The sequence below is a fragment of the Rhinichthys klamathensis genome, unplaced genomic scaffold (assembly GCF_029890125.1).
Source record: "Rhinichthys klamathensis goyatoka isolate OS25496 unplaced genomic scaffold, OSU_Roscu_1.1 h1tg000144l_1, whole genome shotgun sequence".
Taxonomy (NCBI): Eukaryota; Metazoa; Chordata; class Actinopteri; order Cypriniformes; family Leuciscidae; genus Rhinichthys; species Rhinichthys klamathensis.
The window spans coordinates 848,995-985,949 of NW_026606679.1; the positions used below are offsets into that span (position 1 = coordinate 848,995).

At 38.8% G+C, this 136,955-nt stretch overlaps 7 protein-coding genes across 17 annotated transcripts in view; 3 read left to right on the forward strand and 4 right to left on the reverse strand.

Moving 5' to 3' along the window:
- The window catches only part of si:dkey-89b17.4 (zinc finger protein 646), a 13,447-nt gene extending 2,312 nt beyond the window's left edge, over nt 1-11,135 (forward strand). For 2 of the 3 annotated variants that reach the window (XM_056257793.1, XM_056257794.1), the window contains exons 2-4: nt 3,175-5,895; nt 6,273-7,424; nt 8,758-11,135. In XM_056257793.1, the coding sequence (XP_056113768.1) occupies nt 3,389-5,895; nt 6,273-7,424; nt 8,758-9,703 (4,605 nt within the window). In that variant the 5' untranslated portion in view covers nt 3,175-3,388 and the 3' untranslated portion in view covers nt 9,704-11,135. Of the gene's footprint in view, nt 1-3,174; nt 5,896-6,272; nt 7,425-7,499; nt 7,593-8,755 lie in introns of all 3 variants that reach the window. The other variant, XM_056257795.1, reaches the window with a different exon arrangement.
- A 3,025-nt stretch (nt 11,136-14,160) lies between these two features.
- Nucleotides 14,161-113,452, forward strand: si:dkeyp-113d7.10 (myoneurin). 6 transcript variants are annotated; one of them, XM_056257803.1, is made up of 5 exons: nt 14,161-14,250; nt 82,444-82,743; nt 87,663-87,974; nt 89,343-89,660; nt 92,127-92,834. In XM_056257803.1, the coding sequence occupies exons 1-5, from the start codon at nt 14,232-14,234 to the stop codon at nt 92,567-92,569; spliced, it is 1,392 nt and encodes a 463-aa protein (XP_056113778.1). In that variant the 5' UTR covers nt 14,161-14,231; the 3' UTR covers nt 92,570-92,834. The 6 variants fall into 6 exon arrangements, with proteins under 6 accessions (XP_056113778.1, XP_056113780.1, XP_056113779.1 ...); XM_056257804.1 differs by lacking the exon at nt 14,161-14,250 and adding an exon at nt 79,759-79,801; XM_056257801.1 differs by lacking the exon at nt 14,161-14,250 and adding an exon at nt 113,442-113,452 and having other exon boundaries at nt 82,302-82,743; nt 92,127-92,573.
- stx1b (syntaxin 1B) lies at nt 20,173-59,119 on the reverse strand. The gene is made up of 10 exons (XM_056257806.1): nt 58,813-59,119; nt 40,706-40,780; nt 36,294-36,393; nt 29,037-29,111; nt 26,917-26,990; nt 26,135-26,243; nt 25,796-25,869; nt 24,403-24,540; nt 22,474-22,584; nt 20,173-20,942 (listed from the first exon to the last, which is right to left on the reverse strand). Exons 1-10 carry the CDS (start codon nt 58,840-58,842, stop codon nt 20,862-20,864), a joined length of 867 nt encoding a protein of 288 aa, XP_056113781.1. The 5' UTR covers nt 58,843-59,119; the 3' UTR covers nt 20,173-20,861.
- prf1.3 (perforin 1.3) lies at nt 61,584-65,120 on the reverse strand. Its single transcript, XM_056257797.1, has 4 exons — nt 65,059-65,120; nt 63,843-64,357; nt 62,244-63,113; nt 61,584-62,079 (listed from the first exon to the last, which is right to left on the reverse strand). The coding sequence occupies exons 2-4, from the start codon at nt 64,343-64,345 to the stop codon at nt 61,779-61,781; spliced, it is 1,674 nt and encodes a 557-aa protein (XP_056113772.1). The 5' UTR covers nt 64,346-64,357; nt 65,059-65,120; the 3' UTR covers nt 61,584-61,778.
- Nucleotides 100,129-104,265, forward strand: si:dkeyp-113d7.1 (uncharacterized protein LOC407709 homolog). Of its 2 annotated transcripts, XM_056257799.1 has the most exons (3): nt 100,129-100,427; nt 100,518-100,767; nt 102,539-104,265. In XM_056257799.1, exon 3 carries the CDS (start codon nt 102,696-102,698, stop codon nt 104,184-104,186), a length of 1,491 nt encoding a protein of 496 aa, XP_056113774.1. In that variant the 5' UTR covers nt 100,129-100,427; nt 100,518-100,767; nt 102,539-102,695; the 3' UTR covers nt 104,187-104,265. The 2 variants fall into 2 exon arrangements, with proteins under 2 accessions (XP_056113774.1, XP_056113773.1); XM_056257798.1 differs by lacking the exon at nt 100,518-100,767.
- Nucleotides 113,453-113,672: 220 nt separating the features above from the next.
- On the reverse strand, nt 113,673-117,297 carry krt1-19d (keratin, type 1, gene 19d). Its single transcript, XM_056257807.1, has 8 exons — nt 116,853-117,297; nt 116,691-116,773; nt 115,899-116,055; nt 115,535-115,696; nt 114,479-114,604; nt 114,318-114,392; nt 114,007-114,149; nt 113,673-113,858 (listed from the first exon to the last, which is right to left on the reverse strand). Exons 1-8 carry the CDS (start codon nt 117,255-117,257, stop codon nt 113,732-113,734), a joined length of 1,278 nt encoding a protein of 425 aa, XP_056113782.1. The 5' UTR covers nt 117,258-117,297; the 3' UTR covers nt 113,673-113,731.
- Nucleotides 117,298-123,443: 6,146 nt separating this feature from the next.
- krtt1c19e (keratin type 1 c19e) lies at nt 123,444-134,209 on the reverse strand. Of its 3 annotated transcripts, none has more exons than XM_056257813.1 (9): nt 133,960-134,196; nt 133,625-133,905; nt 133,406-133,488; nt 132,954-133,110; nt 132,533-132,694; nt 132,094-132,219; nt 125,676-125,750; nt 124,377-124,525; nt 123,445-123,639 (listed from the first exon to the last, which is right to left on the reverse strand). In XM_056257813.1, the coding sequence occupies exons 1-9, from the start codon at nt 134,177-134,179 to the stop codon at nt 123,498-123,500; spliced, it is 1,395 nt and encodes a 464-aa protein (XP_056113788.1). In that variant the 5' UTR covers nt 134,180-134,196; the 3' UTR covers nt 123,445-123,497. The 3 variants fall into 3 exon arrangements, with proteins under 3 accessions (XP_056113789.1, XP_056113788.1, XP_056113787.1); XM_056257812.1 differs by having other exon boundaries at nt 133,942-134,196; XM_056257814.1 differs by having other exon boundaries at nt 123,444-123,639; nt 133,625-134,209.
- Nucleotides 134,210-136,955: the final 2,746 nt, after the last annotated feature.

The following is a 136,955-nucleotide window of genomic DNA, read 5'->3' on the forward strand; positions in this document are numbered from 1 at the left end:
ACCTTTATTTATATAGGGCTTTTTACAATACAGATTGTTTCAAAGCAGCTTTACACATTGTCATTGTCCAGCTTAAAGGGATAGTTCACTTTGAATTTAATTTTTGGTATGTTTTAGCTTACCTCAAAGGCATCCAAGATGTAGGTGTCTTTGTTTCCGCAGTAGTTTCAATTTTGATATTTTTAGGTCAAACCGTTCTTGTCTGTCAGTCATATAATGCAGGTCTATGGTCACCACTTCAAAGAGCATGCACAGAGAAGTCCAAATTAAACATGATTTAATGACTCGTAAATGTAAGTACACATTGATGGTTTGACCTAAAAATATCAAAATTGAAACTACTGCGGAAACAAAGACACCTACATCTTGGATGCCCTTGAGGTAAGCTAAAACATACCAAAAATTAATTTCAAAGTGAACTATCCCTTTAAGTAAGTTCAGCGTTGATTCATTTCCGTTGTAAAAAAAACATTAGTTATTAATTTAGTTCATTTATCTACAGCAGCTCTGGAGAAAACCGCTCAGTTCAGTTCTCATACAATGGTGTCAATGCAGTCAGATCAATAATATTGTTGAATATTAAGTGTTCCTTATTAAAGTTCTTCAGTCAAGATCAGTGAATGATATTATTTCTTTTTACTTTAAGACCTCATTCAGGATCCAATATACTGTTACTCATGCTTTTTCTTACTCAACTGTTAAATGTTCACTTAAGACGAAACTGATTGTGTTTATGAAGATATTTTGACATGATTTTGTGTATTTGTGCGTTTAAGCGCAAGAAAAATTAATTATAAATAAATTAAAATGTGCACACAGGAATCGATAAGTGGAATTTTTGTTTTATTACAAGTATCTTATTCCAGAATTGGAATTTCGATTACCAAGCCTATTAAAGTTCCAGTTAAATATTGTGAAAGATTCAGTACCACATGTATACATGTTATTACATGATATTAGGTTCAAGTACCACTTGTGCACTGATTGACCTACAAATGTGTATTTGTATATTATTGTATTCATTTTATTCTGCAAAGCTGGACCCATATGGCATTTTGCAGTATAGATTTTGACAGCGTTGATGGCGCTTAAGCATCCAGATGGTCTTGAGTCAGAGACCACTGGTCAGGTTATATACCCTAAGGGTGTGCCATCCTAACTGAGATCACAGATGCTGTGAGATGACTCTAGACTCATTCCACATACAGCAGACTGTGCTATGCATGAGTGAGGATCAAATAATAAACACTTCATCGAATCTGTATTGCAACTTGTAGCACAAAATATAAGAAACAGTTGAAACAGTATCTATGTTAATTTGGTCACAACAGTTTATATTGTTAGATATTTCAGGTAAAGACGTTTGGATGTGGTACATTGCTTAATTTCTGTTATTCAAAATATTAATCAATAAAAATGGTTTGTGTTTTTTTCTGTAAACTGGATTAAGTAACATTTTAAATTATAAAAAACGTTTTGTTAAATGGAAAAAAATGCATGTTATTCTCACCTCAGCTATTTAGATAAGCCTTTAAGAAATATTGTTTCTTCAGTATATTTCAATACATTTCTTGATACTGGACTTACCTGATGAATGAATAATTTTGATTATAGTTATAGTTAGTTTCTTAAATGTGATTTTATCTGTCATTTCAAATGAATAGGTCATATCTATGTGAGATGCATACAAGGATATCACGTTTTTCCAACAAACTTGGTGACTTAAAATATAGGCTCATTTAAAGCTGCACTGAAACTATGACCCATTCGCAGATTTAATTATTGAACTATACTACTATTTCAAATTATTCTTCAAACCTAGTTGCAGTGTAAAAAAAAAAAGAAGACTGTTTTTGTCTTACTGGGCCCTCATTTTCTGCCAAATCACTTCACATTGAAAGGTTTTGAAATCAGTCACACATTGTCTGAACATGGGGTTATTGTTGAGGTGAGACTATTGAAGTTATTGTACTGACAGCGAAATAATGCCATACAGTAGGCTTGAGAGAGGCAGGAAAATAATCCAGTTGAAATTTCGAGTGTTTCATTTTTTTAATGGACATTGTGTGTGGTAAAGGAACACTGTTTCTTTCATTCCAGCTGTGTGGTAAGATGTATTGTTCCCCCGTGGGGTCTAATTGAAGTGAATTTGTGGTCATGCATTTTATTTAGTTCTCTTGGAGCAAATTCCATTTGAATAATAAATACCGTGAGATTTAAGTTTTATTATGAATACAAAAGTAATGCTGTACTGAAACACACTGAACCCTTTTATTGAACTCCCAGCTACAAATGTTATATTTGTATTAAACTGGTTTTGTATTTAGGTTGAAGCACAAGTAAATTTCACTTGCTTTAGTGATGAAAATCTTAAAGCAGTGGTCAGTCTTGGTCAATAATCTCAAAAATTCTTGGTCAGTCTTAATGGAACTGATGTGCTGCCAAGACCTCATCACATATGTGGCTTTAAATTAAAAAGATTTACTCAAAAACCAATCGTCATGCCATAGAATTAGTCAAGAGTACATTGTCTATAGTTATGAATCTGAACATGAATGTGGTACAAGGGACACACTGACTGACTTTTAGTAAATCTGGCCCATAATGTCTTCATTGTTGAATAAAATAAGTTAAACCTGGTTTTGGTAAAAATATGGATTAGCTTGACAATTAGACTGAACTTTACCTACACTATGTACTGACGACCTATTTGGAATTTGGCTTATATTTATTGAATGTACTGGTAATTTGCTTACTGTTGGTAAAGTTTAGCTTATAATGGTTTCTGTAGCTGTGATTTATCAGTACAGTTGACATCAAAGGAGTGATGTGCACGTACACAAAGCTGGCTTATTTCAGCTATTTTGAACCTGTGTTTCTGTCATATTACCTAAATATGAGATCAAATGTGTCAATGCTAATATCACGTAATGTGGCCACATGTATGCCTATTACAGTGAAAGTTTTTGTCAAAGGCTCTTAGTTACCCTTTATGAACAGCTTTTATAACCTGTTTTGCTTGCTACGCATTTGATTTTAAGATGTTTTAAACTATCATTTAGATTTATAAAAAGATTCTGTCATTGACGTGTATTTTTTAACACTACTATATTAAAATAGTGAATGTAATTACAGTGTTAAATTAAAATAATGTTTCTTTTTGTTTCTTCTCAGCTTTCCTCTGATGCCCCACAACTGTCCAGACCCTCTCTGAACTGCTGTGATCGAGTGGAATTGAAAGGCTGATTGGAGAGAATATCTGTCACCCAGGTAAAATGGCTGATACTACAGAAGCAGAGAGCTGAACATCACACATTGCCCCCTTTTCTTCTTTGTTCGAGGATCATTTTATGTGGACATTTCCCCCTTCCATTTCAATTTTCTCATCATGGCTATGCATGATATGAATCGTGCCAAGGGTTTCCCTTGCAAAGAATGCGACATCATTTGCCCAAGTACACCTAGCCTACTGGAGCACATGAAAGCACACTATCATCAAGAAGAGAATGGCAGATTTGAATGCGAGCAGTGTGGACGCATTTTTAAGCATGCCAGTAGCTTGGCTTCTCACAAAAAAACTCATGAGATGGGCTCCTTCCAGTGCCCGGTCTGCACCAGAACGTTGCCCAATGCATTGGCACTAAAAAACCATCTCCGCATCCACACCCTGTCTCCAAGTGCCCAAGCAGAAGAGGAGAACGATGACAATGTTGACGAAGAGAGGGATTATAATCTAGCACAAGATCTGTCTGAAGCAGCTTTCAGGAGTCACATAAACAACAGTGGAATAATGCCTGGCCACGACCATGACAAACAGAAATCTCCAGGATCTGAAGATGCCTGGGACAGACCATTTAAATGTGACCAATGTGAAAGGACATATCGTCATCATGGCAGCTTGGTTAACCATAAGAAGTCTCATCAAGAGGGCATGTATAAGTGCAATGTCTGTTACAAACAGTTCAATAATCTTGCAGCTCTCAATGCTCACGAACGCACTCATTCAAAATTTAAGCCCCTTGGAATGTCCATGGGGTCCCTCGTGCCTGAAGCACAATCTGACCCTCGTCCCCTTGGACCACAGAATGATGAAATGATACCCAGCTTTTGCCATCTTTGTCAAGTGGTTTTGCCTAATAAGAATGACTTTCAAGAGCACCTTATGTTACATAATGCAGCATCGTCTTCGTTGGGGCTAACACGTAGTTTCCCTGGGATAGTGCCTCATAATCTTAGTTCTGTTCGGTCCCCAGCTGTGAATCCTTACACACCTGCTCTAGGTGACCCTCTTCCACTGCCTCCATTACCCGACAAACGTTATGACCCAATGCTAGACCCTCCTGTTAATAATCCCATATATACCTGTGCATATTGTGGAGCTGGACATCCTGACTTAGAGAGTCTCAAAATTCACTATCTTACCCACGACCCTCATACCACAAGCCATGCTCAAGATGGTCCTGCTATGTTAAATTCTAATGGACTGGCTTCAAACTCTCAACCATCAATATCATCATCCAATGGTGAGACAAGGTCTCAGGCGCAGTCTACAATTGATGATGCTGAACGCAAATTTAAGTGCCAAGAGTGCGGGAAAAGCTATCGACATGCTGGGAGTCTAGTTAATCATAAACGCTCCCATCAAACTGGTCAATATCAGTGCACTGTTTGCTGTAAGCAGTATCCACACTTAGCAGCCCTTCAAAGTCACCTCCGTAGTCACAAAACCCGGCCAAATTCACAATCGATGGGTACAGAGGGAGATTGGCTTTCCTCTGAGCCACTCACAGGGCTAGACTCTCAACAAGGCTTTGTACATTCTCAGGATCAGGAGAGTGGTGCAGCAACCCCAATTTCACTGCCTGGTAATCTTGGTGATGCAGCACACTTTGTCCCAGATGGTTCCCATAACAGTGGCCTGGATTCACTGGAATTCCATGACCGATTTGATGGCTCTCTCGCTCAAAGCAGTTCTGGTCACTCACCTCTTCCACAAAACCATCGTCAACCAGATAGAGTCAACCAAAGCGGTATGACCAATGGTTTCTTGGGTAACATAAGCTTCCATAGTGCTGGTGGTGCCTCCCTGCCAGGCAGTGGCAACGTCAAAGAAAGTACTCGTCAGAGACGTGGTCACAACCAGATGCCGTTTGGAGGTCCTCAAGACAACTCCCAGGGCAACAGTAAGAGAATGGATAACAAAGAGGATGATGATGGAGAGGTTTATCAGTGCACAGTCTGTGGAAACCATTATGCCAGCCTAAGGGCACTTCGTAGCCACTTACGAAGCCATGGGGTTAACCAAGGGGCAGGACCCTCCTCTGCCCTCTCTCCAATTGGAGAGCAAGAGTGGAGGAGGCGACAAGAGGGTAATACAACCAGTCTTTTAATCTGTAGCACATGTGGACAGAGCTTCAGCAGAAAGCAGGACTTGATTAACCATCAGTTAGTCCATGGACATCCCCGGGCAGATGGATCTACACAGGGCTTGGGAGGAACTAGCTCTAATTCTAATGGCAAAATGGATGGAAGGAACCACATTTGCGTTGACTGTGGCATGTTCTTTGCAGATCGCCATCAGCTGATCACTCACCTGTGTCCAGGCAAGGCGAGAGTGGGGGCATTGAACAAGGGTATGAATGGAGCTAAAGGGATGACGGGTGGTGCTGGTACCAGTGGCAGCGGGAGCCCTGCAAACCCTCAGCAGATGCCAAACTCTGATGATCGGCCCCACAGGTGCGACCAGTGTGGAAGGGGTTACAGACACCCCTGCTCCCTGCTCAACCATAAGAAATCTCACAAGACTGGGGTCTTCCGCTGCCTTGTCTGCCAAAAACGCTACTACAACCTACTGGCTCTCAAGAACCACCAGAGGACTCATTTTGACTTAAAGAGGTTAGCCAGCATTGCATGTGCCCTATTATACTCTAACTGTTTAGTTCTCTTTGCATACTTTGAATACTTATGTATTATCATGAGTTCCCCACTCATGTGATTACCCAGGTCATCACTGAATGAATAGATTTTAATGAAATTTTGTGTCAAGGCAGTGTGCTTTGGTGATTTTCCCAGGGCAACAAACATAACTCATACTGATGTACACACATACACGCAGTTGAGTCTGAATTTCATAATGTCTGTACCCCATTTGAGCATTGTGTAGTCATCTTTGTATTTGTAAGGGGACCTTCCCTCTTTCTGTTTTTTTTTTAAAGTGCATTTTAACACTGCTTTCTTATCCGTTTGTTTTTGTTTGTTTCGTCTGTTCACAGGCATAAGTGTGAGGAGTGTGGGAAAGCCTTCAAGATTCAAAAGCAGTTGATAAATCATCTACGGCTGCACGAAGAGCACAGAGCGAAGACTGGAAATCGAGACCAACGTGTTCAAAGCATGTCTCACCCCAATGGTGCCCGCTATGAGGGAGGCCCATCGCAGCTTCAAGCTATGAGGATGGGAGATCCCAAAATTCAGAATCCTCCCGTGAACACCAATTATGGTCAACCTCAAGATTTCAAGAAACCGTATGCAGGGGCTAGGGCCCAGCAAGTGGATGATGGCAGCGGTCGCCGCCCCTTTGCTTGCGATCAGTGCGGACGTACTTACCGTCACGCTGGCAGTCTGGCCAATCATAAGAACCTACATAAGATTGGTGAATACCACTGCAACGTGTGCAACTCCACTTATCCAAATCGACTGGCAATGAAGAACCACCTCCGAATGCATTTCGCTCTGAAAAAATATACCTGCTCTGACTGTGGTAGGGGCTTCAGGAACCAGAGGCAGCTTGAAACACACACCGGCAACCAGCTCTGCAAAGATCTTCCTGTTCCCCTTCCTGGTCCCAGCGTGCAAACTGCTGCTCCTCCAACCGAATATGAATGCGATGGGTGCTCTCAAGTGTTTACTACAACCACAGATCTGGCCTCGCATAACTGCAGTTCCCAGCTTCCTTCTTCCTCTGCCTCCCTCAACAGCTCTAATATGAGCATGGAGACGGGTGATCTGGGATCTCCAGAGCGTGAAGAACGCCCTTTTAGCTGTGACCTTTGTGGCTGCTCTTACAAGCATGCTAGCAGTCTGCTCAACCACAAAAACACACACAAAATTGGCAACTTCAGCTGCTCATATTGTGACAAGCCGTACTCCAACTATATGGCCCTGCGCAACCACATGCGTATCCACACGCAGAAGAAGAGGCATATCTGCACAACCTGTGGCAAGGCTTTCCGGCTGGCCCGCTTTCTTCGGAACCACCAGAGAGTCCACGAGGAAGGCCACACCCGTTTTGGCTGCCCCACCTGCGGGAAGAGCTTCCAGGGTCGTTCTGGGCTGGCCAGACACCGCTGCGGGGACAACCAGGTAGGCAAGGAGGGCGTGAGGAAGGACACTTCAAGCACAAGAGAGGGAGAGGAATACCGGTTCACGTGAGTTTACGTCTGTTGTTCGTGTTTTTTGAAGTGAACTAGTAAAGATCACAGGTTTCTACATGTCTATTACAGGTATATGATCTCCAATCCGGCTTCCTCGGGACCATACGCGTGCCGGAATTCGGATTTTTCTGAAGTTTGGACAGTATGATTAGTGGAGACCAGATAAGTTACCCCCCCTTTGTTTTCAGTTAGAAATATGTACTAGATTGTTAGGATGTCTTGATATAATAGGTACATTTTGATGTACTTACTAGGTAGATGTGTGTGTATTGTACTAAATATAGCCAAATCATTTATTCCCTCCTTCTTAATTGATCTTATTGATAATATTCTAGAATGTATAGTATAGTTTACTGTTGTGAGCATTTGAGCATTCAGTTGCCATAATAATTCATACTGACCATCTTATATTAGTTGTAGTGCTTCCAGGAATAAATACTGATCTAGGCCCAACAGCACTCAAGTAACGTGCATTTAATAAATGGACGGTTTGCTAAGTACTATAAATATAGCTTTGTTTGCTATTGTGGTGAAACATAAAAATCGGTTTCATTTGCTGTTGAGACAATAAAAGGAAAAAAGGAAGAAACTTTAAAAAAAATGTGTCAACATACTAACACACAACTTCCATACTAACAAATTACATAAACGATCAGAACAAAAAATTATAGAGAAGTCGAAAAAAAGAAAGAAAGAAAAAGGTACCATTACCACATGTGCTTGGGAAACTAGTTCACCACACTTTTGTTATGCTAAATTCCGACCAGAATTGAGGTCCAAATCCCAAAACCTTATTTGCTGTACAATTTTGTAAGCATTTGAAAGACATTCTGTGTGTACTACTCATTCTATACTTGGTAACATATTTACCAAAATATGAGTAAATACGAGTTTGAAAACAAACAGTGACTTACAGTACATTTTTATAATGTATTTGTGTGGACTCGGTTTGCCCTATAGGCAAAATTACAACTACAGTTTGTATATTACCACCATAAATTATATATATTATTATACCACTGACTTCATATTAACACTAAACACAATTTGTTGAAACTTTTATCATTCATAATCAATGTATTAACTTCTTTAATAGGCAATGCTATTCAAGTCACCCTGTGCAAGCTGAGACAGTTTTTTGAGTTTTGGCAGCTGGATTCAAGATCATATACCTGTACTTGTCTATCCATCAATGCTGTTATCATAGAAGTCAACAACATACCGTCAGGTTACTTTCAGACTAATCTAGGTTACTAACTATAGAGGGGTTAAAAGAACAATGAGCAGGTGAGATTTACTTTTCTCTCCTCTGTCTGTGTCTTCACAGTTGTGACCAGTGTGGCCGTTCTTACCGGCATGCCAGCTCACTCCTTAATCACAAAAACACCCACACCGTCGGCATCTACCACTGCGCTGTGTGCCTCAAGACCTACTCTAACCTGCTCGCACTCAAGAACCACCGTCGCATTCATTCTGAAACTCGACGGCACCGCTGTCCAGAATGTGGAAAGGCTTTCCGCGTCTCTTCCCAGTTACAAAATCACCGCCGTGTGCACCAAAAGGAGCGGGAGTTTGCCTGCACTCTGTGCCAGCGGAGCTTCCCTACCCAGGCTAGCTTCCGGCTCCACTTGGAAATGCAACATGGCCGTGCCCCAAAAACATCGCAACAGCCTGGGGTTTCGTCCAGTGGCTCTAATTTGGGTTGGGGCTCTGGGCTTGACCTTACGCTGATGCAGGCCCAGCGATTGGATCCTAATGGGCTCCCAAAGCTTAACCCATCACACCATGGCCCCAGTAGCAGCAGCTCATCTGGGCAACAACAACAACAGCAACAGCATTTACAGCAGAGTCGTAATGAGGCGGGGTGTAAGTCGCATGTCTGTGATCAGTGCGGCCGTGGTTATCGGCACGCCAGCTCACTTCTGAATCACAAGAACAGCCACAAGATGGGCACCTATTTCTGCAACTCCTGTCAGAAGGAATTCTCCAACCTGATGGCACTCAAAAACCACAGACGCATCCACACAGAACCCAAGCGTTACCAGTGCCCGGACTGCGGCAAGGCTTTCCGTGTCTCCACCCAGCTCATCTGTCACCGCCGGATCCACACCAAGGAGAAGCCTTTCTCATGTCAGCAGTGTGATAAGCGCTTCTCCAGCAAATCCAACTTAAGGCACCATCAAAAGGTCCACTGGAACAGTTCGGCTCCTCCTACTGGTCTGAACATGGGTTCCAACAACTTTTTGAGTATGCCCTCTGGGCCCTTTTTATAGTGGGTTATATTTGGGAGGCAGAACTTGCAGTTTGTTATGGATATCCTTGCCAAGGCTTTTGGAGGTGCCAAAACCCCCTTTTTCACTCACCCATCTTCATTTCTAGCGCTTGAGGTGTGGCTGTGAGGCTTTTGTTGAACAGGTTGTTGTTTAGGTTAACAGAACTGCCCCTGCATGCACCCTGAAACGGTGGATTAAACATTGACTGTTAGTTTTAGGTCATAGTGACATTTTCCCCACCCTTACCCTCACCCTAAACACCACAGGTGACCTTATTTGCATTTTCATAGTTCCCTTTGGGGGTGGGGGACATTGAGGGCCACTGCCTTCATTTCTGATACCAGCCTTTCGAAGAACTAGCTGGCGTCTTGTTTTAATTCTTGAAAACGAATTGCTTTCGGATGAGACATTTCCATATATGTTGTGTATAATACAGCACATTTCCCACCATGGTACTGTTACGTCAGTATTGTTTTTGTGATGTCACAATGGGAAGGTTAAACTGTAGCCACATTAGGTTAAAAATGTATGCGCATCCCCACGGTCCAGGTAATGTCACAAGAAACAAGCATTTGAAAAACATACATTTCATCCCATGCCCAGTTGTCGCTTTGATTGACCGCCTTCAAAGCATTCACAATCCTAGACAATACAAAGAAAACATGTTGACTGTCTGATGAATTCTGAGACATGTCGAGCAACTTGTATGTTTAACAAGTAGAAGTAACTATGTTTAACAGTGTATAGAGCGTAATTGAAACGTCTTCAGTTAATTTAGGCAACACTTTTCTGTGTTGTATAGGACTGTCAACGTTTTTTTTTGTATTCCTCCCCCTTTCTGTTGATGTTTTAACTTTTCTAACTTGCGTGTTCCTTGCAGCACGAAGGTGAGCTTCAAACATTATTATTCAGTAGATGACAGCATTGCGCTTATTGGGTTCATTTCTTAGTGGCATCATTCGTATGTTCTCCCTTTAATTTTATGATGTTGCTCAGAACCCATATTTTAAAACTGCAACTAACTTGCTAGTGTATAGAAGCGATAGGTTGTGCTAAGAAAAAAAAAAGAGAAAAGCAAAAGGGGGAAATGTATATTGATAGGCTTGTAATGGCATTTGGTTTTACCTTGTATTGTATTGTACCTCTGACTGTATTATTTACAGGAAAACTTTTATAAAAGATCACTGTAGTATGCATTTTATTTATATTAACACTTGTAACTGAAAACGTTAGTTTTAGAACTCCCAGTTTTAGGATTTCTTGTTTCAACCCCTCTATTCCCCAGAGGCTATTGGACATGGAGTCAGGAATGGCAGGACTCCTAATGAACACTTGTTATAGTGACTGTAATCTCCTATTTTGTTGCCATTATTTGTTATGCTTTTAAACGAACATTTCTGTCCCTTGTGCAATAAACAGGGAACTGTAATAATGTGTGTTTTGTTTGCAGTACAATGAGTGTAAACATATCACTGTATCATTATTGCCTTTCTCACGTGATGTCGTGACTGTCCCCCCACGCTCATGTCAAGATTGGATGTGCCTGTTTCACTCTTTGAGCGCGCACGTTAAGGAATGATTTTGTTGTCATTACAATCAGCAAGGCAATCTTATTTGAACTCCTCAGTTACACCTTTATATTAACCCATGTATTTATTTGTTTTGGGCTTTTTTAATTTAATTGCATTTTACTATTTTGAGCTTGTTTTCAGCCTATATTACCTGGGAGCACTGGTGCTAAGTCGATTGTATTTTGAGTGAAAATGAAGTTGTATGCGCTATGATCAGAGCATGGGACGATTATATATTTACATACCTATGTCCTTGCAAATTTTACACAATTGGATAGAAGGAAATTCTTCCCAGGTGCACAGTTGCTACTTTGATTCCAAATATAAATTATAAAAGTTTAATTTTTTTTCCTTGTTTATGTCATATATATACATGACTATACTTTTATGCACTCGCACACATACGTATATATATATATATATATATATATATGTGACTGTATACTTTTTTTAAACTACATTTTGATAATTCATTTCCTAACAGTTCATGTTTGAATTATAACCTCGATGCTCTCAAATAATAAAAATAAATAGCTGGAAAATTAATGTAACATTCACTTCAAATTTATGTGTGATTTTAAAGTCTGTCACTCATGGTTGTTCTAAAAGAGTCACCATCATTTGGTTTCAATGTCATGGTGTCTTTGTTAAAATCTGTTTATTATGAATGAATTATGAACTTTAGGATGTGTAATGCACCTGACAGCTGGGGTAAGCAGTTTGTTTACTGTGGTCAGTAAGATTTTAGATGAGAACACAACATCCCTTACTGTTACTTATTTCATAAACCACATATGATTTTGCTCTTGACGCTTGATTTTCTCACATAAGAATAATACCCTGCTTCTTGTTCAGACTCATTGCTAAGTTAGATGATCTCTTGTTGCTAAATCTAGAGATCTTTCTTGAAACTTTTGAACTTTCCTCACTTTTGGTAAATATACAATTATATAATATTTCTCTCTTCTATATGTCATGAATATGTAATACTTATTTGACTGATATACTGAATTCAGAATAATTCAGTCTCACAAATGGGGTTGTGTCAGTGGTTTCCCTCTATTAGCTTTTTTTTTTTATTGGGCCCTTTTTCTTTATTTTTAGGATAGCGGAGTTTAGACAGGAACGGGGGTGAGAGGGGGAGAGCAACTGGGACATGTCCTAGTCGGACTAGAATTTGCGTCCTTGTGAGGTTTTATATGTCCTTGAGCCGTGTGACGTCATGTGCACAGCAGTTGTTTTATCTAAAGTGCTAAAGTGTATGCCACTATTAAAGGGTCAGTTCACCCAAAAATGAAAATTCTGTCATCATTAACTCACCCTTATGTTGTTCCAAACTTGTATGAGTTTCTTCAAAAGAAGATATTTTGAAGAATGTTGGTTACCAGACAGTTGACGGTAGCCATTGACTTCCATAGTAGGAAAAAAATTAGCCATCGACTTCCATAGTAGGAAAAAAATTCCCAACATTCTTCAAAACATATTTTGTGTTCAACAGAAGAAAGAACCTTTTAGAGATTTGGAACAATATAAGAGTGAGTAAATGATGACTATCCCGATTTTTGGGCGAACTATCCCTTTAAATGGCTATGGATCAGCCCAAAATCAGAACCAGAGCAAATCAACAAAAAATAGGGTATCACAGGCCAATTAAATGCAATAATCTGGAGATGTGTCTATATATGGGCATTCATTATAAGTATTGCATCGAAAGCGACCGATCACTACTACAGCCAAGAAATTACCGCGCGTGACTTCAGCTACAAGAAAAGCGCGCCATTTCTCCACTGTAGTCTCTCATCAGCCTCGTCATGCCCACGGACCGTTGGCTGAAAGTCAGTCTGAACTGAAGGTCTAGTAGTAGTGGCTACGCGAGACTACCAGAATGAGTGAACCAGACAAAGGTATCTAACGATTATAGAAATGTAAGTTTATACAACACTACATTGGTCATATTAGACAATATGCCATTTAAAATTTAATCAGAACTTTTAGCCTATACCCGGTCCCGAATAGTTAACTCAAAAAAGAAAAAAGTTATTTACTCACCGTCATTTAGTTTCAAACCTGTTAACCCTTCTTCATACTAGTGACATCGTCCGTCAATGACACCAGAAGCAAAGCAACTTAAAAATATATATTTTTTTATGACGTAAGCGTTGTATTTCAAGTGTACTTTTGTGTGAGGAACAGACAAAAATGAAGCCAACACTTAAGTTATGGTTTGGCTTATGAAGACAAGATAAATGAAGACAACCCGAAGCTGGCAGCACGCTTGCGTTTGCGTTCAGAAATGGCGCGTTGACGTATAGTGACGCCATAACAACATGGCTCGCCTGAGGTGAAAATTATCTTTGAATGTTAGACCCTTCTTTTACTGTCTATGGTTAGACCTTGTTCAGAGCAGCGCCATGACAGGTGTGAAAGCGAGGCTGTGAGGGATAGACTTATGTTTTTCCAATGGCATCCGCATAAAGCTCTTAGATCACTTGTAATTTTCCACAACTCATAGTCTCTTGAAATTATCTTGGAAATATATTTTAGCTGTGTTTTGTCAGCAGAACAATCCAAAACGCATTAAATGACAGTACAACGACTCTAATCTATTCCTCACAGCCTCGGTTTCATTCCTGCTCAAATCAAACATGGCACTGCTGTGAATAAGGTCCATAACTTGGTCTTTTTACCCACATGAATCCATCAAATGGCTTCAGATGACTTGAAATATAACACACGCGCCATTCTGACTTTGAGATAATAATCAGAACATTTTTATGCAGGTATCCATCTTATTCACAAAATATTACAACTTCTTTATAATTGCATATTGCTTTTGGGATAACGTTAGCGAATGTTATGTGTGGATGGATGTAAATTCATCTTATTCACAGGTGCTGGGTGCAGAATAGTCTATGAATGAGTGAACTGGTTGATTGAGGTCTTGGATTGTCCACTAGATGGTGAAAGATCCTTTAGGTAAGTTACAATTACAATTTTATTGACAATACCTGTTTTGAGGCTGTGAAGTCCATGTTTTGGGTCCTGCTTAAAAAGTGTGCTTCTGAGGATGTGGAGTGAAAATTGCATGTTTACACCTATAGAAACTACATGCATAATTCATGTTTTGTCTGAATTGAGAGTAATGGTAGATAAAATATATCTAAAACTTAGCATAAAACATTAACATGCAAAGCTTGTAGCTCAAACAGTAGAGTGACAAAATTATTTTTAAATGAAAATGTACTGCCTGTTGCTTAGCAACTGGAAAACCAGCCCTTCATACCTGCCAAGTTTGGCAAGTTTCCACTGAAAGAACTAAATTATTTAATTTAGAGTAATGATAAGCACTTGTTGGTCTTGCACAGCTCCCAGGGCATCTTCTGGTGCAATCAATAACAACGTAATTGAGCAAAACCCCATTATCTTTCTAAATAACTTTATCTACTTTGCACACAGGGGTCTGGGGTGAATGTGGCTGGCTTAATAGTTAATTGAAAGTGTGTCCAACGCTTTACAGTGGATGAAACATCTTTAGCACCATTCAGATAGAATTAGTTTGCTAAATTATTTCATCAACTGATTCAGATGTGACTTCTGTCATTTTTACTAAGGTGTCTATTGTTAAATTTACATTTGCACAAATGACAACATTTTATGTGTTATATTAAGGGAATAAAAGGTGAGGATCAAACCTGATGCTGCTACCACGGTGGCCTTTCTGATCAAAATCTCTTTATTGATTTTAGTTTTTTATTTCAGATGGGATGCCAGCATACTGTAAAAAAGTGATTTTTCGAAGTTGAAAATTAAAAAAAAATTGTTGGAGTAGGTTTTACAAGAAAATACTATTTTAGTCTTTACTTCAAAATTTAACGTTTAATTCAATGTTACATGCTGCTTCTTTGTTAGCAATTTTTGAGTGAAAATTATTTCTATACCAATTTATTTTCAGTGCAGGCCATACCTTTTACAGAAAGTTAACTTCAAAAACACTGTAAAACAAAAGAGTCAATATACATGTTTAATGCTTAGGCTATACAAGCTTCTTTTGTTGTGTTATTGAATTCCCCCACCCCTGCCCATGATTTGAGAAAGGAGTAAAAATACGGAAGACAACTACAGCAGTTGTACACTGGACAATCGTTTTTCTTTATTTTTTGTTTCAGTTCATAATATCTGTTTGTTGGGGTTTTTCTTTTTTCATTTCAACTTAAAATTTTGACACACTTATAAAAGACAGCATCTGCATAGAGTTCTCATCTTAAAGATCCATGGAGAAAAGAGGGAGAGAGAGAGAGAGAGATTGTGAGAGAAGGGAGGAAGATAGCAAAGGGTTTAGGGGAGGAGAGGAATACTGGTACGCCACACTAACCAAACAGAACAGCAAACAGTATTACAAGAGAGAGGGGGGAGAGAGGGACAGTTAGGTTGTTTGTTTGTATCTTTTTCCTTTTTTTTACAATACAGTACACACATACACACACAGAAAATAAAAGACAGAAGTTGCAATTCCAGTCAAAGTTGCAGAAATCGATTTAATTTCTTCCTTCCCATCCTTGGTGCCCATCTCATTGTGGTTTCTGCCCTGAATTCACGTTCAACTTAGATCCTAGTGGGGTGAGAAGACAGTTGGCGACACATAAAACGATGGCTGGAACCACGGTTAGTGGCTGTTGTTTCCCTCAACTCCCATAATAATATTGAAGTCGGCGTTCTTTCGTGCTTTCAAATGTGTGTGTGAGAAAGCCCTTTTCTTTGTATTGCACAGATGAGTGTTTTTCTGTTTGCTTCGAGCATTATTGTTTCTTACTGCACTTTTAAACTTCCATTTACTTTTACTTCTTTTGTGTAAGACCAGAGCCTATCCCGTGTTACTACGTTTAGCTTTTGAACTTCAGCCATGCTACATGCAAGGATTTCTAACCGACACTTATTGTGAAAGCGTCCAAACAAATACCATGAAAATGCCACTATTTGTTAAAAATTTGACATTGCCAATATGGTGGACCTCTGCAAGAAAAGCAGTCAAGTTGCATGGAAGCTACAGGCGGTGTGCATTTGACCTGTGTACATGGAGGGAAGCACTTTTTTTCCCCCAGAGCTGAACCCGCTTACGGCTCTCTGAGGTAACACAACAACATATTGTATTGATTCTGATGTTAAAGCGTTGCTCAACTTTTCTTCGTTATAGAGCACCCTTGACATCACTGCTTTTAGACAAGTGAGCAGCCGGTAGCAAAGCACTGCGACCAGGGCAAAGAACAAGAAAATCAATCAACCTCACAACTTTGACAGGAACTATTTTAGTAGTTTTATACATGGACATGCAAATCATTTTTTCTCTCTTTGAAATATTTACAATAATTACAAGACAAAGATTCAGTTCAGATTGACAAAATCGCGAGCATTCAATATTACTACTAATATAACACAACTTCTCGGGATTTTTAAATCATTGTAGTTATATAATTCATCACATTTGATAATGGTATAATTCAATTATGTCATCCTTATCCAGTCATCTTCCCGTTCTAATTAGAATAGTGTTTTCATCACATCATTACAGGCCATCCTCTGTAACTGATGATCATTTTGCTGAAATCACAGTTTGAGCACCATCTCCACAAACTGTTTCCTCGTTCTAAATCTAACACTGAAACAAGAATACTTGTATAAAGTTTAATGGGAATATACATCAAAGGAATGACACAAAAGAGGATGAAATTAAGGAGGATCATGGCTGGGGCTGTTGAGAAAAATCACAATCGCAGGTCTTGGGTACTCAATAGCCGTGGACCGAGAAGTCATATCCGTTAACGTCAAAGTCTTTGAGAGCTGTCAGTCAGGTGCTTTGACAGCTAAAGCACATGTGGAAACTAAGCAGCGAGCATTACAATACACAAAGCAGTCTACGTAGCTGAGACGGCTTCGTTGATCATGGCGGGAGCGTTCTAGCTTTGTTGCATCACCGCTCGCTCGCCATGCAGATTGGGCGTAAGGGTTTTTTCTTCCCCTGCAGTGATGAGGCACTCAACAACCCCAACCAAAAAATACTATTATGCAGGTAAACTCTAAAAGGTACATCTTTTTTTTTTTTATATATATATAAGTAGTTTGTAATTTTCACCCATTTACAAAATGCCTTCTCAATGTGCTGTGTTATGCCAGTGCTGTCTGGTCATATCAGTGTCTGTGTGACGAACATCCAAAAACAGTGTTGAAAAATGAAAATAAGACAACTGAGAAAACTTTCTTCCAGATCTGTGCCCATGTTAGTATACAGTTTTTTTTTTTATTATTTCATTTTCTTTTAACCAGAGCTGATCTAATGTCTACGTCTAATGTATTGCCAGCACAGAGGAAGCAATGCAAGTGAGCTGAACAAGGGGTAAATGGCAACATAAACAGCATCATTGAGGGGAGAAATAAAAAACAACATACAGTACACACAACATATTTGTTTTGTACGTAGCTGTTTTTGGAGAAAGTGCTTTAAAAGGAACAAGCTTGTGTAGTATACATTATACATATTGTTCAGAATGAATATAAATCAATCAATCAATAAACCTTTATATCGAGAACCTTGTCGCTGAAAGAAGTGGAATTGAAAACGTAGTAAATGTATACGCAAGATAGTTCACAAGATTTACGGGTGGGGAGGACTACACAATACAGTTGACTGTAACATTGTGCTCTGTACTCGCATAACGCTTTGGCTTTTTAGTCTTATTACTTTTCTTAACATTTGAATGAAGTCGGCACAAAACTGGAGCGCTAGAGCTGCATACCATAGACCGGCAGACCAGAGAAAGACCCTTGCGCCCGACGCCAGTTAGCGTTGCGGTGCGACCGAGGGCTCCGACAGCAAACGAGCACACACACATCCACACACACAAATGCTCATGCTCACTTATACAGCAACGTGTACGTAAAAAAGGAAAAATGCCGAAGGGACAGGGCACGCATACATGGCCTTTTGAGTTGCACAATTCGACACCGCAGCACACGACTCACAATAAAGAATAGTCTTACGAAAGAATTCACATATCATCACCAGTTAAGCACAACAATCAAGTTTGGGAACACATCAGGGGAAGGGGAAATGAACAAGATGCGCAATAATGATTTGTACCCAGAGTGTTTCCAGAGGGCGGGGGCGGGGGGGGGGGCAATACGTCGTTTTACACTATGGACGTGGTTTAAGAACATAATACCTGGCAACAAACAGATTTTGTACTCATGTGGACATCCACAGGGAACACATTCATGGGGACCACGGTAAAACTCCAGCATCGTCAGGGTCATGATGAAATAGGCAGGAGAAATATTAAATGGAGTCAGTCGTCCCCCCCCCCCCATCCAACCCTTAGAAATTCATAATAAATAATCATAAATTAAAAAAACAAATAAACATATTAACAAAACGGAAAACGGTACAACCCAAAAATGTGGCGGCATAAGACAGTTTTCTTTGATTGTAAAGTGCACACATGATCGAGAGCCATGCAAACTAACAAAGCGAAAGTTGCATGCGTTAACAAATAAGGGCCTTCCAGCTATATCGTCTACTAAAAAACAACACCGACATACATATTTACCTCATTTTACCATACATGTAAGTGATTCGACACTAAATACACAGAAGTTTGAAAGAAAACATGCTGGACGTTACTGGAATGATTAAAGCAAAATAGTCCCGGCCCTCTGCCTCAGGCTTTCTAAAAGGTGTACAGTGTATATCCCCCAAAACTTTCCTGTTCCCTACTACTTCGCATAAGGTAGGTAAAGGGGTGGCGGGATGGAACGGGGTGGGGGGGCTCCTGTTATATATTCTATGATAAGCAGTACATGGAAAATAAAGTCCGTATTGAGAAAAGGAGTGCACTTTGAGAGTTGTTCATGTTGGTACATGTTCTGTAACGTCATGAACATGAGGGTGAGGGCGTTCTAAGAGTGCGACGAATCTGAATCAAGCCAAGAGGGATTCTGTATCAACAAAAGCAAAAAAACAGAGCTAAAGTTTGGTTTTAAATTTTAGCCCTTGAATTTAAAACGAGCAGTACATAATTTACCAAGCTGGCACTTTCTGTCCGCAAAGAAAAGGATGCAAAGAATTAATGATACAGCTGTTTGATTAAAAAACAAAATCTTTGGACAAAATCAAAGAGTCTTAGTCTAAGCTAGCATTATCTTGACAAGATGCTGTCTCTCTGGCGTTCAGAGCTGGATTTGAGTTGTTTCGTATAAAGTTTGTGAAAATTAGTCGCTGCTTAATAAGTGTCCTACAAGTTTCTTCAACCGAACTGAAGAATGCGTCTACATGTAAATATTTAGTCAGATAGCTCACCAAGAGCTCGCCTCATTGTTTCAGATATGTAGAATTTTATAAGATCCAACTATCACGTCCTAGTATTTAATTTTATTAGGCTCTCTTCATTAACTAGCACCAAGGTGAAAAACGTCAAACTCCCAAATCGATCCTTCAAAACCAAAATGGTCCCGTTCAAGCCTATCCTTTATATCATAACATAAAATATATATGCAATTCATTTATCAAGGCAAATAAAAAATGCAAAACTAGCGATTAACCGAAAAATAAGGAATATTAATTTCAGCAGACCTAACCACCCTCCAAAAGATAATATTTAGGTTAGGTGTTGTTTCAAGTATTGACATTTTCTTTTCTCAAAATGTTCCCTCTAAGAAATCTTTCCAGAATCATTCCATAGGTTGCCATGAATTCATTCAAAAAGTGGGGGGGAAATTACTATCTAAACTGCATAGTTCAACAGTTTGCTTTCTATATGTTAAAATGAAATGTCTGTTACTTCATTGCCTACCATCTACAGCACAGCAAATGAAGTCAAAAGAAAATCATCTTTATGTACAAACTTGCCGATATCACTTCCTCTCACAATTCACAATGATGTGTGCTTCTTAGTTCTTTTTTTTCTTTGTTTGTTTACAGTTGCCCACAGTAAAACTATTAAGACTGAAACTCAGCTATGAGGTTGACGGTGCTTTTAATCTATAGCACTCCATCGGTAATGAGCTAATATGGTAAAAAACGAGATTTCATCTGAATGCAAGCAACCACTCGGAACGTTAGGCCATTGAAATCGGACTAGTACTACTGTCTATAACATCTATGCAGTCAGTTGGTTAGTATTCGTAATGCTAGTATGGTTTGCCAAACACCGTGTTCTGCCGGAACGTAAAACAATTTAGCAGTTGCTGGCACTGTCCTGGAGGCCCCCCCAAAAATGAAAGCAACACTGAAAAAAACAAAAAAACAAAACAAAAGTTGAGTTTTATTCCTTTACAGGTAGTAACCCATGTGCTGCTTTTATGTTCAATACATTTACATGTACAGTTTGTAAATATTATGTGTATTTGAACCCACTTTTATATATTTTAAATCAGCTAGTACGTAACATCTCCTTTTATTTATTTATTTTTTGATTGGTTGATTTTTGAATATTCGATTTTTAACCCTACCCAACCCCCGTTTTATGACAGTTTCCTTATCTCGTGTTTAAGTGGATAAAACACTCAGCTTTCCAAGTGTTTGTCTTTCTTCATGTCGTTTAGAAGCCCAGGGTTCCTCCGATAGTGGACGCTAAAACCACTCCCAAAATTACACAGCAGATGATGATCATGATCTTCTTCTGCAGAGGGCGAAAAAGGAGAAAGAAAGAAAGATGTGTAATTAAACAGCCAACAGATCAACAATCATTTGGTTTGTTCATCTAGCTACTCTATTACGGTACTCGATTGTGCAGTAATACACAGTCAGCTAATCTAAGTAGCATCACCTCATCTTAACCACACTTTAAATCATTAAATGAAACCATGAACAATTAAACCATTACCAAAGTAAATCATTAAATTAATTAAAAGTTAATTCAATTATTGATGAAAGGACCCACTCTGGGACATTGACCCTTCGAATACTGAATGTATTAAACATTGACTGCATTTGAGAAGGTGGTGATTAGATCTCGCGTAACTGTAAAGGCTAAATACAGTCCTAACATCATTCTAAACTTTGCAATCTCCAAAGGGAACATGTACTGAATGTGATGATGCCATGGAGGGAAGCTGTAAATATATTGTGCCAAGGGACTAATGCCAAACTGAGTTAACTAAATGGAAATGCTGTTGCTTGGTTGGACATGAAAACCACATGAAAGTTTGAAGCAAATAAACATTTACTTTGCAGCTTTTGTTTTGTGATCAACTGACTGACATGTAAAGGGACCAATCAATGTTTTTCTTTTTTGTTTATTTTATAGACCAATTTGGGGTGTATACATCTAAAATAAGCGATACCAAGACACAAAAGTTCCCTCAAAATATATGATGTGAAAAAAATTTATTTTCCAAATAAATAAGTAACTACTCGCTTGATAAACACAAAACAAGTGTCCATTTTTGAAGCTTAGAACCTGGACTTTACAGTACATACAGACAATTTGCCCTACTCTTAACATGCTTTTAGTGTTACTGTATACCATACTGTAATCGGTCAAAACTGTATTTCTGGATGAGTTGTGCTACCCTGGTTTGATGAAATTCATTGGCTTTCAAAAACCAAAAATATTTATTTTGGCTGGCTTTTATTGCCAATCAAATTTGACCTGCAATAGCTGTCTGGGGATTTGCGACCCCTTGTCTTAGACGTTGCACTTATGTTATCATTGAAAGCTGCAATGCGCATGGTTTAATCTTGTTTATTTAATAGTATCCTTAATTGATTTGATTATTAGCTGCAAATAACTGTAGATCAATCAATCATCGACAATTCTAATCCAGGCATTTCTGAAGCTCTGCTAAGTGAATAAATGTAAAGATTATGTTTCACCAGATCTGCAATTTGACTCATCAGAAAGCATAAAAGTAGCAGGTGGCATATCACCAAGAGTCTGCGGCCTTTAGACCACTGCAATGGACGTTAGCCAGCAAAACTGCAGCAAGAAGACAGTATCTGCTGAAGAACCAATGAGTGCCAAAGAAGCATTATAGTTTTTCTTTGGATGGTTTAAGTGGTTTAGGAATAATTTCAAAATGCTCTTCTATTGCTCATTTTTGTACATGACAGCTTAGGACTGAGCCTATGTTCTCTAGAAAGCATGAATCATTGTACACAAAGGGCATAATATTGAACGACGTCAGGTGTAACTGCTGACAGTGTTTTACCTTGCGTGCCTGACTCTGGTATTTGACAGCCTTCTTGGTGTCAGAAACTGCTCTCTCTACATAGTCCACTGAGTGTTCCACGTTATACTCAATTCTGTCAATCATCTCTCCCTGTGAATGACAAAAATAGGCACTTCAAAAAAACAACTTCTTCACAATATCCACATACACACACGACAATCACTGTATCCAATGCAAAAATCAGAAGACTTGAAAGTTAAGATTCGCTTAAACGCTCTATGCAGCAGCCTGATTTCGAACCCTCAAGCGGTGATGACTGGGTGCACCTCTTTGCCCTTGAGAAAAGGCCCTTAACCCCAGGTTGATCCATGGGGACTGCTATAGAATGCCATCATGTTAAAGTACAAGGATAATGTTGCATAAACTATTTCCACTCTCCTTGGTTGCGTGGGAATATATAAATTACTATCTGTGAATGAAGCATCAATTTGGAGCTCAATGAAGTCTAGTTTTCGTCCAGTCCGTGTTTATATCCAGAATTCAAAAATGGTGGATCATTGGCCAAGCCTGACAGTGGCCATTATGAATTGTACTTTTAAAAATTGTTTTTGTTAATTGCAAAAAGCTGATAAAATATAAATATTAGATGGAATTTTTTTAATGAAAATTTTAAATTATGCCTTGGCAAATAACTAAAATAAATGCAATATCAATAAAATAGCATATAAATAAAACTTAAATGACACTGCATACAGGTTTGGAATGACATAAGGGTTAACAAAGATAGAGTTTTTCATTTTGCCTGCACTTTACCTTTAAGTAAATTACTTCCGGACATAAATGGCAAAAATTCTCAAATCCGCAATCAATTTAACTTCCAAGAGGTCTCTATATTTCATTCCCAGTGGAGGTGCAGATAAAACTTTTTGAAATAGTTATACATTTCCAGAGGCAGCCATAGTACTTTGTACAAGAAAAAAAAACACTCTAAAAAACCCTCAAAATAGTCATTAAAGATGAGAATCTTTCTTGAGAATAATTTTTACCAAAAATGTACCAAAAAAAAAAGTAAATATTTCTCCCAACTGTATATGAATATAAAAAGATTAGATTAGATATTTTAATAGGCTATTTAAAAAATAATAAAAATAATAACATTTAGACACCTTTGTGTATGGCACATAGAAGGCCTTGGGACTGAGAAAACACACCGGGGCTGAAGGGTTTGCCTCTTAAGAAGAGTATGGACCATTTTTATATTTTGCTCAAAGCAATAAACAACTAAAAATTGACTAACTAAAACAACCTTGCCATCTCTAAATAATTTTCCAAGTTCTAACATTGTTTATTATGAAATGCTCTTTATATGCTTATTTATAATGCTAAATATATATATTTTTTAAACGTCTAAAGATGCCACACGTTAACATGTCTCAAACCTGGTTTAGTTAAACGGTCAGAGTCATCTTTATGACAGATACAAATTGTATTAGCTGCATTCTCGTTTTCTGCTGTGTTTTAGCGAAAGTATCTATTTTGCTGCTCACCGTGTTTCCGCTACTGTTGGTAGAATAACCTTGTCATCTGCAGCTCTTAATGTGGCGGTTTACGTTTTTAGCAAGAGAGAGAGAGAAGCAACACGCACGGAAAGGGCTTGAATGAAACACTTTTGGCTCTAGATAAAAATATTATAGATATAGCTCCGAAAGATCATTACCATAAACAACCCTGAGTGCTTGTGGTGTGAACCGCACTTTTCACTTTAATCTGTAGAAACGGTAAAATGCCGCAATTGGTCCAGATGGAACCAAACCGCAGTCCGCCATTTGAATAACACTGCTTTATATACAGTACTTTACTAACAGCCTTGTGGAAGGGACTTTTGTGACACGATTACATTGGTGGCATTTGATCAAATAGTATTTGGAGCATTTCTGCTCCGATGAAATGCTGGACTCTTGGTTGTACCTGACTCTCCACCAGCATGGCCATGTCCACAAACATGTCGTGCAGCTCACGGATGCTGTTCTCCAACTTAATGATCTCAGTGTGTCGGGTCTCAATCTCATTTAGTGCCTGCTTGGTCATCTGGGAGTCCATTTTGATCTGTTAAACAGAGAATATTAGAAAAAGTTCATGGCAGCAGGTTAAGTTACTATTATTCAACATACATTTGCACATATCTTTTTTGCACATACAGATTGGGTGAAACAGTGAACAAATTATGAAATATGTGAATATGCTTCCATGGAAACCAAATTAATAGTTTCTGTCTCAAATAGTACACTTGATGTTGACTCCCTTGCACGTCTGGGAAGTGTATGAGTAGGGCAGTGGCGAGGCCAGACATTTGCTGCCCATAACTGCTGGACTAGGATCAGTTTTCTATGTAATAGGATATTGGCGTATTGGCAAACAATTCAGTGCATATCTGTGTTTGCACTTTGGAGAGTGTCAAAGGTTTCTATTTACAATGTGTTTGTGCAGCGTTAAGCAATGTTAATGCCAGCCAATCGTAGACATGTCTGTTGATTTCTTGAATGCAACGGCCAATCAGAGGTGTTTAAGTCAGAATCCACTCACTGCTCAAAGCCGGGGTTTTTGTCCAGTGCTGAATTCTGCACGTTCGCAAATCCGTCATTATAAAAAAACAAAGTGTGGTAGACATTATGTAAATGAGATATTTATTATTGTGCAGTATAGATTGCTTCATTGATTATAACGCAACTTTGTGAGATTGCACCTTCGCGATGAACTAAGAGTGACAGCTTTAAGGGACCACTCTTTGCACGCTTACTAGGTGATAAATAAAGAATGTGATTTTTGAATTTATTCAGAATGTGACTAAAACTTTTGTTTTTCATGCTTGACCAGTGGCCACGCGACACACGCTGCAGGGTTTCGGGAGTGACATCCACTAAATGCATGTATTTGAGTGATTATTATTGTCATGTATGCATTAATTTTTTTCTATTTCCCCACAAATAATTTTTTTGTGTGTCTCATTTGATTGGGTGGACCAAACATCAATCTGAGTGTGTCAGTGCCACTCTGGCCCTTATTTAGCCTCGCCACTGCTGTGGGGTGTCTCATTTACCCTTTTAATTTTCAGAAGTTAGTTTTCCTTTAGGGCTGCTTTGCACTTTTGCAAAGCCCACTTTACAGTGGGATATTACCCAACAGATAATATGGCAAAAGTGTACATTCAGAGTAGTATCGTAATGGCTCAGGCTGCTATTTGTGACTGGACCTTAGTAAAATTACATTTTAAAGCGCAAGTGTTTAAATTTGACCTGAAATTATGACTTTCATGGAATCGAAAGTCATAGGAAAATCATTGATTTCCGACTATTAAACTTACATCATCAGTGAAGATAGCAAGTTTCCCGCTCTCCAACATGTCTTCCAGCTCCTCATTGGTAGTTGTTCTGCCAGCTAATTAAAAATATTAGAAGTACATGGTATCATTATGGTGCATACTGGGTATTTTGATCAGATTTGTATTCCTGTATTAGATCAACGGGTAGAATATGGCGCACAGGTCATGCTTTTGATCCAGTAACATGCTGTATAGCTTTTTTGTTGTTGCTTAAGTTAGTAAGATTTGTCGTGAAAATGTGCCTTCCAGTAATGTGGAGGATGTTTCTCAACTTTTGCATGGCGGTATATGTGTGTCTTTGTGCGCACTAGCAGAACTCACTAATTTCCAGTTGTCTCTGAATGCGGTCCTTGCAGCGGTCCCTGTATTTGGACTGCGTGGTGTTGTACTCCGTCATCACCTCCACAAACTTGCGTGACAGCGTGGAATGCTGTGGGATAAAGGTCGAGATGTTGAGGCTGCACATCAGGATGTGAATGGGCTCGCTGACAGTAAGCGGCTCAGGATAATAATATTGAGGGCCAAGTGTGATCATTGTGAAATCGGCCCATGCTTTTGCTGCAGTTTGAGAGATTACTGCACACATTCTGTTTCTGAACAGCAGATGGCGCCAAGGAGGGTGTTTGACAGAGCTGCTCAGAGGGAGGGCAGAGTTCACAGGAAGTATGTCAGTCTCTGAGCTCACTGGACACCCTGAAGGTCAGATTTGTTACTATTTTGCTGAATATTGCTTCCCTTTTAGAAAAACTGTTTTACATAATAAAAAAGCTTTGGAAGTCTTGAACATCCCCTGAACACTTCCTATGACATTATTCCCAAGTGAAAGACACAATGCATGCATTTTTATAAACATGCATATGTGGAATTTGATGGGAATTATTCATAACGAATGATAAGTCTGATATCAGTGCATTTAACATTTAAAAAATGTTAATCCGTAACAGTAATATTCTAAGATTATTTATTAATTGAATACAAAATATTAGAATAAGTTGTGACGATTTGACTGAATAGATTGACAATGATTATTGTTAGGAGAATAAAGATTGTAAATAATACTTTGACAAGCATTTAGAATATTACAATGGTCACTATTTTTATACCTGTGTCTTGCGGATCCGCAAATCTGCAGATGATCTGTTCAACCCCTCCTCTTGCTCGATACTTTGTTCGATTGCTGTGGAATAGAGAAATAAACTGAATATAATAAATTGTAGTAAAACAGCCTGTGCTAAACCCAAGTCTATGCACATGCAGTGACCATGATAAATATCTTATTTTAATGATTGACATTTCATATAGCAGCTGTCTCACCCTGGTTACCTGGTTACAACAGTTACTGAGGTGGCACATCAACTACAACACGAAAAAGTAATTTGCGAACTGAACTGTTACAATGAAAGTGCATACACACTAGCTGTCAGACAAAGTGGTCCCAGAGTAATTACAAGTCCCTTAATCTCAGAAGAACAATAGATCTCACTGTCCACTTCAGGAGACAATGGGATTCACACTCTATTCAGTTCTAATGGAGCTGGGTGCACCATGTGTCACTGGCTATATCAGTGAAAGTGTAGATTAAGTTGCTATCAGAATGACTAGCTATACAGGCTATACTTGCATGAAGAAGATTTAAAGGTTTCCAAAGTGATTATTCACATGGCAATTACAGCTCAGGGCTGGATTTCCAGATAACCTTGTCTCTTAGCACGCGACAAAGACTCTAAAGGTATAACTTAACTAAAGGTATACCATTTCTAGGCGTGTTCCCCCGAACTATACCTTGGGAGGTTGCTTAAAATATTCCTTCTTACGTGCGACGTTACCAGGTGCTGTCCGCGGCGGTGGTGCTAAATTGGTTAATATCGATGGCTCGAGAATCAATTATTCACTCATGCAGAGGCTGCTTCACTGCGTTATGTGAGAAAGCGTGGTTCTTTAAAAAAGAAGCACTTCAGAAATAAAATAGAAACTTCAGTTGAAATTGAATTTATCAGTACTCATGGGATCTAATCAATGAAAATAAATAATCCAAATTGCAAACTAAATCCAACCCTGGATATTTTACATAATTTCGAAACGAGTATGCGACCCCGCGACCTCATGCCCAAACGTTTCATGCCTCAACACGCTACACTAACAGGCAGTATGCCTTCACTATCCTTTGAAGGTGTCATTTATATTATCATAATATATTTGCCATATTACACGTAATATATTTGAGAAGAAAGACAGAAAGAGGAGAAGCGCCAGCAGCTGAATTTCGGGGCTGAGAGCTCCGTCAAGTTTGTGTCGACAAAGTCGGACCAACAAGATCTATAGGTGATGATACACAGGGGAACTTTTTGAGCAATGTTGCTGGGCAATGTTGGCATCAACGGGCAACCAGATGAGACACAGGGCCCACGACCGATCTAAATTATCCAGATAGAAATGTATTGCCCATTTTCAATGGGAAAGCGCCCAAGCAACAATCGTTCGGCAAGATTGCTCAAAAAGTTGCCCTGTGTATCATCACCTTTAAAGCTGCTGAATTTGTTGTCGTGGCAGGCGAAATTTCTTTTGAATTGCATCGTCTGACATGGTAGCCAGGGGACTAAAGTTTTCACAGAATATAATAGTGCACATAAACAAAGCTGGCAGGACGCAGGTCATGTACCTCTGGTCGATCAACTGCCATTGAGAAGAATGAGAATGCTAACTGATACCTCTCTCCAAGTATTATGTATTGGTGTAATAAAGTCAATTTTCTATTTTTAATTACACACTCATATTGTCATGGAATTAGTTGCTGAAAAATATGATCTTGTTCTTGGGGTGGAGTGTAACTTTTTGTCCTTTCCTGCACGACTTCAGAAGGAGAACACTTCAAAAGAGATTAGTCCAAACTCCTACTTAAGAGTTTTCTATTGCTTAACTCCCTTTCCCTCAGGTGGCTGCCTTTTGAATCAAAGTTTGACTCCAAATTAGATTTGCCTACGTGAGCATGAAGATTTTAGGAGCTTTTAGAGGACTAAACTTCATGTGTACTTGCAAATAGACCTGAACCTTTCTAATTTTCTCAAGCTAAATTCAAAGAGTCGAAGAGTCTGTTTCATTGTTTATATACGTAGAGCGAGCTGGCTGTAAGTTTTCGATATTTTACATAATTGTGTGTTTTTTCTAAAACAATCATAAAGAAATATAAAAGTGCTAATAAAGTAAAAAAATCTATTTTTTATACCTTTTAATTTAGAGCGCACTTTATTGGCTGTCTTCTTAATGTCAGCTGTGAGGTCCTCCAACTCCTGCTTGGTCTCTGCGGAATAAAAACACAAGGAAATACAAAAGAGAAGTTGTTTAAATGCATATAATGTTGAGTTTGAGCACTGGTTGCATTATATTTAGGGTACAAAGTCATGTGACAAACATATTAGATAGATAGACAGAAAGACAGATGGATAGATGTATAGACTTTTATATAGAATATATTTGAACAAAATAGGGTTTATGCTTAATAAATGCAAAAATAAATTTAGTTCAAGATGTATTCTATGAAAAGTTTTATTATCTTACATAATTTATCCATAGTTTTACTGGAGAACATGACCAAAATACAGATTAACAATCCTGATTTTTGTAGTGCAATCTATATTAGTTTTTTTATGACTTTAACCTTTGAAAATATCTCAGGCCATATAAAGTTCTTGTTCTTTAAAGAGAAAAATGAGTGGTCTCTTGTTAAACGGTGGCTGTGTGTATGGACTGCAGGCTGCAGTCATATGTTGATTGATAGTTACTGCAGTGCCATTCACTCCCTGGACACCACCTCAGCCTTTTCAACTCCCACCTACACACTCGCCTTTCCTCTGACTAATCCAATCCCTCGCTGCTTTCTCTCTTTTCTCCAGCCATGAGTTTGATGACCATGACATTTCTCCCTCTACGAGTATTAATGCCAATATCAATTTATCACCAGGGATTATATGTGCATTTATTAAGAGGAATAAAGCACTTGCAAATTCATACTGAAATATTTATCATAATATACAGTGCTTAACACATTTATTAGACCACATAAAGAGAAAACTATTTTAGGAATCTGTCAAAAACCTGTTTAAAAACATTTTATTGTCATTTATTATGCTAATAGCAAACTGAAACAACTAAATAGCCTTTATTCACACATAATAACCAACAAACTTGATATTTTGTATGGCGTCCGTTGGCCTTGGTAACAGCTTGCATTCTTGCTGGCATTGTTTTTATGTACAGTACTTTTCCACAGTCTCTTTTGTTATTAACTTCCAAATAGTTTCTAGTTGTTCTCAAATAATTACTTTTGAAGAAACTTTTGTGCGATCTATCTTTGAATCCTCTAAATCCCAAATTTGTTCAATAGGATTCAAGTCCGGACTTTGACTTGGCCAATTGTGACTAAAGAGACAACACATACTGGTGGATTAACCATTACAGAAGCATAAAAAATTATTTTGGTAATCACCAATACTGCTACTTTAGAGCGGCTGTGGCACAAACCTTACATTGGGAGGTGGTCTAATAAATTTGTTAAGCACTGTATGTGCAAGTCTCAAATTTTTGTATTTAAATATGTACTTCTGTGTTTTGCATAACATATATACATAGTTCAGTCGTGACTCTAACCGAGCGCTGATTGGTTCCTCTAACACTGCGGCATTAGCCAACCAGACGTAGTACTTCCTAATCCACATGATGCTGTGCATGATGCTGTACCCCTCTTCCTCCCAAGTGCCACCTGTAGAGATCTGCTATGGGGGTTTTAATGTATTCTTGCAGCAGCATGTCCTTACGTACAGCATGTTATTTTAACTAAGCTGAACAAATTCTTGTATTTTCTTAGCAGCAGCGTAGCAGATTTCATCTGCCAAAATTAAGAATATGTTTATTCCATGCCCCATGAGAATGAATGCTGGTTAAATAATTCTCTCCATGTGTTGTCAAGATTGAAATACATATACACAACTTATTACTAAATAGGGTTTTAATAAGCTGGATCGAGAATTTATAGAAGCCTACACTTCAAATCACTCAGCGTCTCCTCCTGGCCATCAATATTGTGGCTCCTGCTGATCACTTTCAGGGGATGGGCGGCGGGCGGCGGGTAGAAGAAGGGTGATAAATTATACGTCTATACGTTGTGAACAGTAATTTATCACTTTGATTGGCGTTTCATAGTAAATACGGGTGATTTTTCAATTAGGGGAACTTTTCTGTTCCCAAGGATGATTGCTTTTTTAGCTTTTAAAGGAGAGATCATAATGTCTTTAAGCTTTTTAATTGTGTGTCCTTAATTACTTTTTCCTCATTTTTAGGAGTGTTGAAAGGTTAAATTTGCCAGAACTGATATATTTGACTCAATTTATTATCTCTTTAGTTAAGTTAATTGATGGTTAGCTTTCGGCAATTGGGTATTATTTTGATTGGCATGTTGGATTGACAAAATTCAGTATGCCGGAACATATTTTTGTAATATCCATAATATATGTATATATGAAAAATGCTTTCAAGCATTTCGAAAAATCGGAACATCTGCATTGAAACTTTATTCCCTTTTTCAGAGAATTACAAACATTCAAAGAATAGAAATGAATTAAAAATAAATCAAAATAATTTAAAAGTGATTCATAAATGTTGGTAAATGTACCATTAAAAAATATTTAAGTCACTTTAGTTTAAAGCTGCACTATGTAACTTTTGGGCACTCTAGCAGTTAATAAACAAACTACATTCGTCTTGCGGTAGAACATTGTAGCCGGAGCTACTTCTCTCTGTTTATGTCTATGACGAGTCACGCAGGTACTGGGCTACTCCGCAGCGGTGGCGACCCGACCGGTCTAAAATAGTCCGAATATAAACACTTATAATAGGTGTACCATAGTGATTCAGGATAAGACAAAAACACGGTTTGGAAAATGGATTCATGATGTACTCGCTCATAATATAAATTTTGAACACAAAAAAGTTACATAGAGCAGCTTTAAAAAAAAAAAAAGTACATGACAAATAAAACAGTGTAAAAAAGCGCTTAAAAAGTAATGCTGTCCTGTAAAACAAATGATCTGTTTAGTCACTCGTGTCCGTTAAAGTGCTGTAGTCAGGGTGTGGCCAGTTCCCCTGTTCATCGATTTAACAAAAGTGTAATGTATCTCCTGTCACTGAGTTCGCATCACAATATTTGCACACCGCTACACCATTGTTGTCCTTCCAGACAGCTAAATGCAGTCCTGCTCTTTCCTGTTCTAAACTAGCCATTGTCTCATGTCAGCTTTTTTTTTCATGTGGTCGAGAGATCGATTTGACCGACGAGAATGTTTCTTGTCACACCCACTGTTTAACATGACATCTAACCAGCACTTTAATAGATCTTGAATGTGATTTTATTTAAATCGGTTAGCAGTTGCCACAAATTTGCAAAAGCAGACCTGTTGCAGAAACATGAGATTAAGGATTTCTGCTAAATTTTCATTCATACAGTTCTACAAAATCTACCCCTGCATGTTTGTTTATTAAATATTTCTCACAATTTTTTTTTTCTTCTCAATGACCTTTTTGAGGTAAAAAAGCTCTACAGGTCTGGCTCGTCTATTAATGACTGACTTTAATGATCTTTTATCAGCTAATGTTTATCTAATATGAATTTACTAGTCATTTATGATAGATAAACTAAATGAATCTGAATTCTTTGTAGCATATGGTGTTTGTTGACGTCTACTTTAAAGAAAAAAAGATTATGTAATTTCAGCAGGGCTTTTTTTATTATTATTTTTAGCCACATTTTACCGCCTACTGCAAAATGCATTTAGCAAAACATTCCAACAAATAAGTGAGCACTTATAGCAATGCTTTTATGTTTGTTTCAGAATACTGAACATCCAACAAAATCCATCCAGACCACAAAAAGTCCTCAACCCCCAAGGACTGGCAGTATAGAAAAGCTAACCGTCCAATTTATCATCACCCCTCAGCTAAGTAAACCACACATAGCTCATTTTTACTTGCTAACGTCACTCACCTGCAAGGCAACATGGAGAACTTTAAGGGGCAGGAATTCATTATGCTGTTATTCTGATGGCTAATTTAGTCATTTAAGCTGATTGGGTGAATTAATGAACTAGGGCAAAGAGGTAACCATTAGTCACCCGTAGAGCCAACAGAGGTTAACATTTTTTGCTCAAGGTCACAATTGCTGAATTTAAAAGAGGGATTCGCTCATTTTTTTTCAAGCTGGCTTTTTCACAAACGTTGCACATTTAGCTTTGTACAGTAGCACATACACAAAAATGTTATGTAAAAGTAGGGTGACCTCAGTAAAAGGGTAATAAAAAATCCATGAAATGCTTTGGTTTTGTGGTGGGGGTTTATTAATGGAGAACTTGGGCTGCTAACAAAGATGTTGTGGATTAGCTTCTGGAAGCACTGACCCAAAAATGTTACTGAGATCACAATAACCCTGTATTACTGAGGGTGAGGGGGGTGGTATTACAGTCTTGGTTAAAGATCTAAGCAAGCAAACGTTAGTTTGATCCCAAGTTGACGTGACTGAGATCATATTCCTGTCATTATATTAGGAGTAAGACATTTTGGATAAAAGGCATCTGCTAAATGAAAAATAACACTGTCTGTATTTCCATTTTTGTATGTCTTCCTGTGACTGAATTCAAAGGCTTCTGCTGTAAGAAATGGGCATTGGGCCTCAAATTATAACATTACAAGAATGTATAACATTACAAGCTCAATAACTTACAAAAACACACACAACACTACTGAAACTGAAGGAGAATAATGCAAGGAAAACAACTTAAAATTGCCCTTAATGGCTTTAAATGTCAAACTTATCATGTCATATACTCACTCTCAAGTCATTTTCCCTGTATAATTTAGCGAAACTCAAAAGTCGCTCTTAAGCAGAATGTCTGAACATCCTTTTCCATAAATAACAGGAGATGGTGATTTACACAACCCAAAAGGACAAAAAACTGTATAATAGTTCATATGACAACTACAATTATTCCTTTTGGTCATTTTTGGAACATGGCAGTATAAATCGCCATCTACTTTTGTATGAAAAAGTCGTCCTAACATCTTGGAACGACGTGAGCGTGAGTAAATAATGACAACATTTTCATTTTGGGTGCACTATTCCTTTAAGAATTAGTTTATTAAATATGTTCTCCACCTCTCCTCAGGTTTCCGGGTTCACACTGACACAGATATCGAGACAGACACTCAACTTCCACAGGTTCTCTTCATCCTTCATGCAGCATGGTGAAAACAGACAGGGGGGGGGGGGAAGCAAAAGAAAAGAGAACAGGAAAAAAAGAAAGAAAATAATGTTCTTATACATGCATGCAACAACTTAACAGAAACAAAGAAACCATGCATTGAAACCAAAGCGAATCACATGCAGTCAAATGTAAGAAACTGAACCAAAACTGTCAGACACAGTGAGACGTCATCTATTAAAGATTCATCTATAGCAGCTGAGTCATTCATAGGCTGTGGATTTCTTGGATCTAAGCCAGCCAGCTTCAGAGGGCACTCTGGGTTTTGGGTTCAGTGCGTTCGATAAGATGTATCAACCGCATTTGTGGCATAAAGTCAGATACAACAAAATAATTTAGAAAAATTTGTAGTTACAGTAAAGCACGAACAATGGAAGTAAACAGAGGCAGGTAATACATGCTAAAATATAGCCATAAGCATAGTATAGCCACAATACTTCCATATTAAACAGGTTAACATGAGACTAATAGAATAGAATTCTTTAATAACATGTTTTGTGTGGTTATTTACTATATTAAACAGTTCTGGTCCTCGAATTTGATTGGCTGAGCAGCGTTCCAAGAGTCCAAGAAGAGAGTCACCGAATCATTCACAATCAAAGGATTTGTTTAAAAACACTAATTCAATCAGAAACAATGAGGAATGAAAGCACCATTTACTTCCATTTTAAATGGTACATGTCCAGAAGAAGAAAAAAACATGGAAGGACTATGGCCCTTTTTTCGTAAGCGAATAAACCCAAATCTATTTTACAAATTTAACCTGCCCTGAAACTGATGTTTGATTACTATTGTAAGGTGAAGTATTTATTTTCGGCAGCACTAGCGCAACCAATAGGAATTGCAAAAAGAATGACTTTCACTTGCTTTTCAGAAAAAAATAGCCTATGAATAAGGATACTTATGGTTGTCTCTGCTTATTAAAAGGGGTAAAAGTACACACAAAAATACACACTTCACCTTTAAAAACTGTCTATTTGCTATTTAATGTTAATTTAGAAGCAATATTTGAGTACCTGTAAAATAACAGATTCCACAAAAGCATTTCTTCATTAAATAACGTTGTAACCGCACTGATTTGGAAACAGTTGGCTTACTGCACATTTACTAAAGAGCTGCTCTGTCAGAATGACCTCACACATTAGTCACAGACAATACTGGAACGACTCAAACACTCATAGACATTTGCCGTAATTGAAGAGTGTTGCTGGGGAAAGATGAGGTGAGCAGGATTTTTTGGAAACATTTGAGGACTCAGAGCTGAAGAAACAGCCTCTATAGATGCAGTGTGGGCTGGTGCACTATGAGGTGTGTGGGTTGGGTCTAACAAACACTTGGAGCGATGTGGCGACTCTTTTGTAGAGTGGGTGGCGCAAATGCAAGGTATTGGAGAAAGGCTTGAATAGGCTCACCAATGAGCTCATATATCTTACCACACAACTGCAGTCAAGTTGTGGAGCTGGTGCTTTTTTCTAAAAAGTGATAAATACTTTATCGAATTTGCACCCCTCAAACCTTCCTGCATTGGGACTGAATATGCATGCATGATCATTTTTTAGAGGTTGTACATATGTTAAAGGTACAGTTCTCCAAAAATTTTTAATTCTGTCCTCATTTACTCACCTTCTGTACATACAAGTTTACATGTGACTTTAAATTCCCATGTAAGGATTTTGAATATAACACACAAGTCATATTTTATGCAATGAAAATGAGTAAATGATTCATTTTTGGGCGAACGATCCTTTTATGGGCGAGCAGTATAGACAATGCAAATATATACTGTACGATTCATCACTTTTAATGTTGAAAACGTGGGTGGAGTTAAAAGCTAATGTAAAAATGTGTCATGTTGCCCTGAGATATAGATATGCATTTACAAACGTGTGTCAGTGTGTTAGGTTTCTATTTGTATGCGCGAATGGAAACATCCTAGAGGGAGATATGGGGGAGGTAAAACATTAAATGTGCACTTTTTTTATTGTATGCCTGAACGTCTCACTGATGAAGTGCCACATACATGTTCATGTTATTGATCTGAAAAACAACCATATTCTAGAGGCAGAATAATCATTTTCAAACCACTTTGAAATGAATGTGAATGCTTTTTCGTTGACGCAGTGTAAACGCTGAGGCAGTAGTTTGGATAAAACGGTGTGCTGATGGGTGGAACTCACTTTCATCAGGGTTGGGTGCTGCTAGGATGGCACTGTGCTGCTTCTTGACCTGTTCTACATCCTCTGACAGCTTTTCAATACAGCCACGGATCTCCTCAACCTGTCAAGGGAACATGCGTTTAATAATGCTCATAATCCACATAGTGACATTTGCAAATTATATGAAAGAGGTCTAAATCTAAATGACTACTTGCATATTGTGAAACTCTGTGTAAAAAAAAAAAGAGAGAAAATTATTATAAAGAGTAAAAAGTAGGGCTGGGAAATGATTAATCGCGATTAATCGCATCCAAAATAAAAGTTTGTGTTTACATATTATATGTGTGTGTATAGTTATTTTGTATATATAAATACACACAGACATGCATGTATATATTTAAGAAATATTTGCATGTATATACTTTATATATATTTATACATAATTAATATTATATATAAATATAAATATTTGATATATTAATAACACATTTTTCTTAAATATACACATGCATGTGTGTGTATTTATATATACAAAATAATTATACACACTACACACACATATATTATGTAAACACAAACTTTTATTTTGGATGCGATTAATCGTTTCCCAGCCCTAAAAAGTAATCGGCTAATCAGCTTGAATAACATGGAGCAAATTAATATTTGTATTTATTAATAATAAAAAAAGAATGTATATTTATAATATAATTTTATACATTTAGATTATATATTTAACCAAAAATAAATATTTTGACATTTTCATCATATTTCTATATCCCATATTACAGATACCATATTATTTCATGTCACATTAAATGTTAGCTGTAGACATTAATTTGCGATCAATGTTTATCATTTGGAAGAAAGCATGCAGGAACTAAACTGCTTTAAGGTGTGAACTGCATAAAAATGAATAACTATGCTTCCTTATGTTCAAGAACAGTATGGGAAAAAATGCCAAGAGCCTTTTTTTGTTTGTTTAATTTCTTAGATTTAATCATTTTGAATCTGCTAGCAGTATTGGCCAAAAGTGATGTCCGGCCAAGGAAAATTGACATCCTCACCCTTTATTCTTTTTTTTTTCTTCAAATATTATTCATACTGGCATGATGAATCCGATTCTGACTTGTGATGCAGCCTGAATCATAATCACACCGTGTTCGTTCGTTGGCCAAAGGAGAACTGCCCCTCGACTGAGGCTGGTTTCTCCCAAGGTTTTTTTCTCCATTCTGTCACATGATGGAGTTTGGGTTCCTTGCCACTGTCGCCTCTGGCTTGCTTAGTTGGGGACACTTAATATTCAACAATATAGATAAAATGAACTAATTTAATAATTGATGATCTTTACAACGGAACTGAATCAACACTGAACTGACTTCAACAACAGCCGAAAATGCATAATTTTCCTGTTATCACTGTGAAGCTGCTTTAAAACAATCTGTATCGTATAAAGTGCTATAGAAATGAAAGTGACTTGCCTTGACTTGACTATTAAATAAAAAAAAGATTTTGTAAGCGTAGTTGTGCTTGTAATAAACGTTTGTTTGTGATAAGGCAATAAAATAAGCCAAATTGTTCGGACATAATTTTTGGCCTGGCTGTCATACAAAGAAATTATGAACACATGCAAAAACAAGAGAGAACCAACTTAATATTAGTAACTGAGTCTGTTGTAGTCAATGTATGCTTTATCCTGTGAGCTTTTTGTTTTTCTATGCATTTTTCTATGCATAGTAAAATAAAACCGGTAGCTGTAGTTTGCTTTTTTTTTGCCAAATAATTTTGTCAAATAACTTAACCAAGTTTAGTGTTTTGTTTTTCCTGCATATTTAAAATATTCTAAAAAAATAGTAAATATTTTCCTTATATTTTAATTGTTAAATCAAACTTGTAGTGTCAGAAACAAATATTCCAGTCCGGACATCACTTTTGGCCACTACTGTAAATTGTTTTCATTACAAATTATATTATCAGAATTACAGTTTAAGTAGTTAAAGGCTGAAATACGCTACACAACTTTTTTTGCCCTGATTTACAGTCTGGACGAGTCAACGCTAGTTGCTGAAAGTCAGGGCAAATCTGCAGATTTTGTGCAGTCGGATCACGATGGGCAGTTGGGCATAGACATTTTTTTTAGCTTCAGACTATGATTCCATCCAGTCAGAGGATAGGATATCAAACATTTAATATTTTGAGCCGATTTTAAAACACATATTGTTTTCATTTTTTGTCATGCATCTTCTGTCAATGAGATGCGTGAGTTTGTTGTGTTTGGAATGACTTGAAAGTCCGGAAGTATTTGGTATGGATTTACTTTAATGATGCCCAGTTTTCCTCTGTAACCATTTACAAAGTCAGCTAGTGTATGATGCGTAGTTTTTTTTTTAAATCGGTTCAGATTTTTTAAATCAAATAGTGTGTTCTGGGCCGGGTTTACCTCATATTGTGACATAGGCAAAATACATTTAGGCCTACCCCCAATGAATGCTACTTTTAAGGAATTGAAAAAAACATTGTACCTTTTAAACAATTAAACACTATTGTCGATGTTGATATTGTGGAATTTTTATATGATCATATACTTGCATGTGCCATTATATTAACATTTTACTAAAATCAAGTTCAAATAAAATTGACTAGTAAATGTCGTGTTTTTGCCCTTTATTAGAACAGCCATCTGAGGCAGTAAGGTCATCACATTACGTTTTCATCAACTTACAGGTTATAACGTTTACTGTAGCTATGTGGGCGCTCAGTTTTTTTTCTATTTGGCCATGTTTTAAAAGATGAAGTGCTACGCACAAGCTATTTAAGGCAGTATTGGCTATGACTCGATGACAAATAAAAAAAAAACTACTAAGACACTCTTCTCCGCTCCTCAAATACATAAAACTTTAGCCTTTATAAATAGGGCCAGATTTACTAAAAGCGTGCGCCAGCACAAATCCTCTTTTGCCGTTTAAAAACTACTGTCAGGATTTACTAAAGACACGAACTGAAAAATTAGCGCTGAAAAGGCGTGAACAGTTATTCTTGCGGCTGACCTTATTGCATATGCATTTGTAGGAGTTTCCCTTTCAGACACAAAATGAATTGGAGGAGAGTATTTAAATGGTTTGCGCTGGTCAATTCGCCTTTGGCTAAGCCCCGCCCCCCTTAGTTACTGTTGCTACGTCCGACAAACAAACTTCATCTGGACTCTGGTATCAACATGGCTTATGCTGTGACAGCTCTTCCTGCTGAAATTTGATCAAACTTTTATAAAGCAGCAAATAAAGTGTCCGACAGAAGTAGGCAAAAGGGGCGGCAATATACGTTCGAAGGCTATATTCACGACATACAGGTGAAACGCAAGGAACAAGGCATCCAAATAGAGGCAAAAGCATACCGGTCACAGTCAAAAAATGAACCACCGCATATCCTACTAATCGAGACGGAGGCTGGGACTAACAATATCATGGAGCAACACTGTTCATGCAAGCTGGGTAGGTCTCTATTCACTTCTATAATCGTTATTACAAAGCAAACGGACTACGGGAGTATAACGTTGTATTTATTAGCAGCGTGTGCTAGACGACACTTGTCAGGATTTGACTTCGGTTTTGGGAAGGGAAAAAAACGGACACTCCCCTCCAACCTCTCTGGGAAACGTGTATCTGTGTTACAAATGCCCCAGGCACAACGTTTAACCATATTTTTGATAAAACTACGACGGTAATAGCCGGTCGAGACCAAAAATATGAGACGCCTGTGTTAAAGTCAATGGAGCGCTGTGAAAAAGTGTCGGACCTCTGTGGGAGGAGCTCGTTCTTGGCTGCGCTGTGATTGGTCAATCTACATTCTAGGGTGTGGCTTAGCCAAAGGCGAATTCACTGGTATTTGCGGCATTATTTACCGCCCAGGAAAAAAAAAAACGTGTTAAACCTGACGCTAATTTGCGCTGCTCTTGGTAGATTGGTTTGGTCATTCTGGAAATGATCCGGCTGCGTGTGTGTTCTTTCATTTGCACGTCGTCAGTAGATCACGCAGAACTTTCCTCTCCCATCGGCACTTTTATGGGATTGTGCTCTCATGCTAATTTGCCCTGTTTAGTAAATCTGGCCCATAGTGTTTGTTGAGAAAAGAAAATGCTGTACTTATTCAAACAACCAGTTATTTGTTTACCCTTCCACTGCAAACGACCAGAGGCGGGGTGTAGTTATGTGGTTTTACCAACAGTTTGAAGAGTCAATACCCTAAGTGTGTTCCAGCTTTAAGTTGAAATCGAATATTTACATGAATCTCAGAATGTTTTAGTAATTGGTTTGTCTCTCTTTTGCATTAATGACAGCAGCACTCAGATTGATATGAACAAAACCTGATGAGCAAATCAAATCAGCCACATCTGCATAAATCATAACTGGATATGATATTTGCCTTAAGATAAAGTTTACCTGTTCAAAAAATTCATCCATAAAGTGGTCTCGGTCGACATGGACGACTTCCTCGTCATCGTCACTGTCCTTAGCCTGTGAGGAAAACAAAAACATAGATTAGAATGTCTTAATGATGTCAATCCAAGAAAAATCATTTCTTTAGTAGTTTTTATAATGTTGGGCAATAACTTGGACAAGCACGGAGTGAAAATAAAATGAAATGTTGGACAACATATACCTCTACAGTAAATGGTATGTAAATAGGAAACGTGTATGATTAACATTTAGTTGGATTAGTTTAGCTGATGCTTTTACCCAAAGCGACTTAAAAAGGAGGAATACAACAATAGCGATTCATCTTAAAGAGACAGTTGCTCAAAAAAAAAAAAACACCAGTTTTAATCAGCATTTCTTCCATCAATGCAGAATAATTCTTTGCTGCTGTTTTTGGTGGCTTCACTCAATATCTCATTCTCATCCAAGAACACAGTGATGAGATAATGGCCCATATACACAAAAGAGCAACCGTATTCAACACATCCAGCGGCTTCTCCATTTCTCATATAGAATAAAGTAGGGCAGCCTAATAAACGAATGCAAATCACATGTTTCCAGATGAGCACACGGTGTCACATTTAAAAGATCGTTTGATTGTGTTCACATATTGGTTTGAGAATTGGGGATAGCTGGAGGGTGATCTCAGATTAGCTGTACGGCCAATCCACACTGAGTGGAATAGGACGTTCTCCTGTGTGTGTAGCCATAAAGACCATCCCCCGTCCCCACCTCTGCACCTTTTCTGGGAACTAATAGCTCTTCATTTCAAGCACACTGCTTCGCACCCGATGAAGCGGCTATGTCCAAAGAGAAAACATAGATTATAGTGACAGTCAGGAGTGTGAGCTGGAATCTTGTTTTACTGGAACACGATTTGGAATTTCATGGGCACTCGTTAATATTTAGCGCTTAATCATTAATATTTACAAACCAGTTCTTGGACAATTGTGTGACATTGTTGCCAATGAAACTAAAACAGCTTTTATGAGGATTTTGAGCAATTATCATCACCACAGACAGACTCTTAAAATATTTTTAACTGTAATAAACTGAAACGGAGAGCAGATATTATATTCATGCAGATGAAAGAGACAGGGCATGTTTATATTTAACTTGATTAATTAAATTAATTCTAAATAATTAAGTAATGCAGTTATTAATAACAACATATTGAAACAGGTTTCCCAAAAACGTGCTATTCTTAGAAGAAATACTTGCGACAAGAGGTTATTCATTTCCATTGGAGAGGTTTATGAAAAAATCATGGAGTTCTAACTCTCTGCCGAAGTGACATTTTCAGATCATATTTGTTTTAAGCTTTGGATACTTTTAAATGTTTCAACTTATCCGGTTAAAAAACTGTACGCGACAGTCCAACTTGATATGATGTATTCCAATCAAAACTATAAAAGCGAAGTAAAAAACGACAATAATATTTGTCTAATGTCATCTTAAGCACCTATTATGTCTATAAAAAGGACAGTTATAAATAAAGTAGTCAAAAATTATTATTTATTCTGTTTAACACTGTAGCCTTGGGCAGACCATAAAGTGTTCCTTTTAAAAGTAATAGATATGTAGTATATGGATGGCATTATTCCTCCAATACACCATGGGCAAAAAATGGAGGGTGAATGTTTGTGCTCTGGCGCAATATTATATTTGAATAGAAAAAATAAAATAGCTGCTAAAAAAGCCAATGCGGTGGGCAAAAAGGTTCAATTCGTACTCTCGCGCTGATTTGGTTGACATAAATTTACAAGAATGCATTGACAACTGGCTATTTCTTGAGCTGAATGTTTTTAATCTCAGATTTTTCAACGGTATATAGAGCTATGCTAGACATAACTGTCTGCCTGTCGGGTGATTGATGCATCAGCCTGTCTATCTCCAGCTAACATCATTTAATTCATGCGGAGGCTATTTTCGCTCTCCCGTCATCAGATAATGGCAATAAAGTCCCTTCCCCCATGAGCAAAGGTGAAATGTCTGATGCTTTTAGCTTACTGACAATTGCATAGTCAACATTTTAGCTAGCCGTTTCTGGTTTAGCTACCAGATTCAATGCATTTCCCTGTGACGAGGATTTCATGTCAAAGCACAATGAAATAGTAACAGAAAGCGGCCTGTGTGTTGTCTCATCAGCCGTGCTAATGTTTACTCGCCTGCTTCTCCTCTTATCTGGCCGCTCCCTTCCCGAGCCCTGCCCTCCCTGCCCCCTCAGCATCTGCTTTCACGGGGAGTGGCTTTGCCGCTGGTCCCCTGTGCTGTATGTCTATGGTACCGCAATATCAGTCGCTAATGACCTTCACAAAAAAAAAAAAATTCTATAGCAACAGATTTCAGGAGGAGAAACCTGGTGGATTTCTGAATTTAAGTGCTGAGTTGTGCCACCGAAGCCTCCTACCAGTGTGGTTAGTGTGTGGGTGATGACGGAAGATTCTGCACATGTTGTTGCCTTTTTGGGGGGAAGACACATTCTGTGTCTACAAAGCTGGAGAGCACAGATAAGGTCAGGGGGAAGAGTTTGGAGACAATAAATCTCCTACGATGTTAGACAAGGGTCACAGTGGGACAGCAATAAACAATTCATATCTGCTTTCATCCCTTTTGTTGTTGAGTGACAAGAAGGGATTCTCTGCTAAAACAAGGGGAGACATTTTAGAGAATTTTTTTCGAGATATATTTGGTACTACCTCAAAATATATTAGCCTGGAAAGGGAGATTTATACTGGCTTGAAATTAAGTAGCACAAGATTCATTAGGGATGTCATTATTAGTCATTAAACAACAGAATCTAGATTATATACGAAATATATATTTATCTTACCTATTTGTCTATATATTTAAAATGTATTTTATTCTTGGGATGGCAAAGCGGAATCAGCTGCCATTACTCCAGTCTTCAGTGTCACATGATCCTCGAGAAATCATTTAATATGCTGATTTCTTAAAAAAAAAAAATCATACTGACCCTTTTGTATATATGTAAATTTATATTTTGATATTTTTAGCAGTGAGCTATATAGTTAGCGTGGTGACATCATGCTGTTGCATTTGGCCATTTTATTGCATCTCATGCTATTTGTGGGGCGTTTCACAACTTAAAATAGTCCTGCTTTTAAAAACACATCTTTAGATGAAATGCATTCTGCTTAGCTGTTTTTGCACACAAGGAAGAGAGTCATATCGGGGTCATGTGAACACAAAACCTGCCTTCCTTAAGGCAGATTATTTGTACATTTCTGAATTTTATCCAAAGCGACTTCCAATGCATTCAGGGTATTCATTTGACCAGTTCTTACAACAACAACAACAAAAAATCCTTTATGGTTCAATGTAGGTATAGGAAAATGTTACATTTCCATCTCTGCAATCCAAATATATATTAAATATAGATGTATAAAGAACCCTGATAGTGTTCTTTTTCACATATATATTGGCTTCTTTTTTTAAAAAAGAGCACCACTGTATGCTTGGGGATATGTCACATCTACTCATTGCCAGCCTTATGACAGATCCTCTGTAAAACTACAGCATAAGCAACCCAAGGTCATTATAGTCTATTTGGGTACACAGCAAATATCTGAGATTGGTTTTAAGCAAGGGATATTATACAATCAGAGGGCCATTATCGCAAAATAAACCCAGACAGGGTGTTCAGGATCAGGGGCCGTATTCACAAAGAAATTTTAAGGCTAAAAGTAGCTCCTAACTGGCGAATTTAGGAGCAACTCCTAAAAATAATGGGCGTGTTACTCCTAACTTTAGGACTCCTAATTTTATTCACTAAGAGTAATTCACGAATCATTTTAGCCCTAAAAGTAGCACCTAAGTCTGGGACAGCTTAAAAGAAGTCGAGAGGACTCCTAACTCACTAAGACCAATTCACAAAGGATTGTAGCGCACACCACCGCCTCTCGCAGTCGTCCGGCGTCCGCGACACAAGCGGGAATGCTGCATTGATCTGCAAACAAATCCTCTCTCATGTCTCACGCTTAGTTTTGCTTGATATCCCAGTGCCGAATTTCACTTTTATTATGTTTTTTTTTCTAGCACTAACTGGGCCAGCAGCAGTTACTGATCCTGCGTCCAGTTGGGCTTTCTTTTCCGTTTTGGCGAGTTCTTAATCCACCGTCATTCAAAGTTACATTACTTCGAGCAACATTTCCTTGTTTTAAGTTTATTTTTCTATTTAGGCTAATATGATGTCAATTAACCAAGCAAGTGTTAATGCAAGTGTCGTTTTTCATTATTAGGCAAGTGACGGTTTTCATTGGGGTATTAGGCTACATTGATTTAATTGAATTCACGACTTTTCTCTCTCTCTCTCTGCCTTTTTAGAATAACACTTCACTGGGGCCTGCACAAACATGTCATTATATATGCATTTCGATGACATTACTATTATTATTTTGTGTAGGACACAGACATATTTAGATGTCGTAATTCCATGATTTGTTGCGTCTGTGTTATGTTCCGCATGATGGCCCTGTCATCTAACAACCAATCACCGTGATCATTGCGAGGAAGCTCGTGCATGAGAATTGACGTCATCTATAGCAACGAAGACTCACTCTTAGTTTAGGAGTTGTCATTTTTCCTTACTAAGAGTAGGTCTGAAAGGCGTTGTGAATAACTTTTAAGAGAAAACTCCTAGCTAAAATATTTTAGTGCGATTTAGGAGTACTCCTAGTGGTAAGATAAAATTCTTTGTGAATACGGCCCCAGGTCTTGTATCACCCTGAGAGCATCTGTTTTGCCAATGACCGTCCATGCTGTACATTACCCCGCTTGTTACAGGGCTACTTAAAAAAACAACAACAAAAAACATGGACATTATTAAATTATTTTAATCTTATACTTGTACAGGCCACAGGGAGACAAAACTTCAGCACAGCTGTGAGGGGAAACTGTATATTTTATGACCATTTTATTTGGATTATCTTGGTATTTTCAATGAAAGATGTCATGACTTTAACAAACACAATGAATTAAGACTATGCCTGACCTGAAGTTTATTATTTCTAAACCAATCAGAACAGATCTGCAGCCCACCAGTTAAGAACCACCTAGTGTACAAGCTAAATAAGGGCAAAAGATACTTAGGAAAATGTCGAAGATAAGTACCCATGGCTTAAGAAGAAAAAATGAATGAAAACTAAGGAAGATTATGTTGCATGATAAGCATGTGCATGCTCCAACATCATCTGTCTATCATTGGAGAGAAGTGGCTAATAAAATGCTGACGATTCAACACATGGAGACAAAGTATGACTGCTGTACATGACTCATTTTGAATATCATGTCTAATATATCAATGTCTAAACCCCAAAGTATACTTCGGCCCTCTGCATTCTGTAATGGTCTGAGAACTGTCCATGTGACGTAATTTTCGTCATCACGAGGGCTCGTGGAGGTCAGCGAACAATGTCCGCGTGCTGCCCAATTTTTGTGTCCGGTGTGCGTACAACAGCGCATGTGCGAGTGACTCGAGTGCACTAGATAGTGCGCACACGCGAAGGCATCTTTCTGCACTCACAGCCAAATGAAGTATACTTTGAAAGACTTGTGCGCTCAACTGAGTTGAACACGGAAAATTAAGTATACTTTTCGCACTTTATTTTACAGTCCTGTTCCACATGTACATACTATGTACTTATAGCAATTACAAAAACTGGGTTATAACTAGGTACTATCCCTAAACCTAACCTTAACCCATGCCATGTAGTTGCATTATATTACCAGTTCTTTCTTGTGTAACTACACTGTAAGTACACGTACTGTAAAACAAAGTGTAACCGGTTATACTTTATTTTGATGGTCCAATTTAGACTAACTAATGTGGACCACTGAAATAAAGTGTTATTCAATGAATTATACTTCTTAATTTTAGCCATCAAGAGTCCAATTGTCAACCAGCTTCAAACAAGACAAGCTTGCATTGGGACAAGTAAACAAGCATTCAAAACTCAACATATTCTGCTTGTTCCAGATACATTTCACATTTGTAAAAATAACCATTTTCACTTATTTTGTAGGCTTTATACTATTGTGATTTCTGAATCAGATTGTGAGAAATCCCAGTGGCACCATGTTGCCCTATTTTACCATGAACCTCAGGAGGTAGTTAGCTCAGGTAATTGACTCACCTACATAGAAAGTCTGAGATGGATAAACGTACATTTATGCATTTGGCAGATGCTTTCATCCAAAGTGACTTACATTACATCTAGGGTTCATGCCTTCCTCGGGAATCGAGCCAATGATCTTGATATTGCCAGAGTCATGCACTCTACCAGACCTACAGGAACTTAGCCCGAGTATATGAATCCAGATCCTACCCTGATATTTACCTTTAAATTATGCAGGGCCTCCCTTTCATGCTGTCAAGATAAAATGAAATTTGTTGACTTGGTTGTCACTAATATTTACCATCTGACTGAACTGATTTTGCTAGGCTGCATCTATTACGTTACTTTAGTGGGCCAGATAGTGTGGGCCTAGTGTACAATTACCAAAAATGAAACAAATATAGTGAAATATTCACATTTTCTGACTTGCTGGTTTTAATGGTATATTTTGCAAACCAGCTGTACCATAACTAGACAGGAAGCCATTTTGTTTTAGTTGTTTTATTGGCGGTGTTAAAGACTGGTGGGTGGTGTGCAGCAGAGAGGACATGACATTGTCCCTGCAATAAAACTGTCCTCACAATATACTGCAGGCATAGTCGTACCCACGCAGTGATTGGAATACAAACACGCATACAAACACGATTTGGACATTTATCCCCTATCGGTACATGTGTACATTGTTTTAATATCAAGTCACCAAGTATCTTATTTTTGCTCTTAATAATTGACTTGCACAATACACTGCATGAAAATAATATAAACGCTTCAGCAATGATATAAAAGTTTCACACTCCCAAAAGCTTAAATATGAGGTATTAAATGCTGGTTTAGTTAATTTTAAAATATTATTAACAATACTAATAAAAAATGCCTCTTATGAAATACTTAATTGTTATTTTTAATACTTATTTTTTTCTTTATTTTACAAAAAGAAAATTCTGACATATAAATTGCCCACATTCATAAGTTTCAGAACACGCTGAATTGCTCAAGTGGTGCTTTCCACGGAATGAATGTGTGTCACTTTCAGCTTTTTCATACTTTGATTTATTTACCCACATTGCGATTAGAAAAAAAAGCCCTTGGCAGGAATCGAGCAATAGTGAGTATGCTTAGGATGCGAAAGCAAGAGTGTATGAGTGTGTGGCAGGGAGAATCAAGAGGAATAAGTGTGCAGCTGTAGGGGGAGGGTCAGGAAAGTGCAATGAGAGGGGGATGGGGAGAGAGACAGACCTCCACAGGGAAAGAGAGAGTGATGGGGGAGGGGGGGCCAGAATGATGCGGGATAAGTTGTCATCGGAAAAGGACGTTTAAAAAAAGCATCCCGTTCCAACCAGGTGACGAGGACCTTCGCTAGCAGTTATACGGCAGGCTCTCGGAAATTTTCACTTGAATCTGTGCCGGGTTCTCGCGGAATAATGCGGTAAAAAATCAGGTGTGGGGGTAATGCAGAAGTGTCATAATCCTGCATCCCTGCCGTTGGCCCATCTGCGCTGAGGAAGGCCATTGGCCACAGGCATCAGAAGTCCTTACAGCGTTAGACAGTAACCTCCTTTAGCCTCATAATACTGCATTAGTTTCTGTTGACAAACATGAGGAACCGCGAGAAGTGGTGGAAAACGTGATTATATTTCCAAAGTGGAAGTAAATCACATTCCTGCTCTAACCCGTGGATTCTTTCGATATAGTGGTGCATTATGGGATATAAAACATTTGAGGAATGGCATTAAATTTTGCATCACATCTAGCAACACCAAATGATGTGTGTTCCGTCATGAGACTGAGAGAGAACTGTAGAAAATACAAGAAATAATACAGCATGGAAAGATATTATCAAGAGATGACCATTTTAAGATGCATGATTGTTGTTATTGAACCACATCGCATGCGCCATGCAACCAATATTATTCCTAGAAAAGTGATATTCTTGCAAAACATGGTTTCCTTTATCCTCAATCACATTAAATTGATAATTTTATTAGATTGTATGCTTAAATAAGTATGGCACTGCAATTTATAATTACTGCATACAATTTTGGATCATGTCTAGCAATGTTCTTTCAAGGGAACCTTGAATAACAGGCAATAACTGTGTATAAAAGATGAGGAAGATGCATTATATTGTGTATTTTGTGTTGTCTGGTGCATGATGTCCTTCTCTCCACCCAAGGGACGGGGTTATTCCCAGTTCAATTGTGCTATAAAATGAGGCTAATAACAAGAAGAAACTAAATAGACAGTTGATGAGTCATTTGTCAAAGAACTAAAAGCATAGGCTGTATATGGTCATTTGAGTAACCTCATGCCATTAGAAATCAATTGAGGCAGATGTGAACAAGCCTAAATAAAAAACCATAAATCACAATCCAAAAATGAATCAAGGGCTATTTAACTATAGGGCTGCACGACTTCTTCATTAAAAAAAAGACAAATGACCAAACCTGTAAAAAATCTTTTTACGGTTTTAAAATTAAGAAAATGATATTATAATATTATTATAATAAACTTTACAGCAGCAGCAGAATTTGATATCCGTAAAAACGATGTAAGATGTTAGAATGAAGATATTAGATGTTTAATGGATAGCTACAAGAAATGTAATTTTGGACCAATGAGATTTTACAGTGGGCGGGGTTAGTGCAGCACAAAACTGCAAAAATAGAAACCAGCAATCAACAAAATGTCCTGTTGCTTATTACAGTGTTGGTTAAAACACGCTTTTAGTGTTTTAAAAAACATTTCTCTATACTCTTCAGAAAAATCCATGGAGAAAACTGTAGAAAATACAAAAGAAAAACAGAGATATGGTTTTGATTAGCATGATTCTTGCTACTGAATCATATTGCACGTGCTACGCAACCAATATTATTCTTAACAAAGTGATAGTTCTTGCAAAACATGGCTTGTTTTATGATTGATTACAATAAATTGAATAGTCTGAATAACAACAGCTTGCATGTCACAAAGCTGTGTCCAGGAAAGTCTATAACACAACATGTCAGCTCGGGTAAACTGTTAATCATGTCCTTGAACATTTAGTGTTTTAATAAGGAAACAAATCATGAAAAAATATTTTGATGATATTCACAATAATGTTAATGAAATGTTAATAAGATCATGAAATGTGGCAGCAGCTCCAAAGAAACAGACACTTCTTTCTTAGAAACACAACAAGGTGTGATTGGGACTGACATCTCGACCACATACCAGTACTGATAAAACCATTTTCTGTTTCCCATTGGAACAGCCACTGCCTTTTCACATTAGTCAATAATGACGGGGTATGAAAAATAACTATCTGGTTCAAATGACAGCAAGCCTCTGGAGAATGAACAAGAAACTTGCTGACTCATTCTCTGTCTGCAGTCAATGTAAAGCATAAATCCTCCCTGTAACTTTTAAATCATGGCAAATCTTGCCGATCTATTGAAATTACCCATCAGGGCGGTATTTTGTGGGCATGACTAAAAGGAATTAAATCAGAGCTGGTCAGAATGGGAAAACTGTGATTCAGTCTTAATGAAATTGAAAGCCCATGCAGCCTGACCTCAGTCTAACTTGCTTGATGTTGATGCTTGACGTCGCTTACAAAAGATTATCCTGGTCTATTATGAATTTTCCATTACATGGTGTGAAAAATGTGCCACAGACCCAATATCATGGATGATGCTCTGCAGATGTTCATTCACAGTGTTTTATGAGGCAATCAGTGCTTTACTTTGACCATGACTAAGCAAAATGTGAGTGAAATATAGTTTAGTAGAAGGTCATATAAACATTTGTTCATCTGCAACTTCAATTTATATTCATCATGCACTTTTCCCATAGTCAGGTCTTTGTTGACCTTAATCATATTGGAGTCAATATTTCAAAAAAATTGCATTGCAATTCAATCCCTTTTTGCATTTGTCTGTAGTTCTTCAAAAGCCAAAAAATAAAGGAAAATGGATCAATAAAAGAATGGATCAATACTAATGCTGTTATTGACAGGACCTCCCTCTTCAAATTCTTCAGTAATTGCCAAGACTGCTAATGGTGGTGCAACCATACGAGAAAAAAAAAATCCAATTACTTCAGTGGGCGCCCACCCATATGTTTAGACAGATTAAAGGAACTGGCCATTCAGAAATTCAAATTCAAAATCATTTACTCACCCATATGTTGTTTCAAACCTCTATGACTGACTTTCTTCTGTGGAACACAAAAGAAATTTTGAAGAATGTGCTGGCCTCTGAATCCATACAGTAGCTTTGTTTGAGGAACAGACTGCAATTTAAGACTATTATGACACCTGTACAGTGCTTTTGCATCCTTTTTTTAAGTATGTGTCACAGCATGGAAAAGAGCATCCAGCACATCAGTAAAAAACAAAAAAAAAACAAAAAAAAAACATAATATATGTTTCAAAAACAAAGTCATATTGGTTTGGAATGATATAAGGGTGAGTATTTGACAGGTTAAACTATTCCTTGGATGCTATTATGTGTCCACTGTCCAAGTCTTAATTTGAGAAACTATAGGGGACCACATCCTATACACATCAAACTTTAGCACTAAAGTACCATGAAAATGTTTCCTGCACTGCTATTCTGAATCCGCTGCACCACGGCAAAAAGAAATAGTTTCAGCTGAATTGTGTTTGCAGTCTGAATTAATTGTGATTAGGGAGAGAGAGAGTCCAAAAGATAGACAACCAGCTTTCTATTGCATTGTCTTCACAAACATACCAGTGTTGCCTGATTTGCAAAGAAATGACTCTTTTGAGTCATTAAGCTGGTTCTGAATTGGTCAACAAAAATAAAAAATCTGAAAATCACAAGTTATCAGTCTGAATTAGCCTAATGACCACTGAATCAGAAGAATTACAACTTGTAGTTAAAAATACCCATCCAAAAGAGATTGCTTCAAATTAAAAGAAAAGAATATTCAAATATTATTGGTTTTTAATATGTTTAAGCTCCGAGGTAAAATTACTATTCAAGTACTAATAAAACTATTCATAAAATCATTAACGAATAAGAAACGGTATAAGAAATCCGATTCGGAATGGATCTTACAATTCCCATCCCAACAAAGCTAGCATCCAGCATCCGCTATTTTCAGTGGTCAGTGGATGTTATGACCTGCAGGGGTCGCTGTATAGCTCATAAATCCACTATGAGTGTTTCATAACAATTGGACATAAAACAATAATGTAAAAAATCAATAGTCCATGACATACAAATCTAAATATACTCAGACCAACCATTTAACATTAAAATGTCACAACTGTGACATGGCCATCCATATCTGCATTATTCATTAGGTGTTTGGTTAATAATGTACTATATAGCCCAAGTAATTTCAGAAATCTAAATAGAGATCAAATCAATTGTGTAGACCCAAGTTGGGTATGCCTTGATACCATGTATACTCTGTATATATTTTTTATTTATTTTATTTTTAAAGTTACTGCAAGGTATCAGCCAGACGTAGTTTATAATACCGCAAGCTAACATGCTAGCAGATATCTTCATATCTTGCAGAAATGTTCAAGACTGAATCCAGATCTTTCATTCAGGATTAAAGTGCCACTTAAGTGTATACTAGTGCACTTGTGAAAAATCTATTTATAGCAGATCAAAAACTTTGATTTATTTCAATATTAAAAGGTTTTACAGTCCGACACAATAGATTCTTGACAAAGTCATTAGCATGTATAGGGTGCATCCATTGCCATATTTCTGCTAAATCAGGAATCCCATGACAGTCCTTCAACTTGAACATTTAACCATTTTAACTTCTTGCCTGTATCATTCAGCCCCAGTTTCCACTGTTACAAAACACTAACAATTTAATCAAATCTGTACTATTTTAAGTGGAAACATTTCAGTTTAATCTCAAAGCATCCTCACTGCACTACCTACCGCTGAGCTTTTTATATGCAAAAAGAGCAAACCAAATCGGTTTAGGTTCAAAATTAATTTTACAGTATTACAAAGCAGTTTTACCCAATTCCTGCGCATCAGCAAATCTACCCAGTGTACACTTAGTGCAATAACCCCACAACTGAATCATTAAACCTTTATTTATCTCCTAACCACATGTCTTTATGATGCATCTCATTTATTCTCCATCTGTTACAGTACCTGTGGCCTCCACTGCTTATCCCTTTTTCTTTTCTCCACTCTCTACCTCTTCCCATTCCGCCTTTTTCTGAGTTTTGGGGAAATTCCACTTCCCTCTCTAACCTTACTGCAGTTTGATACCCGGCCCGCAGTGCTTCATTCTTCCCTTCTCCCACTGAAAACAGCCACATCCGTGACCTATCTTGACCTATCTGTTGCATCTGTTGTTGGGCAGCAGCCAGCTTCACATATGTAGCCGTATATTCCCGTCTCCCTCTCTCTGCCAATTATTATCTACCTGTTCCGGCCCCGTCGGCTGACAAGACACATACTGAGTTCACTTTCCCCATGAGCTCAGCTCTTGCTGCCGTCAGCTGTAGCGCTGCTCGCTGCTTATCATTTCTGATACTTTCTCTGTGTGTCGCGTCGGCTACCGGGGTTCCCTGCTTCTGTTCCATCTGTCCAGAGAATTAATACCACACACGTTAAAAAAACAAAAACCTTTTTGAGCAACTAACAAGTTAGCAACCAACCAAAGTCACAAATGAGCGCTTGTCTTGGGGTTAAATAAGGTAGCAGTGATCCAGAACATTATTTTTGTTTATTCCGAAAAAAAGAAAAAAGATTGGCAATCCAATCCGTTTCTGTGTCCGAACAAGTGTGCCCACTCAAAAAAAAAAACTTTTTAAGTTCATTACATTTAAGCATTATGTTTCCAAATTCCCTGTGTTTGTTCTAATAAAATCTCTAAATAAAATGCAACCAATTATGCCCCATTTTTATATAAACCTACTGATTTGCAGAAGCAATTTTTGCTTGGTCATACACAAATTCCAACATCAAAAACAAGTGATATTTGTACAGTTATCTGGGTGTGTGTTCATTTTAGATCATTTATTTTATTCCTTTTTTTGAGCAAATAGGCCTATATCACATCTGCACCTAGAATTGTGATATTAAAGGGATAGTTAACTTTGAAATTAATTTTTGATATGTTTTAGCTTACCTCAAGCGCATCCAAGATGTAGGTGTCTTTGTGTCCACAGTATTTTCAATTTTGATATTTTTAGGTCAAACCGTTCTTGTCTGTCAGTCATATAATGCAGTCCTATGGGGTCCACCTCAAAGAGCATGCACAGAGAAGTCCAAATTAAACATGATTTAATGACTCGTAAATGTAAGTACACATTGATGGCCTAAGTCACGAAACGAGCGGTTTGTGTGAGAAAACTAACAGTATTTATATCGTTTTTACCTCTTGTAAACACAGCCAGGTCCAAGTGATCTGACGGCGCCGGCGGTTCGGTCTTTTCCGGAAAGCACCGGAAGTAATCTCTCGCGCGTGTACGTCACTCATACAATTGTTTTATTTTTTATTTTTTTGGAATTGTTTTCTTTTACGACGGTTTAAACATCCCGAATAAGCGCAAATTAGTACCCTTTTAATTAGCCGTCTTACCTACAATCTCTGTTCTGTGTAAACAATGAGTGACGCACACGCGCGAGGTTTCACTTCCGGCGCTTTCCGGAAAAGACCGAAGCGCCGGCGCCGTCAGATCACTTGGACCTGGCTGTGTTTACAAGAGGTAAAAACGATATAAATACTGTTCGTTTTCTCACACAAACCGCTCGTTTCGTGTCTTAGGCCATCAATGTGTACTTACATTTACGAGTCATTAAATCATGTTTAATTTGGACTTCTCTGTGCATGCTCTTTGAGGTGGTGACCATAGACCTGCATTATATGACTGAGACAAGAACGGTTTGACCTAAAAATATCAAAATTGAAAAAACTGTGGACACAAAGACACCTACATTTTGGATGCCCTTGAGGTAAGCTAAAACATATCAAAAATTAATTTCAAAGTGAACTATCCCTTTAAGTTACAAATATGTTATTGAGTTTATAGTTTACAACCTGTTTATGGTCATAATTTGTGCAACTGAATTGTATCTGTAGGTTCTATTAGCACTCATTTAGTATCAATTAGCACAATGTGTCTGACCTCTCCTTTTCTGGACAAAACTGGGCAAGATATAGTATGTGATGTCACATAGTCTTTGCCTTCCTGGCGCTTCTGAGTAAATTAATATTAGGTTGCCAACTTTCCAGTCAGTCCACACCTGCGGTTTTTCACCAAACAATAATCTGGATATCATGTTCATTGCAAAACGTATCACGATTACGATAAAGAAATGATTTATACCATGCTCTCTACAAATACTGTATTCATCTCTCAACAAGAGTCAGTGGCTTCCAACACAAATATGAATTGGGGTCTTAATTTATTGGTACTTATTCGTTTTCATACATTGTTCACGTTGTTTTGCTTGCTTGTTCGTTTATTTTGATGCACAATAAATTACATTTCCCCCACAGTTTGCATATTCTCACCCATTCATTAGCCAACTACCTGAAATATACATATCATGTGGGATACCACGTCCTCCAATCAACTGATCTGAGAAAGCTCTTCAGTACAGTCATATAACTAAATATACATTTTAATATTCAATCCAATATTCAGTGTTCTCAGAACATTTCAATATTTAAACACTAAGCCTATACTAAAAAGCTATAACATCCAGACATATCTTGTAACTTATTGGGCTTTTAGCTTGGGTCTGGCAAAACATGTCTACATGACAGGCTGAATTCTTAATAGTTCACTCAAAAATGAAAATTGTCATCATTTACTCACCCTTGTAACTTTTTGACTGTGGACAATAAAAGAAGCTATTCTGTGGAATGTCTCAATATTTTGTCCATGCAATGAAAGCCAATGGTCACCAAAACTGTTTGGTTACCAACATTCTTCTAAATATCTTCTGTTGTGTTCAGCAGACGAAAGAAACAATTTTCATTTTGAACTATCTGTTTAATATACCAAATTCTGAAGCCACAACAAAAACTTGTTTCACATTCAATAATGCACATTTAATTCACTGCCTATATAATTTAAATTAGGAGTCTTAAATATGACTTTACCCCTCAAGCCTGTTAGCTGAGGCAGAGAGAAAAAAAAGAGAAAGGCTGAGAGACACAGACATTCAACCTTGCCTCTCTCAAGGACATTACAGGGCACAGTGAAGCACAACAATACATTGTGTATGTTTAGTATCAGGATTTGAAACCATTTTTCTTCAAATGTTACGCTTTTTAATCATATTTATTGCCTGCTTGCTCTGTCACATTAACGCTCCAATGCTGACATAAACTCTATCTACTTTTCAAAAGACACAGCCAACACATGTCATTACTCATGAAAAGACTTCTCTGTTGTAGACCGTATATGATGCTTAGGATATCGAATTATCATCATATATTAGGAGAGTCACACATTTTACTCTAGTGAATATGTCTTAGGGCTGATGCCTTATAAAGTATTGGTTCCAAAAAAGCTTTTGAACATTTCCACTGCCACAGGAAAAAGGTTCAATCAAGACACATTGACCTTTTGTGATATAGCAGGCATGTTGTCACACTATATGTTGAACCTGCCATTAAACAGCCTATTAATTTTTCTGGCTATATTTAAACAGTATGTCTTACTGTTTAAATATAGCCAGAGAAATTAATAGGCTGTTTAATGGCAGGTTCCACTGTGATAACACAAAACAAAACAATATGAAACATCAAAAGTGAAAGGTTAATGTGTGTGTGTGTGTGTATACATTAACCTTTCACTTTGGATGTTTTGATGTCTACTATTTTTATTATTATCATTTTTTTAAAACATTTTTTGAACTAGGTGTTTGAAACCAATGTACACATTTGTCTAATTTAACTTTTAAATTCAAAACCTTACAGTTACAGCGCTATAGCCTGAGTGACAACTTCTCTTGTGCGACAACTAGCCCCAGATCCATATAGGTCTATTGTCTGGATCAAACGATCTGCCATTGATATTCTGTTCAATTCTCTGTAGGTTCCTTCTGGCTGTTGTCAGTATCAATCATAATAAAATAAGTGTGCTAATTATCTGAACGAGGCTGTTGTGGTGACGTCTTCATTGGAGTACCGATGAAAGTCATACATCTACAGTCCTTATGTGTCATTTTATTTTACCTGTTTGTTTATTTATTTATTTAGCTTTTTTTGGAGCCAAAGGTTTGCTTTGGCCACTGTGGAGCATAGTGCTTTCCCAGCCCAATTTCATTAGAAATACTTCAGGCTGTAATTATCCCATTCAATCTTACTCATTCATTTAATGTCAGATCTCTCCCCTATTCAAATGAAACCTAATATTGAAAGGGGCAAGGTCAATGAATTCTGTCTGATTTATCCTTGCTTGTCTCCACTATGCATAGACACGCTCGCCATGCGCACGCCCACAGTCCAAGTAACCCATACACTTCCCTCACCGCGCGACCAATACGTCACAGTGATGTTGACGATTACATAAAATTCGATTATTGCCCAATCATGTCGCATCAGATTCGCGCTGAACTATTAACACCTTTTGAAGCTAGACTAATGATATATGTTTAAAGCACAGTGGCAGCGCCAGCATACAGCACTCAGCTTTAGGGAGTCTGCACGCGCATCACGTATAATTGCGAATTCTGTAAATCCAATTATCTGTAGATTACATTTCTACGTTTCGTCTGATAAGCAAATGCTGATATCAGATGCTCCGGGTCTCCAGGGGAATAAGAGAAGTCTTGGACTGATTCCGGCCGGGGTTTTGAACAAATGACTTTTTATGATGAAGCAAGTGGCTCACCCGAGAAAGATGCACGTCTTTGGGCTTGGTTGTGAAGTTGCCGATATATTTTGTTTTACAAACAAACATGTTAATGTCCATATCTCTCTTTCACCCCCACCCCTTTCGCTCCCTCGCAAAAGCGCACTACACACTGATGAGTGCAGTGCACTGGGTTCAGGCGTTTCCTTTTACGATATTCCATTGATCTCTGGCGACGGAAAATTCGTGGAGGTTGGGCGACGCATTAAAGCTTTAAGGCCCACCTTAGATATTACTGAAAAATGAAATAAATAAATGATTAAGTCGCTATACCGTCGCGACTACAAATAGAAATACTTTGGCGGCCATGTTGTATTCGTTTAGCTCAATTGGGCGATACGTGCAACAATATTACACCCTTTCATATTTAATATAGGGGCTTAGAACGGAACAATGTGTGCTGCAATAATCGCACATCCCGTCCACTGATCCAAATGCGTCCGATGTAGAGGTAGCCTGCATGTAACCAGAATGGAGCTTTAGTGAAGATACTCAAAATCCTCTGGTGCAGAAGGGAAAATCTAATAAGAGTTCATAGGGTACGGAACAAGGGGGGACCTGTTCGGATGAATGTCATTTTCGTTTCACAAAAAAATAGGTATTAATAATTAATCATGGTGGTGATCATAGAATTAGATATTGGGATGGTGCGTATCAGTGTAAGGATACTGCCGAACTATCCGCAGCAGTCTATACTCTAGATCACACTCCTGGGCGACATGTATCAAAGGTAGTCTGTGTGCATGCTAATGGGGGCTCATTTCGCGAATTACGCCATATAACCGGATTTGATCGATAAATCGATCCATCGCACATGGAACAGCTAGTGCTCGCGTGAGAGCCGCTATTAAAAGCACAATGTGTAATGTGGTAGACGGTTACATTTGTAATTGCATAAAGAAAAAAGATAAGAGGGAGAAAAAATATCGGAAAATGTATGAAATCCGTACCATGCCCATAAATGTTCAGCCGTGAGCGAGCAGCAGTGAGATGTCAGCTGCTGACGCCCGGTTGCGGTGAGGAGACGGACAATATGGGAGGAGATGAACGATAAAGCATCAGAAATAAAGACTTACACTTCGTAGTTCCTGCGTGCGATCCTTCATTTTTCCCCGCCGTGCTGGCCAAAAATATCGCTTGAGATGTCCGCTGCGTTCGTGTATTTATTATTAGTGAATGTCTGGCTCCTGTTTAATTTCCCACAGATTTCGGTGATTTCAAAAAAAGAGCGCCCTGTTCTTCCCCTCTGCACTATTTCACGCCTTTTTTCCTTTTCCCTGTTCCCGGTTCTGTGATGGTGTGTCCTCCGTGGCGGTGCAGTGATGCCCCGCAGCGCGCTCTGACTCCAGCACACGAATGCGATTCCGAACGCGGTACTGATGCTGCAAAAAAAAAAAAGAGGTGGGGGGAGGGGAGCGATGCAGAGGGCTGGAGCGCTTCTGCGCATGCGCCGCCGGCTCACTTTACCTGCTGCCCCTCCCCCATTCCGCTCGCTTGCTGTACTGCGTGTCTCCGCAGCGCGTAACTGACCTACGTTCTCCATTATAAGTAGGGAACTGTAGTTTGTTTTAAGCGGAATACAAAACCAGGAGCCTCTATTTGGCTTGACGAAATAATCGATGCGGTTCTGTTTTATTCTAATGGATTGAAAAGGGGGTAGGACGCATTGAAAAAGATACTATTTTAAACTTTTAAAATCAGATTTTCTTTCATTCCCCATTAGCTATAGGTGTGAGGTAACAATTTACCTCAAATCTCAAATGTCACTGTTATGATGTGTACAAAGAGAAATGCATGCTAATAGTCAACGACACATTAATCTGCAATGTATGGAATTTAACAGATAAAGTGATCCAGGTGTTTTTAAAATCAACCTGAATTGCAGCCTCTTTTACTACATATTTTCAAAAGAACTACAATGTTCAGTGTGTAAACAAAATGTAAAATGAGACTTCATTTTATCTATCAAAAATGAGTGATGACGAGCAATACCACCTATTGTCTTTTTTAACAAATTCAAGTAGCCTACCAAGATATGCATATCTTCATGCAAAATAAATAAACTTAATAAAAATATTTTTTCTTATGAAAGTTTCTAATGTGAGGATTAATTCTTATAATGAGCATCAGTATTAATAATAATAATTTAAATAATATTTAATTAAAACATTTTTTTAAGACTTATGGCCATTATTGGTAACCATTACCCAAATGGCATCTGTGAAAGTCGTTTCATAGGAAGAACGAAGTGCTACATTTTGATGAAAGATTACAAAGACCATAAGAGCAGGGCAAGGAACATGCATTATAAAAGTAAATACGTTCATTAAACTTAAACTGTTGAGTTGAGCAGGGATACAGCGTTTGCACTGCGGTTGTCTGTTGGTCTTGGTTTGGATTGCTTGAAACATCTGCCAAAGGGAAGCTTCTGGAACAAATGATCAGGGTGGGAGGGATCTTCAGTGCATCGTTGTGCCCCAGTTCACTGTCCTGGACTAGCAGAGCTCAGATATGTGAACTACGGGAACTGGTTTTAAAGTATATAATGGTCAAGAATATAACTTATTTTTGCTAATCCCAGTGCCATAAGAGTGTCAAGTGGCTCCATATTAGACAAAGACATCCCAATCTAAGGGGAAGAGATATACAAAGCAGTTTTGTCCAAGTAAAATAAATGACTTTTTGCATTGTTTTTTTTTTTGCACATATGTTCAAATGTTTCTGTAAGAAGAAATGTGTGCATTAGGCTATACACAAAATATTAATTTAATGTCATTGCAGTTTTAATGACATTGAATATGTTCGTGAGTCATCTCTGCACCACCAGCGCTTGCAGTTTATGCATTTGGTGGTTCATATCACATTACTTGCATTTGACCACATGGCTTTTCATTTATAAACTCCATCAAACACTAATATGCATGTGTATGAAGTTTGTTAAATTCAGATTGAATGTTTATAAGGCCTTTAACAATAGTAATTATGACAAACCGTGCAGATTTAGGGAGGCTTGGGCCTAAATTATTGAACTGAACACAGCAGAAGGCCTTTAGGAGATTCTTCTTGTGTAAAGCATAATCTTTTCTACAGGGGGCACTGTTTGGTTCAGAAAGACTTTAGTCACAGGAAAAAGATTTGTCATTTTAATTGACCCTTTTCACATTTCCGGGTTTCTCAGAAGCGGAAGTCCTCATAGTTGGGTAAACTTGAATGAGAGACTATATATATTTTGTTCCCATTTGCTCAAATAGCTAAAAAAAACCTCCACAACAGTGTTTTCACATCTTTAAAAAAGAGGAAAAAATAGCGATAGCGGCAGTCATTTTTTTGTAATTTGGTGCGAAGGTTATAAAATAGAAAGTGTTATAAATGTACTACAGGGCTGTTGAATGCTTGAATCTAATTGGTTTACGAACGTTCTAAGGTGTGCAATTATTTTCAGGGAAACACACGGCTAAAGTAGATCCAGCAGGTCTTTACAGTTCCATATCACTTTGCCAAATGATTTCAGTTATTTCAAAGGACTTTACAGACCACCAAACTAAAACCCACAACTATACTGACCGAGCAAAAAAAAAAAAAAAAAAAAATAGGATAAAAACCAACTATAAGGATTGAAATAAGCAGCCTAAAGTGAAAAATAGAGACAAAATATACTTTTTTTTTCAAGAAAGTTTTTTTTATTGCATCAGTCTGAAAGCATTCATGTTTTAAATGTAATACTGCGGTCTGCGGGTTCTATAAGATACACATAAAATGATACAATTAAATCATGTATTGAGATTTTTTTTTTAAGAATCAGATAAAATAAATGTATCAAAAATAAAAATATTTCAGATACAAGTTCTTAAAGTGACTATTAAAAAATAGCTTTTGAAAATTTGTGTACAAATCAAGTCAATGGTATTTCATTTATGATAACTATTTTCACTGAATCTTTGCCAAATATTTAAAAAAGCTTATGACAATTTTTATACATGCGGTATCTCAGAAGGCCCTTCATTCATATTTTACAGTATCCTTACATTCTACAGTTGTTGTATTACAGGAAAGACACATTTCTTGTAAAGCCATTGGATTTTTTAAACACCATGGGCTGCTCTCTGCCAAATGGCTGGTAATGATTTAGAATACCATCACCACCTGGCGTAGGAGCGTATTTCTCACAATATGACCCTGTAAGACTTGGGCCACACTTTGCAGTGTAGAAAATCAAAACAGAGCCGTGCTTGAGTGTTAACTTCTTCGGCACATTGTTGCCTTGCTGTGGGATAAAAGATTCCCTTCCCAAAAGATCATCATCAAACCGGTTGTCACGGTCCCACACCTCAAATTTTAACTCCCTGTAAGAAGAGGATGTTCATAACATGATGTGCAATTTTTACAACATGAAAGTTTACAGATTTTTAAGAGCATGATCATGTTTTGAAAGCATCTACAGGATTGCTGCAGAAACTGAAACTTTGATTATGAAAACGTAGTTTGAGAATATACAGTTATTACTCACTTTTTTTGATTCAGATCCACAGTTCCAACATCGAACAGGTAGTTCCACTGAGGAAAGTTGTTGTTCTTAATCACAGGGGTTGTAGCCTTTTGAGTTCCGTAGAACACTTTAACATAACCATCAGTTTTAGAGAACCTGTCGCCCCATAATCCCTCAGCACTCTTCACGGTCACTTTCAAGGTGGCCACTCCTGGCTGACTCGGACAGCAGTTATTATCAACTTTTTGATGACCATTGCATTTGCATGCGCAATTCCTGTCACGCTGGCCCACTTTGCAACTGGAGGGGCAAGCGGTTGATATTGCGTTTTTTGTGATGTATTTGCTGATGGCAGCTTGCAGACTGGCTTTTCTAACCGGGTCATTATTCACGAGCATATGCAATGAGCTCAAGCTGTAGGACACCACTCCAGGAATTTTCTTCAGTGACTTGAGCCACACGCCATAACCATTATTGACGCTCGGATTGAAGAGGATGTCTTGCTGCTCACCGTTGCCGCCCAATATTTCAGTGACGCGGTCGGTAAAGGAGCCACTGAAGCTGCTTTTCTTCTCCAGTTTCTTTTGCCTGGCTGCGCAGAATTCTGCTTGTGCGCTCACATTCACACCCTCAATGACGACAGACGCTTCTCTCGATAAGCAGATGCTCACGTCGTGTACTGTCAGACCTGACATGGAAATCTGGCAGGTCTTCACAGCAGTGGTTGACTTTACGTGGCCGCCCAGGTCGACTCCCCGCAAGAAGTGTGTTCCATAGATAGAAATAAAATGGTTGTATGCATCTTCTGACTTGCTGTCATATTTAGCAGGGAGTGAACTGATAGAACCGGCAAATTCTTTGGTCATTGGAGGACTAGCTTGAAGACGAAATCTGATGAAAGGAAATAAAAAAAGATTTTCATGTTAGTAATCTAATGTAACATAACACGAATCACACTGTTCAATATGAAAGCCTGTTTCTGCCATAGAGTTAAACAATTAAAAAAAGGTAATTGTGACTATATTGACCTTAGGTTAGACGCCATGTTGAATTTTAGGCGGATGAAAACGAGTCTGTGAGGGATTGGCTTACAGTGTCAAGGGCAAGCACTGGATAAAGTTCCTAGATCACACTTCTTTTTTGTACAACTTTCCAAACTGTTTCATGGAGATTTTATCTACTGAAATGTTGTAGGGTTTCGTCAGCTGGTATTTTGTTAAACCAAAGTACAATCCATTAAACATGCTGTTCTTCTATCCCTCACAGCCTTGTTTTCATTTTTGTCAAAAATTTCTACTTTTTATCTCACAATGTGACTATTTCTCATTAGAAACTCTTTTATGTTTTTACAGTGCAATAAAAAAGCACACTTCCACAGAGTTTATAATTGATCTTTCATAGTTAATCCTGGGTAGTCAAGTTTTGAAATTTCACACGGTACCTTTATAAACCCTGGCCTAATGTCATGATTTGCATATTTATGAGGTCAATCACATTGATTGGATGAGTACAGATGCAGGCATTAAATAAACTCTTAATAATTGCATTTTTCCCCTCTACTTATTCCCAATAATATGATGATAATAAAGATCCTTTATTTTTGAGAGTGCACACACTTACGTGTAATAGCGACAGGAGAAGGTGTGGCCTGTGAAGGAGTACTTGTCTTGAGCTGAATGGGTATTTGCAAACCTGGCTGACACGGAAAGAGTGCCAGCGACAGCCGTACTTGCCACCAGCGGCACACTCAGCCCAACCTTCCAGCCGAGACTGAGCGAATTGGAGGTTTCCTTAAGAACTGAGCTGGCCGATTCATACACCTTGGTACTGAGGCTGTGACGGCACTCCACCTTGACGCGCCAGTCGGTCACAGAAGCTGGCACCTTCTGTTTCTCGTTGAGTAGTGAGTTGTCACACACAGTGCAGTTTCCATGCCCTCCTCCATCCATGTAGGTAAGCACATCCACCACAAAAGCTCCGGTGGTCTTCATCCGCACAATGTCAAAGCCTTCTCCCACCAAATTATGCCCAGGCACGAAATTAAGCTTCTTGCACTCTTCGTTGGGGATCGTTTCACAACAGAGGGCAAAAGGAAGAAAGAGGAGCAACAGAAGAGGAGCCATTTGTACTGCAGGCTGAAAGAGAGGAAAATGAGAGGAGATACTTTTTCACATTATTCAAATTGAATAACTGATCAAGAAGTATTTGGACACTTAACGTAAAAATGTCTGAGAGTCTTTACATTTGAAAACAAAATATCAAACTAAGTGTTTCCATATATACATTATAAATCGTTTACTAATGTTTTAATTTGTCAGTTGATCGTCTTTCAGTTTCCATCACTAACCAATGCTGAAAAACTGTCTGTTCTTCATTGGGGTAACAGCTAATTAAACAATAACTATGTCAAATACTAATTCTGGTGTTCTGCTTACATAGACTGTTACTAAATCTGTTTTTACATGATTTTTGAAGGAGTAAAATCATATGAAATCATGTCCAGAAGGATGCAGGCTGTAAATATTGTATTTATAGTACAATTTATTATAGTGGAAGGCTGTAGATTAAAAGGTTCCAAAGATAACAAGAAACATTTAGCATTCAAAGAGTGTCCAAACTTTTGATGCAAGTAAAACATGACCTGTTAAACTCCTAAATAAATACTAAATTTAATTTTCTTTATCAGAATTCTTTAAAGTGTTCTAATTTAACACTTATTTATTTTTACATTGTACCAAAAACATATACATTTAAGCATTTACAGAAAGATTAATAGTTTACGATTTATAATTCCTATACAAAATATGAAAATACCAAGCAAACAATTGACATTTACCTAGTTGAGATGTTTTCTTAACAGCTTTGGTAGAGCAGACGATTAGGTTAAATAACCCCAATGTTAGAAAAAAAGTTAGGAGGGAGGGGGGTATATGTGTTAAACACCAGTTATGTGTTACCTTCACACTTTTTTTCAACAACACCAACACAGAGACACGAGCACACTTTTAACATCTTTTGTAACATCTTTATGGGTATCAACAAAGAATTCTTCGCTCTCTTACAGTTAAAAGAAATTAGAAAATATCTGATTCTGAACAAATTGTAACACTTTTTTTTTGCAACCAGCATAGCCTGTGAGGAATAGATTTATTTACACTCTTCTCAGGCCATCTATTACAATGCAGTCAATAAAAATAAATAACACTTCTGTAACTTAATTTCAGAAATTCCGTTGCGCTTTTTCTTGATGACTGCTAATAAAAAAAATCTAAATTGTTAAAGATTTTTCAATATGAGATAAAGACATGAAACAATAAAACATAACAGCATCCTAGCTGTAACGGTAAGCAGGAGAACACTTTTAAAACTAGGTTTTGTATTGTAGCCTGTATTTCTCTATGGCAGTGAGGTGCACTTACTGCAAATGAATCATGTCTTCTACTAGTGAAGCTCACACTGCAGGGTCATACTAATCAAGATTTGATATCAGTCTTGATTCAGTCTTCTCTCTGTCTGCTCTATTTAATGCATTAAATTGCAGACCGCTGACCTTCGCACTGTATTCTGTCCCTGATGCAAGTAGGTTGCACTTCAACAGATAGTTAAACAGGATGAGGGTTGAAGAAAAAGTCGAAACCAAAGAAGTTCTTTTTCGGTGTTTTACTTTGAAATCTTCAGTCCCACAACGTAATTATTTGTGAAAAGACGATGGCCTCTTTGGCATGAAATAACAGAAGAATATAGCTTTTATCAGAGAGACATCTGCTGCTGCATCACTGCTGTTGTGAAGTGAAAACTAAGATGGCCACCACGACCTCTAACCTAAGTCACATGATGCATCTTAACCAATTAAATTAACCCAAAATTAAATGACTACTTAAATAGTCAGAACACTCCCCGTCTGGTATTTAAAAAATACCATTACTAACAATGCAACAGTTCTGTAGAACATTATTCCTTCTGTTCTTTTGATGATAGAAGAAGAATCACTTGGGACACAGGTCTCAGATAAGTTTTACACTTCCCATCCTTGGTGACCTTGATTTCAATTTTTCTGACCTTTTCATCATCGCCTGGAAAGACCTTAGTGACAAGAGCCATCGGCCAGTCATTCCTCTTCACTTGAGCATCTTTCATAAGTACAATATCTCCTTCCCTGATGTTAGGCTGGTTGGTGTGCCATTTTCGGCGACTTTGAAGATGGACTAGATACTCACGTCGCCACCTTTCCCAGAATTTGCTGGCAAGTTGTTGAACTTGCTTCCATTTCTGGCGGCAAAGATCATTTTCAAAGTCCCCTGGAGGAGGAGACAAAACACCAAGTTTCTGAGTCAAAAGAGTGGCTGGAGTCAACAGGGCGGGTGAATTTGGGTCACTTGAGATTGGTGCGAGAGGTCTTGCATTCATAATTGCAGAAACTTCTGCCAAGAATGTTGCCAGCATTTCATGTGTGAGATGAGAGTGACTGTTTTGAAGCAGCATGGAGTCTAGTATGCGACGTGCAACTCCGATAAGTCGCTCCCAAGCTCCTCCCATATGGGATGCATGAGGGGGATTAAAGATCCAACGACACCCTTCCTCATTCAAGTAGCTCCTAAAACTAGGCTCCTCTGCAAGCATTCCCAGCTCCTTACAAGCACCCTTGAAATTTGTGCCACAGTCTGATCTGATTTGTTTTGCTGGACCCCTTATGGCAAAGAAGCGTCGGAGGGCGTTGATAAAGGTGGATGCATCAAGAGAATCAATCAACTCAAAGTGCACTGCTCGAATACTCAAACAGGTAAAAATGAGTACCCATCTTTTGCTGTTTGCCAAGCCACCCCGAGTGCGGCGAGAGGTGACCATCCAGGGCCCAAAGACGTCAAGACCGACATAAGTGAAAGGTGGATCAGTGGCAAGTCGATCCGGAGGAAGATCTGCCATCTTCTGTTCAACGACTCGTCCTCTGAGTTTCTGACAGATGATGCATTTATGAATCACACTATGAATGCGTTTTCTCGCCCCGACGATCCAGAATCCTGCATTTCTGATTGCACCTTCAGTAAACAGGCGACCTTGGTGTCTGACCCGCTCATGAAAGTGTCTCGTGATGAGAAGGGCTATGTGGCTTTTCCCAGGAATGATAACAGGATGCTTTTCTCTTTGTTCTACAGGAGCATGCTTGAGTCTGCCACCTACTCTCAGTAACCCATCTTGGTCAATGAAGGGGTTCAGAGTTCTCAGTCCACTGGTTTTTTGGATTTCCTTTCCTTCAAAAAGACGAACAAACTCAACACAGTAGCTCTCCCGTTGGATACATTGCAATATCACAACTTTTGCCTGTGAAAGTTCCTCTGGGAGTGCTTTGTCACAAAGATGCCATTTTGTACAGGTACTTGCTAACTCAGTTTCAGGTCTGAATGAATGTATGATGTGAATTAAGTTGGATATAGCTTGTAGGAGACATTTCCAGGTCGAAAAGCGCTCAAAGCGATGTGAGCCAAGTTTGACAGGAAAGTCATGGGGTGTAAGATCTGTACGATTAGAGCGTACTTCCACATCTGAATCAGGGTCAATCAGATTGTATGATGGATTGTCTTCAAGACGCTCTGAATCAGGATGAGAAAGAAACACAGGCCCAGAAAGCCATGCGGAATCTTTCAAGTCTGAGGCGGGCACTGAGCGGGTTGCATGATCAGCTGGGTTTTGACTTGTGGAAATGTAATGCCACTGTTCTGGCCTTGTAGATTTCCTAATCCGCTGGACTCTATTACTCACGTATACGTAAAACCGTCTGGTTTGGTTCTGAATATACCCCAACACTACTTTACTGTCGGAATAGAATTCTACAGCGTTTGGAGTAATATCTATCTCATCTTGAATGAGTTCTGCTACTTCTACTGCCAGGACTGCTGCTCCAAGCTCTAATCGAGGTACAGTATTAGCAGACTGTGGAGCAAGCTTAGCCTTGCCTAGCACAAACCCTACAGTACATGATCCATTGTCATTCATCACTCTCAGGTAGGCTACTGCTGCAATTGCCTTTGTCGAAGCATCTGAGAAAACATGAATTTCTCTCCTTTGTGCTGAAGATAGCGAAACCTTTGAGTACACTCTGGGTATTTCAAATTGAGCCAAATCCTGCAAAGAGTGTTTCCAAGCCTCCCATTCAGCTTCTCTGTCTGTTGGTAGAGGGGCATCCCAGTCTTTGGTGTCTGCTGTCAGGTCACGAAGAAGGAACTTTCCTTGTATTGTAACAGGTGCTGCCAATCCAAGAGGGTCAAAAACGCTGTTGACAGTTGCTAAGACACCTCTACGTGTAAAAGGCTTCTCCTCTGCATCAACACGAAAAGTGAAAGTGTCTGTTTTAAGATTCCAGCTCAGACCAAGGCTCCTCTGAATAGGTGGAGTGTCCTTTTCCAGATCGAGATCCTTGAGGTCTTTCACATGATCTTCCACAGGAAAGGCATTCATTACAGCAGGACTGTTAGATGCTATTTTATGAAGCCTCAGGTTGGAACTTGCTAGCATCTCCTGAGTTCTTTTCAACAGATCAACTGCTTCCTCGGCTGTGGGAACTGATTTCAGGCCATCATCCACATAAAAATTACGCCCCACAAAGGCTCTTGCGTCTTTCCCAAACTCAAGTTCTCCATGTTGAGCTGCACGATGAAGTCCATAGATTGCTACCGCAGGAGAGGGACTATTCCCAAAAACATGGACCTTCATCCTATACTCCGTGACATCTTTAGAGAGGTCATTGTCCTCAAACCACAAGAAGCGGAGAAAGTTGCGGTGATCCTCTCTCACCACAAAGCTATGGAACATCTGTTCAATGTCAGCAGTAAATGCGACTGCTTCTTTACGGAAACGCAGCAAAACACCCAGCAGGGTGTTATTCAGGTCAGGTCCTGAGAGAAGCACTTGATTCAAAGAAAGGCCTTTGTACTGTGCACTAGAGTCAAAAACAACTCTGATCTGTCCTGGCTTGCGAGGGTGATAGACACCGAATATAGGCAAGTACCACACTTCCTCATTTTCCTTCACAGGTGGAGCTAATTCTGCATGACCTGCATCGAAAATCCTTTGCATGAATGTGATGAAATGTTCCTGCATTTGAGGCTTTTTCCTTAGTGTCTGATGGAGTGACAAGAGACGTTTCAAACTCAGGTCCCTATTGTTGGGTAGCTGTTGGCGCGGAATTCGGAAAGGAAGAGGTGCCACCCAGCTGTTAGAGCTGTCAATGAACATTTCCTTGTCCATCAGTTTCATGAATGTTCGGTCTTCAATGGAAGGGGCTATCTTTTCGTCGTCTTGTGTCTGTTCGAAAATCGTGTTTCCCAGCAAGTACTCAGGGCAGGTGGATGGGTAAAAATGACAGCCATGTAAAGAGATGGCATGATCTTTACTGCTTAGCTTCTCTTTCACCTGTATCTTATTAGGACAAGGCTCACATATGCTTGGACGTCCATTGAAAAGTATGTTTGTGCGGAACACGTCAACTGTGCTAGGTTTATGTGCTGACCCCAAGCAGACATTTCCCACTATCACCCAGCCAAAGTCGAGTTTTTGGGCGTACGGTGAATTGTTCAAACCATTGAGCTGTTTCCTCACTTTGTGGACTTGGATGATGTCTCTGCCTAAGAGAAGCAGTATCTTAGCACATGGATCTATCTCTGGTATTTCGTGAGCAATAGATTTCAAGTGAGGGAACTGGTGTGCAACGGTGGGAGATGGGATCTCAGAATGGTCGTCAGGCATATAAGTACACTCGATAAGTGTTGGGAGTGACACGTGTGTCTTTCCATCCATAGATACAGCTTGAAACCCAGTGGCTCTCCTTCCTGAAGTTTCTGTTACACCAGCACAAGTTCGAAGAGTGTAAGGATGCTCTGTTCCTTTTATTTTGAATAGATCGAAAAACTCAGGTCTAGCTAGAGATCTATTGCTTTGCTCATCGAGCACTGCGTACACCTTCACCATAATTTCTGGATGATCCTCAGGATATACTCCTATCAGGCATATCTTAGAGCATGATTTGGGTATTGGATTGTCTCCACAAATCTCTGTGCATTGTGAAGTTACATTAGGAGAAGGGCTTTTATCCTCCTCCCCGCCATGATCTGATGAGGGGTCTTTGATGGTCCACGGTGGAGGACCAGGATGTAGTGCGGACACATGTCGGTCGCTCTCACATTCATTGCATTTGATTACTGCCTTGCAGTTCTTTGCCAAGTGAACCGTCGAAGCACAGCACCTGTAGCACACACCGTTTTCTCTTAGCAGGGTTTGCCTTTCTTCTAGAGTCTTTGCTCTAAAACCACGGCAACGTCTCAGAGGATGAGGTTTGTTTTTATGTATAGGACACTGCTTTTCTACATCAATAGGTTCATTATCGGAATTTCTTGTGGAAAGAAATCCGATTGACGATGTTACACCCGTCTTGTGGGTAGACACAGCCATCCTTCTTTGCAATTGTCTTTTAACCAACGGCTCTGCTTTGATCTGGGTTGTACTGACTGCACTAATGCTAAAGCTAGGATCGTTTCGAGCACGTGCTTCCTGACAGACAAAGTTAGTAAGAAAGGAGAATGGAGGGAAGGTAACATTGTACTTCCTTTTGTACTCAGAACCCTGATAAATCCATTTTTCTTGAAGGTGGTAAGGCAGCTTCTCCACGATGGGATTGACTCCTCTGGAGGTGTCCAGATAAGAAAGTCCTGTCAAGTACCCTTCAGCTTTAGCAGACTGAATCTCGCTTAGCAGATCTCCGAGCTCTTGTAATTTCAGAGGATCTTGTTTATTGATTTTTGGAAATTTCTCAATTTTGTCAAAAAGTGCTTTCTCAACCACCTCAGGGGATCCAAACATCTCCTCTAAACGATCCCAAGCCATTTTAAGCCCTGCGTCAGGATACCTTATATTCACTGACCTGATGCGTCTCACATATTCTGATGAGCGACTGCCTAACCACTTAATCAATAAGTCCAACTGTTCACTGGAAGTGAGTTTGAGCCCACTGGTGGCATTTGAGAAAGAAGATTTCCAAGCCCAGTAGTTTTCTGGGTGATCGTCAAATTTTGTGAGCCCGGAACTAATGATCTCACGACGGGCGAGAAACCTTGCTAAATCACTCATTTCAACTTCTCCGTGGGAAGGAGACTGCATATGAGCGCCGGCATTGTATGTCTGTGGAAGGGGCCAGTAATTGACTGGACTGTACTTGGCAGACTGAGGCTTTTCAATCTTGATAGCGTTAGGCTTTGAGACTGAATCATTGACCTGTTCAACAAAATCAGGTGGCACACTCCTTTGAGAACTTTCCGTTAACTGGTTGTTTTCACTTTCGTAAATGTTTATGAAATCAACAGGTGGAGTGGCTAAACTTATTTCCTCAGGAGGAACAACAATGGAGTGATTTGAGTGCTGCTCCACATAATCACTGGTGCGCTGCACAGGGTCTGCAGCAGGAGCGATCGGGCTATGTGAACGATAACTGCCTTCCTCCATGCTCTCTACAGCCTCCTCTAATATTCTTGCCTCGGCCATAGCGGCAGCAGCCTCCTTTTCATGTTCTAACGCTGAAAGACTGCCTTCCATGCGAACTTTTTCTACTTTCATTTCAGTTTCTTTCTTGACATAATATGCACGTGTACGCTCTGCCTCAGCTCTAGCTCGTGCTTTAGCCGCAGCCATGCTAGCTGATGTCCTACTAGACCTTTTAGATGACGTTGTCGAACGTGTAACAACAGATCTAGTTTTCAGTATCTCCTCAATCTCTGATTTTCTCTCACCCTCCATGACATATAATGCATAGATATTACCTCACAGTTCAAGACTGAGATGATGCAGAAGAAATGAGATATGAGGAGATCATTCACTTGAGAGCAGACTCTGTAGCTTGAATGAAGAGATTCCGTCTTTCCATTGGATTGAAGCTTCGTCTTTTCACTATTCTGTCCCTGATGCAAGTAGGTTGCACTTCAACAGATAGTTAAACAGGATGAGGGTTGAAGAAAAAGTCGAAACCAAAGAAGTTCTTTTTCGGTGTTTTACTTTGAAATCTTCAGTCCCACAACGTAATTATTTGTGAAAAGACGATGGCCTCTTTGGCATGAAATAACAGAAGAATATAGCTTTTATCAGAGAGACATCTGCTGCTGCATCACTGCTGTTGTGAAGTGAAAACTAAGATGGCCACCACGACCTCTAACCTAAGTCACATGATGCATCTTAACCAATTAAATTAACCCAAAATTAAATGACTACTTAAATAGTCAGAACACACTGAGATTGGCATCTCTGGATCTGTGCTCGATTGGTTATCTAACTTGAATGAAAATTCCTACCAAGACAATTGGAAAGAGTCAGTCTCTGTACTCTGCACTCAGGGATTTTAGAGAAATGACCCAACCATGTATACGATTTCACACATTTTTGGACCTCACAGTAAATGTGCAGGTTTACTAGTATACAACATCAAATCTATGTGAAGAGGATCAAGGCGATATTTCTTGTGGACGCTTGGGCGTTGCTAATTCTCACATGTAATGACTTTTATCATATCAAGATCTTAGTGTGTTCTAGACCAACTTCATTTGGTGCAAGTATTCGATGTATCAGCATTCATAAATGTGGGGTGAATAACTGACTAAACGTTTTTAGAGCGAAACAGAAGTTCTTCACACCTCATCTGCAATGTCTGCAGAAATGGTGTAAACCACTGTTCCTCTTTAACAATACATCAAAGCACTCAAAAACCATTAGGCTTTGACTTTTTAGTTTCAACCATTTCACATTTATTCAATTGCACTGTTTATATATCTTATTATAGCAGCCATTATAGTTCTAAATCTACACATTTATTAAGTCCCCAGGGTGCAGTCAGAATTTGGTAAAACTGCTTTCTCTTTTTATGCTTCTTGGGCATGGAAGGAGCTGCAAAACACTATTAATAAAATTTTTTAAAAACACTCACCTCTTTGAATACCTTTTAAAGGTCTTTTACAAAAACATGTTGCTGTTTAACATGGATTTGCATACTTTTGTTATGTTTTTATTCATTCTATACACAGATGAGCCAAAACATTATGACCGGTCACATGGTGAAGCGAAAATCATTGACCATCTCATAACAAGGCCACATATTAAGGTTTGGGTTGATTAGATGTTAAGCAAACCATCAGTTCTTGTAATCAGTGTGTTGGATGCAGGAGAAATGGGCAGGAATAAAGATCTGAGTGACTTTGACAAGGGCCAGATTGTTATGGCAAGGCGTCTGGGTCAGAGGATCTCTGAAACGGCAAGGCTTGTGGTGTCGCTCCTGGTCAGCAGCAGTGGTGAGAATTTGCCAACAGCGGTCTGAGGAGGAACAAATCACAAACTGGCAACAGGGTGGGCACTCAAAAGACTCACCGATGCACGAGAGCAACAATGGCTATCCCGTTTTTTCCGAGCCAACATAACTACTGTGGCACAAGTCACACAAAATTTGAATGATGGTGAGGAATGTGTCACAACCACACTTTGCTGCATATGAGGCTGAGTACCCAACGGCCAACCAGAGTGCCTATGATGTCCCCTGCCGAAAACGGCACAATGGGCACGTGAGCGTCGGAATTGGACCTTGGAGCAGTGGATAGAGGTTGTGTGGTTTGATGAGTCCCATTTACGTTAACGACATTTACGTGTATATCGTTTACATCGGGAAGTGATGGCACCAGGATGCACTGGGGGATGAAAACAAGCCGGTGGAGGGAGTGTGATGCTCTGGTCAGTGTTCTGCTGAGAAACCCTGGGCCCGACCATTTATGCGGACGTCAATTTGACACGCGCCACATTGTTGCAGACCAGGTACACCCCTTCATGACAATGGTGTTCCCTAGTGGAAGTGGCCTCTTTCAGTGGGGTATGTACTCTGTCACACTGCACACATTGGGTCTCATTCATGAAACACGAGCAGAACAAATTTTTGTGTAAATCGTGTGTAAAGTGGTTCTGGCGTAAATTTTCGGATTCATTAAAATGTTCGTATTTTCCAAATGTTAGTTGGTACACAAGAAATCTACACCTGCTCCCAGCCACGCGTAAATAGTGCGCTTAACACCCGAACGTTTTGCTCATTAATAAGGCTGCATTTTAATTCACCTTAATCGGGTACATATTTAGACAGCATTTTGAAAAAATATTATATATAGTAATTACATACGTTTTTTCTTATTATGAGAGCCAGTAATAGCATCTGCGATGGCGGTCCTTCTCCAGTTTGAATGCTATTTTTTAATTAGTGAACTAATTCGTTTTTTGCTCTCAAGCTTAATGTCGAACCATTTTCTTCTCACTTCTGGGAATGTTCGATTAACAGATGAAACTCCATTAACTGCATCTGTAATATGCTGCCAAGCTTCCTTTTTTTAGGACCCGATACGCCACTATGTACGCTTGAAAATAAAATGTGGCGTTTTGAATAAACTTCTGATAATAAAACTTCAATTTCTGCATCTGAGATTTTTTTTTTTTCATTCGCATTCATGTCATAATATGATGCCCATATATAGTTGTCAGTCGGATTTAATGGGCGGGATTTATGATAATTGAGAATGAACGTGCACGCGCGTCCCATTTACGACTGATTGGAATTCATTAACACACACACACATTTCACTATCACATCTGATGTTTACGAAGTATTTGTGAATCAGGAGAAGAGTTTTCGTGAAGGTCTCTTTACGCGCAAATCACTCGCATATTTACTCGTATATTTACGAATGTTTCATGAATGAGACCCAATGTTCAGGAATGGTATAAGGAACATGATGAAGAACAGGGTGTTGCCCTGGCCTCCAAATTCCCCAGATTCTGTACATCTGTGGAATGTGCTCGACCAACAAGTTCGATCCACGGTGGCTCCACCTCGCAACTTACAGGACTTGATTGATCTGCTGCTAACATCCAGATACTAGATACCACAGGACAACTTCAGAGGCCTTGTAGAGTCCATGCCTCAACAAGTCAACGCTGTTTTGGCAGCATGTTGAGGAACAACAGCATATTAGTGGTCATAATGTTTTGGCTCATCTGTGTGTGTCAAACTGCAACCAGGTCATACGTTTTTATGCATTATATGTGTTTTAATGAGATTGTGAAATTGTTTTTGACTCCCTGGAAGATTTTGTATCTAAATGTAGCACAGCTTTTTATGTCAAAGTGCAATTCAAATCAAAATGCAATCAGATCGCCTTCCAAAGTCAAAATGACCCACCTTTGCCCATGAAGTACCTGCCAGGAGTTCGATAACAGATTTTTCACCTGGTATATTTAAAAAGGTCACTTGAAGTGACAGAAATAATACCTTGACTCTTTGCAGATTGATTATGCAGCTGATGTTTTTTTGAGGGATGAGGAACATGCTGACTCCTCCAGAGAGACGTATCTTTCTGCTCTGGTGGCTTATTACTTTATCCCTTCAGAACATCTACCTGAAGATCAATGTACGTCAGAAGAGACCAAACCACTCTGAGGGGAATTTCAATGTTTATTATTTCAGATATCATGACATTTTGATGTATTCAGCCCTTTTCTCCTACACAACAGTTTCATGCAAGCTAGAAACTTGAGGTAGCAACTATGTCCAATATTTTTCAAAGAAGACCTGAGAAGCCAAACAATAGCTTGATTTATTCAAAATGAAACTAATTAGGATTAAATAAGATTAAGATTTTAAATAATAATAAAAAACAATGTGTTTTGTTAAATGAAAAGGGCTCTGACAATCTTAAAATAAAATTGTTTTAGAGACAAGATATTTTTTCATCCGATCCTCAAGAACAATAAGGTTTCGCTATTGGTTTCATTCTGCCACTGATCATGGCAAAGAAAACTCGTTATGTGATTAGAATAATTTATTCTGAAGCTCACTTTCTGTTTTTTGTTCATCCAACCAGCCATCAAAACAGCCACGGTACCTCTGGCACACCAGAAATCCACTTTAAATTAGTACTCAGTCATATTTGACCAATTTATAATGAACAAACTTTGTTAAAGGCACAAATAGCAATTTGCGTTGTGGGACCATTGTGCATTTAAAATATATATATGCCACGCAGCATCAGATCTTGGTTTAGTCCCGATTGTGATCTAGGCCATGAACGCTTGCTGTGGAATGTGGGTTAACCCATTTACACCAGCAGCGTAGCCGAGTTCGACCCAGATGTTACATCAGTTGTAAAGTTCTTCGGTCTGACAGGCCTGTGATCTGAATACAAGCTTTACTGAGCAATGCAAGATGTGGTAATAACTCATACAAAAATAAAAAGTCTGTCATGTAAATTTTATCATTCCAAACTTGTATCATCTGCACATCACACAAAGGAAGAAAATGCCAAGTCATATAGACTAATGGAACGTTGGCATGTTGGTTTGTGTTCCTAAATGATGACAAATGTTTCATTTTTGGCTGAACTTTTTCTTTAACACACCATTGAATTGATTGCTAGGCTGTGTGGAGCGCACTGCTGCAGTAGGGCTTGATGATTTGCATTCTGTACTGCAATTTATGACCCGCGTACAGGTCACTGAGTGCAGCGGCAGTGAAGGGAGAAACTTGCAGTCTATCTTAAATGCCTGCCAAGCTGCATCTCAATGCTACTGCAGTCCCTGTGCCAAATTTGAACTCCCTGCCAAATTTTTACCGCCCTGCTACCTGGTTGCCTAATCCTAACCCCACCCTTACACCTAATCCTAAATCTGGCTGGGATTTGGCACAACACCAGCAAGTGGCGACACAGGGCCCCAGGGGTTTTCAATCGAAGAGTACACTCAAGATTTTTTTTTCTCCCATTAAAATTCTATTATTTTATATTCTTTATTGTTTTTACTTTATTTGAATGTTTTTATTTCAAATAAATGAATTGTTCACCCAAAATGACAATTGTATGAGCTGAAAACTCACCTCATACCAATCATACCAAACCCATGACTTAATTTCCTCTGTAAATAAGTAGGCTATTTTGAGGAATTGTCCTGATTACTTTTCCATGCAATTACAATGAATGTGGATTGATGCTTTCAAGCTTTAAATAAGGGCCCCATAATAGTATACACATAGTCTACAATGCATTATTCTTGTTCTTAAGCTGTCAAATCCCTAAAGTAAAATGTTAAAGGTGTGGTCACATTAGCGACATTTTGGTGAGATTTTGCATGCAAAAAAGCACATTGTCAGTAGTGTTGCAATGCCTGAAGCATAGTTTGCATATAGCCACAGAAGTCACTTTTAAACCAAGCAGCTTTCTGATGGTCAACTCGCCGAATTGGGGTTATGCGCAACAAACTTCCTTATTCTTTAACAGGTCGCATCACTTCTGGTTCGGGTCATTTATATGTGCTTTGTTAAATATAGAGCCGTTTTACTCAAGATACATTCAAAGGAACGAGCAAAGATGGGCATAACCGATGTCCATCGTATAGATTGATAGCCTAAAAGTTTTTTTGTTTTTTTTTACTTCTTCTAACTAACATTTAGATATTTAAATCGAATAAAACAGCAACGATAAAAAGATCTAGTTAGCGGATTACCTTAAAAGTCCATATTGTCGTCAATTCGAACTGCCACTTTCTCCGACCAGCGGATGCAATGGGAGAAGTTTCGCCCTCACACGGAACAATAGAAATTCTATTTTAAATTACTGGATATTTTTAATCTTAGAAAATAAATCACATAGAACATTGGTAGAAAACAGACATATAATATGAATCCATGACCATGACAGGACATTTTTGATGTTATATGGAATGTATAACAAAACACAATCAATGGTTGAAATTGCATTAACAAAACTCAAACAGTTGTGTAGGCCCTATATTCAGTATATGAGTTGGACTGGTCATTATCATGATAATATGATAAGATGTGATGGTTTCTCAGCCTCAGTGGTATTCTTCTATCCATGACTTGGCTCATGAATTTTAATAATAACGTAACGATACGTTAGATCACTATCCCTAAATGACTGGCTGAGAAGGAGCCGTAGCTACTGCTTGTGAATTTACGAATTCTACTATGGGGAAGGTTTGGGGTTATGAATATTAAATAGGTGGCATGAATGCCTGCATTATGTTACGAAGCAAGGTAGCCATATTAATATTCATTCGCTGCATTTTCACCATAGTACAACTGGTAATTTTGCGCACGGATGAAGTGCTGGGCTGCATCTAAAATTGCATATTTACCTACTATATAATTGGCGAAAAACAGTATGTGACTGTGTATGTCCGAATTCACAGTACTCAAAAAAGAGTATTTCCAAGGAGATTCTGAAGTGTGCATATTGATACTTTACTATCCCATGAGGCCACGGGAGAGGATTTGTGAATAGCGGTGACACTGTAGGTCATGTGATAAGGGCAACATGCCTACGTCCAGGTTATTCAGATTCAAACTATATAGAATGTACTTTTTTAGCGGTTGTGGAGTAATTACTACCCAGAAGACTAATTTTCAGCTGGTTCCTTCTAGATTTTCCTTGATTTAGGTGTAAAATAAAGCCTGTGTAAACATACTTTGTTTTGTTCTAGAATGTAAATTACACACACCCATAGTGAAAATACTCATTTTGAAGCTGTTGTATTCATTTTTGCAAATGTATGTTTCTAATAAGTAACTAGATAGGACAGCTTGGGGTGTGAGTGTGTGCAGTGTACATTGTAGAATAAAACGTGAAAGTATCGTAAAGTTGTGTTTACCACAGGTTTTATTTTACTCATAAACTGAAAAACCCATTTTTAACACCCAATAAGAAAATCTCGAAGGAACCAGCGGCAAATTAGGCTTCCGGGTTCTGACGTCATACCCGCAGCACAGTATTCCACCTCATCACCTGTCATTAATTCACCACTGCAATACACCGTATTCAGAGCAGCCATGACAGGTATGAAAGTGAGGCTGTGAGGGATAGACTTACCGTGTTTCCAATGGCATCTGCAGTAAAAAGCCCCTAGATCACTTATAATTTTCCACTGCTCATATTATCGGGAGGTTTCAAAATCATCTACAATACATTTAGGGCAACAAAATGCAAGTGCTGCATGTGACTCCCAGTAAAAGATTATTATTTTTATATATATAAATAGGTATAGTGTTAATATTAATGGGTCAAGTGTTGATGAAAAATATGCGTCTTCAGCCGTTTCTTGAAAATGGCTAAAGACTCAGCAGCTCGGGTTGAGTAAGACAGGTCATTCCACCAGCATGGAACAGTCAAGGTAAAGGTCCGTGAAAGTGATTTTGTGCCTCTTTTAGATGGCACCACAAGGTGCTGTTCACTTGCACACTGCAAGCTTCTCCAGGACACATATGTCTGAAGTAGTGAGTTTAGATATAGGGGTGCAGAGCCAGTGGTTGTTCAGGCAAACATCTACACATATAACATAGCTATTCAAACTTAAAAAGCAAGGTATCACCTCTACTGAAAAAAAGTTTATTTGACATTCTGCATGTTTAATTCATGAGAAGTGCTCTGAATTTGTTTTTCTGGGATGTTCTTGTCATTTCAGTGCACGGCTGTAAGAACTGAATATACTGTCCTATTTGGAGCATCAAGGTAAAATATCAACTTGATTCATCCTCAAACTGGTCTCAGTGTGGTAGCAGACCAAACCACCCAACTGGCATAAAACTGCACTACGTTGCACTGCAATAATGAAATAAACGATTTAAAGGTCTATGAGAGGCTGACCTAGCGATTGTCACCTTGTGCTTACTGGAAGTCTTGACCTCTAGCAGCTGTTTTTACGTCTTAAAATGTAAACTTGTTTATATAATCCCTAATCAGGTTACTTTTAATTACACAAGGCATTGTTTTGTTCTGTTGTTCTCCACTGAAAATGTTGAATGCAATTACTGGTACTGTAGGCCTCATGCCAAAATGGATGATTTTAAGCAAGTTAAAAACAGTGTTTTATTTGATACAGTTATCATACTGCACCCCCTGGTGTTTGAAAACTGCTGTTTTTAGAGCATATTAATTAGCTGTATTAGGCCATATACTTTACAAGAAACATGCTGCAGACTTTGAAACAGAGTTTTGTTTAAATAGAGTGAAATATATATATATTATCATGGTAAAATGTGGCCCCCACATGGTATGATAGAGTACATTTCTGCTGATCACTGAACTCTATTCACATCAATAGTAACAAGCCCTGTTCCTTACATGGTTTATCTGCATGCACTATAGGCAATGACATCACAAAACTTCCACAACAAGAATATTATTTCATAAATTACTACATAGGTCCATCCTTCATTTGTCAATTTTAAATGATTTATATAAATATTCTATTGAATCATTGAATGCCTTTGAGGCTTTGTTAACTGCTTCAAATGCCTCAGAAACTTTCCTAGTAGAAAATGACCAAAAAAAAAAAAAAAATTGTTGAAATGTATAAAAATGATGGGTTGAAATGTATTTTCAAACGTAGTCGTAGCTTTCAAACGGCATTATTTCTAATGTTATAGCCTACAGCTGTCGTGTTAAAATAGGATATGAATATGTTTGTACTCATAAATAACTGTTTTGTGCTGTCACTTGTACTACTAAACTAAAGACTTTTCAAGAACGGTTGTGATAAACATCTGACTTTAATCCTTAAATTAAAGTTTAATGGTTCAATACTGCATGAATGGGACTTAACCTGCTAACCAAAAAAAAAGAAAAGTGGAAAAGCAAACTGTTTAAAATTGCAAAACAGTGAATTTCGAAAATTGTGTCCCCAATGGAGGATCAGTTTTCTCAAAAGCTCACTCTAGATAAACTCATCTGGAAAACATATGAACAATAGGCCTATGTATAGGTTACAATTGATAATTGAATAATGATTATGATCCTGTGTACAGAAGCTGTACATTATTTCAGAAAGAAGACCTAAAATTATCTTTATGTCTCGCTTTGCCCAATTATAAGACCAGACAGTTTAGTAACACTGTTGGTGTGAGTCCCGCAGTCTTCTTCCTCTGCACTCTGCAGTTAGTAGGAACAGGAACCGGGGCTGTGGTATATTTCTGGCCACAGATCGCATGCACGACAAGGCAGCTCTTTTCCTGCCGTTTACATCTTCAAAAACTCATTTAAAAGGTTTTACACAAAACAACACTTGAAAATGATGAACATTTACAGGAGATGAAGACTGCAGTCATAAACGTTTGTTTGTTTTAGTTTAACATGAAGCGGGTCGCCTCAAGAGAGCAGACATATTTTGCTTGTGGAAGTAATGAATGAGTGACTTTTACAATGGCTCCAGTAGCCTAACTGAACATTTTGCAGATTCAGTCATATGCTTTTGTCCACTGTAAGTCCAGCATCATACTGCACCTTAAAGAAGACATCATGAACTTTTCTATTATCTCAAATGTTTGTGGGCGTGGTCATAATACTAAATAATTACATCATAATAACCATGGATTTATTTTCTCAAAATCATGTTTCTTATGCAATAAAAACAAAAAAAACAAAAACACTATTTATCTTGAAAAGTACGCTGGCAGGCAGCTCAATTTCAACGCACCATGCACCACAACATGCGTTTGAATCTGTAATCTACCATGATACTCGCCCAGCTTTCCTCTTAGATCATGCAGCGTCTGTTTACCGTAATCAAAGTAGAGGAGCGCAGTCAATATGCTGGAAAATCGAAATAGCATGCGCGACAAAAGTAGTGCATAACTGGATATAATAGGCAATAACCGAGTACCTACAATCTACTAAACGTTAAAGAGTTTTAAATTGATCGGGTCATTTATGCTCACCCCTCGACCTCAGTCCAAAACTACAAAACGTCGGATGCACAAACCCACTTACGGCTTTATCAAACTACTTTTATTGAATGTTGAAACGGCGTTTTGCCATGGCTTGTTTCTGGGTGATGTGCGCAGGACGTTTTCAAATTGGGGGCAAAATGGCGAAGTGGTCGTCTGAGGGAAGATCCTCTAATGTGCTTGTGGACTACTTTAACTCCCTGTGCGTCTTCACGGTGTAGATTACGGTACAACCTACTAAGGGGTGTATACATGCCCACGATGTGTTTCTCGAGAAAGGGGTAACTGTTGGTTTTTTAGGCAGTTGTTCTGGGAGACTTCTGTATATTTAACACTATTTTGGGGGGTGGGAAGAGGAAGAATGACAAAGGTCTTTCAACGGAGCGGTTGTAAACATGAACGGGTCCCTCTACATTTCGTTTTTCCAAGGTCAGCTGGAGTCCGCACTGGAGCAGGTTGTGCAGCTCGCCGTTCAGGAAATCACCAAGACTGTTGGGGCCACTTTGAATTCAATGCTATTGGAAACAGCCACCAAAGAGCAGGAAAATCAGCGTTTAAGGGCAACCCTTCAGTCTCGGGAGCTAGAATACAGAGGGAACGGGAAAAGCAATGCGTCTAAAAGAAAAACAGACGCGAACGATGGAACAAAGCAACACACCCCCAGTCAGAGCTCTGAATGTGGCGATCAGTCTGAAACGCTCAGGCGTGAGCAGAAAGGGCGAGCAGTTGGTAAGGCTAAAACTGTTTTTATTGAGTAGAAAATAACTAAATGCCTTTCATATATTGTACAATAACCTATGTTATTGAAGCGCTTATGTGTACAATGCAAATCTGACTCGATGGCTTGGTACGCAGTGACGAGGTTTATAAAAACAAGGGTAAACACCATTTTGAACGGAAGGAGGAAGTCATAATAAACTTAGTCCCTTAATTTTTTTTTTTTTTGCACCCATGAATTTCAATTCCCTAATTGTGGTTAAACGCCCCTTCAGAAACGTGGCACGAATTACCCAGTTGTTAAATCCAAACCATGCCCTGTTGGAAAATCCAGCTTTAGATGGTGTAGTTGGTTTCTTGCTGGCCATTAGCTGGTTTACCAGACATCATGTTTCAAAAACCAGCTTAAACTGTTTTCTTGCTGTTCCAAGATGGTCTACCGGCTTGCACCAAATTATGACCATCAGCTAGAAACCAGCAACCCTGATCTAAAAACATGACTAATAGTAAAAGCTGGATTTCAGTCTTATTTGTATGTCTAACTTATTTATTTTCTTGCTGAAGTTCAGATAGCAATTTAGATAAACTCATCCATAGAAGTCGTTTAAGTTAAGGGGCTGTTTTTAAAACCAAATCCTCTGTGGAAGGAAGTGTGCAAGTCTGCAGAATTGTTCTAAGTAGACTAAAGGGAACAACAAGCCATTGTTTTAGACAGAATGTTTTGTCTTTGTTGAGTGGAATCGTATAATTTAAGGAAGTTTTTGATGTCTGGTCTTTGAAATGAATCTTTCGTAGCAGTCCTCAGGCCTGTGTGGGCATGTACACATCAGACAGTTTGATGTTTGGAGTGTGGATGACTTGTTATGACTGCTGCCAATGGCTGGTTTGGGTGATGACGCTTCTGTCGTTGAGCTGCTCCTTAGCGCTGCTTTTCATACTGCGGTGACGGTAGCCATGGGGAGGGTGTCCTTGCCTTTCATTTTAGCCAATGGATGTGGTTAGAAGAAGCCACACCTTCCAGACCCTGCGGAGGGTATCCATGGTTGGGGTTTGGGGTTTGGGGGGGGGGGGGGGGGGGGGGGGGGGGGGGGGGTTTATCATGAGAGTCTTCATTCTACAAAAGCAGGGGCTGCGGCCAAATTACAAAGGAGCCCAATGATACGCTTTGCATGTCAACATGCTATGGTAATGCATATGTTTTTTTCAACAATGCCCATTTAATTTCTTTGATATAGATACACCACTAGACTAGAGTCAAATATCAGATATTTCCATTTACCTTACCATACAGTTCAAAATTGCATTTGAATAGGTAAATCTTTATTTTCAATTGCGGCTTTCTTAAAGTCAACATCAGGACTCAACAGTAAGCATTACTGTCAGTGTGAGATCATTCTAGGCCATTTGAAACCACTGCTTTGTTGCTTGTCACTGAAAAACTTTATATGCCTTGCTGACATAATCTGATGTATTTTGTGATTGTTGCAAATTCAAAATCTGCAGACAATGCAAGAATGACTGGTGACAGTTTTGGGAGCATCAGAAAAGGAATGTTTAAAAAAAAACTACAAACCAATTAGTAATATTTTGCAGTGTTTGCTATCGTTTTCCTTCAAAATGAATTTATGGAGTTACATTAGCTGTGTAATTTGCAGCCTGTTTTATAATCTTTTTGTAAAGACATATGTTTGTGAAGAGAACTGAAAACTTAAGAAAACATAACATTTAATGAAAAAAAGATATATTTATAGCAAATATAAAAGTGCATTGCAAAAATTAAAATTGATCAGGTTTTGTTTTATTTTTAGAAATGTATTTTTATATTTGCTAGAAATAATATTGTGTTAAATATCTTAAATTGTAATACTTTTTTGTTTGGTCATCTGTAAAAAATCTAAAAATCTGTAATTGTTGAGCCCTGAAAATTAAATCAAAATGGATTTTAATGCCCTTTTTTAATGCTCGTGAATAATTAATTAGTTCTCATTATTCCAAAGAAATAAAAGCCTCTGAAACTACTTTTTTATTTTTTATTGATGTCACAGAGTGCTCTTACTTTTCAGGCTGTGTTCACTCTTGGTATGTTTAGTTCGATTAAAGCAAACCCTGGTGCGATTGCTCTGTTAGTGCAGTTCATTTGAATTTGTGTGTGTAATGGAGGGATTCCTGCCACTGTTTTGACTCCTTTACACATTTTATAAGCTCTTCACGAGTTCTCAGCTGGGCAAAATACCATCATATGAAGGCTACGCACACACAACGAGTGCATTTAGCCCAAAACACAGCATTGTTTTGGATGTTTGATAAGTTCTGTCGCGAAATGTACATAATAAAAGCTGACCAATCAGGTTGTAAACGTATCCTTGTGCCTTTATTTTCAGCGTCTTTAGGTTCTGTGTTAAAATGCCAATGTTAAGACCAGGACTAAATATGTTTTTTTTGGTCCGCACCAAGCAAATTGAACTACAAGTGCGAACACACCCTCAGCTTCTGTCATATAAGCCCTGTTTATGCCTGGCATTAAGAAGCATTTTCGTCACTCTGATCACAAGTGGACAACGCTAAATACAGGTGTAAACGGGGTCTAAAACAGTTTGAGCTTGTCCACTTTAGACCACTTCCAAATGTAAAGTGATTGAAAGTGGACAAAAGAGACAGATTAAAACACCAAGTGTAAATGGGTGTGTGTATCCCTCGTCTACTTGTGATCCGATTGACCTAAATGCATCTTAATATCAAGTATATAAACAGGGCCTATAGACCAGTTTGCATGATCCATCCAATTGCCAAAGGATCAAGTCAAGTCATGTACTACTTTTCTTTTTCTTGAATATCCGGTTTCATTTTGCTATTCATCACATTACAGAAGTAAACTGGTTTGTGAATGATATTTCATGTTGTCTAGAATATGTTGCAGATTTTCATCATTAGTGTGAGCTGTGGTGTCAAATTACATAGGGTTTAAGAATTAAGTAAATCTTCTTAGCCAACATAGTTTGATATCGAAAGCTAATGATTTAATAGTTTAATGATCAAACATGTATGTATTCTATATTGACTTCAATCACTAGTTTTATTGTAATTGTTTTTTTGTGATTGTGTGTGTTTCTACAGGTCCTTCTAAAAAAATTAGCATATTGTGATAAAGTTCATTATTTTCCATAATGTAATGATAAAAATTAAACTTTCATATATTTTAGATTCAGTGCACACCAACTGAAATATTTCAGGTCTTTTATTGTTTTAATACTGATGATTTTGGCATACAGCTCATGAAAACCCAAAATTCCTGTCTCAAAAAATTAGCATATCATGAAAAGGGTCTCTAAACAAGCTATTAACCTAATCATCTGAATCAACTAATTAACTCTAAACACCTGCAAAAGATTCCTGAGGCTTTTAAAAACTCCCAGCCTGTTTCATTACTCAAAACCGCAATCATGGGTAAGACTGCCGACCTGACTGCTGTCCAGAAGGCCATCATTGACACCCTCAAGCAAGAGGGTAAGACAGAAAGAAATTTCTGAACAAATAGGCTGTTCCCAGAGTGCTGTATCAAGGCACCTCAGTGGGAAGTCTGTGGGAATGAAAAAGTGTGGCAAAAAACGCTGCACAACGAGAAGAGGATCACAGGAGATTTTGGAGCACTTCATGCTTCCATCTGCTGAAAAGCTTTATGGAGATGAAGATTTCATTTTTCAGCACGACCTGGCACCTGCTCACAGTGCCAAAACCACTGGTAAATGGTTTACTGACCATGGTATTACTGTGCTCAATTGGCCTGCCAACTCTCCTGACCTGAACCTGTGGGATATTGTGAAGAGAAAGTTGAGAGACGCAAGACCCAACACTCTGGATGAGCTTAAGGCAGCTATCGAAGCATCCTGGGCCTCCATAACACCTCAGCAGTGCCACAGGCTGATTGCCTCCATGCCACGCCGCATTGAAGCAGTCATTTCTGCAAAAGGATTCCCGACCAAGTATTGACTATTGAGTGCATAACTGAACATAATTATTTGAAGGTTGACTTTTTTTTTGTATTAAAAACACTTCTTTTATTGGTCGGATAAAATATGCTAATTTTTTGAGACAGGAATTTTGGGTTTTCATGAGCTGTATGCCAAAATCATCAGTATTAAAACAATAAAAGACCTGAAATATTTCAGTTGGTGTGCAATGAATCTAAAATATATGAAAGTTTAATTTTTATCATTACATTATGGAAAATAATGAACTTTATCACAATATGCTAATTTTTTGAGAAGGACCTGTATGTTGCTGAAGTTTCGATTAGACTACCTGATAATTATCTCATACAATTAACATCTACCCTGCACTGCAGTACTGAAGGATTTGGGTACAGTTACACAAAGTGTTTAGTAGTTGGTGATGTCTCTTTGTAAAGAAACACTACGTGCCTATAGACTGAACACGTAATATGCATGCACATGACGTCACCGTTTCCTCAAATTCAATAGCGTTATCATTTTAAGAAACGTGCATTTTGAAACCCGTTTTCAAAGGTTTGCGTTTGCAGGCCCCCAAACTGCCGTTGTTATGCCGTATGTTATTATATACCACTCAATTATATACAGAAATAACCCTGCTCCATCTCTCCATCTCCATTGAGAGAAACCCTTTGGTAGTGACATTCTTCTTAGATTGCTTTAAAATCTTGACAGTGTAATGTGAGGCTTTAAATCTGAACTTTTGCTTGCTGAGAGTAAGGAGGGAAGCAAATTGGTGTGATTCTCATAAATGTCAGCCAGCGGTCTTATTTGGTGCAGTTCGCTGCGGTGTGTGGATGGTGCAGAGAGAGATTGGAGGGTTTATTCGCAGTAACTACCTGCTTGTGTCATAAGAACCTCACCGTATAGATTTTTTCTAAGTAAATATATCATGATGTCCCCCATTTTGTCTCCATTTTTAAGGTCAGTTAAAATCTGTTATGGAAAGAGTGCTGGAATTTGCCGTTTGTGAGCTGACCAAAATTGTGGAAGACAGCTTTGACGACCTGCTCTTGGAGTTCACCAAGAAGGAGCGGGAAAACCAGATACTGAAAGACCAGCTACAGGAAAAGAACATGGTGGCAACCAGTGACGTGGTTGCTGTGGTACTGGAAGACTTTGAAAATGACTCCGCCTCTCCAAGCAGTTCCAAAGTAGAAAAGCAAGAGTCGAAAGGCCTTCAGGACCAATCACCCAAAAAAGGGTGGGAAAAGGATCAAACTGAGCCCACCAATGGTACAAAGTTCAAAAAGACATCATTTGTATGACATGGACATTATAAATGTCTTTAGTGTCAATTTAAAGCATGCTTGCTAATTAAAAGTGTTTTTTTTTAACATACAGAAGTGTAAAGTTGGATTGAATTGCTTCGTTTTTGTTTAGAACAATGTGGGAAGAATTTAATCCAAATGAATTGTGCCTGCTGATAACATTGTTTATTTGCATGCGAGTTCTGCGTTGTTTTAGCACACGGTTCACTAAAAGAATTATGAAAACCAGGTAACTGTAGAAATGCAATTTGTTTGGTGCAGTTGAACTGTCCTTCAGATCAGTTCTGAGAGCTAAGTTGCGGAGGATTCAGCCGACTTCCCTGACAGTAATACTTTACTGTAACTGAATGTCAATGTAACAGTGTTCCTACATTGTGAATGGATATCAGGCTGGATATGCAGCTGTTTTGGCATCATTTTCTTGTGATTTGACGAATTCTAGCTCCCACGATCAATAGAAAAATGCACATAAACGTCTCTTAAGTTCAAAAACAGCAACACACCAAAACTGAATTTCCCCTGTTATTAACACATTATTTTGGCACGCCTCAGTTGTTCAACAGTGGACAGACCAGAAACAAAAATACTTTGTTTTGCCATCTGTTCTTTGGGTTTCATTTTGAATTCTATTTTTAAGCTCTTATGTAAAAACAAAGCAGACCTGGCCAACAATTCGTCCCAAGATTGCTCACTTTATACATCTTCAGACAGATATTGCCTGTATTGCAGGTAATTAGTGAATAAGGGCCTGTTTACACCTGGTCACTTCATGCGTTTTTACTGATCAGATAGCTAACTGATTTATCAAAACAATTCCATTTACAGAGATCTTTATTTCCCGCGCTATATGCAGATTTAATGGAGTTCACGTCACCGAAAGCAACAGATACAAGCTGCATTTTATTGATCATCAGCTCATTTCAAAATCAAAGACCGCAATAGGAGAGAGTAGCAACAGCACTGATCCGATCACAGAAAACGCATGAAGTGGCCAGGTGTAAACCGCCCCAGACCCAATTGCTTGTGCTGAAACATGATTTTGTTTTTCGGTTACTCTAACAATTTAATTCTAACTTGTAATTCTAAGTTGTTGCTTTTTAAAATCACTTTGCGAAATGTCCCAGGTATTTAAAAGCGATTTCTACATTATTTACAAATGAAATGCAACTAAACTCCTCTGGATCCTTGTTTGCTAAATCAGCATGCAAAGTTCATTTGAGCCAGTGTATAACCCTAATTATGAGCTTGTTTTTAAATGGAGTAAATTAAGCTTAAAAGTAAGTCATTGTTCTTCATTTCCTCCTTAATTAATTAATTTTTTTTCCCTCAACAGAACCAGACAAGCAGACTGTCATTACAGTGGCTCAAGACTGGGTGCCCATCCTGGACAAAGTCTTTGGGCAGAAGTGGTGCAGTGACTTCTGGCAAATCAAAGAGGTCACCACCAGTATGGAGGAGCGCACCGAGCTGAGCTCGGGCTCGGTAACTAACATGGACAGCCTAATCAGAGAGACGCTCATGCCGTCTTGCTTGGCCACTCAAAGGAAACTGGAGCTTGAGGTGGGGCAGCCGCCCTGGTTGCAGGTAGACGATATGGAGGTCGTTTCTCTATCCTCAAACACACAAGGCGTTCCTGTTGTCAGCTCCACAGGTAGGCGGCGCTGTGCTGATGATCTAGTGCGGTTATAATTTAAAAGCAGACTGTTACGTTCCACCCAGACTAGAATAGGGGAAGCAACATTAAAGATAATAATAACTAAAGTATTAACATTAGAGGTGGGCATAGATAATTTTTTTTTAATCTAGATTAATATTGAAATTAATCTAGATTAATCTAGATTAAAATGGCTCATTTGAATTCTCCCGAAGGCATTCAGAATATGTGTGCTACCCAAATAATGACTAAAAGTAAGTCTTTGAGAATAGTTTGCCTCGCGTAGGGATGTGCATTTCTGCCAAAAATGCCATTCGACAATCGAGGAGCAAAAGTCGAATATCGTAAAAAAAAAACCCGCAATGACAGAAAGGGAGGCCAATTTCATCTTTAGCGATTTGTCATCAAACAAACTGTTTATTAATTGAACAAGTAACATGTTTTCGTCCCTTTTTTTAACATGGTAGGCTAATTGGAAGAAGAAAAAAACAATACGCACGACAGTCCGTTTTTGCATCGCCAATGCTCGTTAGATCAAAAAATAATGTCATCATATGTCATAAGAATTTTATGTGAACCTGCCTTGTTACTGCAATAGCCTCATTTTTAAACAAATTAGTTTCAATCAATGTAAACTATTCGTGTGATTATGCCACTGCGCAATACACGCGCAATACACACACAATGTATTACCTGAATGAAATGAAATCGAATGTATCGTCCTGTGGAATCATTCATTCACAGACAGCTTACGAAGATGTTCAACTAATAAAGATCTTCATCGCTGGCAAAAATATGATGCATTTGCAGATTTTCATTCACTAGACTAGACAGTAGATCGGCCACTTCATCCAACGCTCTTGATGCTCTTAAATCTTCCTGTTTCGACTCCGAGTGTGAATTTAAAGCGCTTCAGACGATTCAGTGCGCGAGGAACTGAACAGATCAACTGATTCGCGAACCGATTTAGACAGATCATCTGACAACTTGTTTGAAGTCTTTGAACAGAATCGACTCAAAAGAGTGATTCATTTGTAAATGAGCATCGCTCATGCCCATGCAAAGGACACAGCGCGCTTGGAATAAACTCATTTAACAACGTATTGCATTAAAATAAAGTAACGAGAGGAACGTCGCCCAACGTAAGTAAAAGTACTCCTTGTGTCCCTGACAGGAAAATACCCTACTGCGCGATCTGTGACAGTAGGCGCGGCGTCATACTACACATTAGAATTGCGCGAAAATATAACGATATTCAAAAAAGCTATTTATGATCCCAACCCAACTTTGATTAACGGCGATTTTTTTTTTATCGCCCGATAAGAGTCTCACGTTAACGCAGCACGTTAACGCCGATAACGGCCCAGCACTAATTAACATACAACAAGTTTGGCTCCAAAAGCTACCAAAAACAACAGAAATGTGGTACAACAAGGTTTATTGGTGTAACACAAGTATAGGAAGTGTTAAATAACTTCAGGAGTGGGGAAAGCCAAAAAAACCCTCCAACTATAGGGACCCAATCTACACTTACCTTAAAGGGTTAGTTCACCCAAAAATGAAAATTCTGTCAGTAATTACTCACCCTCATGTTGTTCCAACCCCGTAAGACCTTCGTTCATCTTCGGAACACGAATTAAGATATTTTTGATTAAATCTGAGAGCTGGATCACTCCTCCATATAGGCTTCTTCAGGGATTGAACTTGCCGGCCTCGAAAAGTTATTAAAGACATCGTTAAAATAGTCCAAGTGACTACAGTGGCTCAATCTTAAGTTTATCAAGCGACGAGACGACTTTATTTCAACTATTCATTTCCTTCTCTTTGGGCCTCTAGTCAGTTAACGTAGTGTGATTCCGTAGAGCTACGACACACGTAGGCTCACTATTGGCCGACGCTGGTCATGTGCGTGATGCGTGTGACGTACAACAACAGAAGCTTACGCTGTTACACTAGTTAACTGACTCGAGCCCCACAGAGAAGGAAATGAATAGTTGAAATAAAGTCGTTAATTTTGTTGTTTTTTTGCGCACAAAAAGTATTCTCGTCGCTTGATAAACTTAAGATTGAGCCACTGTAGTCACTTGGACTATTTTAACGATGGCTTTAATAACTTTTCGAGGCCGGCAAGTTCAATCCCTGAAGAAGCCTATGGACTAGTATGGAGGAGTGATCCAGCTCTCAGATTTCATCAAAAATATCTTAATTCGTGTTCCGAAGATGAACAAAGGTCTTACGGGGTTGGAACAACATGAGGGCGAGTAATTACTGACAGAATTTTCCTTTTTGGGTGAACTAACCCTTTAAGGAAAGAAAAAGGAAAGAAACAACAAAATGGTTCCCTGACTCCCTCTCTACTTTAAACAGGAGAAAAGCATAGCATTACAAAAATAAAAATGGCAAGGGAGTGGGTGCCATTTTTATTCCTGTTCCATGTTTCAAGTCGCTCTCTTTTTCTCTCAGGCGACAACTCTCAAATCAGATCCCCGTCTATGTTGCAAAGACTCCTGACGCTTCCATCCCAGCTGCTCGAGGATGACGAAGAGTCCATGGATGCTGTTCCCAGTCAAGAAGTGTCCGTGGACCCAGCTGATTCGCAAGTCGGCAAAGGTTCAAAGAGTAACCAGGCGAATAAGAAAAAAGAAAAAGTGGAGGATGAAAATGAGGTGGACGACGAAGATGACGACGAGACGATGGGCAGGTGCGAGTCCTCCAAGCCCAAAGGTAGGAGGAAATCCCATGCTTGCAAAGAGTGTGGCAGAAAGTTCAGCCGACCGCATCTTCTCAGAGCTCACCGGCAAACGCACGAGGAGGCGCTCAACCAATGCCCAGAATGTGGGAAGAGTTTCTCCCAGTCTTCAAGGCTTCAGGCTCACTTACGGACGCACACGGACAAAACAATATGAGAGCGTGTAGATGGAGCAAATTCAGGGGAAATTTAGCAAATGGAAAGGGATGTTTTCAAATGTTTGTTGCTTTTCAGAGTCAGACTTGCAAATTCATTTCAAGTAGGGATGCTCCGATCAGGATTTTTTGCAGCCGATACCGACTACCGATTGATATCATTATCAGCAGATCCTGATCATTTAAGCTTTATAGAAGTGATATGTACGCTCTCTGTTGACTGTCATTGTTAACTTTTTTTTTTTTCAGATAAAGTAATACCACAGATGTTGCCTTGGTTATATTATTTATAGTAATTGATTTAATTGAGAATCAAATAAATAAGCACAACAAATATTGATTTGAACATTTTGATAGGCCATTTTAAAAACATCTTACTCAAAACACCATCCATATTAAGATACTTTGGCTTAATAAAGAGCCTACAAGACTTTTATAACTGAACATAATTGCAGGCTGTCGGTCAGTGCAGTTACATTGTTGCTCCACAAGATGTTGTAATTATTTTAACTTTGAGCGCCACTTTACAAAGCTTAATCGATTAGCAACGATTCACCTGGGTCACTCTGAAGCTGAAGTTTCTCTTCAGTGGCGTTAATTCAGTGCATTGAACAGAGCTGACGCCAGTCATGGGAAATCCCCTTAAAAAGTTGAAAGGATACTACGACAAAGATATCGCTTTCATCTTCTGGCAACTGATGGCAAACTGATTTTTTCAAGAATATATTATTTGACCCGAAGAAGGACAAATCCTCAGTTTTCCTGTCGCTGTCTTTTCTGTGTGTGTGTGTGTGTGTGTGGAGGATCTGCCTCAGACACCGAGAGCCGACGACAGAGGCAGCGAATCAGGTTCGTTATAGACCTTATTCACAGCAGCATCATCTTGGATTTTTATGAATGAAAGCCAGGCTGTGAGGGATAGACATACATCTCTTCAGTGGGTTGTACTACTATTTATTTTTGTTTTTGAATTGTTCTACTGACGAAAAACTGCAAAAATATCGGTAATACTTTACTTGAAGGGGTGTGCATAAGACTGACATGACACCTTCATAACCATGACATGACATATGTCATGAATATGAAGTAGGGTTTATGCATGTTTATGACAACTGTCATTAAGTGTCTTTCGCTCAATAAGGACATTTTGAATGCAAAAATGACATTGTTTAAGATGTCTTTGTTATGACATCTTGACATAAACCATAACATCATAACCTAGTGTCTTTGTCATGACAACTTGACATTAAATTAAATTAAACTGTAATGTGGTTGGTTTTGACACTGGCTGTCATGAGGCCATTATAACTGTCATGAATATTTTTCGTGACCTCAACTACAGTGGTACAAATTGAATTTGTCATTAAAAAGTTATAATGGCTTCATGACAGCCAATGTCAAAACCAACCAACTGACAGTTTAATGTAATGTTAACCAGTAAAGCTAAGTGGTTTCTTAAGTTTGATAATTGATCTGTTATTTCATGTTTATGACATATTTATGACAGGTTGTGTTGTCTTAGTAATGTCAAGTTGTCATGACAAAGACACTGACAGGTTATGATGTATTGGTTTATGTCAAGGTGTCATAACAAAGACATCTCAAACAATGCCATATTTGCATTAAAAATGTCATTATTGAGCGAATGACACTTAATGACAGTTGTCATAAACATGCATACAACTTCCTTCATATTCATAACATGTGTCATGTCATGATTATGAAGGTGTCATGTTAGTCTTATGCACACCCCTTCAAGTAAAGTGTTACCAAAATATCTTTCTGAGAAATTAATAGACAAACAACTCCCGCTAATATGAGCAGTGGAACATTATAAGTGATCTAGGGGCTTTTTACAGCGGACGCCGTTGAAACCACGGTAAGTCTATCCCTCACAGCCTCACTTTCATACCTGTCATGTCTGCTCTGAATACGGTCTGTTAAACCCTTTAGCCAATGTTCCTACACGTGATATTTCTTTAGAACAGGACTGCAGGTGACTGCGGCGCTAAAGTTTGACGTCATCGCGTGCTTTACGCCATCAAATTGGGATCGGTTTGTGAGATCGGATCTGCGGCCGATCTATCGGAGCATCCCTAGTTTCAAGTACTGAAGGAAGTCCAAAAAACTCGTAGCCTGTTTTGCTAGTTGAAAGGTACTCGGACATAAATGGATTTGTCATCTGACATGATTTAAAATGTTTGTTTTTTCCCCCTTCGTTTTGGTTCCCTAATTTTGGGGAAAATTGGAAGAAACAAATACCATTAACAAGCTGTTTACACAGTGTAAATATCAGAGTAGGGCTATATTGACATAACAATAAGGATTGAAGAATTTCCTTTTTCCATTTGGTGTAATCTTTTCATAATACAAGTTTTAAAGGAGCCGTATGTAAGATTGTGGCCAAAACAGGTACTGCAATCACTTTCAAATTACTGACTCGAGGTTGCCAAATATGCTGCAGGATCCGATTCCGACACGTTTGTAGCTGTGGCTGTGGTAACTAGAGCAGATCTGGCAACCCGGATGCCGCAACACTACTGACTTCGTGATTGGTAGATGGTGGAGGGTGGAGCATCAGACCAAAACACAACATGACAACATCAACATCAGTTGAGGGCTGCAAATTCACTTTTTAAATGACAATATCCTGGCCGGACTACTGTTGTCAGTGATATAAGTATTTGAAATGAACATGATTTCTTAATGTCTAGTGACATATCAGGGGAAATTTATGATTAATTGAAATAAATTTCTTACATACAGCTCCTTTAAAAGATCTTAAAACTTTGTAAATATTTCATACGTTACATGAAACTATCATGGAAAAGGAAAGGAGAGCAGTTGCTAGATCCCTTGCAGCATTGTGGTCTTGTTTTTTTTTTTTTTTACAAACTTTTTAAATGTGTAAAAATGAACAAGAGATAGTGTAATGCGTCTCCTGCGATCAAATCGACCATCTTTTCCTTACTGACTTATTACTCAACATGAAATACCTCTTATGTTCAGATGCCATACTGGATTTTTTTTTATATAATTAAGGTTTTGACTTGTATGTCCGATTCTAAAAAAAAATTCTTTAACCTTTCATCATGGATAGAGGATGGCTTACAGTTTTCGACTTGAAGTTGCACAATTGTCATCATTGCATGACATGCACAACCAAGAAGCTGTCTTCAAGAGGCAAGGAGTCTAAGGAGGAAGTTGGTGTTAGGACAAGAAAAGTGCTTTGAAATGGTTATTGGAAAGAAACTTGAAGTTCCCAACCCTTCATATTCTTGTTTCAGTGACTATAAGCGGATCTGACTTTCCCAGTATCCTCAACTAGAGTAGCGTCTTCCTGTACTGGTTACGTTGTAGTGTTTGCATGGCTCTACATCTTGAACTTTGAGAAAGGCTCAGTTGCTGGTTGTGATATTTGGTTTTCCCAGCGTTCTGTGGCATACATCGAAATATGGAGTCTTCCTTATGGAAGCTGTTATCTACAGTTTTCAGAGAGGCAGACGAACCCTGCACTTACAATTTATGCCCTATATCGAAGGGAACACTAACAGCGAAGTCCTACTTGTTACGCACATTCCCTGAAGATTTACAATATCATCTTTGTTGGTAATAAGCATGATGGGAAAAAAGTACAAGGTGTTACTGTTACTTCTTGGATCAATACCTCATCGATGGGACCATATACTTTGGGACTTCTGCGATATCAGGAGTTAAGGTCCTGTTCGAAAGAAACGTTTACAAATGGAACGGGACTTGCTGTTGGCCTACTTATTATTTGATTGTGCATTTAAAAATGTGGCTTCTTTTGTTTAACGCTACCTAATATCTCTGTAGGAAGGTACCAAGAACTTGCGACCCAAAGATTACAATGAAGGGAACCTTATTTGAACATACATGCTCTTAAAAGATTGTAATTTGTTTAGTTTTTTTTTTCCATTATGGGCCATTACATGTTATATAATGAACCCTAAGGCCCTGTCCCAAATGGCACACTTCATATGCTCTTGTGAACTTACAATGGCTGCTGCGTGCGCATGTCAGTTTAGTCCACATTACGTCACAAAAGTGACTCGGAGGAAGATTGCAAGGGCTTAGGGTTCCATTTATGGGACAGGGTCTAAGCTTATTTTCGAGTTTATAAAGTATCTTAATGTGTGTTACACTTGGCAAGTTTGGTTCGGAAAGAAAACCCAACCCTGGTGCGATTGCTCTGTTAGTGCAGTTGATTTGAATAAGTGTGAACGCTGCAATCTGAACTCTGGTGTGCCTCAAAGAAACAGACCGAGACCTCTGAAAAGATGGGTCTCGCTCCGCTTCCAAACGAACTCTGGTGCGGTTCAAATGAAATTTGAACGCAACATGGACCAAAGAGACCAGGTGAACGCTAAGCGGACCAGGACTAAATGTGTTTTTTTTTCGTCCGAACCAAGCTACAAGTGTGAACGCACACTTAACTTCATTAGTAAACTATAATGAAGAACATCATCTGTCGCTAGTGCCTAGATTTAACCGTTTTCAATAAGCTAATTAATTCATTGTTTAGCACCATGCCTTTGCTAAGATCTTACCAGAACTCCTCCTTTCTCGTGCTTAGTGCTTTCATCTGAACAGTCAACTATAGATATTGTAGTAGTTCTCTTTATCCATGTTACTGCTAGTCAGATGATCTGACTTCTGTGTAATTAAGATTGTTAAAAAAAACGTTGCTTGTTCCATCGATGCAGGAGAACAATACTGGAAAGGGATAGTTCACCCAAAAATGAAATTACTCAGACATTAATCAAAATATTTAATGTTCCACACAAGAAAGTAAGTCATACAGGTTTGGAACAACATGAGGGTGAGTAAATTATTACAGATTTGACGTTTTTGGGTGAATTATAGTTGTTTGATCCAAATGACTGAACAGGGTCTGGTGATATTGGTATATTTCCATTTGTTCTGGGTTACAATAAGCAATTTAAATGAATATTGAAGGACTAGAATTTTGCATTTAATTGAATGCAGTGAAATGGCCCCATGTACACCCATCTATTTATCAACATGAATTAAAGAAACTGCGCATGTAAAATATATTTGGGGTGCAGCTGTTTATTCTGTTAGTAATGGCAAATGTGTGATGCAGTCTCTTGTAAAAAAAAAACATTGCAAATGTGCAGTATGTACGTAGTGCCTAAAATAGTTTGTGTGTGCGTGTCTGCAGTCGCTGACTTTCCATAAGTTGATCATGATGATAATAACTCTATTGACCAGCATTGATATCCTGTAAGAATGCTTTTACCTGTTCATTTTTGTATCCTTTTTTATGAAGCAAAATCAACGGTAACCTTATGCCAAACAGTCAGAAAATTGAGTTCTAAGAGCTTTGCAGTCATTCATTCTCCCAGAGAACTGCATTATTCTTACAAACTACTTGAGCATTTTGATGTTTTGTTTTATGTTTTGCATGATGACTCCTTTTTTATCTGTTTTATTAAGAATCTGTATTGCGTTGTATTGAAAAGAACTCTTCTTCAGACCAATTGGATCAACTCTTTTCCATGGATCATGTTTAGTAGTTTTCTGTTGTGTTGAGTAGCTCTGAATGGATTATAGAGGATCAGCATTTGACCAATAAATGCCAAGGATTACGTTTGTACCATTTACTTTTCCTTTATTTTTTTACTCCGGTATATATTTTGCACTGTTATTCCACACATCCATACCTCAGTTTTGTTGGTAGTCTGAAAGCTTTGCATGGAAATTGTTTGTTTGCTCAGTTTATTACCTCAGGACCTTTACACATATAGTTGCATGGTGAAAATAGACAATTACAAGTGCTCCGTTAAATTTTAATTAACGCCTTTGTGTTTACATTCAGTAATAATTTTGTTAAAACAACCTCTCTAAATTGGGGGAAAAGTGTTAGGGTTATTGAAAACTCTACTTAATTCATATTTGTTACACTGCAAAAAATTATATGATCAATAAATTGTTTTTTGACAACTCATTTTTTAAGTCAGTTTAATGTAATTTAAGTTGAAATTACTTAAACATCCAAGTTGATTGTACTTAAAAAAATGTAATGCAACTTTTTTTTTTACAGTGTAATTTTACAGAACATCATTGTTATGATCCAGGTAATTATGAACCACATACACAGAAAATCAATTAATATCTAATTAATTTCAATGTTGCACAAAATTTGGTCAATGATCAGAAATTGTTACTATAAGGAAGTTGGGTATATTTGTGATTGAATGATTTTGATTTGGTTTACATCTTAAGAATGCCTGTTGTAACCAGCATTTACTTTTTCCACAAAAAAAAAAAGAAAAGTTTTTTCTATCACTGAAATGTCTTTTAATGTGACTTGAAGTAGTTGTACATTTGAATTATGGCAATACATTAAAAGGTGGAAAATTGCATCCATTACATCCTTTGTCATTTTTCATTCTGAGTCTTGAATTGTATCATCCATAAAAACTGCTTCCTTCATACATAACAGTGCATTTTTGAGTTGGGTGAGTTTCTAAACTCTATGGACTACAGCTGAGATCATGAGAGATGGATGTTTTTCCCAAGCCTGGATCCACAGATGGGCAAAATACAACCAAATAAATATCCCTAAGGGTGTTTTTAGCTTTCTAATAAATTCTACAGTAAAGTCCTCCAGCTAAATGCAATTTGAAAAAGCCTTCCTGTTTGATGCTATTGTGATGTACTAAGCAGTAACAGATGTGTGACGCTTGCAATTTGATTCATATCAGTTGTGGAACTTGCTGCATACTGCAAGGTACACCGTCACAGCATTGTTTCTTAGAGCAAGTGACACAAATATCCAATTGTTCTTTTCAAGAAAGAACATGAATATATAAAAGTTCTTCACACATTTGTGAATGATAAAGCTTGAATTGAATGAGAATGACATCAGTTTTTGTACAGAAGTCATTCAGTGGTAGAGTGAAATCATCATATTATACTTACATTTATATTCTCACATTTGTTACCCACTTTTTTGCAGGTTAAGAACCTTGTTTGGCAAATGCAATATTTTAGGTATTGCATTTTCCATTTGTTTTGGCTTTGTAAAACATCCACAGCACAACACATACCTCTTATGCATTTTATTTGATTCTTTTTTACCATTTAGGCTACTCTTAATATTTTGTAGGTAACAGCAATTTATATTTTGTGCATGAAAGCATTTATATTATAGGCATTTTATGCATACAAGACAAGAATATCAAATAATATGTTCATTTATTACTAATGGCCCACTTGCCATTTGCAATGGAATGCAGGTCTCATAATTTACACATCATTGCTGGATGATAACCATGCAATATCTACCCACTTCATCATAACTCTGGAGTGTCCGAGCATGTGATGCTCCTCTCTAGCACTCAGCTTTTGTCATGAGGAGTAACTGCTGATGTGTGTTCCTTCAGATGATGCATGATGATAGCACTAAATGAGCATGAGTATGAAAAACACATCTGGTTGCACAAAACACTATTTGCTTAGTACGTGCAGATGTTCATTTCATTTCCCTCGACCGTGCGTCCTTTGATAATACGCACGAAAACGAGCATTTGTCGGAAGTAAACAAAGTAGCTGCTCAGAAAACGGTACTGCTGCGCGCGCATTAACATTTTTACGACGGAAGTACAACGGCTGAAACGGAGGAAAGCGACAACTGGAGTGAAAACGAAGCGGAATTAGTCAATGAGAGGGAGGAGAGAGGGGGAAAGAAGGAGTGTGTGCGACAGGGAGGCTGCTGGACGCTGGGGCCGAGGTGGACGTGGCGGGTCCGGCAGGGGTTTGGTGTGGGTTCCGCTTCGGCGCGTTGACGGCCGAAAAAAAAGCAATGAACAGGTAAAAAAATCGCCGAGGCGTCCTCACGAGCGGTTTTATTCGCGTTCTCCTGTCTTCATCTTTTTTTCCTCCTCCTGTCTCTTCTGATAGGTAGTGATGAGAGTGTGCATGTACCGCGCAAGTCACATGCAACTCACCACATACGCTCTTCTATCGCAGCGAGCGTTTTGCATTGTTATGCAAAGGTGAACGAATCGACGTTTGCGTTCGAAAGTTGCAGCTGGCTCAACTTTCCCTCAGCGGATCGTTCAGTTGGCTGATGCAGCGACGTTCAGCTACAAACAAGATGGCCACTGGCTCACGCATGCTGAAGCTGTGGCATTTTCACCCTCCTGTCTTTGTACGTTCTTCATCACCACCGCTGGAAACACCGAAACGCGCCCTGCATGCCGATATACCCGCTATTCGCTACCCGTTCTGTGCTTGTATAACACGTTCGCCGTTACCAGGCGTCGTGGATTAAACGGTTCTCTTGGTGGAAAAAAATTGCAAAAGATTTATTGTGTGCAAAAACGCCGCCAGATTCAAGAAAGGCAGCAGAAAAGTGCATGATGCGTGGCGAACTAGCGAAGCTACCTTGACTAGTTGCTTAGTGATTCTCGGTAAAAGTCAACGAGCCTTTTTACAAAGTACATCTACGTAAAGTTTTCTTATCTTTTTATTTTTTGTTCTGTCTTCCTATTTTTCGCCGGCCCAAAATGTGTAGGCTACTTCTAGACAGTCGGCACATACAATTACACAAATGATGCGACGACGTTGTAATTATACACTTATAAGCTTGAATCTCCCTCTTTTGTTTTGTTCCCGCACAAATTTGCTTGGTATTTATATTTTGTGTTACTATTTCATAAAAAATTCTGATGTAAACATCTGGTTGTAATGATTCTCCAATGTGTCAGATTGACTTTGACATCTTGATGTGAAGATGGATGCGGTTAATGTTTTCATTCATAGCTGATGCTATAAGCATTTATAAGTGCAGAGCAAAAATATACAAAAGGTGTCAACTAATTTTGAGTTTTGCATAAACAGGTTTGTCACATGCATTCAAGAAACAGCCATTTTGAAATGAATTGAAGTATGTGCAAAATATCAAATCATGTGAATCGGTGTTTGATCTAGCATTACTTTTGAAACTTTTGCCCTTAGTGTATATACAATTTTGACAGCTAAAGTCCTGCACATGGTGCTTTCAAGTCGTGACAGAATATTTGCATTCGTTTGTTCAGTACAAATGAATGCCACCAAATAAAAATGACCAGTGGAAAACGGAACATCATAACCGAATCAAATCAATAATGAGAGAAGCAAATGGCTTGAAGTCATAAGATGTGAATTTTACAATTGTTCATTGTACAATATAGTTGTTATTAACAACTATATTGTACAATGAACAATTACATTTTGTTCATTGTTTATCAATTGCAATAAAGCTAGTCAGTTACCAGGTTTGTGATGAAACTTATTTCCCATCATTCTCCATTGCATATAATTAGATAGATAAAGCATCAAGTACAAACCTAATGTGCATCCTTTGCTCTTCATTATGTTTTAATAGTGCTATAAAAGCTTCATGTGTTTGTTGGGAAATAAAAAAGATCACAATATGAAATTGTCCACCAAGTCTCAACTTACCTCAATCTTTATTTATAAAGCATATTCAAAACTACCAAGGTAGGCCAAAGTGCTGTACAGAAAAGAAAAAAAAAACTTTTCTAAATCATAATGCCCAAAATGACAGTTATTCAAATGCCAATGAAAATAAGTCAGAAGTCCGATTTTAAAGACATCAATACAGTCGTGGATTTAAATCTTTAATGGAAACCTATTCCACTGAAAGAACACCAACTTTTGCTAGGCGTGTGTTGGTTCTCCTCCGTCTTTGGTAATTGCACTGGTACATAATTTTCCTGTGGAACACAGCACCAAAATATGATTTGATGTTGACATGGGCTCAAATGTGCTTTAACAACAGAAAATGACATTTTGGTACCTTTGTGCAAAATCTTTTGTGAAGTTATTACGATTTTTATACTAATAAAGGGACATTCAATTGCGGTTTAAATGCTGTACATTGAATGTTTTTCTTTGTTTGTTTCCTATTCATCCAGGAGCCAGGGGACTCACTGTTGTTCCTAACCCAGTTCAGAGGTTCCCTTGGCAGCAGTGACAATCCCCGCTCAGGAATCCCGCTTTTATCTCTGTGAAAGTAAGGTATATTACTCATAACGGAAGCTTCGGTCAGGCGGTGGACTAGCTTCCACCAGGATGGCTGAGTTGGAGACAGAATGCATCGGTTTAGGACTAAATAATTTGGTGTCGGAATGCGACTCTCCGCCACTTGACTCTTTGCGAGCGGAGTGCGCCACGCCGACCTTAACCATGCTCTCGTCAGAATGTAGCACGCCTACGCTCAGCTCGCTGGCGTCCGAGATCGTGGAGCCCATGGCTATGCTGCCGTGCATCAAAAGCGAGCCCGACCTCGACCCCATCAGCACAGTGGACCTCTCGGTGATTCAGCCCCTGTGCACGGCAGAGCTGGGCTCCGAGCAGATCAAGATGGAGATCAGCGGCCTCGACTACATCAAATCGGAGCACCACAGCGACCTCCATTCCTTCCACAGCACGGAGCTGGACTCCTACAAGTCACACTATGAACCCAGCCTGGTGTTCGACTACATCACCCACGTTTCGGACAGCCTGGAGTACATCAAGTCGGAGCAGCATTCGGACCTGCACAGCTACTACGCCAGCGAGCTCGGCGCCATCAAGACCGAGTACGAACCCAACCTCATGTCCAGCCACATCAAGACGGAGATGAACACCCTGGAGTCCATCCACATGGCGGAGCTGCGCACCGAGCTCAACAAGCTCCGGCCCGAGACCGTCATCGACGGCATGGGGAAAATGGACTCTGATTTCCCCTCTGGAAACCTTTACGAACTGACGTCCGTCCAGGCCAACAAAGCGCCCGCTGCGCACAACCAAACCAGCACAAAAGGCCACGGGCCACGCAAACCTCGCAACCTCACTGGTGAGAAGCCGTTCTCTTGCACTCAGTGCGGGAAGAGCTTCAGCACCCTGGGTAACCTGAAGACTCACCAACGCATCCACACCGGCGAGAGGCCTTACACTTGCTCCCAGTGTGGGAAGAGCTTCGGGCAGGCCGGTAACTTGAAAAGGCACCAGCTCATCCACACGGGGCAAAAACCTTACACCTGCGCACACTGCCCGAAGGGTTTCACCAAAGCGGACGACCTCCGCTCGCACCAGCGGCTGCACACGGGCGAGAAGCCGTTCAGTTGCGCCGAGTGCGGAAAGTGCTTCAGTCAAACGAAGGAACTCAAAGCCCACCAGTTGAGCCACACGGGAGAGCGGCCCTTCTGCTGTTCGCTGTGCGGCAAGAGCTTCACTAAAGAGACGAGTTACCGCAATCACCAGCAAATCCACACGGGCGAGAAGCCGTACAGCTGCGCCCAGTGTGGCAAGTCTTTCAGCAATTCAGGGGTCCTCAAAACACACGAGAAGATTCACTCCGGGGAAAAGCCGTTCGGCTGCACCCAGTGCGGCAAAAGTTTTGGCCGCTTGGGACATCTTAAAGCACACCAGCAAATTCACTCGGGCGAACGGCCGTACACCTGCCAGCATTGCGGGAAGAATTTCAGCCAATCAGGTCATCTCAAAGCACACGAGCAGATTCACAAAAGAGAACGGCCAGATCTTAGCAGTGGCAGCAGTCCCAGTAACGATAGTAGCTGAAATAAAACCTCATTACATCTCAAAAAGTATTACTCTTTTTTTTAAAATTGCTTTTCACTTCTTTTTTTAGTTTCTTTTTTTTTTTTAAATAAAAGCTACAATATATATAAATATATTATAAAATATATATGTTTCATTATGTTTTCATACCTTACATCTCTTCTTTTCTTAATATCTTCTTTTGGTTACAGTCGTGACTGATTTTCTCTTCTGAAAGTGTCTATGTTTGGGATCGGTGAGCTTACAGAGAGTCTTTGTATCTTGTCTGATCTGTGTCGTAGTGAGTGCCATCCTAGTTTCTTTCCTCCAGTAAAATACTCAGTGTACACGTTTATTGATAATATGTAATTCCTAAACCATGTACTGGAATGAATTATTAAAGAAACTAATGTTAAAAAAACGAAAACATCTGCTGTTATTTTTGAAACCGAGTCTGAATAGGTTTCTCCCTTTATTTACAGCAATGGTTGATGAATGCAAATGCAAAATGGTTGGTACAATTTTTATTAACTTGTGCATCTAATGACAAAATAGAAGGACGATGGAAAATTAAGGCTGGTGTGTGTCGCCTACTTGATTGTTTGAGTGTGGCTATTTTGGGATTTTTTGAAAATATCATTTGCACCCAACTGTTAAAATTGCATCAATGAAACCATGACAAACAATGTCTGCACCTGTAGGTTTTGGTCTACTTCCAGTCCATTAAAAGCTGGGTTTCATGTAAAAGATGAATGTAAGCGGTAGAAGAACAAATTCTTAGAAACTAGACTCTCTTAAACTCTTCTTTTTTTGTTGTTTCTTATTAGTTCCCAGTTGCTGTTTAAATGTTTTGTGATTTTTATATTTGCATGCGCTTCTTATGAGTCATAAAGTGTTTACGACAATTTGTTGACTGTAGCTCAATCTCTGTGGAATTTCTTACACAGAGGTGTTTGTTAGAGACAAACAGGGAGTGCACATATGTTTTCAATCAAATTTGGTTTTAAAAATAGTTCGTCGGCCAAGTAACGTTTAGCCATGAAAAAGTCCAGTTCTGTTCTGTTATTTACATCAGATGTATTTCAGACCAAGCAATTGGTGATTTGGATTTTGGGGTAAATAAAAGCAGACATTATGCAAGAGCATTCATCCCGGAAGATAAGAAAGGTAATTCTCTCTCTCTCTCTCTCTCTCTCTCTCTCTCTCTCTCTCTCTCTCTCTCTCTCTCTCTCTCTCTCTCTCTCTCTCTCTCTCTCTCTCTCTCTCTCTCTCTCTCTCTCTCTCTCTCTCTCTCTCTCTCTCTCTCTCTCTCTCTCTCTCTCTCTCGCCCCCTCCCCACACACATATTAATTCATGTGTGTGTAATTTTAATGTGATTCTACGGGCCAGTCTCCACATGTTTTATCTCTGGCGCTAATGATATTCGCAAGTCCTGTGAGAATCGCTGAACTTGGTTTGTTTGACTCCAAATAGTTATTATGGATGTTTATCACCTAATTGGTGTCCCAACAGTCTCATCATTCACAAGGGAGCCAGTCTAAAGTAGGCTAAAGTAAACTTAGCATGAACTGAAAAGATTTGGATGTTTTTTTTTTTCCAGCTGTGTGTGGGTTAAAATGACACATTATGGCAACAAGGATAAAAATCAACATATGGTTATTTGTTATTTTACGGGCAGTTTTATTGTCTGTGCATGACTGGAGCTGCATTATAAAGTGAAAGTAGTTGCCAGTAGGATTATTTTTACGGATGTGGACTGATAACACACAAAAACATAAAGGCTTAATTCCCTGCTGTTCCAGGGCAATTATCCATGCTGTTGGTGAACTAAATGTATCTTTAAGGAGTTGTTGTACTAACCACAATGACTTGAAGCTGTGTTTTCCTAGCATGGTCTTCTGAGTCAGATATGTATTCTTGCTGCTGGCTGATATTTACTACAGTATTGATATATTTTGCAACATTGGATACCACAAAGGATACAAAGATGGCGAGTGCTGGGTAGTTCCTGATTATAATCTGTATTACGTAATCAGATTCCAAAAATGTAAGTACTTGTAATTATATATTACGTTTTAAAATACTCGTAATCAGACAGTTACTTTTATATTGATTACTTGATATTATTCTCACAATTAATTATTATTCATAATTCATTGATTCTCCCTACTTTTACTTTTAAATGTTCCTTTCTTATACTACTTGGTTAAGTTCAGAAGGTCTTCCAGGTTTGTGGAATTGCACACAAAGACCAGACACTAGTCATGAGCCTGAAATCACTGGATTTACACAAATCATTTCGCTTTTAAGAAGTGTTTTCTCAACATTGCATTTCTAATCAGCTCCTGACGACCACATTAATTATTATTTAAATGATCACTCAGTGAGTCATTTAACCATGTATTACTGTCTCTGGAAGGCTTATGTCTTGCAAACACATTAAAATTTACAAATTCATGTCATTTCATATTTACATGCAATGCAGTGATTCCCCCAATGTTTTTTTTTTTTTGTCACCTGAACCTCTTTGAACTAATATATTTACTTGAAGCATCACCTGAGATTTTAAGTTACCGTAATTCCTCAAATAAAGGCCGGGGCCTTTATTTACCTGAACTGCAGATGGTAGCCGGCTTTTATTTGAAGCAGGCTTTTATTAGAGGCAGGCCTTTATTTCTAATTCGCGATCCCCGCCCGCACGCCAGCCAAGTTTCCATGGTGACGCGTCATGCTTGGCACGTGTTCACCACAGCCAAAATAGCGCTATATGACAGATGTAGCGCTTTTATTTCTAAATATTAACAAACTTGCTTACCATGTCATCAACTATCTTCTATTCTGACTCTCAAATCCGTGTAAGTGAGTTTGTTTTGTCGTTTAAAAGCCTTTATAAATGATCTTGATCTGTAACGTGAGATGGGCACCGCAGTTCGGAGATTCCTGTTGTATTTGTTAAGTTACAGCGCGTGAATTCTTCAGTTTCTCCCGAAATACATGAAAGTAAGTGGCCGGTGAACTGGGAGAAGAATAGAGTAAACTTTATAGTTACTTACACTGTGTATCTGATATGAATAAAACACGTCGCCAAATATATTTGAATGGATTGTTATTGCTGCTTCCATAGACACCATTGTGTATTTTACAAACTATAAATTTATTGTTTTGCTATAAATCATATCTATTTAAATGTCTGAAACCTAAAATAAACATGTGGTTAAAAGCACTTAATAGTTGTGATATATGAAAAGCGCTGAGCGCGTCCGTCTTTGAGTGTACATTCATTTAACCCTCTATGGTACGGTGTTGCCTCCAGGCAACATAGTCTATTTTAGCTGTTTTAAAATAAAAACTAAGCATTGACAAATAAAGTTGAACTAATACAACTCAAATACTAACCAATGAAAATGCAAAAGAGTGGTAACATGGCCCCAAGGGGTCCATTGTGTTCCCTCTTTCAGCACACGTGCACATGTCACATGGCTCCATATTTTCTCCACTGACACATACCTGTCAAGTATCCCGTTTTGGCCGGGAAAGTCCCGTATTTTACCCTTCTTTCCCGCCGTCCTCCCGTATTAGGATTTTCCCGTAAATCTCCCGTATTTTAACCTGCGTTATTAAAAAATAATAATACCCCGGGCGGAGTAAAAAAAAAAAAAAACATTCCCAATCTGAGCTCTGTCACTAGCCTCGCGATAACTACAGGTAACGTTACTGTAGGCATGGCCGTAGCCAGCTATGAGGTCACCGAGGTCCGGACCTCGGTCATTTTTTTTACATTCAAAAATAAAATGTCAAGCTCTCTGAATGATTAATTAGCAGTGTTTAAACCACCTCATATGAGTGTTTGCAATTCATGTTGCTGCGAGAAGCTGGCGCAGTGAACTGAACGGGGCTTGAGAGCGCGTTGTGAACGCGGGTGCAGCCTCCGTGTTGCCAGATCCACCTAATAGAAAGGTGGCAGTAGTCACCTGTTTTTCTGATTTAATGTGACACTTTAGGAAGTTATTAATGTGGGAAGGTTTAGTGATATATTAACCTTATTTCCAAAACACAAGCTTTGAACTTATTTCGGATTATTATTATTATTTTGTTTTGCTTGTTTTTCGTAGCAATATCTGGCAACATTTAACTGTCGGCATTAATACATTTAAAAAAAAAGAAGCTTATAGACAAACTGTAATTGCATAAAGCTACCACATTCGGTAAGACAAACGCAATGACAATCGATTATCTGTAAGAAATGTATAACACTATCAAAAACAATAGCATAAAACAGATCTGTATGTTAGCCTACAGAATGAAATTTGCCAAATAACTTACTGGCCAGCTGGAAGACGGCTCATGCTGTTTAGTTAACCTTTCACAAAGCCATCATAAAAACATTAATTAAAGCAGTGTTTCTCAACTAGCAATCTATTCAGTCAGCATATTTGTGTTTGATCTGTGTGAATTTCGTCCGAATTTGACGAGTGATTAAAAGATGGCTAATTCGTAACAGTTCGTACGACCTCACTCGTACGAATTAGTACGATTTTTGCTAAAACGTACATATTTGACGAGTTGCCCAATTCGTATGAATTCGTACGAATGACCCTGACCCCGCCCCTAAACCTACCCATCACGTGGGTTTAGACAAATCGTACAAATTCGTACGAATGAGGTCGTACGAATTCGTACGAATTAGCCATCTTTTAATCACTCGTCAAATTCGGACGAATTGGTCGTGAGATTGCGTTGAACTTGCTAGACCTACTTTTTCTTTGCACAAAACTCTCCAGAAAGTGCCATTTTGGTTTATTTTTCACAAAAAAAATCCCGGGGGGGCAAACCCTCGGACCCCCCTAGTGAGAGACTACCCCACACATAATTAAATCCAAATTTAACCCCTGTATATATATATATATATATATATGCCAAATTCCATAAAAAAAAAGGGTCACAGCTTAATGTCCATTGGGAAATGTGGTTCCAATGGCCAAACCATTATTATAGCAAAATTCTTTACACAACACCCCGGACCTCACTAATTTTCAAACCCTGGTTACGGCCTTGACTGTAGGTGGCAGTTGTCGCGAGGTTAGTGTGTGAGGTCAGATCATGAGTGACAACGCGGGGAAAACAGGGACGGATGATGGACGCTATGACAGAGCAAGGCACTCCTGTCAAAAAAACAAAACCAAAACCCTCATGTACTAGTAAATACCGCGATCGATCAATGGGATAGCGAATTTACTTTTCTGAAGAGGAGCAGGGTGGGGGACAGTCACGCGTTTTGTAAGTTTTGTAACTGCTACTTTAGCATCTCACACGGGGAAGGAATGATGTATGTCAGCACGAGAAAGGGTGTTTAGCATGGTACGAAATATTGTTACAGAGAATAGGATGACGTTAGACAACAGAACTGTTTGCTCTACTCTCATGTAAAATTAACCACTCTGGCCCAGTCCACAATACACTCCTTCCAAAACAGTTAATACAAAGTCTGCAACAAATTTGTTCAATAACTCACTAAAAGAGTAAAGAAAAGAAAAACTGCAAATGAAAAGAAAAACTGTAAAAGAAAAGCTATATGAAATGAAAATAATGTGTGGAATGAAAATAAAATGTAAATGTAAACCATCAATGTTAAATGAACAGAAAATAGGCAAATAAGCCTTTAAATAAATGCTCTTAATATATACCCTATATATACCATACATATATATACATATATATATATATATATATGGTGTGGTGGGACTGCTCGCGGTGGGCGCTGGAAAATTTCCCTTATTTTCAAATCCAAAACTTGACAGGTATGGACAAGGGCATTTTTCACTAATTTCTGTCCAGATAATCAACTACAAAAAATCTTAGTCACGTTCATTGGTTAGTAAAGAAGTATTTTCAAAAACATTACATTATATATCATCAAATGTATCATAGGGAATTACATAAAACTGCATGTTGCCTCGAGGCAACATTGTACCGTAATGGAATCACATAAGGCCATACCAGGCATACTAGGTTTGAATACAAGTATAGTTCAATTGTAAGGAAAAGAGTTTGAACTATCTAAATGTATATGGATTTTTACAATCTGAAAACTCAGCATGGTTCGACAGTCACTATTGGCCACTATAGTGGGTAATCGGGCAAATAGTGGATTCGTGGGACGGGCGTGTGGCTTGTTAGTGGTCAGCAGGGGTCGACGGGACATTTGGCCACTATAGTGGGTAATCGGGCAAATAGTGGGTTTGTGGGACGGGGTCGTGGCTTGGGAACGTTCAGTGGGGTCAACGGGACATTTGGCCACTATTGTGGGTAATTGGACAAATAGTGGGTGAGTGGGACGGGGCGTGTGGCTTGGGAGTGGTCAGCCGGGGTCGACGGGACATTTAGCCACTATAGTGGGTAATCGGACAAATAGTAGGTTTGTGGGACGGGGTTGTGGCTTGGGACCGTTCAGTGGGGTCAACGGGACATTTGGCCACTATAGTGGGTAATCGGACAAATAGTAGGTTTGTGGGACGGGGTTGTGGCTTGGGACCGTTCAGTGGGGTCAACGGGACATTTAGCCACTATAGTGGGTAATCGGACAAATAGTAGGTTTGTGGGACGGGGATGTGGCTTGGGACCGTTCAGTGGGGTCAACGGGACATTTGGCCAATATAGTGGGTAATCTGACAAATAGTAGGTTTGTGGGACGGGGTTGTGGCTTGGGACCGTTCAGTGGGGTCAACGGGACATTTAGCCACTATAGTGGGTAATCGGACAAATAGTAGGTTTGTGGGACGGGGTTGTGGCTTGGGACCGTTCAGTGGGGTCAACGGGACATTTGGCCACTATAGTGGGTAATTGGACAAATAGTGGGTGAGTGGGAAGGGGGCGTGTGGTGCCACACAGGATTAAGGTGGCGCTGCTTCTGGGATTTTCGGATTTTGGAGTGCTCCCGTCGGGCCCCTGGGGGGGTCAGGCCCCCCTGACCTCACACGGGTCATTAGGTCGGCCTGGGAGGTCTTCCACATGTTTGATCTTGCTGTTGTTCAGGCCTGGCCTTCATATTAGGAAAAGGTTATGGTGATTGTTAATGTTTTACCCTGAAACAACACCGACTGTAATGTTTTGATATGATAACTTGATATGATGGTTTGTAGTACTTGCGTTCCACGATGGTACAATGTTGCCTGAGAGCAACAGCTGGATAATAAATGTTACTATTTATTAAAAATGAAATGTGTAATTCATTAAAAACTTGATAAATGTGTTTGTTCAAGTGTTTAGTTAAATAAATTGATGTTTTCAATAAATCTATAATTTTTTTCTTCATGAAAATGTCAAATGTTTCAATTTGTCCATTGTGGTACAATGTTGCCCTGAGGCAACATACTTTTAATTAATAAATAAATTTAAAAATAATGATAATGTTTATTGATATTGTTATAGTGTCCAATTTTAAGCAGGAAAAACATAACAAATAATTTTTTTCTCACTGATATCATATTGCGTACCATAAAGGGTTAAAGTGTACCTATTCACACTATTTTTTCCCCGGCCTTAATTTGAGACCGGCCTTTATTTGTCCGCGTTGACCACGCCCCCGGCCACTATCAGAGGCCCGGCGTTTATTTGAATACCGGTCTTTATTTGAGGAATTACGGTAATAAGTTAGGTCAATAAAAAATTAGGTCACTAATATAATACAATTTAGTTGGTTTTCTGATGTCGGTAGGCTAATGGTCACATGACATGTAGGTAAACAAATAAAATCTTTTTTAGTAAGTCTTTTATTTAGATTTTTTTTTAAAATTATTTTTATTCTTTATTTTTATGATTTGATTACTTAATAGCTTTTCATTAAACTCACGAACCCTATAGTCTCGAAAATCCTGACAATGTAATATTTAATGCACTTCATGTTGTTGATAAAGAATGGAATTCTTTCTCTTTGTATTTTTATATCAATATTGTACAAGATTTAGGCCAAAAGTAATCAAAACGTAGTATTAGATTATATTACCTTAAATGTGTAATGTAACGGATTACGTTACTAACTAACTGACTGACTATTTGTAAATAATCCACCCAGCACTGAAGATGTCTTACATTGTGTGAGGTTTTTAATCGAATGTTTAATACGGAATTAAAGTGATGTTTGATTTCTAAAATAGGTCAAATTTTTTTTTTTTTTCTAAATGTCTTTTGTAGGATGCCGAAATCTTGACATCATTTTTATACCCAGGATTCTTAGGTCAGCCACCAGAGGTCTCTGTCACCTCGTCATCAACACATGTGCTCCGAACCACCTTGTGAGTAATCAAACCTGCACTTTTGTCGTTGTTTATGGTCTCTTACATGTTTTTAAAATCTTTCATTTTCACACTTTCTTAATACACACCTGTAGGCTATATTTAACTTATTTTAATTTGGTTCTCCACTCATGGAGTTATGATTAAAAAAACAGGCCTGTTTTGATTGCTGTCTGCTTCAGTTTTTTTAATGATAAATAATTGTTTTGCTGTGTTGGGAATGGGATGCCACTGGGATGTAAAACGTGGGCCCTAAAGCAAAACCTGTTACTTGGTTTATGGTCACATTACACTTTGAGACTCTGCAGAAATGTTATTGGCTGTTAATGTTTCCTTGACAGGTTTGCTGGTGAAGATCAAGGACAAAACAAGTAAAAAGTAGCCTGAAACCTGTAAGAGCCCAACCTTATTGGACAGCGCCACCTGCTGTTTGTGCACTGTAGGTCTTTTCTTTTCTTTCTTTTTTTTGCATGAAAAATAGTTAAACTGAAAATGAGCTAGTCTAGTGGATTGTTAGAAGCCTGATGCCACAGAAAAACCCTCAAAGTGAAATGAAGGCATGACAAGTGTAAGACTTATGTAGAACCAGGAAATGCTGTTGCTGTTTGCAAATATAATACAATAACATGCTAAAAATATTTTATAATTAATGAGACCCTTCTTTTTTAAAGATAAGGGCTCCTAAAGGTTTTGTTTTTCACTAATAACCTTTCAGTGAACAGTTCTCCAAAGAACCATTGTCTTCTTACACAGTGAAGAACATTTTAACAATCTAAAGAACCCTTTTCCTATATAAACAACCTTACACTGGAAAGTTGTAGGTTAAAGGTTCTTCAAAGAACCATTGATGCTATTAGAAAACCTTTATTTTTTAAAGTGCACTCATTTAAATGCCTATATTTATTATAGCCCCCCATCTAATATTATTCATAAATAAATGTAATCCAACTTTAAAGAGGTGTATCAGCAGAATACACATCTATAGATGTAGATAGGAATGCATATTTTCTGCAAAAATGTAAATTCATAATTAAATAAAAGCTAATTGAATGTAATCATTTCCAGCAGGATACAATTTAAAAAATTGTATTTAATACATTTTTGAATTTAAAATATTTTTTAGTTGTATTTGAAAATAATGTGTTGTATTATTATAAAAAATATAATCCCACTTAGATTAAGTAGATCTGCTGACTATGCATCATTACCACAAAAATGGCCAAAACGCTGTTTTATTTGGTTTCCAGTTTTGTGCATACAGCAAACAAACGTGCATCACGAAACTACGCGACTGGCAGACATGGTTGAAGACGTGGAGCTGGAAACCACTTTTCCATCTACAACCTCTTCCACAATTGTGATGACTTTAGTCCTCGAGGTGGAACTGGAGGTGGTTTTGACACTGTAGAAGAAAAAAACAGTTACAGGAGCTTCATTGTAAACTCAGTATAGCCTAATAATTGTCGGTTCCTGGGAATTTTTAAGATACTTAATTTTTTATGTTTTGGAGCTGAACGAATTATGTGAAAGAAATCAACAGATAAACTCACGTGGCTTCTCCGTCCAGCAGTCTCCTGTACTCTGCGATCTCCATCTCCAGTCTGGTCTTGATGTCCAGGAGCATCTGGTACTCCTGACGCTGGCGCTCCAGATCGGCACGAAGCTGCACCATATTCTCTTCCAGGATGGTGACCTAGAAGCACACAAAAACGAGTGGTTTTGTTCCTTTTCAGATCTTGCATTCTTAATATGTGCTGAATAAAGTTTTTTTGTGTTCAGAAAGTCAGGTTTGCAGTGACATGAGGGTGAGTAAATTATGATTTTTCTATGATCTATCCCTTTTCATTGTGAATCTACTCACCTGATGTTGGTAGCTTGACAACTTCATGGAATAACGATTCTTTGTTTCAGACAATGTGGCCTCCAAAGATGCTTTCTAAATGTATGATAACATGCACATTCAGAATAAAGTAAAACTAAAATACTAATAGTGCCAAAAACGGCCAATTGTGTATCACTAACCAAGGTTGATATGGACTGGAGTTCGATTTCCAATGACTGCATTCTGGATTTGACCACATTGACTTCAGAGCGAGTTGTTTTCAAGTCTGTGGTGCTGGTGACAACTTCTTGTTTCAGAGTTTCTGTCTAAAATAAAAATAGAGGGACGTTATATGCGTTGAATTGAGCTGTCTCGCACCATTCTGTCATGAAAAGCACATTAACCCTCTGGGGTCCTTCATTTCAGAGTCACACTCAGGACCTTCGTGTCCAAATGGGCCGGAAGGGTGGGATTAATATTTATTAAAAAAAAATCATATATATATTTTTTTTTACTTGTTTTTTATAATATTTTTTCTTTTCTTTTTTGGTGTTTTGAGATGATTTCAAAAATAAAAATGATTTATAATTAATATTAATGCAATAATTATGACCCATTTTTCCCCATTGAATATAATATATATATATTTTTTTTAAAGCTGTATTTCATTTTAGAGTCAAGCCTAGGCCTCATGAAATCAGTTTTTGAAATGAGATGGATGCCATCTGGTGGACAAACTGAGCATTTTAAAAATTCAAAACCCATATGTAATCTGAATTTATTAGTGTGCATGCATGTGTATAAAAGTGTGTTTGTGTGTGTGTGTGGATGTGTCTGTTTTGCACTCTTGATGTTTTATAGATTCACCCCTTCACTGTTGTGTGCTTTTTTTCTGGATCGTGGCTGATTTGTAGATTGTACGCACAAAAAAACTCTTGTATTTTCACATTTTTGCCAATTTCCCATTCATTTCCTATGCGGGTCCATTTGGACCCGAAGGTCCTGAGTGTGACTATTTTTTTTACAACCACTTAGACTATTTTTTTTACAACCACTTAGACTATTCAAATCCTGTCCCCAATTTTTTTTGGGTGTTCATATACCAAGTACCAACAAAGTCACCAAATTTCGGACCATTCCGATAAAGCTATGATTAAATTTTTTTTTTATTTAAATGCTTCGGGTCCATTTGGGCCGAAGGACCCCAGAGGGTTAAAAGACCTGTGTCCCTCCCTGTATGTTTTGATAAATCTCACCTTTGTCTTGAACCAGTGCTCCAGATCTCTTTGGTTCTTCGCTGTGGCTGATTCATAGTGCTCACGGATTTCTGCCAGGGTCTTGGTTAGATCTTCCTGTGGAGTCGCATCAACCTCGACGTGAACCTGTCCGCTCATTTGTGTGCGTGAGGCCAAGAGATCCTAAGAATATGCATGAATCCATATTCATGTCAGTTCAAGTAACCTCACTGATAAATATTGACTTATTTAACAACACTTACACATATTTGTCTCAAATCTGTTCTCACATATACTTGGCATATAGCATTAGAACTGTAAACTTGCTAGTATAACTTATTCTAACACTACTTTCTCTAAACTAGCACACAGAAGCATTATAAACCTCCTGATGATTCTTCTTCAGAAAGACCAGCTCCTCCTTCAGCCCTTCGATCTGCATGGCGAGGTCTTGACTGCTGATGTTGAAGTCATCAAGCACCCTCTTGAGCCCTACAATGTCTGTTTCCACAGACTGACGCATGACGTGCTCGGTTTCATATCTGTCATGCAGCAACATTTACTTTAGAAACACTCACACTGGACATTTGACAATATACTGCAAGAAGACCACCTCCAAACTGAGGTAAAACTCATCTAATGCAACACTCATGTATTTTATACATTCTCACTGTAAAAAAAATGATATGATCAATTGTTTTTACATTGCTTTAACTCATCAAAACAAGTTAAGTCATTTTCAAGTTATACAAGATCTCAACTCATTTTTAAGTCAGTTTAATGTCATTTAAGTTGAAATGACTTAAACATTGAAGTTGGTTGTACTTTTTACAGTTTTAAAACCCTGTTGTAATTTAATTTAAACAATATTTTGTAATTGATATGGTCACAGAGATAACATTATTTGTGATAATTTCATGTTTTTGGGTTCAAAATATGAGTGAAATACAAGTAAAAATGCTGCTATTTTGCATTTTTCTATTACAAATTATATTATTTGCTTGTTTGTTCTAATTTTTTTTTTAGATAGACACACAGATAGATAGATGACAGATAACAATATCCCAGATTTCCATTCTTATACTGCATTATGTTGCCATCAGTAGAAATAATGAGATTTTCTGCTATGATATGAGTTGAGTTGCAAACTTGAGTTGAATCTGCTTAAAAGACTCACTTCATTCTGAAATCATTCATGGCCAGGCTGGTGTTGTCAATGCTGAGATGGACTCCACCCTTCAAATGAATGGCTGCCATGATCTGGACATATAAATGAATATATGATTTTCTTTTTTCCCCCTTATTTTCACAGCATGTCACCCAGAAAACCCTAACATACCTTAGCTTGAAGATCCTTTATGGTGACATAGTAGGCGGTGTAATCACGAGCAATAGGAGAGGCTTTACCATCAAGGAACTGACGGATCTTCATCTCCAGGTCAGCGTTGGCCTTCTCCAGTGAGCGAACTTTGACCAGGTAAGCGGCCAGACGGTCATTGAGGCTCTGCATGGTGTGTTTCTCATTGCCAATGAAGCTGCTGCTGTCTGCAGATGCTGACGCGCTGAAACCCCCTACAGAAAGAGAGGATTTGGAGATCCGGACCCCTGATCCTCCTGCACCACCGTACACACTGCCAGACCTCACGGTGCTCATCCGGCTGCTTACTCCACTCGACGTGGATACGCGCATGGATGAGCCACTGGAGGACATGTAGCTGCTGCGGGAAGAGTAGGAGGAAGCCATGTTGACTGAGAGTGTCTGTGTGCGTCTGTCTGACAGGTCAGTCGATGAAGGAAGGAGAACTCCGGCTTCTTTTATAGTGAATATGAATACAAGACACAATACCTGGAATGCCATGCATGTCATCTCGGCACATTTTCTGGAACATATCCAGCAACCTTAAAGGTCACACCTAAGGTGAATTGTAGGATTAATGGCACTGATAAATGTATTTGTGTAGATCATATTAAGACTTGTTTTTAGACTTTATCCTTTATATGTTTATATTTCTTATGTTTTTTTATGTTTTCTTTCTGTAAACATGCATTAAAAAAGTTTTAAAAAGCTTGAAAAGCTTGGGATCAGTAATAAAAGTTAGCACTTTTATTCAGCAAGGTTGCATTCAGTTTATCAAAAGTGAGAGTAAAGACATTTATTATGATACACAAGATTTCTATTTCAATTAAATGGTGTTCTATTGAACTTTCTTTTAATCAGAGACTCCAGATAAAAGTTATCATGGTTTGCACAAACATATGAAGGAGCAGCACAACTGTTTTCAACATTGATGATAATAAGAAATGTTTCTTGAGCAGCAAATCAGCATATTAGAATGATTTCTGAAGGATCATGTGACACTGAAGACTGGAGAAATGATGCTGAAAATTCAGCTTTGATCACAGGAATAAACTAGCTTAAAATATATTCACATAGAAAACATGTATTTTCAATTGTAATAATATTTTTTGAACAAATAATTGCAGCCTTGGTGAGCATTAGAGACTTCTCTCAAAAACATGATCAAATCTTATATATACTTTATACAACCCTTACAATCTTACACAAGTAAATGTATCTTGTTTAAAAAAAATTATATATATTGGTAACACGTTAAAAAAGATGAATAAATACAGTAACAAATGTATTTCTCATGCTTAATTCATGTTAGTTAATACATTAACTAATGTTAACTAATGAACCTTGTTGTAAAGTGTTACTGATATATTTCATTTATGTCTAAAATACTAGAAAAAATTGTGTCCGCTCAATTGTGCTCTTTCTTGCAAGAAAATAAGATATATGAAAAATTTCAGTCAGGATTCAGACCGCATCATAGCACAGAAACTGCGCTAGTTAAAATTACAAATGATTTACTTTTAGCTTCTGACCAAGGCTGTATCTCAATACTAGTTCTACTCGATCTTAGTGCTGCGTTTGACACTATCGATCATAAAATACTCTTGGATCGACTACAAAACTACACTGGTGTTCAGGGACAGGCATTAAGCTGGTTCAGATCGTACTTATCAGACCGTTACCATTTTGTCTGTTTAAATGGGGAAAAATAACGTCAGTAGACTATGGAGTGCCGCAAGGATCGGTGTTAGGCCCTCTGCTATTCTCAATATATATGCTGCCACTTGGTAATATTATAAGAAAACATGGAATTAATTTCCACTGCTATGCTGATGACACTCAATTATATATTTCATCACGACCAGATGAAAACACTAACCTATCTAAATTGACAGAATGTCTTAAAGATATAAAATGCTGGATGACGTGTAATTTCCTGCTATTAAATCCAGATAAAACGGAGGTATTACTTATTGGTCCAAAAAACTACCCACAAAATCTCTTACAATACAACTTTAATTTAGAAGGATGTCCTGTTACCTTATCCACTACAGTAAAAGACCTGGGTGTTATACTAGACCGCAACTTGTCTTTCGAAAATCATATTTCATATGTTACAAGAACTGCCTTTTTCCACCTTAGAAACATTGCTAAATTACGTAACATGCTATCTGTTTCTGAAGCAGAAAAGTTAGTTCATGCATTCATGACCTCGAGACTAGATTACTGTAATGCTTTATTAGCTGGTTGTCCTGCATCTTCAATAAACAAGCTACAGTTAGTGCAAAATGCAGCCGCTAGAGTTCTTACTAGGTCAAGAAAATATGATCATATAACACCAATTTTATCATCTCTGCACTGGTTACCTATTAAGTTCCGTATCAATTACAAAGTACTATTACTGACCTATAAAGCCCTAAATGGTTTAGCTCCTGTGTATTTAATGGACCTTCTATCGCCCTACAATCCATCGCGTTCTTTAAGATCCCTAAATTCGAGGCTACTGGTCATTCCTAGGATATCTAAGTCCACTAAAGGAGGGAGGGTGTTCTCACATTTAGCTCCTAAACTCTGGAATAGCCTTCCTGATACTGTTCGTTGCTCAGACTCGCTCTCCCAGTTCAAAACTAGATTAAAGACGCATCTCTTCAGCCAAGCATTCACATAATGCTTACCTTTTATACCACTGTTGAATCAGATCGAATGCATTAATATTATGAACAGCAGCTACGCTAATTATTTCCCATCTGCTTTTCTGCTGTTATCTCGGGACGCTAGTCCCGAGGTAAATAGCGTTCGTCAGCTCCAGTTTGTATCCAGCCTCTCACAGAGACTTCAGATGCCCCAACGCCTGCGATGAGACGACTCGACGCCTGTGAAGAGACGACTCGACGCCGGCGATATGTTATGCCCTAAATTAATACATGATGATTAACTAACTATATTCTTCTATGTACATTTCTGAAATGCACTTTCTGTAAAGCTGCTTTGAAACAATATGTATTGTGAAAAGCGCTATACAAATAAATTTGAATTGAAAATTTGAATTGAATATTTACTTGAACCAAGACAAAAATACTGTAATATACAGTACTGTGCAAAAGTCCTAGGCATGTTAGTATTTTCACACACACAAAAAAAGGGTGGTCACACCAAATATTGATTTGATTTAGTTAATAGAAGTTATTTGATAAATGAAATCTATTTATGACATTATTTTTGAAAGCATCCTCACTTTACAGCATTTTTACACAAGTGCCGAAAATTTTTCACAGTAGGCTACTGTAGATTTTGCAGTTCGGTTTCTTCAAGTGTCTTGGATTCGTTGCCGCAGTTCTTCTGGATTTAGTCTTGTCTCAGTTTTTTTGTAGCCTGGTTAAAACCAGACCATTCTCAGTTGTAACTGAGTTATGGTCTGGCAAAGCGTCATAGACAAATCATTTCCAGAGGGGCGTCACCAACGGACGTCGCGGATAGACCTAAACCAATCAGAGCGATGAAGGAGATGACGTATGCAGAGCGGCGGAGAAACATCTCCGAGTGTTGTTCTTTGCTCGGTTTTTAACTAAAAGCAAACGTTCAAATCGCTTAAAACAGACGCGATAGCTGATTCGAACGAGTGATGTTCGACGGCGGCATCCATCTTTGTAATGTAGGCTACAAAATCTGCTTCAAAATCATGTTCAAAATCCCAGCGCTGTCGTCATCGTGTAAAGCCCGCCCCAACGTTTCTGATTGGTGCCGCGATTTCCGCGGATTGGAAATGAGCTTGAATGAGCTCTTTGCCAGACTAACTTTCAGAGCAAATCTAAATTTGCCGGAAGTTGTCTGGGTTTACCCAGGCTAGTTTTTTTCTGTTTCTTCATTTAATCACAGGCAGACTCGATGATGGGGAGATCAGATCACCAGCTGTTGAACATACAAAAATCATACTGGATTACAACAAATAATGGTAAAAGGAATGTTTGGAAATGTAAACTGATATTTTCTACTGACACACTACAGCAAAAGATATAAATAATTGGCTTAAAACTATTTGGGGGTGGGGATTACTAATGTGCCTAAGACTTTTGGACTTTCCACTTTGGACTTTGGACTTTTGCTATCCACTTCTATTTGCAAAATTGTTGTACTGCACCATAGACACGTTCTCCCCTTTTTTCTGTGATAGTGTCATTTTGCTGTTTTCTCACTTAATTTTCTTGGTTATTTTGACGTTGTTTCAAAGGCTGCCAAATTTCTAAATGCAAAACAAATCCTGTGTAGAGAATCCAGTAGCACAGCATTCATCATGTAAAGATATGCTTTAAACGAGTGAGTTTAAAGACCTCCACAGTTGTACCATGAAAATGAATTCTGCTTACTGAACAAACCACGTTTCTTTTATGGGCTGGGCTGGGCTGGGCTGGGCTGGGCTGGGCTGGGCTGGGCTGGCATTTCTGCAATTGATGAGTTTGACATTTGTGGTTTCTTATATGTAAAGCAGCATTAACATGGAAAGGTGAGGTTTATGCCAAGCAAGTTCATCAGAACAATAAACCGATTCGTTTGTTTCCCACTTGTCATTTTAGCAGGAATTGAAACATCTCTTTCATTCCTGTTTGACCTTTTTGTTGCTTTTCCACGTTAGCAGGAGAGATTTGTCAAGATTGTGCAATGCTAACTGCTTTATCGTGCACTGACCCAACACTAACCCTATCTTGTCATCTTATCGTGAATGTTTACTCTCACTACCATTATATATTCACATTCTCGTGTACTCATTCAGCAGACAGTCATCTGAAGTCTGTTCATGTGTTGATGGGCTAAACCAGCCCATCAAGTGTTGAAACTTTCATAACTTTTTTACATAGTTGCATTTCTGAGGTTTTGCGAACCTAGTTAAAAACACCGTTTTTAAGATTTTGGATAATGGAATGAGAAATAATGCTCACTGGATTTATTTGAGGATGTGATTGAATTGGTATTGGATATGTTTAATGATGTGCATTTGTAATACCCACTTTGCATTTGTTTTGCTCACTTTAACTTACTTTAACTTAAAGGAGCATTGCGGAAGTTCAGAAATTTCTTACCGTTACTGACACCAGTGGCCGTTAGAGAAACTGCAGCCAGTCTCATGCTCGTTCTCGGTGCGCATGCTCGCACGCTCGTTGGCCGCACTAGATAAGGCTTTTTTTTTTTATACTTATGAGGAGTTTCTGTGGGTATCTGGATTGTGCTGGAGGCTGGTCGCTTCATTTGAAACACTACTGCTGGCGATTGCCGCTGCTTACTAATGGCTGCCGTACGGATGTAAGCCCAAGTAGACGAGAACGTGCATAACGACACATTTTGTGAATTTTCACGCCAATTCGGACCCGACTCCTCCACACACAATTGAGCCTACAGGCTGATAGAGGCAACCGTGGTGGACAGTCAAGGTGTCATTCTTTCTATTACATTATGGTTGGCTCATAAATGTACAAATGAAGACTCTGGGCCCTATTTTAACGATCTGAAACGCAAGTATCAAAGCGCAAGTAACTTTGTGGGCGGATCCCGGCGCTGTTGCTATTTTCCCGGCGGGATAAATGCCTCTTGCGCCTGGCGCAAATCTAAAAGGGGTTGGTCTGAAGTAGCTTCATTATTCATAGTTGTGGTTTGGGCATAACGTGAAATAAACCAATCAGAGCGTCATCTCACATTCCCTTAAAGAGCAGGCGCGCTTGTTCTAATGCGGATTCCTATTATAACGGCGGATTTGCCAGGCGCGCGCCAGGAGCGGTTCACAGCCGAGGAGAGCAACGTTCTCGTCAGGGCCGTAAAACACAGAGAAGTGACATTGGGGATGGAGAAACCCACCCAAATTAACTTCTGTTAAACAGGCGTATGATAATTTGGGTAAATGTGTAAGCTACATGTATGCTTTTATAATAAATTATCTATCTATCTATCTATCTATCTATCTATCTATCTATCTATCTATCTATCTATCTATCTATCTATCTATCTATCTATCTATCTATCATCTATCGTAATAATAATGAATGATTTGCAAAAATGAAAACTGCTGCTTAGATGAGAGAATCAAAGTGTATGCGCGTTGTGCACACGCTACATTGATTATGGTCAAGCATGCGCCCTTAAAATAGCATAATGAACAACGCGCAACGCGCCACTGACTTAAGACTAGGTTTTTTCTGGTCAGTGGCGCAATTGTTTAATAGAACAGCAAAATAGCATGAGGGAATGTTTGCGCCGGAACACGCCTCCTCTTTGCGCTGAACCGCCCAGGGGAGCGCAAGTGTATTTCTTAGTTAACCGACGTGCGTCTGTGGAGGGAAAAGACCGCTTTGCGCGGGTGCAAAATAGGAATGATACATGCGTCAATGTACAAAGTCATTTGCGCCGGGTGCAAGATAGGGCCCTCTATCTTAAAGATTTTTTTAAGTAAAAACCTACACATAGCCCCTTTAAGTTGAAACATTTCAAAATTGCACCCATATACAATAGATGACAGAACCACACGCATTTTGTCTATGGCATGTTTTTATTGTTGTAAATGCTCACAAACTACCTCCACATTTTTGACAGCTTGCTAGGAACTACAGGTGCATTCTCCAACTGACATGACTCTGGTGTGCTTTACTTAACAAGGGTTGTTGAAGAGGAAGAAATCACCGTCCCACCATCAACCACCTCTTCCACAACAGTGATCACTGCTGTTCTGGTGGTAGTGATGGAGCTGGAGGAGGAGCTGGAGCCAGAGTTGGCTGAGATTGCGAGGCTGTTGGGAGACAAAAATACGCAACCAGTTAAACCTGAAATGCCCAATTTGTACTACCTACCTACCAACCTACCTACCTACCTACCTACCTACCTACCAACCTATCTATCTATCTATCTATCTATCTATCTATCTATCTATCTATCTATCTATCTATCTATCTATCTATCTATCTATCTATCTATCTATCTATCTATCTATCTATCTATCTATCTATCTATCTATCTATCTATCTATCTATCTATCTATCTATCTATCTATCTATCTATCTATCTATCTATCTATCTATCTATCTATCTATCTATCTATCTATCTATCTATCTATCTATCTATCTATCTATCTATCTATCTACCTACCTACCTACCTACCTACCTACCTACCTATCTATCTATCTATCTATCTATCTATCTATCTATCTATCTATCTATCTATCTATCTATCTATCTATCTATCTATCTATCTATCTATCTATCTATCTATCTATCTATCTATCTATCTATCTATCTATCTATCTATCTATCTATCTATCTATCTATCTATCTATCTATCTATCTATCTATCTATCTATCTATCTATCTATCTATCTATCTATCTATCTATCTATCTATCTATCTATCTATCTATCTATCGCAGGAAAAGAATGTGTACTTTTAAGTCTGCATGTATGCAAGAATATACCAATTTGGAGCAGAGCATGTCCTTGTTGATGTCTATATAAACCTGGTCTGTGATATACCTGCCGCTGGCCTCTGCATCCAGCAGTCTCCTGTACTCTGCGATCTCCATCTCCAGTCTGGCCTTGATGTCCAGGAGCATCTGGTACTCTTGACTCTGGCGCTCCAGATCAGTCCGGAGCTGCACCAGTTGGCCCTCCATTCCACCCACCTACAAGCCCGAGGGGAGAAGACAGAACTTTTAACCCCAACACAGGTCAAGGTCAAAGCCTTATTACAGTTTTTCTCAGTCCCTTTGGTGCATTTCTCAAATCATCCTTAATATTTGCAAAGAAGTATGTGCATTCTCACAACAATTCGTACAAACAGCACCTGGATTGGATTACCTGCAAAAGCCTGTAACTTACTCAAAATATTTAGTTAATCTCTCAAAAGTAAGTATTTGTGTCAATGAACATATCAGTGCCATCAGAATGAAATGTCCTCGTGTCATTGTTCACAAACAAGATAGTCAAAATGTTTAGTCATTTTGTCAATAAAACGCTGCACTCTTAGTATTACCTGAGTAATGAAATGTACAAAGCTGCGCTTCTTCTGTATGCCATATATCCATTTCAAAAGTACAAATGTACACACTACTGTACGTGAGTAATTGATTGAAAGAAACTGACAAAAAAACAACAACCATACAATATTGTTGTGATATAGAAAATAAAAAGAAATAGGGGCACAAAGGCGAAAATACAACATTAGAAAGGCAAAATTTGCCTTTGCATGCAGCACTGTATATGCTTGCCAATTGAAGGTTCTTGAGATGCAACTTTGAGCTATTTCAGAGAACTAGTTTCTCATTGTTTGATCTACATTCTCTTCATTAGTGAAAGTCAAGATTCACCTGCACAATTCATTACTTCATGGCACATTTACAAAAAGTCTAATAGAAATGTGTAGAAAATATGCTTGATGGTTTATGATAACTAGATCAACCATTTTGCATTTAATGACTTATACGATGAACTGATGACTAGATGTTTTGAGGGGTAAGACGATTGCACAGAGAACTATTTAATACATTTTGAGCAACATGGCATGAGCAACTGATTATGTAGGAAACCGCAGACAATTGTACATAATCAATTGCATGAATGTACCAAAGCAATCGCAACTTGTTCAAAAGAATGAGAAACTGCTTTTATGATGTGCACAAGTGATTAGATGATGTGGAGGTTGAACAAGTAGTTTTGACAATTTCATTTCTGATCTGAGAAATGCACCAAAGCGACTGAGAAAAACTGTAATGAGCTGGCTACAGTAAGAGTAAGATTTATGAAATTCTTAGCCTTGCTCTTAGGAGCTCTCACCTGTGCCTGGTATCCGTATAGCTGCAGGGAATAGCGATTCTCAGTCTCACTCAGGGTGCTTTCCATAGATGATTTCTGGGAGGCAGGGATAATGAGAAAAACAACATTTCTTTAAACTTTGATAACCAGAAAATACACAAATACGTTTGTCTTACTATCAAATTGTTTTATCAACATTATACATAAATTATATAATATATATAAATAATTTGCTTAATGCTTAAAGGGGTAGTTCACCTAAAAATAAAAAATTCTGTCATTAATTACACACCCTCATGTCGTTCCAAACCCGTAAGACTTTCGTTCATCTTCGATGAAGATCTTTTTGATGAAATCTGAGTGATTTCTGTGTGATTTCACAGACAGTCTACGCAACTGACACTGAAGCTTCAAAAAGTTAATAAAGAGATCATAAAACGAATCCATATGAATTGAGAGGTTTAGTCCAAATTCTCTGAAGAGACATGATCGCTTTATAGGATGAACAGATTTAATTTAGGCTTTTATTCACATATAAACATTAATCAACTCACACGTTAGTTGTGGTAAACAGAAGCTCAAGCATCTATTTGACATGCGAAAACCAATGAGGTTCATCCTCGTGTTACGCAGCACGTTTGAGCTTCAGCAAGAACCAATGAGGTTCATCCTCGTGTTACGCAGCATGTTTGAGCTTCTGCAAGAACCAATGAGGTTCATTCTCGTGTTACGCAGCACGTTTGAGCTTCTGCAAGAACCAATGAGGTTCATTCTCGTGTTACGCAGCATGTTTGAGCTTCAGCAAGAACCAATGAGGTTCATTCTCGTGTTACGCAGCACGTTGAACTTCAGCAAGAACCAATGAGGTTCATTCTCGTGGTACGCAGCATGTTTGAGCTTCAGCAAGAACCAATGAGGTTCATTCTCGTGTTACGCAGCATGTTTGAGCTTCAGCAAGAACCAATGAGGTTCATTCTCGTGTTACGCAGCACGTTGAACTTCAGCAAGAACCAATGAGGTTCATTCTCGTGTTACGAAGGAAGTTGAATTTCAGCAAGAACCAATGAGGTTCATTCTCGTGGTACGCAGCACGTTTGAGCTTCAGCAAGAACCAATGAGGTTCATTCTCGTGTTACGAAGGAAGTTGAATTTCAGCAAGAACCAATGAGGTTCATTCTCGTGGTACGCAGCACGTTGAACTTCAGCAAGAACCAATGAGGTTCATTCTCGTGGTACGCAGCACGTTGAACTTCAGCAAGAACCAATGAGGTTCATTCTCGTGTTACGCAGCACGTTTGAGCTTCAGCAAGAAACAATGAGGTTTATTCTCGTGTTACACAGCACGTTTGAGCTTCAGCAAGAACCAATGAAGTTCATTCTCGTGTTACGCAGCACGTTGAACTTCAGCAAGAACCAATGAGGTTCATTCTCGTGTTACGAAGGAAGTTGAATTTCAGCAAGAACCAATGAGGTTCATTCTCGTGGTACGCAGCACGTTGAACTTCAGCAAGAACCAATGAGGTTCATTCTCGTGTTACGCAGCACGTTGAACTTCAGCAAGAACCAATGAGGTTCATTCTCGTGTTACGCAGCACGTTTGAGCTTCAGCAAGAACCAATGAGGTTCATTCTCGTGTTACGCAGCACGTTGAACTTCAGCAAGAACCAATGAGGTTCATTCTCGTGGTACGCAGCACGTTTGAGCTTCAGCAAGAACCAATGAGGTTCATTCTCGTGTTACGCAGCACGTTGAACTTCAGCAAGAACCAATGAGGTTCATTCTCGTGGTACGCAGCACGTTTGAGCTTCAGCAAGAACCAATGAGGTTAATTCTCGTGTTACGCAGCACGTTGAACTTCAGCAAGAACCAATGAGGTTCATTCTCGTGGTACGCAGCACGTTTGAGCTTCAGCAAGAATCATTGAGGTTCATTCTCGTGTTACGCAGCACGTTTGAGCTTCAGCAAGAACCAATGAGGTTCATTCTCGTGTTACGCAGCACGTTTGAGCTTCAGCAAGAACCAATGAGGTTCATTCTCGTGTTACGCAGCACGTTTGAGCTTCAGCAAGAACCAATGAAGTTCATTCTCGTGTTATGCAGCACGTTTGAGCTTCAGCAAGAACCAATGAGGTTCATCCTCGTGTTACGCAGCACGTTTGAGCTTCAGCAAGAACCAATGAGGTTCATTCTCGTGTTACGCAGCACGTTTGAGCTTCAGCAAGAACCAATGAGGTTCATTCTCGTGTTACGCAGCACGTTTGAGCTTCAGCAAGAACCAATGAGGTTCATTTTCGTGTTACGCAGCACGTTTGAGCTTCAGCAAGAACCAATGAGGTTCATTCTCGTGTTACGCAGCACGTTTGAGCTTCAGCAAGAACCAATGAAGTTCATTCTCGTGTTACGCAGCACGTTGAACTTCAGCAAGAACCAATGAGGTTCATTCTCGTGTTACGCAGCACGTTGAACTTCAGCAAGAACCAATGAGGTTCATTCTTGTGTTACGCAGCACGTTGAACTTCAGCAAGAACCAATGAGGTTCATTCTTGTGTTACGCAGCACGTTGAACTTCAGCAAGAACCAATGAGGTTCATTCTCATGTTACGCAGCACGTTTGAGCTTCAGCTAGAAATAATGAGGTTCATTCTCGTGTTACGCAGCACGTTTGAGCTTCAGCAAGAACCAATGAAGTTCATTCTCGTGTTACGCAGCACGTTTGAGCTTCAGCAAGAACCAGTGAGGTTGATTCTCGTGTTACGCAGCACGTTGAACTTCAGCAAGAACAAATGAGGTTCATTCTCGTGGTACGCAGCACGGTTGAGCTTCAGCAAGAACCAATGAGGTTAATTCTCGTGTTACGCAGCACGTTGAACTTCAGCAAGAACCAATGAGGTTCATTCTCGTGTTACGCAGCACGTTTGAGCTTCAGCAAGAACCAATGAGGTTCATCCTCGTGTTACGCAGCACGTTTGAGCTCTAGCAAGAACCAATGAGGTTCATTCTCGTGTTACGCAGCACGTTTGAGCTTCAGCAAGGACCAATGAGGTTCATTCTCGTGTTACGCAGCACGTTTGAGCTTCAGCAAGAACCAATGAAGTTCATTCTCGTGATACGCAGCACGTTTGTGCTTCAGCAAGAACCAATGAGGTTCATTCTTGTGTTACGCAGCACATTTGAGCTTCAGCAAGGACCAATGAGGTTCATTCTCGTGGTACGCAGCACGTTTGTGCTTCAGCAAGAACCAATGAGGTTCATCCTCGTGTTACGCAGCACGTTTGAGCTTCCTCAAGAACCAATGAGGGTCATTCTCGTGTTACGCAGCACGTTTGAGCTTCCTCAAGAACCAATGAGGTTCATTCTCTTGATACGCAGCACGTTTGAGCTTCCTCAAGAACCAATGAGGTTCATTCTCGTGTTACGCAGCACGTTTGAGCTTCAGCAAGAACCAATGAGGTTTATCCTCGTGTTACGCAGCACGTTTGAGCTTCCTCAAGAACCAATGAGGTTCATTCTCGCGTTACGCAGCACGTTTGAGCTTCCTCAAGAACCAATGAGGTTCATTCTCTTGATACGCAGCACGTTTGAGCTTCCTCAAGAACCAATGAGGTTCATTCTCGTGTTACGCAGCACGTTTGAGCTTCCGCAAGAACCAATGAGGTTCATCCTCGTGTTACGCAGCACGTTTGAGCTCCAGCAAGAACCAATGAGGTTCATTCTCGTGTTACGCAGCACGTTTGTGCTTCAGCAAGAACCAATGAGGTTCATTCTTGTGTTACGCAGCACGTTTGAGCTTTCGCAAGAACCAATGAGGTTCATTCTCGTGTTACGCAGCACGTTTGAGCTTCAGCAAGAACCAATGAGGGTCATTCTCGTGTTACGCAGCACGTTTGAGCTTCCTCAAGAACCAATGAGGGTCATTCTCGTGTTACGCAGCACGTTTGAGCTTCCTCAAGAACCAATGAGGTTCATTCTCGTGATACGCAGCACGTTTGAGCTTCCTCAAGAACCAATGAGGTTCATTCTCGTGTTACGCAGCACGTTTGAGCTCCAGCAAGAACCAATGAGGTTCATTCTCGTGTTACGCAGCACGTTTGAGCTTCAGCAAGGACCAATGAGGTTCATTCTCGTGGTACGCAGCACGTTTGTGCTTCAGCAAGAACCAATGAGGTTCATCCTCGTGTTACGCAGCACGTTTGAGCTTTCTCAAGAACCAATGAGGGTCATTCTCGTGTTACGCAGCACGTTTGAGCTTCCTCAAGAACCAATGAGGTTCATTCTCGTGATACGCAGCACGTTTGAGCTTCCTCAAGAACCAATGAGGTTCATTCTCGTCTTACGCAGCACGTTTGAGCTTCCGCAAGAACCAATGAGGTTCATTCTTGTGTTACGCAGCACGTTTGAGCTTTCGCAAGAACCAATGAGGTTCATTCTCGTGTTACGCAGCACGTTTGCGCTTCAGCAAGAACCAATGAGGGTCATTCTCGTGTTACGCAGCACGTTTGAGCTTCCTCAAGAACCAATGAGGGTCATTCTCGTGTTACGCAGCACGTTTGAGCTTCCTCAAGAACCAATGAGGTTCATTCTCGTGATACGCAGCACGTTTGAGCTTCCTCAAGAACCAATGAGGTTCATTCTCGTGTTACGCAGCACGTTTGAGCTTCAGCAAGAACCAATGAGGGTCATTCTCGTGTTACGCAGCACGTTTGAGCTTCCTCAAGAACCAATGAGGTTCATTCTCGTGATACGCAGCACGTTTGAGCTTCCTCAAGAACCAATGAGGTTCATTCTCGTGATACGCAGCACGTTTGAGCTTCCTCAAGAACCAATGAGGTTCATTCTCGTGTTACGCAGCACGTTTGAGCTTCAGCAAGAACCAATGAGGTTCATTCTCGTGTTACGCAGCACGTTTGAGCTTCCTCAAGAACCAATGAGGTTCATTCTCGTGTTACGCAGCACGTTTGAGCTTCAGCAAGAACCAATGAGGTTCATTCTCGTGTTACGCAGCACGTTTGAGCTTCCTCAAGAACCAATGAGGTTCATTCTCGTGTTACGCAGCACGTTTGAGCTTCCTCAAGAACCAATGAGGTTCATTCTCGTGTTACGCAGCACGTTTGAGCTTCAGCAAGAACCAATGAGGTTCATCCTCGTGTTACGCAGCACGTTTGAGCTCCAGCAAGAACCAATGAGGTTCATTCTCGTGTTACGCAGCACGTTTGTGCTTCAGCAAGAACCAATGAGGTTCATTCTTGTGTTACGCAGCACGTTTGAGCTTTCGCAAGAACCAATGAGGTTCATTCTCGTGTTACGCAGCACGTTTGAGCTTCAGCAAGGACCAATGAGGTTCATTCTCGTGTTACGCAGCACGTTTGAGCTTCAGCAAGAACCAATGAGGTTCATCCTCGTGTTACGCAGCACGTTTGAGCTTCAGCAAGAACCAATGAGGTTCATCCTCGTGTTAAGCAGTACGTTTGAGCTTCAGCAAGAGGTTTGTTGTCACGCATCAAACAGGTTCGGTTGAGCTTGTTTATGTTCGCTGATCAATGTTTAAATATGAATAAAAGCCTAAATTAAATCTGTTCATCATATAAAGTGATAGAGTTTCTTCAGAAAATTTGGACTAAACCGCTCAATTCATTTGGATTAGTTTTACGATCTCTTTATGAACTTTTATGAAGCATCAGTGTCAGTTGTGTAGCTGTCTATGGAGGGACAGAAGGCTCTCAGATTACATCAAAAAGATCTTCATTTGTGTTCTGAAGAAATAGGAAAGTTTTACGGGTTCGGAACGACACGAGGGTGAGTAATTAATGACAGTATTTTGGGGGGAACTAACCCTTAAAGTAAATGGCACTTGGTTTAAGATTTTGATATCTATTGCACTGACATTCATATATTGTTAAAGTTGCACTATGTAATATTGACAGCTAGCAGTTGAAATGGGTACTGCAGTCCAAATTCAAAATATTGGAGAGAGTTTTTGCCCGCCTCCTTCTCCTCAGACTAGATGCTCACACCCAGATTGATTTTAACTGATAATGGAAAGCGACGAGCCTTAGAATATAAGTTGATCAGCTAATGTATGTTTGGAATGTTTTTGTTGGTCGGTAGAATTTGCGATCTCTGACCCAGTTCATTTGCTGGCTTCCATAGCAGCGTTTTCCGCCAATTGGCAACTCGGTGTGTTGAAATGCCATTGGGTAAATTGGCAGTTGGTGGGATCACACAGACCAAAACAAAAACAGATATTCTGACACAGAACGCACATTTCTAAATAGAACAATTGGCTGTAACATTGTTTTTCAGAGAAACGAGTATTTGCATGTTTGAAGGCATGTTTGCAAATGATGTGCCAGTAATAAAAATGGCATAGAGCACATTTAAGTGTGACTTATGTGTACGAATAGTTTTTGGGCCCACTGTACATTTCTTGAACACATACTCACCATGGAAAGGAGGGACTGAAGCTCAATCTCCAGTGCCTGTACTGTGCTCTTCACTGTGTTGACCTCGGTTTTCGACGTCTGCAAGGTCTCTGTGCTTGTTACAACCTCTTCTTTCACGGTCTCAGACTGCAAAATAAGTATTTTTATTTTTATTTCATGCATGTATAAACCCAACATAGAGGTAGCTGTGCTAATGTTTATGGCACATACAGTACATACTACTACTCACCAAAATAAAAGTTTTTTTTTTTTCTGATCAGTTTTCAAAATTTTGTTTTAATCTTAGTATTGATGTTTTGCTTTACTTTCATTAACTATTATTTGGACCAACTTAATTATTTTATTTCTGACATTTTTTTGAGCTGGGCCCATGGAATGCATATGACTTTATGGGTGTTGTGTTTCTCATGTACAGATTTCGGTTCTGGACTGAACCAACCTTCTGCTGGAACCAGCCTTCAAGGTCTTTCTGGCTCTTGGCTACGACGGTCTCGTAGTGCTCACGCAACTCAGCTAGAATTTTGGTGAGGTCTTCCTGTGGTGCGGCCTCGACTTCCACGTTGATCTGTCCACTCATCTGTTCACGTGAGGCCAAGAGGTCCTGAAGATACATTATATATAATTTTCAGATGTCTATCTCAAAATATCTTCCCATCATCACCTGTTTATTCTTGTCTTCAAAAGTCATGGTATGGAAATATGTTACAAAACAGTGACATCTTGAGCTTAAGGCTATGAAGCACCTGTGTGACCTGACCTCCTGTCTAAAATGTTTAACTGGAACAGTTTTGGGCATAAATCTTCCGTTTTGCTCTGCTCCATTATGAACAGCCTGAAAGTGTTTTGAAATGATCTACTACCTCCTCGTGATTCTTCTTCATGTAGACCAGCTCCTCTTTGAGCCCTTCGATCTGCAGATTGAGGTCTTTATTGTTCAGGTTGAGCTCGCTAAAAACACTCTTTAACCCCGCGATGTCGGCCTCCACAGACTGACGCATTGCCATCTCATTCTCATATCTGTCAAATAAGAAGAAACATTGTTAAAAGAACGTTCTTTTATCAACATCAATATTTTACGTTAAATGAATAGTCTACTGCTATAATAGTTCATACTATACTAGATCATAATAGTTTACTATTTCATTTTCTATGGTATTTTAATATGCAAATAGATTATTAAACTATTTTAAAATGATTAGCTTTTGTCACAGAGAAGAACATGCAAATGACCCAAAAGCAGATATACAAATGACTTGCACTGCAGTTATATGTTATTGTTTAATATAATAATAATAAAAATAAATATAATTACTTCATTCTGAAATCATCTGCAGCCAAGCTAGCATTGTCAATGCTGAGGTGGACTGTGTTCTTTACCTGCATGGCACCTAAGATCTGAGAACAAAACCCAAGAAAAGTAAAACAGTATTTGATTTTTTTTTGTTTGCATGTTGTATAGGGAATAAAGATGATTAGGTTATGCCATTTTCTTATAGCAGTAACCACAAAGAATCTACCTAGCTAGACTTACTTTAGCCTGGAGGTCACTGGTAGTAGCATCGAAGGCTGAGTAGTTACGAGCACTGCCAGAAGGAGAGATTCTGCTATCAAGGAATTGGCGTATCTTCAACTCAAAGTCAGCATTGGCCTTTTCAAGGGAGCGGACCTTCTCTAGGTAAGTAGCCAGACGATCGTTAAGATTCTGCAGCGTGAACTTCTCATTGCCAATGATGCTGTCATCTGCTCCTCCAGAGACACTGAATCCTCCCCCTGCTGCAGCACCGAATCCCCCACCGAATCCTCCACCAGCACCTCCTGCAGCACCAAATCCCCCACTGAATCGTCCACCAGCACCTCCTGAAGCACCAAACCCGCCTCCAAATCCACTTCCCGACCCTGCTGCGGACATGGAACGAGAGACACTGGAGATCCGGACCCCTGAACCCCCTGCACCCCCGTACACGCTGCCAGCCCTCATGGCGCTGATGCGGCCACCTCCACCTCCTCCACCTGAACCGGAGAATCGTGAGGAGCCCATTGAGGACCTGCTGGAAACAAAGCTGCCGCTGGAGAAGGTGGTAGCCATGTGGACGGTGGTTTGTGGTCTGCAGAGTGAGTACAGTGGAGAAACTCTGGGTCCTTTTATGTGCTGGTGAAGATGGCAAGGAAAGACTTGGTAACCTTATTTCCATCAAAAACTTGCTGACACAGGCATTCTGTCAGCTTCAATCATCTTAAAGTGAAAAGTGATGCTAAAACAAAATTAATTGATTGATAATCCCCTCAAGTAAGTAAGATAGACGCTTGCATTCCCCCTCTAAACTTTCTCAGATGAGAGCTCTGTACATGTTCAGACGTTTGTGGACATTTTTCACTGCTGATTTTACAGTAAAGCCCCTCTAAACCCTGGAATATTCTAGACCACCTTTAAAGGGACCACCTTTACTCACCCTCAATTTGTTCCAAACCTGTATGAGTTTCTTGCTGAACACAGAAGAAGATAATTTGAAGAATGTCGGTAGTTGATGGCCCTATTGACTTCCATAGTATGGAAAAAAATACTATGAAATTCACTCGGGTCCATCAACTCTTTGCTTACCGACATTCTTCAAAATATCTTCTTCTGTGTTTAGCAGAAGAAAGAAACTCATACAGGTTTGGAGCAACTTGAGGGTGAGTAAATGATGACAGAATCCCAAAGGCTGTTAACTAACTCAAAATGAAACTCTCATTTAAAACTTTACTGCTTGTTACTCTAAAATCTGAGTCACAAAAAGCTCACTGCAGAATTTGAACACCAGCTGCATCATATAAGTGATGTAGCCATGTTGGAAGAAGCAAGTGTGAATTCAGAGCTATGCTGATCTCATTGACAATTGAAGATTTGCTTGCAGCAAATTATTATGTAACAGTTTTACCATATAGGGGCACTAAGAGGTAAAAGTGGACTGTTTGAACCTTCTCATGTTTGAGCATGTAGCAGGATGTTTCCCACCATGTTTGGCTTAACATCAAATTCCTCCCTTAGGCGGCTGAACGCAGGGCAGACCTCTGCGTAAAAAGTGATTCATGATACATTTTATTATTTATTTATTGTTTGCCTTTAGTTCTATTATCGGTATATTGAGTATTTGATATAAGCTTTGTACAAATCTTACTTTAATTTTTTTTTTTTTTTGTAAAAAAAAAAAAAAAGTATTACTGGGCTGCTAATATTTCCAAGATTGTATTATGGTATAATGCTCCAGAGGTTAACTTGTACACTCAGCTGCTACTCGAATCTCCAAATCAGATTGTCAGTAATTATAATATATAAATTAATATCTTATTCTTATTTACCCAATTTTGCTATTCATTAATCGACAAAGAAAGTGTGTTACCCAGTTTCAGATGTAAGAGTTCAGCATGCTTGAGCTGCAGGAATTTTGCATATATTTAGCACAAAAATATATATATATTTTTTCAAAAGTTCCCTGTTCCCAGTATAGTGCACTATATAGCGTTGTCTGAATTCTGAGCAAACAAATTAATTATCCGTTGTATACCCAAAAATGTTCATTATCAAATACTAGCCTATTGTAAAAAGTAAAAAAATAAAAAAAAATCATGTAGGCTAATTCAAAGTTTTAAACAATGGTACTAGTCTTATTACATTTTCATAAGTCACCAATTGAAAATGTATTAAAATGAATAATTGTTCATCAATTTTGTCATTCATTTATCTTAAAGCAACATGTTTTAAATATGCCACAACGGTGTAAAGTAGCCTATGTTCTCTGATGCAAACGAGTCACCTTAAGAAATATTTGGTTATTTGAATCCCAGAAATATCGTTCTTAGGACAAAATTTAGTTAAGTTTCTTGGAAATATAAACTTGATGTACAAACAAACACTGGTTGTTTGTTTGTCAGCGTCGAATGCGTGCTCAACCACAAGGGCGCGCGCGCGTGACAAGAATGGCGCGGTTTTCTGAGGAGGAGAGTCAGAGAATCAGAGGTGAGACACTTTACTTCACTCACCACCAAAAAATATACAACGTTTATGGCCAGATGTGGAATATCATAATATTAATAACGTTATAATCTATCATTGAAAAACCCGTATTCCTAGAGTAGTCCTACTAGAAATGTTTCCCGAAAATAAGAATGACTTGACAACAACAGTTCCATAATGGCAGATAAAAAAAAATCTAGAAAAAGACAGTGGTTTCAGATAAAGTGTGTAAAGATATTCTACATTTGGCTGAGTTTGACGACTGTTGTGATAAAACAATGTCCACATTGATATAGCTACAACAACTATTGTCCATAGGTCAATAATCATAATAAATACTTCCAGTAGGCTTGTTGAAGTTATATTCCCACAACATTTACCTTACAATTGGATTTGCAATTTTACAAGGATGTGTAGAAATGTGTCTGCTTTACATTCACAATACTTAAATGTTTACTTTAAGTAGGCCTAGTGACAGGTTTTTAGAGTGGTGGTCCTAGTTCTCTTGGTGCCATAAACGAGATAACATATTTGGAACCATCTGTCAACTTTGTGTTGTAACCTCACCCTTAACCCCATAGCATAATAAAGTGTGATTGACCTAAAAGCATAAGACTGGTCAAAACTGGTTGATTGATAATCCCCTCAAGTAAGTAAGATAGACGCTTGCATTCCCCCTCTAAACTTTTCTCAGATGAGAGCTTTGTACATGTTCAGACATGTGTGGACTTTTTTGTCACTACTAGTTTTACTATCATTTGTCATGTTTTAGACTTTACATACTCAGTGGTGCATAAATGCGTTCAAATTGTTGAGGGTGTGCCAGAGAGAGATTTACTTGTTATTTTGATGCCCGGGTGTAAATGTG

Coding starts and splice junctions, on each gene's coding strand:
- si:dkeyp-113d7.1 (XM_056257799.1), top strand. CDS start 102,696: ATGGCTGAGTTGGAGACAGAATGCATCGGTTTAGGACTAAATAATTTG.
- krtt1c19e (XM_056257814.1), bottom strand. CDS start 134,179: ATGGCTACCACCTTCTCCAGCGGCAGCTTTGTTTCCAGCAGGTCCTCA. Junction 132,695..132,953: donor TGAAGAAGAATCACGAGGAG/GTAGTAGATCAT, acceptor ATGTATCTTCAG/GACCTCTTGGCCTCACGTGA. Junction 132,220..132,532: donor AAGGCTGGTTCCAGCAGAAG/GTTGGTTCAGTC, acceptor CTTATTTTGCAG/TCTGAGACCGTGAAAGAAGA.
- krt1-19d (XM_056257807.1), bottom strand. CDS start 117,257: ATGGCTTCCTCCTACTCTTCCCGCAGCAGCTACATGTCCTCCAGTGGC. Junction 116,774..116,852: donor TAAAGGATCTTCAAGCTAAG/GTATGTTAGGGT, acceptor TTATATGTCCAG/ATCATGGCAGCCATTCATTT. Junction 113,859..114,006: donor CTGCTGGACGGAGAAGCCAC/GTGAGTTTATCT, acceptor TTTCTTCTACAG/TGTCAAAACCACCTCCAGTT.
- prf1.3 (XM_056257797.1), bottom strand. CDS start 64,345: ATGGCTCCTCTTCTGTTGCTCCTCTTTCTTCCTTTTGCCCTCTGTTGT. Junction 63,114..63,842: donor TTCTCCTGTCGCTATTACAC/GTAAGTGTGTGC, acceptor TCCTTTCATCAG/ATTTCGTCTTCAAGCTAGTC. Junction 62,080..62,243: donor GTGGATCTGAATCAAAAAAA/GTGAGTAATAAC, acceptor CTCTTCTTACAG/GGAGTTAAAATTTGAGGTGT.
- stx1b (XM_056257806.1), bottom strand. CDS start 58,842: ATGAAGGATCGCACGCAGGAACTACGAAGT. Junction 40,781..58,812: donor GCACGCAGGAACTACGAAGT/GTAAGTCTTTAT, acceptor TTTTCCTCACAG/GCTAAGGACAGTGACGATGA. Junction 22,585..24,402: donor CCATGCTGGTGGAGAGTCAG/GTACAACCAAGA, acceptor TGTCATTCACAG/GGAGAGATGATTGACAGAAT.
- si:dkeyp-113d7.10 (XM_056257801.1), top strand. CDS start 82,410: ATGAACGGGTCCCTCTACATTTCGTTTTTCCAAGGTCAGCTGGAGTCC. Junction 82,744..87,662: donor GCAGAAAGGGCGAGCAGTTG/GTAAGGCTAAAA, acceptor TCCATTTTTAAG/GTCAGTTAAAATCTGTTATG. Junction 89,661..92,126: donor TCCTGTTGTCAGCTCCACAG/GTAGGCGGCGCT, acceptor TTTTTCTCTCAG/GCGACAACTCTCAAATCAGA.